We start from the raw sequence: 128,638 nt of genomic DNA on the forward strand, positions 1-128,638 counted from the left end.
CCTTAATTCATTCATTCTAGAAGGCTACAGAATATAATTTTGGGAGCACACAGTATTGTGGTATTTTTAAAACAATTTGTTTCGACAGGGATTGCTGGATTTTTTTTTATCAATTTTTTTATCAGTACTGTAATTAATGGAACACAGCACTGAAAAGCCCATCAAAATGGAATTTAAAAAAGAGAGCGACAAGCTAAAATAGTTGTCCAACTGAATTGGTGATTGACTCCTCACCATCTGAAATGATCATATTTGATCAACCTGTCATAAAACCCTTACATCTTGTATCTTGCAAATACCAGCCTATAATTATCCAATGAGTAGGCTAGCCTACATCTGCGTGAGGAACCCCCCCCCCCCCCCACACACACACAGTGATGTGAAGTACTTAAGTAAAAATACTTTAAAGTACGTAAGTTATTTTGGGGTATCTGTGCTTTACTTTAATACATTCCTAAAGAAAATAGCTTAAAATACGGAATTTGAAATGATTTATACTTCTACATTTACTTTTGATACTCAAGTACATTTTAGCAATTACATTTACTTTTGATACTTAAGTATATTTAGAACCAAATACTTTAGTAGTATTTTACTGGGTTACTTTTACTTGAGTAACTTTCGATTAAGGTATTTATACTTTTACTCAAGTATGACAATTGGGTACTTTTTCCACCACTGCATGCACGCACGCACGCACGCACACACACACACACACACACACACACACGTAGAGAGAGAGAAAGAGAGCGCGAGATACTTTTTTTATGGCGCACTCTCATACACTATATCCTCATAACCCTTGCAAATAAGAATAGCGCCCCAGTCAACCAGTCAACTGTCAGTGATGAGCGTATCACATGCCGCTAGTGGAGGTGTTCGATGTTCGTGTTCAGGTGACGATGTTCGTGTTCAGGTGAGCGCGTACAGTTAGTTATACAGTCCTTATGCCGCTACTTTCATGAGCCACGGAGAGGAGGACCTGGGACACAGCTGGCCCGTCGTTTCCCGCACTCCAGGGAAGAGCACGGACAGGGCAGAGGCGGGACAGTGAGAGGACGAGGCATCAGAGGACAACAACACGGAGAGCGGACACAGCCGAACCAAACGCGACATGGAGATGACAACCTGCAATGACAATTTGCACCTCGACCCCAAAGTTGACAATTGCGATGGAGTGATCAACATAAACCGCGGGGACATGACGGAGATATCTGTGCCGCTGTCCCACTCTGGGAAGCGTATGCCTCAAATCGAGGGGGGCAATCTTTATAGATTGCGAGATAGAAAAGTTTTATTGGAGGACAAAAAACGGCTGTGCGCTTGGGCTCTAGGCACCGCGCTGCTTGGGACACTGCTCATGATACTGCACGCGGAGCTGTGTCCGTTTATTTACCAACCGGTAAGTAATTTTGGTCACGTCACATTCCGTAAAATTCACTTTCAACTACCAACAAGACTGTTAAAATATAATCATGCTAACGAATTTATCAAGGAAAGCAGAACAAATCCCTGGCTATTAAAGTTGTTTGCAGTTGGTTTTCAGTTTCTATGAAATAAAGTGGACCTACATTATAGTCTTACAACTCTCAAGTTGAAAGAGAAGAACTGAAAGAGCTGTTTCTATTTAAAAATGATAAGATCAAGACAGTGAACTTAAAGTACAAGGCTTCCCTCAGAAAGCTAACATTCAAAGTGGGTCAAAGACAGGTGTCAAACATATGCCACTATTGCCACTTTGTACAGGCCATTATGGATATATAGAAGATTCATAATTTCCCAGCTCACATATTTTGATTAATCAAGAGACAAGTTATCATGTGCCATAAAAGTGATTTAGTCTAAGACACCTGTTGACCTGTCATATCCACATGCCAGAGAGAGAGAGAGACAGTAAAGTCAGTGGTACATTGTATTTGGAAAGCTCACAATATATGATTCCCCTTAGAACAGCAAATACCATCATGATTATCAAGTTACTGTTGAATAGGCTAGTGGTGAGAACACCAATGTTGTCCTTGTAATAAGTAAAATAAATTAGATTGATTCTCTACCTAATCGTTAACTACACCTGTTTGACACCACAAGGATGGCTTGTTGGTTTGCTGCGCTAGAGACCTCTTTAGGGTTCAATACCTTGTCCCCACCTGACCAATGATAAAATGACCAGCAACGCAGGCCTCAACAGCAACATGTAATACAACTGAAACCTGCAGGAATCAACTGACCTACTGCTGGCCAGGCCACCACAGAAATTCATTGAATAGTAGCAACTATCTCAGGGAACCAGATATCCTGTGTATACCCCTAGTACTCTGACTAGGCTGCTCAAGAAAGAGAGTCTATCTGAGAATAGGTCACAGACCTACTGAACACTCTTTGTGATTTTTTTATGAGTGAATGTCACCCCCCTTGTGTGGACAATGAGTTTCAACCTCTGCATGGATAATTAAAATGTTAAAGGGATACTTTGGGATTTTGGCAATGAGGCCCGTTATCTACTTCCCCAGAGTCAGATGAACTTGTGGATGCCATTTTTATGTCTCTGTGTCTAGTATGAAGGAAGTTGGATGTAGTTTCACGAGCAATGCTAACTAGCATTAGCGCAATGACTGGAAGGCTATGGGTAACTGCTAGCATGCTCTGGGGAAGTATAAAGGGTCTCATTGCCAAAATCTTTAAGTGATTTGACATGAAGTGGTCAGTCAGACGGACAGAAAACAGGTGTTGTTGATACAACATAAAGATCATGAATGCTATTATCAACCTACATGTGCCCTGTAGCTCTACCACAAAGTCCTTGGATTAATCTACGTACAGAAATACTATATCCAGTCCATTCATAGGAAGAGAACGGAACGGCATGTCTAGTTGTTGTCGTAACCATTTCCTTGATTAACAGACCCGTTAAACAAGCATGACTTGCGTCGCAGCATAATAGCATAACCCACACCTGGGATTTGAACCCGGTGACCTGATTATGAGCCCATTTCCAGAACCACTGCTTGGTACTGCCGTCTCTTCACATTAACATACAGATTAGGGTGGATAACAACACCAGTCCACACAATCAAGCAGTTTTTAACTCCGTCCCACTGAAGTTCTAGAATATACGTGCCAGTTCCATAAGTAGAAAAGAGGCTCTCAGCAACTCACCCATGATGCAACCAAATGTCAGACCACCTTAACACTATAAGGTAGGTGATTCCTACCCTGGTGTAACCAGTCTGACCACTGCACTCAAAAAAAAATTCTATTCACTTTCACTTATCAAGTGAAGTGAAAACAATGGAGTGAAACAATCGGTCAGCCTGGTTATACCTGCCTGGCCGTCCAGTGAAAGGAGATCCAATCTGAGGTCCCTATACTTAGAGGTAATTACAGCTAGATGAGCAAGCTATAGCCCATGTCCAGCTGACCTAAATCCTCCATGTAATGATCCCAAGGCAGGTGAAGTGAAAACTGCTAAGTGCAGCAGGCAGGCTGTTTAAATCAGGCTGATTTCAGGGAAAGGAGATCCAATCTGTTTTGTTTGATTAATATGATTGTCATGATTGATCAAATATTGATTTGCAACTAGGCTGACATGCAGTGTAAGCCTGGGCCTGGAGGAAGTTGATTTTGGAAGTTCATGTTGCAAACAGCTCCATATGCTGATGAATCTGGCAATTACCCAGGCAGGCATTTCCATGCATTTTCCCCTATACATTATCTTGATTTTGAAAACCAATTGAGTTTGCCAAACTATTATTTTTGGAAATGCATAAGTTGTATCAAAACTCAAAAATAACATAGGCTATATGATGAGTGAGATAACTGGATGCTCAGAAATAGCTAGATGCCTGGTATACCCTCTCTGCATGACAGTGTATTTAAGGATACTTTTCCTTGGAAACCAGGTTATGCAGGATGAGGAAAATGTGCTATTTGTGGTACTTTTTCCACATTGTATTTGTTTCCCTTCACAGCTAGTGTTTCTCAGGTTGCCCACGGTCATTTTGGATCTTTCCACATCATTTGTGTTTCATTAGAGACTGTTTGAATAATGCAAGAGTTTCACCTCTCCTGGAGATGGGGGGCTGGGCTGAGGCTGGGCTGATTGTCAAGGTCTTTGGGCCAGCATGCCAGACTGATATGACTGAGTGTGACCATCTAGTTAGTTACATCAGCTAATCTGCACTGTGTTTTCCAGAGTTAAATGGCGTCAGGTTTGACTGTGTGCCAAGAGGATGCGTTTCTAGTAAAACAAACAGCAATGATTATTGATGTTATTAGCGACGGCCTAGCAACTGTTTGGGTGTGCCATTGTCACAGAACACAGCACACCGAGGACATTGTTGCAAATTAACTAGACCTTATCAAAAGTGATCAACAGAAGGGGTTTTCCTTTCTTTTAATAATTAATTCAGAATTATGATGAATGTTTCAGGCTCTACTCACATCATCTACTCACAGCGTCTGTCTGAAGGCTGATGGGATGGATTCTGGCCTGCATTGGTCTTGGGTGGCCTTCCTGTCTGTCCAAGGCCTGGATAAACAACCCGTGTTAGAGTTACTATAAATTAGGTCGTTTCAAAAAGGCTTGAAATTACTCTGTTTCCAAAGGGAAAATATTACAAAACAAATTTAGACATTCAGAGCTGTGGTCTCCATGTGATAGGTCTAATAATGTAGTCAAATTAACGTTACGCTGATGTGGAGTCCAATTAGGCGTGGGATAAAATTAGACATGATGCAGATGCTACAAGTGAAATTGTGGAAAACAATCAAAGTTGCCAACGCACGTCACACCATACCACCTCTCTGCGTTGAAGTTTACCTAACGTTGTCTGAAAATTTGCAATTATATATTTTAGACTGTAAACTCCAACCACCCATCATTAAATGAACTCCCCGTTAAAACTTTCATCGAGGTTACATCAGTTGCCTGCGTGGACGTCATGGCAATAAACAGCACAACTTTTATCATAGCCTACTGTCGAGACGATCGTTTCAAGTACAGTGAAGTCAAGTGATATTTACTCACAGGGTTAATTATTAAGACACTCATAGCCTACTTACCAGATGTGTTAACATATCATTGCATAATTCGCGGGAAGTAGTATGGCCGCGCTGAAAGTCTACTAATACAGAACTAGTAAAGGCCCAGTGCACTACTTTTGTGAAAATATTTAAACAAATCTATTTGTATTTGAGTGTTTACCAGCATTTGTAACTTGAGTCTGATAATTATCTGTACAAAACAGTTAATCTGATAATACTGTACTTCTGGAATATAAAAATACTTGTTTGATATATGTTTTCCATTTTCTTGAAATACTCTGCAAATGCAACTTATTTCTATGTGTAAATTGAAACGGTCTATTCATTCCTTTTACCTTTCAGTAGATCTTAACCAGAGCAATTTACAGTAGTGAATGCATACAGGTGCAGCAGTAGGCTAGTGGTTAGAGCATTGGTCCAGTAACCGAAAGGTTGCTAGATCAAATCACAGAGCTGACAAGGTAAAAATCTGTCGCTCTGCCCCTGAACGAGGCAGTTAACCCACTGTTCCTAGGCCGTCATTGTAAATAAGAATTTGTTCTTAACTGACTTGCCTAGTTTAAAAAAATATATAATTTCATACAGGTCCGCTGTGGGAATTGAAATTCACAACTGTAGTGTTGTGAGTTCAACAACACATCATCATAAACCACTTGATGTCTCAATGTACTGTATTGCACTTTGTTTTTCTTTATGGTGATAGAAATATTTGAAGACAGACTTTCTGGATTCTATTAGAATGTCAATCGCTGAGAAAAAGACAGGGCAACAACTCATACAATTACAACCATTGAATCCTGCAAGATACTGTTCTTACAGTTTTCCCCAATTGTTTACACACTAAAATTGGAACTTGAAACGCAATCACCAAAACCTGAAACTCGTGTACTAAATCCCGAAACCAAGTCTGCAAAATTGCAAGCACAATTTCTGCTTTACACTCAGTTTTCAATTCTATATCACACTTTTTGCAAAACACTACACACAGATCTCTACATTAGGCACAACATTCAAAATTAAAATCTCTTTAGTCCCTTTGGAAAGCAACGCCAATCAAAATGCCAAGCTCTATAAACCAATTGGTAACTGTATTGCATTTGTGTGTGTTTATTTATGTATATTTGAGTAGGTATACATTACTGTAACAATCTTTTACAACCGGCTACAGTGTAACACTGAAAATGCAAAGGGCATAAACCTGCTGATGGGATATTCATAGTAGTGTTTTGTGTTGAGCACATCAGTCCGTTGTTGGTTGGTAGACAGATCTATTCATATGATGCGTGTGTTTGTCATTTTGATGCAAAAAAAAACTTTGGAAAGAGATAAAACAGTTTTGATTGCAGTGTTTGCTTTTGCTAGATATTTGTAGAGATTTGCATTTTGTGTTCGTGGTTTTGTGTTTTGTGTTTAGAGTTTTGGGGAAATGGCCCAAAGATTCAGCAAACGTGTGTAAACAACTGTGGAAAACCATAATTATACAACTACCTTTTTTGACAAAGTGGAGATACTAAAAAAAATGTATGCCCATGCTACAGATGTCTATATCGGCCCAGTGCACTACTTTTGTGATAATATATATTTTGGGGTTTTGAAATTGTACTTTTTATTTTGTATTAATATATGTTTTTTTATTCAGATTTTTCAGGGGCTGCTGCCTCAGCACCCCCACCCTCAGCACCCCCACTTCCAGCGGCATTGTTCATTGCTACAGAAGCCAAATCCTATTCCCTTTTCTTTCATCTAACTAAATGTACCATGATCTTTAGGTTTTGCTGCAGTCCAGGGTAAAGTTGATAAACTGATTTAGGAATCTTGGATAGCATGTCACCTCTCACCTGGTTAGTGACATACAGTTTTAAAGTTCACTTGCTGCAATTTTACACATTTCGCCAGAGGGCAGAGAGACTATTTACCAATTTCATAACTGATTTCATAGAATTCTACTCATTTTGCTATAGGGAGGAGAGAAATGTTCGTAGTTTTTTGCACTGACTTATGCCATGTTAATATGATATATCTGAGTGAGAGCGAATAACAAAATTAATGGGAGCCACCTGGAGATCAGGGCCCCTGGGTAATTGAACCACTTTTACACGATTACTAGTTTATATAGCTGTTTAGACCAATATAGAAAAAGTTAGCTGATGTGCTAATTGAGTGAGTCTCAGTGACTGACATAACAATAGAAAAACTGCTTATACACAACCAAATTTTGATTGCACCTTGTGTATTGTGTACCTTGTGTACCTTGCACCAAATTGCACCTTGTGCATTCTACTATTCTAGCTCTCAACAGTAAGTTGAGACCCTGACTAAGTTCCTAAAAGAACCAATAAACAAAAATATATACTTATTTTGGTTCGGGGGCACCCTAGCAGGCGCGGGGCCCTAAGCGTTTGCTTATGTCGCTTAGTGGCTAGGGCCGGCTCTGCTAGTTTATAAAGATCGTTTTAATGCATCAGCTAAGAGCTTTGTAGGCCTATACTCATTTTATTTGGTTGCGCGACCTGGTGGTCCACTTGAAGTCAATACTTCATATCATGCCAGGTCAATATGCCTACTTGATCTAATGCCACCCAAGTGTGTGCGTGCGTTCATGAGTGTGCATGTGCATCACACACATTATAAAGTTGTCACCAAATCAGTGTGCGTGGCCAGCGGAGACTGAAGGTCAGAGCATTCCACTAACACTAACACACTGCTACTGGAAAACGCCAAACGGAAAAGAATCGAAAACAGAAGCACTGTTTGAATAACTTTAAACCTTCCTTTAATGTCTTTATCTTGTCTGTCCTCCTCTTCCTCCCCAGGGCTCCCGCTACGCCTTTATCATCAACTGCTCCATCAGCATGTCCACTGGGTGTCTTCTGATTCTCATCGTAGCCTTCCATTATAAGGACATTAGGGTGAGTGTGTGTTTTCTCTGACCTCTGACCCCATTACTGACTGTGCAGCCCAGCTCTCTATCACTGGAAAGAACTGTGTTAGTTACTCTTTGAACATAGGAGTTGAAGGCAGGGGTTACATTAAATCACTTATTGTTAAAGGTAAGCAGGATTAGGCGGCCACCTGTTGCCTACAGGCTAGAGATAACAAGTATGATAATGTAATCAGACAGACACTATTTACATCATGCAGGTTTTTCCGATCAAATAGCCTAACCTAAATGGCGCTCAATCAAATTAACAAGCAACATATCCTAAAAACAGGAGAGGTCAAAGTAAAATGGACAATATGGAATGTACAATCACAACTGTTGTCCAGGAGTTTCACCCCATTGTCATGATCAGTGGTTTCAAGTTTGTATCGGTCCATTTTTGACAAGCTGATCATAGCGAAAAAATAAAATACTTTTCCTGCTGTGTAAACACATTGCAAATAGGCTTGAGATAACTCCTGACAAAGTTGGGTATCTGATATTCAGAGCTTACAGTTTTTTACATCGCTTACACACTAAAAGTGGTACTTGAGGCGCACTCAGTGAAACTATTAACTCATGTACTACCTAATCTTCAGACCAAGTGTAACGCTCGTCTTCCTCCTCTTCTGAGGAGGAGTAGTAGGAAGGATCATAGGACCAATGCGCAGCGTGGTAAGTTTCCATACTTTAATAAAGCAAATAGAAACACTGAACAAAAACAACAAAGTGAACGAACGAAAACGAAACAGCCCCCCCCAAGGTGCGGACGCCGGCCGCAAAACCTAAACCTATAGGCGAGGGTCTGGGTGGGCATCTGTCCGTGATGGCGGCCCTGGCGCGGGACGTGGACCCCACTCCACCATAGTCATTGCCCGCTTCAGTGGCCTCTTTAGAGCGGCAACCCTCGCCGCCAACCTTGGACTGGGAACCCTAATAAAGGACCCCACTGGACTGAGGGGCGCCTCTGGACTGAGGGGCGCCTCTGGACTGAGGGGCGCCTCCGGACTGAGGGGCAGCTCCGGACTGAGGGGCGGCTCAGGACAGACGGGCGGCTCAGGCGGCTCAGGACAGACGGGCGGCTCAGGCGGGTCAGGACAGACGGGCGGCTCAGGCGGCTCAGGACAGACGGGCGGCTCAGGCGGCTCAGGACAGACGGATGGCTCAGGACAGACGGGCGGCTCAGGCGGCTCAGGACAGACGGGCGGCTCAGGACAGACAGGCGGCTCAGGCGGCTCAGGACAGACGGGCGGCTCAGGACAGACGGGCGGCTCAGGCGGCTCAGGACAGACGGGCGGCTCAGGCGGCGCTAGACAGGAGGGCGGCTCAGGCCTGCCGAGGCGCACTGTAGGCCTGGTGCGTGGTGCCGGAATTGGTGGTACCGGGCTGGGGACACGCACCTCAGGGCGAGAGCGGGGAGGAGGAACAGGGCATACTGGACCCTGGAAGCGCACCGTAGGCCTGGTGCGTGGTGCCGGAACTGGTGGTACCGGGCTGGGAACGCGCACCTCAGGGCGAGTGCGGGGAGGAGGAACAGGGCATACTGGACCCTGGAGGCGCACTGTAGGCCTGGTGCGTGGTGCCAGAACTGGTGGTGCCGGGCCGAGAACACGCACCTCAGGGCGAGTGCGGGGAGGAGGAACAGGGCATACTGGACCCTGGAGGCGCATTGTAGGCCTGGTGCGTGGTGCTGAAACTGGAGGCCTGGCACGTGGAGGAGGCACCGGATAGACCGGACCGTGGAGGCGCACTGCAGGTCTCGAGCACCGAGCCTGCCCAACCCTACCTGGCTGAATGCTCCCCATAGCCATGCCAGTGCGGCGAGGTGGAATAGGCCGCACTGGGTTGTGCTGGCGAACCGGGGACACCATGCGTAGGGCTGGTGCCATGTACCCCGGCCCGAGGAGACGCACTGGAGACCAGATGCGTAGAACCGGCTTCATGGCACCTGGCTCGATGCCCACTCTAGCCCGGCCGATACGAGGCGCTGCTATGTACCGCACCGGGCTATGCACACGTACTGGAGACACCATGCGCATCTCCGCATAACACGGTGCCTGCCCGGACCCTCTCTCTCCACGGTAAGCACGGGAAGTTGGCTCAGGTCTCCTACCTGACTTGTGCCCCCCCCCAATACATTTTTGGGGCTGCCTCTCTGGCTTCCAGCCACGCTTTCGTGCTGCTTCCTCATACCACCGCCTCTCGGCTTTAGCTGCCTCCAGCTCTTCACGAGGGCGGCGATATTCTCCAGCCTGTGCACAGGGTCCCTTGCCGTCCAGAATCTCCTCCCAGGTCCAGGAGTCCTGCGATTTCGGCCGCTGCTGCTGCTGCTGCTGCTGCTACCCGTTACCACGCTGCTTGGTCCTTTGGTGGTGGGTGATTCTGTAACGCTCGTCTTCCTCCTCTTCTGAGGAGGAGTAGTAGGAAGGATCGGAGGACCAATGCGCAGCGTGGTAAGTTTCCATACTTTAATAAAGCAAATAGAAACACTGAACAAAAACAACAAAGTGAACGAACGAAAACGAAACAGTCCCGTATGGTAACAATACAGACACAGGACAATCACCCACAACCCACAATGACAAACAGGCTACCTAAATATGGCTCACAATCAGAGACAACGACTGACACCTGCCTCTGATTGAGAACCATATCAGGCCAAACACATAGAAACAGACAAACTAGACATACAACATAGAATGCCCACTCAGATCACACCCTGACCAAACAAAACATAGAAACATACAACGCAAACTATGGTCAGGGCGTGACACCAAGTCTGCAAAACTGCAAGCACATTATCTGCTTTAAAATCAGTTTGTAATTGTAAAACACACTTTTGCAAAACACTAAACACAGTTCTCTACATTAGACACATCATTCAAAACTAACAGGTCTTGTGTTTCGTTTGGAAAACATTGCCATTCCAAATGCCACACTCATTTACCGATTACCTACACCCAGTGCTCCTGTTTGAAAACACTTATAGCTAATTTCTTCACTTATAAATCAGAGCTTGAGCACTATAAACAATGGAGGCCAATTTTGGAGAGAGAGTATTTGTTTTGTCTGTTACTGTTCATCCTGAAATCTGGATGAAAATACAATGTTTTGAGAAAGAAATAGATTTTATTCCCCCCCTTGCATTTCTGTTTATAGTGCAAATATATACTGACTATGCATACATACTGTATATATGTAACGGGTGCTCTCCTCCTCTTCGTCTGAAGAGGAGAAGCGAGAAGGGTTGGACCAATACGCAGCGTTGTAATCCATAATGATTTATTTAAATGATAGAACGAAACACGAAAACACTTTAACAAACTACAAAACAACAAACGACGCAGACCGACCTGAACATAAGCACTTACATATACACGAAGAACGCACAAACAGGTACAGACTACAAACAAACCGAAACAGTCCCGTGTGGCGCTACAAACACAGACACAGGAGACAACCACCCACAACAAACAATGTGAAACAACCTACCTTAATATGGTTCTCAATCAGAGGAAACGTAAAACACCTGCCTCTAATTGAGAACCATATCAGGCAACCCATTAACCAACATAGAAACACATAACATAGAATGCCCACCCCAACTCACGCCCTGACCAACTAAACACATACAAAAACAACAGAAAACAGGTCAGGAACGTGACATAACCCCCCACTCAAGGTGCGCACTCCGGACGCACCACCAAAAGTCTAGGGGAGGGTCTGGGTGGGCATCTGACCACGGTGGTGGCTCAGGCTCTGGGCGTGGTCCCCACCCCACCATAGTCAATCCCCGCTTCCGTATCCCCCTCCCAATGACCACCCTCCAAATAAACCCACCTAATTTAAGGGGCAACACCGGGATAAGGGGCAACACCGGGATAAGGGGCAGCACCGGGATAAGGGGCAGCTCCGGACTGAGGGACGGCAGCTCCGGACTGAAGGACGGCAGCTCCGGACTGAAGGACGGCAACTCCGGACTGAAGGACGGCAGCTCCGGACTGAAGGACGGCAGCTCCGGACTGAAGGACGGCAGCTCCGGACTGAAGGACGGCAGCTCCGAACTGAAAGACGGCAGCTCCGGACTGAGGGGCAGCTCCGGACTGGCTGACGGCTCTGGCTGCTCATGGCTCGCTGACGGCTCTGGCTGCTCATGGCTCGCTGACGGCTCTGGCTGCTCATGGCTCGCTGACGGCTCTGGCTGCTCATGGCTCGCTGACGGCTCTGGCTGCTCATGGCTCGCTGACGGCTCTGGCTGCTCATGGCTCGCTGACGGCTCTGGCTGCTCATGGCTCGCTGACGGCTCTGGCTGCTCATGGCTCGCTGACGGCTCTGGCAGATCCTGGCTGGCGGACGGCTCTGGCTGATCCTGTCTGGCGGAAGGCTCTAGCGGCTCCTGTCTGGCGGAAGGCTCTAGCGGCTCCTGTCTGGCGGAAGGCTCTAGCGGCTCCTGTCTGGCGGACGGCTCTAGCGGCTCCTGTCTGGCGGATGGCTCTAGCGGCTCCTGTCTGGCAGACGGCTCTGAAGGCTCAGTACAGACGGGCGGCTTTGCAGGCTCAGTACAGACGGGCGGCTTTGACGGCTCGGGACAGACGGGCAGCTCTGACGGCTCGGGACAGACGGGCAGCTCTGACGGCTCGGGACAGACGGGCAGCTCTGACGGCTCGGGACAGACGGGCAGCTCTGACGGCTCGGGACAGACGGGCAGCTCTGACGGCTCGGGACAGACGGGCAGCTCTGACGGCTCGGGACAGACGGGCAGCTCTGACGGCTCGGGACAGACGGGCAGCTCTGACGGCTCGGGACAGACAGACAGCTCTGGTCGGCTGAGGCGCACATTATGCCTGGTGCGTGGTGCCGGAACTGGAGGTACCGGGCTGAGGACACGCACCTCAGGGCGAGTGCAGGGAGAAGGAACAGTGCGTACAGGGCTCTGGAGACGCACAGGAGGCCTGGTGCGTGGTACCGGAACTGGAGGTACCGGGCTGAGGACACGCACCACAGGGCTAGTGCGTGGAGGAGGAACAGGGCTCTGGAGACGCACTGGAAGCCTGGTGCGTGGTGTAGGCACTGGTGGTACTGGACTGGGGTGGGAAGGTGGCGCCGGATATACCGGACCGTGCAGGCGTACTGGCTCCCTTGAGCATTGAGCCTGCCCAACCTTACCTGGTTGTATGCTCCCCGTCGCCCGACCAGTGCGGGGAGGTGGAATAACCCACACCGGGCTATGTAGGCGAACCGGGGACACCATGTGTAAGGCTGGTGCCATGTAAGCCGGCCCGAGGAGACGCACTGGTGGCCAGATGCGTTGGGCCGGCTTCATGACATCCGGCTCAATCCTCAATCTAGCCCGGCCGATACGAGGAGCTGGTATGTACCGCACCGGGCTATGCACACGTACAGGAGACACCGTGCGCTCTACTGCGTAACACGGTGTCTGCCCGTACTCCCGCTCTCCACGGTAAGCATGGGAAGTGGGCGCAGGTCTCCTACCTGCCCTCGCCACACTACCCTTTAGCCTCCCCCCAATACATTTTTGGGGTTTCTTCATGGGCTTCCAGCCACGCCTCCGTGCTGCCTCCTCATACCACCGATCTTGGGCTTTCGCTGCCTCCATCTCCTCACGAGCGCGGCGATATTCCCCAATGTGAGCCCAGTGTCCTTTTCCCTCCAGTATTTCCTCCCATGTCCAGGATTCCTGTGTAGTGGGCCACTGCTCGTACTCACGCTGCTTGGTCCGGGTTTGGTGGGTGGTTCTGTAACGGGTGCTCTCCTCCTCTTCGTCTGAAGAGGAGAAGCGAGAAGGGTCGGACCAATACGCAGCGTTGTAATCCATAATGATTTATTTAAATGATAGAACGAAACACGAAAACACTTTAACAAACTACAAAACAACAAACGACGCAGACCGACCTGAACATAAGCACTTACATATACACGAAGAACGCACGAACAGGTACAGACTACAAACAAACCGAAACAGTCCCGTGTGGCGCTACAAACACAGACACAGGAGACAACCACCCACAACAAACAATGTGAAACAACCTACCTTAATATGGTTCTCAATCAGAGGAAACGTAAAACACCTGCCTCTAATTGAGAACCATATCAGGCAACCCATTAACCAACATAGAAACACATAACATAGAATGCCCACCCCAACTCACGCCCTGACCAACTAAACACATACAAAAACAACAGAAAACAGGTCAGGAACATGACAATATATTTGTGCACATACATGTACGCGTGAGTGCTATGACAAACTGCCGTGGATTCCACCGCACACTGAACATGCAAAAGACACAAGATTGTAGTGTTTTACATTTTTCACATCCATGTGTAGTTGGCATGTATAAGAGCTAATCATTTGATGCTTTGTGTGTAGAGTTTTGATGCAAAAACACTATTTTGAGAAAAGTTAAAATAGTTTTGAATGAAGTGTTTAGTTTTGCAAGAGATGTGTGACGTTTTGCATGTTGTGTGTGTGTTTTGGGGTTTTGTGGGTAGAGTCTAGAGAAAGGAGCCATATCAAGGGAAGGTGTGGCAAAATCAAGGGAAGGTTGTGGCAATAACTAGGGACGGGTGTGGCAATATCAAGGGAAGGTGTGGCAATAACTAGGGACGGGTGTGTCAATATCAAGGGAAGGTGTGGCAATATCAAGGGAAGGTGTGGCAATAACTAGGGACGGGTGTGTCAATATCAAGGGAAGGTGTGGCAATATCAAGGGAAGGTGTGGCAATAACTAGGGACGGGTGTGTCAATATCAAGGGAAGGTGTGGCAAAATCAAGGGAAGGTTGTGGCAATATCAAGGGAAGGGTGTGGCAATATCAAGGGAAGGTGTGGCAATAACTAGGGACGGGTGTGTCAATATCAAGGGAAGGTGTGGCAAAATCAAGGGAAGGTTGTGGCAATATCAAGGGAAGGTGTGGCAATATCAAGGGAAGAGTGTGGCAATAACTAGGGACGGGTGTGTCAATATCAAGGGAAGACTGTGGCAATATCAAGGGAAGAGTGTGGCAATATCAAGGGAAGGTTGTGGCAATATCAAGGGAAGGTGTGGCAATAACTAGGGACGGGTGTGTCAATATCAAGGGAAGACTGTGGCAATATCAAGGGAAGAGTGTGGCAATATCAAGGGAAGGGTGTGGCAATATCAAGGGAAGGGTGTGGCAATATCAAGGGAACGGTGTGGCAATGTCAAGGGAACGGTGTGGCAATATCAAGGGAACAGTGTGGCAATATCAAGGGAAGGGTGTGGCTGAAGTTACCCCTCTGCTGCAGGAACTGGGTGGCGATTGGGTAATGGGAAAGTCAGTCAAGGGCAGCAAGACTATGAACTGAGTGTTCTAATATGCTACGGCAGTTTCAAATATCAAGAGTTACAAAGAAACCTCAAAGCAACAGGAATTGGATGTTTTGGCAAGCGCGGGATTTGGTTTTCATTGTCTTTAGTGATATAAAAAAGTGATATCTTGGACTTGTGTCATGTCAGACTAGGATCAGACAGGATTATATTCATCATCTAAGAGACTTGTGAGTCAGAGGGCTTGTGTCGCTTACAACCCCCACAATCTTGACTTTCACTGGCTCCGTATCTGCATGGGTGGGTCTTTGTTTGCCTTGGCATCATGTTTCTGTCGTTGCTGTTCTTCCAATTCCCACCTTTAGTTAATCATAATTTCCTTAATGCTTCAAATCAAATGAACAATTCTCCGTTGACATCCTTCTTTTCCTACCTCTCTCTCTCTCTCTCCCACTCAATCCCTTTCCCTCTTGCAATCTCTCTCTCTCTCTTTCTCTTTTTATTTATCTTTCACTCTCTTTCCCCCTCTCTCTCCCTCTAACTTTCCTCCTCCCTCTGGCTCTTTCGTTCGCCCTCATCCCTTTCTCTCTCCGCTGTCGACCCTGTCCCGACCCCTCTCTTTTTCTCCAGCTCTTCATCATTGACCACAACCAGGTGGACTGGCGCATCGCCGTGACAAGCCGCAGGGTGCTGGGCATCTCCCTCGAGCTGCTGGTCTGTGCCATTCATCCCGTGGGCACCTACTGGGAGGTGGGCATCCCTGCGCCCATCGCCAGGGAGGGGGTAGAGGTCAACTCCTCCAACTCGGCGCCGCTGTGTGTGTCCTCCCGCCACGGGGAGGTGCTGTTGGACACAGAGCTGCTACTGTCGGCGCTGATGTTCCTCAGGCTGTACCTGGTCCACAGGACGATCCTACTGCACAGCAAGGTGCTGCTCAGTGCCTCCTATAGGAGTATCGGCTCGCTCAACAACATCAACTTCACGTTCCGCTTCGTGCTCAAGGTGCTGATGAACAAGTACCCGGCGCGCACGCTGATGGTGTTCATCTTCTTGTTCTGGCTCATCGCCTCCTGGATGCTCACGCTGTGTGAGAGGTAGGGTGGAGGGGCGCACACGCCGGCACACACTCATGCTCACACACACACACACACACACACACACACACACACACACACACACACACACACACACACACACACACACACACACACACACACACACACACACACACACACACACACACACACATGCATAACTCACACACATCTCATGCATGACTCACACACACTCTCCTGTTTGAGAAACACAGGCACAACCAGACGTCTGTGTGATAGATAAAACAGAAAAAGAGGACACACAGTAAGAGATAAAAACAGTTTGCCTAAATATAAATACAGTAATCCCTCGTTTATCGCGGGGGTTACGTTCCGAAAATGACCCGCGATAAGTGAAATCCGCGAAATAGAAAACTTTTTTTTTTTTTTACAATTAGCAACTATTACATGTATACAAATACAGTGACTCACGTGTAGGCCGTTTCGTCGACATTATGGGTTTAGGAGATGTTCGAAATTACAAGATAATTTGGCCAACTTAATGTAAATTTGCCAAGCTGTTTTATGTACGTACACATAACTGCACGAGACGACAAAATGATAGCACAATTCGTAGCATGTTTTGATACAAGAAGCGGGAGTGAGTTTTTAGCGAATCAGAATGCAGAGCACAATGCACCAAAAAAAAAAAAAATGCATTATGAAAATCCGCGAAATAGCGAATCCGCGATAAGTGAACCGCGAAGTGGCGAGGGATCACTGTATAACACATTACTACTGCCAGCACAGAAACACGCACACATACACATACACCCCTACACAGTTTATTACAAACAGACTGAGGCAATCAATTGCTCACTCTACTTCAAATATTGATGGTCAATTTGAGTTCCCCATTCAGAAAGGATGTCTAATAACAAATTCAATGTTGATTGTTTTCTGTTGAGTTACTCCGACAAATTACTCTTCATTGCGAGCCAACACATACCATCCTAGGCCTCTGAAGTCGGCTTGTGGCCAACGTGAGGTCATTTGTTTAGGCTGAACCTACAATGGGATGAGATTCTTAGATCTCAGTTACATAGAGAAATCAAACGTGTTAATTAATCAAGCTGCATGTTAAACAAACTGACGTTTTGGTTATACGATCTGATGATTGACAGATTGTAAGACTTCTGAGTAACACCCGACAGGTATAATGCATTATAACTTCCCTGTAGGCAATAGAAGACTTAAGACGAACACTGAATTGGAATGGTCTTGAAATAGATTCTGAGAAAACAACAACTTACAAAAGTCAGCCCATTTTTGAGTCAATTTCACCATCTGTCCAGACAATTCAACTTCCATTTTCTCTTTCCTGGAATTGAAACAGGACCTTCCCTGACCCCACAGCCACTGACAGATAAACAGATAATCACAGTCTAACTGTAACTACAACGCTTGGATCTTTGGTTGCCCATAAAGATTCTAAATCTCAAAACAAAACGAATCAAATTTTATTTGTCACAAGCGTCGAATACAACAGGTGTAGACCTTACCGTGAAATCCTTCCTTACAAGCCCTTAACCAAAAATGCAGTTTTAAGAAAATAGAGTTAAGAAAAGATCTACTAAATAAACTAAAGTAAAAAAATCTAAAATAACAATAATGAGGCTGTATACAGGGGGTACTGGTACCGAGTCAATATGCGGGGGTACAGGTTAGACAAAGTAATTTGTACATGTAGGTAGGGTTAAAGTGACTATGCATAGATAATAAACAGCGAGAAGCAGCAGTGTACAATCAATGATTAATTGTAAAACAGTCTTATGGCTTGGGGGTAGAAGCTGTTAAGGAGGCTTTTGGACCTAGACTTGGTGCTCTGGTACCGCTTACGGTGCGATGGCAGAGAGAACAGTCTATGACTTGGGTGACTGGAGTTCTTGACAATCAGATTTGCCAACTTAATATATCTCTGTTTTTGTCTTACCCATTGGTCTGATCTTGTTAGTAATGTAATGTCTATATAATATCGATAAAATCTATGAATATCTTCATGTAAGACATATGTATCTGTGTATGTAGTGAGTGACCCCAGGGTGTGTGGCCCTCTACAGGCAGACACAGGAGGAGACTGGTCGTATGGACACGGCTCTCTGGCTCATTGCCATCACCTTCCTCACAGTGGGATACGGGGACGTGTCCCCCAAAACCAGCTGTGGCAAAGTGGTGTGCCTCTTCACCGGAGTCATGGTAACTATATGGAGTCATGGTAACTATATGGGGAGGGGAATATGGAGAGATAGCCTGAGTGTCAAAGCATGATTAAGCCTGTATCTTAAAGGTTACAATGGCTTTTTAAAGCAGAACATTACTGTAAAGTAGACAGGCTAAATAACATACAGAGGCTTGCGAAAGTATTCACCCCCCTTGGCATTTTTCCTATTTTGTTGCCTTACAACCTGGAATTAAAATATATTTTTGGGGGGTTTGTATAATTTGATTTACACAACATGTCTACCACTTTGAAGATCCAAAATATTTTTAATTGTGAAAATAACAAGAAATAAGAATTGTGATACAGTGAATTATAAGTGAAATAATCTGTCTGTAAACAATTGTTGGAAAAATTACTTGTGTCATGCACAAAGTAGATGTCCTATCCGACTTGCCAAAACTATAATTCGTTAACAAGAACTTCGTGGAGTGGTTGAAAAACCGGTTTTAATGACTCCAACCGAAGTGTATGTAAACTTCCGACTTCAACTGTATATACTGAGATCATGTGACACTTAGATTGTTCACAGGTGGACTTTATTTAACTAATTATATGACTTCTGAAGGTAATTGGTTGCACCAGATCTTATTTAGGGGCTTCATAGCAAAGGGGGTGAATATATGTGCACGCACCACTTTTCAGTTTTTTATTTTTAGAATTTTTTTGAAACAATATATTTTTTTATTTCACTTCACCAATTTGCAATATTTTGTGTATGTCCATTACAGGAAATCCAAATAAAAATTAATTTAAATTTGAGGTTGTAATGCAACAAAATAGGAAAAACAACAAGGGTGATGAATAATTCTGCAAGGAACTGTACATGTACTGTACATGGCTCCATGTCTCTGCAGGTGTACAGAAGTATGATCAAAAATTTTGCCCGTTTTCTACAGCAGGAAAATAATCCTGCAGCAACAGGAAATGTGAATTACTATGTGGATTATAATTAATGGACATTTTTCGTAAGGGTTGATACATTTTTCGTAAGGGAAAATCATGTCTGAAATTTCAAGGTGGAAATTACAAACTTCAGAAGCCTTTTAAAACCTCAAATACACTGAATTGCAGGAAGGTTATTCTGCAACAGGGTGATCAAATGAAGAAGAATAGAGGGAAACTGAAACACTAGACAGTGCTTTCTAGTTGGTTGTTTTGTAAGTACCTATTACGTTGAAGTGGCCTCAGAAAGTTATTTACTTACAGTAGAAATACAGTGGTGCTTGGTGCCACCCAGTCCCAATAATGACTTTGATGCTGGCGGCTAGTTGCTGGGTACATGCAGAGAGCATGCCATGTACAGTACTGTTGCTACTGACTCATTGTTTGCCTGTCGCTACTCCCATCGATCTCTCTTGTTTTGGCTTCTTTCTCTATTATTTTCCATGATGCCATTCTTACAATGTCCTACACTACAGCATGTGCCCCTGGTGTGTTGCCCGTGCATGCTATGATGTCTTAAAGTACAGTAGCTGTAGTTTTCATATTGAAGCTTTTCTATTCTATTCTGAAAATGTAACACTACTGTACCAGTGTAATATTATTTTATTATTGTTTTCCCCACGGTCAGCCTGTATATGACATGTTCAGGGGAGAATGCCTGATGATGTCTTGGTTGTTTATGGGTCAGAGAAGTGATTCTCTGGTACCAGGCACTCTCTCATCACACACACGCGAACGCACGCACGCACGCACGCACGCACGCACGCACGCACGCACGCACACACACACACACACACACACACACACACACACACACATTGGAGTAGTTGTTATGTAGATGTCTTGGCACTGAGCAGAGGTGGGAGATGTGAAAGGTTACAGTGAGTTTAATGGTTTTATGGGTGAACTCAGAGAATACAGGCACTGATAATATTGAACTTTATTTTTATAGCACGTTTCTTACAGAATGCAGCCCCAATGTGCTCTATATGATAACATATGACCTTTCTCTTGTCGAACAACGAAAGCGGTGTGGTTATTGACGCATGTATTGTTACGTCTGTGACTCAAACACTTTGGTTACACCCACTGGTAAGAAAGGTACACGCAGTAGAAAAAAAGCTAATTTGAAGCACTGTAAGCATATTTGAAATTTGTGAAAGAGCTGTGACTCTTATGTTCAAGCAGTCTGGGTGCCATGGAAATGACATTAAATAATACACTTCAGGTGTTGTTCTGTCATAGAAAAGAACAAAGGAGTTTCACTATGATATATTGTCATATTCAACTGCCATTGTTTACTAAACAATGGACCCTCACCAGTAAGAATATAGGCCAATATCTCAGTTAAGTAGGTTGATGCTGAGTACAAAGAGTTGATAGGTTTTTACAATGGAAGAATATTTGAGAAGGAGATGGAGAGAGATGGAGAGTAAAGGGAGAGTGAGAGGTGGGAGGTTGGAGGGGGTGGAAGATGGTAAGAGGGAGTGAAAAGGAGAGTGAGGGAGAGTGGAATGCAGAGGGAGATGCAGAGGTAGAGGGAGAGTGAGACGTAGAGGGAAAGGGCAAGGGAGACAGAGAGGGAGAGAGATGCAGAGTGAGAAGTAGAGGGAGAGGTAGAGGGAGATTTAATTTTTACTCATATCCACATGGCAGTCAATCAAATCAAAGTTTATTGGATATTACAATACATACACAACAAAACGTTCAAGTTGAAATCACAAGAGAAATTCAAGACAATATGTACATTCAGGAGACTCAAAGTTTTGTTTTGTTAATATACAGTACCAGTCAAACGTTTGGACACACCTACTCATTCAAGGGATTTTCTTTATTTTTAATATTTTCGACAGTACCAGTCAAAAGTATGGACACACCTACTCATTCAAGGGATAGTCTTTATTTTTTACTATTTTCTACATTGTAGAATAATAGGGAAGACATCAAAACTATAAAATAACACAAATGGAAGCATGTAGTAACCAAAAAAGTGTTTAACAAATCTGAATATATTTTATATTTGAGATTCTTCAAAGTAGCCACCCTTTGCTGTGATGACAGCTTTGCACACTCTTGGCATTCTCTCAACCAGCTTCACCTGGAATGCTTTTCTAACAGTCTTGAAGGAGTTCCCACATATGCTGAGCACTTGTTGGCTGCTTTTTCTTCACTCTGCAGTCCAACTCATCCCAAACCATCTCAATTAGGTTGAGGTTGGGTGATTGTGGAGGCCAGGTCATCTGATGCAGCACTCCATCACTCTCCTTCTTGGTCAAATAGCCCTTACACAGCCTGGAGGTGTGTTGGGTCATTGTCCTGTTGAAAAACAAATTATAGTCCCATTAAGTGGAAACCAGATGGGATGGCATATCGATGCAGAATGCTGTGGTAGCCATGCTGGTTAGGTGTGCCTTGAATTCTAAATAAATCACAGACAGTGTCACCAGCAAAGCACCCCCACACCATCCCACCTCCTCCTCCATGCGTCACGGTGGGAACCACACATGCAGAGATCATACGTTCACCTACTCTGCGTCTCACAAAGAAACGTCAGTTGGAACCCAAAATCGCAAATTTGGACTCATCCGACCAAAGGACAGATTTCCACCGGTCTAATGACCATTGCTCGTGTTTCTTTGCCCAAGCAAGTCTCTTCTTATTATTGGTGTCCTTTAGTAGTGGTTTCTGGCAGCAATTCAACTATGAATTTGCCTGATTCACGCAGTCTCCTCTGAACAGTTGATGTTGAGATGTGTCTGTTACTTGAACTCTGTGAAGGATTTATCTGGGCAGCAATTTCTGAGGCTGGTAACTCTAATGAACTTATCGTCTGCAGCAGAGGTAACTCTGGGTCTTCCTTTCCTGTGGCGGTCCTCATGAGAGCCAGTTTCGTCAAAGCACTTGATGGTTTTTGCGACTGCACTTGCAGAAACTTATTGAAATGTTCCGCATTGACTGATCTTCATGTCTTAAAGTAATGATGGACTGTCGTTTCTCTTTGCTTATTTGAGCTGTTCTGGCCATAATAATTTATTTTTTTACCAAATAGGGCGATCTTCCTAAAACCACCCATACCACCCAATAATACACCTGATTGGCTCAAACAAATAAAGAAGGAAAGAAATTCCACAAATACATTTTTAACAAGGCACACCTGTTAAGTGAAATGTATTTCAGGTGACTACCTCATGAAGCTGGTTGAGAGAATGCCAAGTGTGTGCAAAGCTGTCATCGATGCCAAGGGTGGCTACTTTGTAGAATTTCAAATATAAAATATATTTTGATTTGTTTAACACTTTTTTGGTTACTACATGATTTCATGTGTTATTTCAAATTTTGGATTTCTTCACTATTATTCTACAATGTAGAAAATAGTAAAAATAAAGAAAAACCCTGGAATGAGAAGGTGTGTCCAAACTTTTGACTGGTACTGTACATTGGTATGGAATGGGCAACTTTTTATATTTCTCAGTCCTGGCATGTGGAATAGAGAGCAGGTGAATCTGTCTGACACTTGTCCTTGGCAGACGGGTAACTGTTCTCTGAAGGGGGTCTTGAACAGGGAAAAAGGAAAGTCAAGGTACAGTTTCTCTCTTCTCTCATGAAGTGAGGGCAGTGATAGTGACATCAGAGCATTGTTGTTTCCAGGATATGCCGTGCCAGGGATGGTTCTGCAAACACGCTTCTGTATGGGTATGAGTTGTTCAGAGAGGGCTTGAGTCAAGGAGCTGTGCCAAGCTGTTGCAATATACTCTAGGCAGGGTTGAACATAGCCCATGTAGATGGCTACCAGGTCCATTTGTGGCATGTTAAATATTTTAAGTCGACGTAGGAAGACTTTTTGCTTCCCTTGCGAATCATTGAATCGATTTGTTCGTCCCACTGCAGAATGTTTTGCACAATGACTCCAAGGACTTTCACACTTCCACAAACTTGCAGGTTTTCCCCATATATCATAAGGGGACATGCAGGGGACAGGTTTCTCATACATGCTACCAACAGGATCTTGCACTTTGAAGGGTTTTGGGCCATGTGACTAGTACAGGGAGAGGGAGGGAGGTATCTGGGTGTTTTCTGCTTGTTGGGCTGTAAGGACTTGGCTCTCTGCCTCACCTTAGCTCTGTCCGTTTCCGATCCGAGTAGATAAGCGGCGGAGAGTCACAAGACCGGCAGAGGGGCGGGAGCCAGGCCGAGACACCTCCCTGACACAGTGGAAAATTACCCTTCACTCCTCTTTCTCTCCCTCTCCCCTTGTTTTTATAAGCTTTCCCCTTTTTAAGGGGAAACTTTCCACCATTTCCATTTTTAGGTAGTTTATAGCCTTTGGCACCACTGGAACAGGAGGGCGTGCCAACCTGTGCCAATGACTTGAAGAAAAAAAAGAGTTTCCTACTCCCAACAGGGCAGCTCTCGAGGACAATGAGTGAAGCAGTACTCACACCTGTAGTGCTCGGCTGTCAATGACCCCTAGGCTCAACACCTCTATCCTGGGCTGGCCTGCCTCTCTGGTAGTGTCCCAGCTGTGTTGGGGAGGTGAGCAGAGCAGCGTGCTCGCCACACATCCTATCAGTGGGGTGTGGATGGATCCCTGGGAAGGATGTTGTGCCTCTTAGAATTCCCAGATTACACTGGTGCAGATTCACATGGAATCTTTGGTTCCAGTCATGCCCATATCAGTACCAGTGAGTGGGTTGGTTGATGTTAGGAAGCCAGCAGAGTATTTTGGGAGCTCTTAGGAGGGGACAGGGGACTAGTGCAGGATTTGTGATTTATCCATCCGAATGGCTCTTAGCATTATCTCTGTGACCAGACTGTAACCCGTGTTTCATTGTGAGCCTTGGCGTGCATGCTAATATGATTGTTCTTTTTTTATCAGACTTTGATCTCTCTCTCTCTCTTTTACTAATGCAAACAAGGGAAGGGAAACAGGTAAAAATTGGTCTTCATTTTCAAACAAGTCTAATCTTTAAATGATATGATTACACTGTGTCTCTAAAACCATGTACTGTATTTCCACAGTAATTACACTGGCAGGTACAATGCAATTACGTTGTAGGTAGATACACATTGGTACAACTGTGAGCTTTGTGCAATTACAGTACATATTGATATAAAATTGCACTCAATGGTAAATTAACTATGTTAAATCTCCCCCATAGGTTAGAATTGTAGTCTAAGATTACACAGTCAGAATTAGTGTGTTGAGACTATTGTACCACACTGAAATATAGTCACTTTTAGTGCCAAGTCACTCTGATTCACTCTGTGGGGTTCCTGAGCATTCGTCAGCATTTAGTTGTTCTCTATACTACTATATCAGTGGCACAGTGGCATATGATTAACCATTTCACGCTCACATAAGCATAAGGTCAATTCCGTGTAACTAGTATTATTAGGCGAAATAGGCAAAATAGGCCCACCCTATTTGTCCAAGTTATAGCAAGTCACAACTATGTCATAACTTCTTGAAAAGGAATTACGATGTCTATCTTGATGTTGGCCAAACAGACCTGAAGCTATAGGGCTGATTTTGAATGTTGACATGATCATTTTGTGAATTCCGACTGACTCCCGCTCTTACGGGTCACAAGAGGACACGAGGAGGATGACAAACGGCGATGGTGGTAACCATAGTGACGGTGGTTTGGCTGTCTGTGTGTTTGTCCATAGGGTGTGGCCTGTACCGCCATGCTGGTGGCCGTCATGACCAAGAAGCTGGCGCTGAACAAAGGAGAGAAACACGTGCACTTCTTCATGATGGACATCCAGATCTCCAAGCGGGTGAGACGAGGAGAATGACTGCACCATAGTTTTTCGATATACCATGTGTCCACCTAGTCAGGAAAACTCTGGGCCCTAGTTCTAACCTTTACAAGGGCTGGGAGTTTTTCCTGGTCAGGTGGTCACATGGTCAGTAAAAATACCTGGCTCTATAATGACAGTAATGAATGAACATGTTGTGGGTGTCTCTCAGTTCAAGGAGTCATTTATCCCCATATTTCCAATAACTGAATGATAAGATAAACATACTGTGAAGATCCAAACCACTGTCCTGCATTGATAACTGGTAGCAGCCAGCTCCCTTCAAAGGTTCCCTCGGTCTCACAAGAAAAACAAAACCCTTGACACAACAGATGAGGCCTTCTGGGTGGATGCAGCGATATTTTCCACGTTGCACGCGTGTTATGATTTTGGAGTCTTTTTATAATATTATTTTTTCCTTAAATAGGCCATTCCAGAGGACAGGATAGTGTGGGAAAAGGACTGGGGGGGTGGAGGGCTTGGGAGGTGGGGTCCGCCAATCTCTTAATAGCCTCCAAAAGGCGTCAAAAGGAGGAAATAATCGTGTCCCTGTCAGGAAAGTAACTTGTGTCAGTCCAGGATGGGGAGCTCGGACCGACAGGAAACTGGATAAGATGATGTGTGTGTCGTGTGTGTGTACTCACTGCCGTAACTGAGGACACAGTGAGCAAGCGTTTGTTGGTGAGGGGTTACTTCATGTTGAAGCCTCGGACAGGATCCATCTGTTTGCTTATCGCCGGGAAGGAGAATCAACAACCTGAAAATAAACGAGCACAACGGAAGATGCTAGCATGATTTCCATATCCATTCCCCAATATCCATCATTCTCTAATATGTAAGTAGTGAATGGCAGGATTCTTTGAAATCCACTGACCTGATTGAGCATTAGCTGAGCGCTAGGTTGGCAGTGTAGGGTGTAGGCTATACCTGGCTGCAGGCTGCAGTGTGTTGTCAGTGTGAGGATGTGAGGTTGTAGGTCGGCTGAGGATATAACCACTTCCTCCCTGGCACTGAACACATCCTCTCACTGGGTGCATCCTTATGTCTGTTTGTAGTTGTTTGGTGTGTGTGTGTGCGTCCCTGCGGAGTTGTCCGTCATTGCCCTGATTTACGTTGACAGGAAGAATAAGGAAAGACATCTGGGCACGGCCCCTGACGGCCCCTAATAATAACCCCACACAGAGGACAACACAAGACAAGGCCCGGCTGTAGTGACATCACCAAGCTCAGATAGCAGGGCAGTTACGGTGTCCTCGTCAGGAAGGATAGCAGACATGAATAGAATCAAAGAGAAACAAGAGGAATATGTTTCCGTAACCAACATATGGCCCACTGATGCCTATTCACATCCTCAAATATTTTTCCCTGTATGACGGGTACGTGTACATCCGTTTGTGTTTTTAGCAAACACCGCCTTGTAGCAAACATTAGTGTACAGCCCATCCCGCCTGACCCAGTTCTGCACTAGGCAACATTGTTTTCATCAACGTTAACCATGGACTACCTCTCACTTCATAACAGCAGTTTAATCAGCAAATAAACATGCTCCCATGATGGCACCATGACATAAACATTCTCCCATGATGGCACCATGATATAAACATACTCCCATGATGGCACCATGATATAAACATGCTCCCATGATGGCACCATGATATAAACATTCTCCCATGATGGCACCATGATATAAACATGCTCCCATGATGGCACCATGATATAAACATTCTCCCATGATGGCACCATGATATAAACATTCTCCCATGATGGCACCATGATATAAACATGCTCCCATGATGGCACCATGACATAAACATGCCCCCAAGATGGCACCATGATATAAACATATTCCCATGATGGCATCATGATATAAACATGCTCCCATGATGGCACCATGATATAAACATTCTCCCATGATGGCTAACCTTCCGGTTAGTGCTGTAATTCTTTATAACTTAATCCTGCCATAAGCATGAGTGTTAGCTTAATGCATCACCGTTCCATATACTCTTATCTCCAGCTGTGACAGTCATTCTGTACAAAGGAGTGTGTGTTACACACGTACACGTTAGGGCTGCAGGTTTGATTGACTGGGTCTTGATGTTGGCACTCTGTCTGTCCCAGATCCGCCATGCTGCTGCCAATGTGCTGAGGGAGTGTTGGCTGCTGCACCGCACCAACCTGACCAGGGGAAACAGTGGAGAGCACCGCAGACACCAGAGGTGCCTACTGGAGGCCATCAGAGTGTAAGTCCTCATCACAGTTTAACCTTTGTATTTCAGATGGGAGTAGGCCATCAGTTTGTCCTCTACTATATGCATCTTCAGGTTTCTTGACACATCTCATCTCTACTAGATTTGTTCTGCAGAAACACTGGAGAACAGAAGAATAGCAATACTTTTAGAGACCGTTCAGAACACTAAGCCGTCTAAAGTGTGTGTGTGTGTGTGTGTGTGTGTGTGTGTGTGTGTGTGTGTGTGTGTGTGTGTGTGTGTGTGTGTGTGTGTGTGTGTGTGTGTGTGTGTTGTGATGGTTTTATGGGTCATTAACTCTTTGTCAACACTGAACTGAGTCTATTTTGTTTGGATGCTACGGTCCAGCAAAACAAGTTTGGTACTCCACCCCTTCGGTAAAAGATTAGGCCACTATCTAAAATTGACTTTAGACATCAATCAAATTGATACATTCACTGACAATACTACAGTTTGAATTTAGAATAGAGTAAAGCATACAACATAGTCTCACTCTTACAAAAGCTCTCATGACTAAAATAACTGGACAGTGGTCATCTGACAAACAGTGAAACATTTATTTGACACGGAATTCAGAAGAAGGAACTTCCATCATGTGAAGTCAAATCACAACTAAGAAACACCGGAAAAGTTACAAAAAACTGCTTGTGTTTGACAAAAAAAACATCCTGAATGACAGCTCCTTCTCCATAATAGCACTTGGGAACTTTGACGTCCTCTGCCTGCTTCCCCATGTCTACTTTCATTGTTGTTCATCCATGATGTTTGACAATATGTATCCTAGCCTTCCTGCTAATAACAAGTGGAGTGAGGTGTGGGGTTGCCTGACTTCTTTCACTGGAGATCAAGGAAGCTTAGACGTGTGAATGTGTGAGTCATTATCAGGTAGCAGGACTTCATAATACTGTGTGTGTGTGCATGTGTGTATGTGTATGTGTGTGGGAGAGAGAGAGTATGCCTGTTAGGGTGGAGGGGTTACATTTCCTGTTGTACAGTTAGCAGACCCACTTTAAATACATGGTGGAAGAAAGCATGAGGAGGCACCTTGGAATGGAGACAGAGCCAAACAGTTATTAAGTTACTATTTAGAAACTCATTTTGCTTTTACTTTTTCAGGTTTTTATGCATCGGTTCTTTGGCTCTGGCATCCCCACTAGGACATTTTAGTGCACATGAGTGCTTGATGGAAGTTCCCTGCAATACTGGTTTCTGTTTTTCTTATTCTGGGGCAGTTCTGGTTTCATCCAGCTTAGAATCTAAATGTAGTTTTTTTCCCCAACCCTAAACGTCGAAAACATTGGAGCAACAGATATTTCTCCAATCTACCCATTCTGAACACAAAGCAGGGCTCCTGGATGTTGAGTTATTGACAGTATCTAAGAGCCAAACACGATAAACTTAAAGGGTCAACCTGCAGATGCTACATCCAGTCTCCCCAGGGGACTGGGGTTGGTTGTCTCACAATTTGGTTGTCACAGTGCTAATTACTCCCAATGTCAATGGCACTGTGTAATACACTATATTTAAGGTTAACATGTGTGAATTCTTTGAAAGAACTCATCCACCTGGTCAATTCATGTCAGCATGACAAAACATTGAGGTGAGGGGAATGTATGTCTATTTCATAGGTGAAAGTAAAAAAAAAAAATAGATTGGTGCTTTCTTTGTAAATGTTTGAATTTTGGGAGTATCTATGAACAATTATGTTTGTTGAAAATAGGAAAGGGAGGGCTATATTTCAAACATATTTCTGAGTTCCTAGGTCAAATAATGTGATAACTGTTGGGGATGGTTGTCACATGGAATGTGAAGTAGGTTGTCGCTATCAGCTCCATTACATCCCAAGCTCTTTAGTTATTGTGCTATAAAGAGCTCCCTTCTCACACACATATTTTTTCTAACACACACCCACATAAAAATGATTTGTTACGTTAAATTATATTCTGGGCAGAACAAAATAATAATTTGAGGTTGATGCGTCATTTCTAACAAAACCTTTTGATATAGCCAATCGTTTCAGTGACTATTTCACTGGTAAAGTAGACAAACTGAGAAGTGAAATTACAACATTGAACAGTGAACCATCATATTATTGTATTGAAGATCTAATAATGAAAGAGAATGATTGCTGTTTTGAATTTGGTCAAGTTTGTGCGTGTAACAGTATAACTTTAGTACGTCCCCTCGCCCCGACACGGGCGCGAACCAGGGATCCTCTGCACACATCAACAACGGTCGACCACGAAGCATCGTTACCCATCGCTCCACAAAGGCCGCGGCCCTTGCAGAGCAAGGTGCAACACTACTTCTAGGTTTCAGAGCAAGTGACGTAACTGATTGAAACGCTAGTAGCGCGTACCCGCTAACTAGCTAGCCATTTCACATCCGTTACATGCGGAAGAGGTGGAAAAACTATTGGTATCCATCAAAAAGGATACGTCACCAGGTATAGACAACCAATATGGGAAGCAATTGAGAATAGTAGCAGACTGTATTGCCACCCCTATTTGCCATGTCTTTAACCAAAGGCTAAAGGAGTGTGTGTCCACAGGCGTGGAAGGAAGATAAAGTAATTCCAGTACCTAATAATAGTAAAGCAACCTTTACTGGCTGTAACAGATGCCCAATCAGTTTGCAGCCTGTTCTTTGTAAACAGATGGATAAAATTGTGTTTGAACAAATGCTATGCGATTTTTCAAAGAACAAGTTAACTACTGACTTTCAGTGTGCATATAGGGAAGGGCACTCAACTTGTACTGCACTGACTAAGATGGCTGATGATTGGCTAAAATAAATGGATAGTAAGATGATAGTTGGAGCTCTATTATTAGATTTCAGTGCAGCCTTTGATGTTATTGATCATCATTTGTATTGAAAAAAGGTGTTGTGGATTTACATCACCTGCCATTATACGGTTTGAGAGTTACTAATCAAATAGAACTCAGAGAGTATTCTTCAATGGAAGCTTCTCCAACATCAGATACAGTTGAAGTCGGAAGTTTACATACACTTAGGTTGGAGTCATTAAAACTAGTTTTTCAACCACTCCACACATTTCTTGTTAACAAACTATAGTTTTGGCAAGTCGGTTAGGACATCTACTTTGTGCATGACACAAGTAATTTTTCCAACAATTGTTTACAGACAGATTATTTCACTTATAATTGTATCACAATTCCACTGTATCACAATTCCAGTGGGTCAGAAGTTTACATACACTAAGTTGACTGTGCCTTTAAACAGCTTGGAAAATTCCAGAAAATTATGTCATGACTTTAGAAGCTTCTGATAATTGACATAATTTGAGTCAATTGGAGGTGTACCTGTGGATGTATTTCAAGGCCTGCCTTCAAACTCAGTGCCTCTTTGCTTGACATCATGGGAAAATCTAAAGAAATCAGCCAAGACCCCAGAAAAAAAGTTATAGTCCTCCACAAGTGTGGTTCATCCTTGGGAGCAATTTCCAAACGTCTGAAGGTACCACGTTCATCTGTACAAACAATAGTACGCAAGTATAAACACCATGGGACCACGCAACCGTCATAGCGCTCAGGAAGGAGACATGTTCTGTCTCCTAGAGATTAATGTACTTTGGTGCGAGAAGCGCAAATCAATCCCAGAACAACAGCATAGGACCTTGTGAAGATGCTGGAGGAAAAAGGTACAAAGTATCTATATCCACAGTAAAACAAGTCCTATATCGACATAACCTGAAAGGCCGCTCAGCAAAGAAGTAGCCACTGCTCCAAAACCGCCATAAAAAAGCCAGACTACAGTTTGCAACTGCACATGGGGACAAAGATCAGACTTTTTTGAGAAATGTCCTCTGGTCTGATGAAACAGAAATAGAACTGATTGGCCATAATGACCATCGTTATGTTTGGTGGAAAAAGGGGGAGGCTTGCAAGCCGAAGAATACCATCCTAACCGTGAAGCACAGCATCTCGTGATGCCATCTATTTTGTGAAGTGCACCAGTACCTCCTGCAGCATCATGTTGTGGGGTTGCTTTGCTGCAGGAGGTACTGGTGCACTTCACAAAATAGATGGCATCACGAGGAAGGAAAATTATGTGGATATATTGAAGCAACATCTCAAGACATCAGTCAGAAAGTTAAAGCTTGGTCGCAAATGGGTCTTCCAAATGGACAATGACCCCAAGCATACTTCCAAAGTTGTGTCAAAATGGATTAAGGACAACAAAGTCAAGGTATTGGAGTGGCCATCACAAAGCCCTGACCTCAATCCTATAGAACATTTGTGGGCAGAACTGAAAAAGTGTGTGCGAGCACAGAGGCCTACAAACCTGACTCAGTTACACCAGGTCTGTCAGGAGGAATGGGCCAAAATTCACCCAACTTATTGTGGAAGCTTGTGGAAGGCTACCCGAAATATTTGACCCAAGTTAAACAATTTAAAGGCAATGCTACCAAATACTAATTGAGTGTATGTAAACTTCTGACCCACTGGGAATGTGATGAAAGAAATAAAAGCTGAAATAAATCATTCTCTCTAGTATTATTCTGACATTTCACATTCTTAAAATAAAGTGGTGATCCTAACTGACCTAAAACACAGAATTTTTACTAGGATTAAATGTCAGGAATTGTGAAAAACTGAGTTTAAATGTATTTGGCTAAGGTGTACAGTCATGGCCTAAAGTTTTGAGAATGACACAAATATTAATTTTCACAAAGTCTGCTGCCTCAGTTTGTATGATGGCAATTTGCATATACTCCAGAATGTTATGAAGAGTGATCAGATGAATTGCAATTAATTTCAAAGTCCCTCTTTGCCATGCAACTGAACTGAATCCCAAAAACCATTTCCACTGCATTTCAGCCCTGCCAGAAAAGGACCAGCTGACATCATGCCAGTGATTCTCTCGTTAACACAGGTGTGAGTGTTGACGAGGACAAGGCTGGAGATCACTCTGTCATGCTGATTGAGTTCGAATAACAGACTGGAAGCTTCAAAAGGAGGGTGGTGCTTGGAATCATTGTTCTTCCTCTGTCAATCATGGTTACCTGCAATGAAACACATGCTGTCATCATTGCTTTGCACAAAAGGGCTTCACAGGCAAGGATATTGCTGCCAGTAAGATTCCACCTAAATCAACCATTTATCGGATCATCAAGAACTTCAAGGAGAGCGGTTCAATTGTTGTGAAGATGGCTTCAAGGTGCCCAAGAAAGCCCAGCAAGCGCCAGGACCATCTCCTAAAGTTGATTCAGCTGTGAGATCAGGGCACCACCAGTACAGAGCTTGCTCAGGAATGGCAGCATGCAGGTGTGAGTGCATCTGCACGCAGAGTGAGGCAAAGACTTTTGGAGGATGGCCTGGTGTCAAGAAAGGCAGCAAAGAAGCCACTTCTCTCCAGGAAAAACATCAGGAACAGACTGATATTCTGCAAAAGGTACAGGGATTGGACTGCTGAGTACTGAGGCAAAGTCATTTTCTCTAATGAATCCCCTTTCCGATTGTTTGGGGCACCCGGAAAAAAGCTTGTCCGGAGAAGTCAAGGTGAGCGCTACCATCAGTCCTGTGTCATGCCAACAGTAAAGCATCCTGAGACCATTCACGTGTGGGGTTAGTTCTCAGCCAAGGGAGTGGGCTCACTCACAATTTTGCCTAAGAACACAGCCATGAATAAAGAATGGTACCAACACAACCTCCGAGAGCAACTTCTCCCAACCATCCAGGAACAGTTTGGTGACGAACAATGCCTTTTCCAGCATGATGGAGCACCTTGCCAAAAGGCAAAAGTGATAACTAAGTGGCTCGGGGAACAAAACATCGATATTTTGGGTCCATGGCCAGGAAACTCCCCAGATCTTAATCACATGGAGAACTTGTGGTCAATCCTCAAGAGGCGGGTGGACAAACAACAACCCACAAATTCTGACAAACTCCAAGCATTGATTATGCAAGAATGGGCTGTCATCAGTCAGGATGTGGCCCAGAATTTCATTGACAGCATGCCAGGGCGGATTGCAGAGGTCTTGAAAAAGAAGGGTCAACACTGCAAATATTGACTCTTTGCATCATCTTCATGTAATTGTCAATAAAAGCCTTTGACACTTATGAAATGCTTGTAATTATACTTCAGTATTCCATAGTAACATCTCACAAAAATATCTAAAGACACTGAAGCAGCAAACTTTGTGAAAATTAATATTTGGGTCATTCTCAAAACTTTTGGCCACGACTGTATGTAAACGTCCGACTTCAACTGTATGTACAGTGCGGTATCCATCATGGCAGTTGCCTTGGGCTGTTACTATTCTCTATTGTTTACAATAATGCACACTCTACACATAAGCACCTACAGCCAGTGAGCTCACTGAGGCTCTTAGTAAAGAGTTACAGTCAGAATGGGTAATTAACAATAAACTGGCCTTAAATACATCTAAAACCAAAAGCATTGCATTTGGTTAAAAGCATTCTCTTAGACCTAAACCTCAACTGGAGATGTGCAGGATGTGACCAGGATGTGACCAGGATGTGACCATTGAACAAGTTGAAGAAGCTGAACTCCAGGGAGTAACATTGGATGGTATGTTATCAAAGTCAAGTTATATTGACAAAGTTGTTATAAAAACATGTTTTCTGCTTTTGTGACACAAAGATCAACTGTACTAGTTGTTCAGGCTCTGATCTTGTCCAGTCATAATTACTGTGTCTGGTGTTATGGTCAGGTTCAGCAAAGAAAGACTTAGCAAAGCTGCAGCTGGCTCAAAACAAAGCAGTGTGCCTTGCACTTAACAGCACAAACAGAACTAACATCAACAACATGCATGATGGTCTCACGGTTGAGGGTTGAGGAGAAATTGACTACTTATCTTCTAGTCTTTTGAAGAAACATTTGTGTGTTGCAATATGACTAACCACTTGTATAATCTATGTGCATACACTTGAAAAAGACACATTCCCCACCAGACATGCCACTATGGGTTTTCTTCACGGTACCCAAACCAAAAACAGATTTTATGCGTTGCTTAGTTATGTATAACGCCATGTCATCGTGGAATGCTCTGCCACCAGAGGTTACTCAGGCAAAAAGCAAGTTTAGCTTTAAAAAACTGATAATAAACATACAGTATTGTATCACAGTATCACAGCGCCTCTCCTCTTTCTAAAGATCTGATTTAACTGTACTGTATATAAGAATATGAATATACACTGAGTATACAAACATTAAGAACACCCGCTCTTTCCATGGCATAGACTAACCAGGTGAATCCAGGTGAAAGCTATCATCCCTTATTGATGTCAATTGTTAAATTCACTTCAATCAGTAGTGTGAAGGGGAGGAGACTTGACACAATTGAGACATGGATTGTGTATGTGTGCCATTCAGAGGGTGAATGGGCAAGATAAACTATTTAAGTGCCTTTGAACGGGGTATGTTAGTAGGTGCCAGGCACATCAGTTTGTGTCAAGAACTGCAGCGCTGCTGGGGTTTTAACGCTCAACAGTTTCCCTTGTGTATCAAGAATGGTCCACCACACAAAGGACATCCAGCCAACTTGACACAAGTGTGGGAAGTATTGGAGTCAACATTGGCCAGAATCCCTAGGGAATTATTTCGATACCTAGTAGAGTCCATGCCTTGATGAATTGAGGCTGTCCTGAGGGCAACTGTTCTGTACTTTGTCATGTATTTGTATGTTTTATGTGGACCTCAGGAAGAGTAGCTGCTGCATGTGCAGTAGCTAATGGGGATCTTAATGAACTTAACTAAACACACGTACATACACATTTACTCAGAATGTCATATGATATTCTCACGACATAAAATGCTGAATTTGGTCAGGAATATTGTTCAATCAAAGAAAGGCTATTTGTAAGATGTTATATTGCTTCCTTTCCGGTTACAAAATGAATAAACTACTAGCAAACATTGTTAAAATCAACAACATACTGTGTGACATCCAACCCCACGATGTGGCTGGTTGTCACAAGTGGACAGAGTGTGTTTGATGGCTTAGAACTCCATATTAGAATAAGATATGAGGTTAAAAAGGGTCCCCATTTCAACCGAAGACCTTGGTCTTTCTCCTAATATTAAAAAATAATCTTGTTAGATATACTAGTGCTGAGAAATACACACAAGAGTACAATGTGTGACAACCAACCCTGGTCTCCCCTAACCATTGATCCTTGAAGAGTATGACTTATAAATGCCTCATCAGTTAAGTTCAACTGTTGTGCCTCTTCAGAACCCAAAATATAAGCTAGTTATGCTCCAATGTTTTGAAACAAAGTAAATGTAAACAAACACTATATAGCCTCAAACATAGTTAAAACTATTTTGATAGCATGGATGGTCAGTTCTTGCATCCATAGCCCTGTCTATGAATGTGAGTGGTTTCATTTCTACAGCTCCATCCCTCAACTTTTTACCGAAACAGGGGCATGGAGAACGCTATGTTCTTGTTTCTATTGCTGATTGGCGGTTTAAGTCTGAAGCAACTGTTTATTATGTACCTCAGCTTTTCTCAAAGCCAAAGGATTGTGTAATTGTTAGTATAAGGGGTGTTGTGATTGTTCAGTGAAGGGGACCCTCTATAGTGCACACACTACCCAATCAGATCTATACTGTAATGGGTAGAAGTGGCAGTAATGACAGTTTCTCACTTCAGGCCCAGGCATTTATTTAAGGTCACTATCACACCGTTATCATACTAAGATGTTGCTATGTCCTTTGTCTGTTTTGGACAGATTCCGGCACCTGCGCCTCAAACAAAGGAAGCTGAGAGATTACGCCAGTGAGATGGTCGACCTGCCCAAGGTAAACCAACCACACCATACAGTAGGCTAGAACAACTCACGGCAGAGCTGTGAAATGCACCCTACTATGTTGTGTGCATTTGCATGAATGAAAGCTGAAGTGTAGGCCTGTGTATGTCTCTGCTGGTATGTGATGTTTTTTTGTCTTGTGTGTGCGTGTATGTGTGTATCTAGTGCGTGCGTGCATGCATGCATGCATGCGCGTGCTTTTGTGTGGGTATAAGTGTCTCCGTTTGTGTGTGCATGTGTGCATGTCCGTTTGTGTGTGTTTGTATATGTGTGTGTGTGTGTTTGTGTGAGTTCATGTGTTTTTCTGCTGCATTGCGTGGCTGTGCCGGTCATTGTGTGCCAGTGTTCAGGTTGTACATGACCCCTACTCATCTGGGAGGTCCCTCTTTCATGTCCCCTGCTCTGCTCTCTACTGAAACTGGGTCAAAGGATAAAATATCAACAAGCACACACACACTGATGAACGCACAGACACCTACATTTGCAAGCACGCACGCACGCACGCACGCACGCACGCACGCACGCACACACACACACACACACACACACACACACACACACACACACACACACACACGTGTGCAGGATAACCCAGATCCAGGTAATAACCACACTTTTACACAGACCATTATCCAGTATATTACATTTGCTGTGTAATTTATTACTAGGTGTTGAGACACATAAAATGTCTGTAAAAGACGCATAAAACTCTATAAAACAGCCACGAGTTCTAGCAGAAGGTTCAAGTCACTCTGTGATGTAATCCTAGACTCAGAGCTTTTTACCTAATGGGCAGTATACCTGGCAAAGAATGCACAACTAAAGAAAATGGCTATAGTTAATGGGTGGTGAGCACTTTTATTAATTAAATTGATCAATATATTTGTGCAAGTCCAGCTCATGTGTATATGGAACACAGGAACCAGTTTATGAGGAAGAAACGGTCACAGGAGACATGGGAGATGGGAGATATGTACATGTGATGTATGTGGTTCCCCTCAATGTTTTAACTACCCTAGGGAGTTGATTCCCCCAAGAGAGTTGCCACTGTCACCTTCAGCTCATCTGGGGTTAAGTCTGGGTTTATCTGAATTCCATGTCTGGATTTTGTTTGGCATGCTTGTGTTGTTACGACATTAACTATAAAAAACACAACACAACTAGCATTGGGTGAATGGATTAATTGTCTGTTTAATCGTTTGTTTGGTTGATTGACGGTGAACAGATGCAGATGATAATGTTTGGTTGATTGATGGTTGATCGATGGTGAACAGATGCAGATGATCATGTTTGGTTGATTGATGGTTGATTGATGGTGAACAGATGCAGATGATCATGTTTGGTTGATTGATGGTTGATTGATGGTGAACAGATGCAAATGATCATGTTTGGTTGGTTGATTGATGGTGAACAGATGCAGATGATCATATTTGGTTGGTTGGTTGATTGATGGTGAACAGATGCAGATGATCATGTTTGGTTGTTTGTTTGGTTGGTTGGTTGATTGATGGTGAACAGATGCAGATGATCATGTTTGGTTGTTTGTTTGGTTGGTTGGTTGATTGATGGTGAACAGGGGCCTGTTGCACAAAACTAGGATAAGGGATTAAGCCAGGATATCTTGGTGATCCTGGCTCAATTGATCCGTAATCCGGTTGCACTAAAGATGGATAGGGGGCAGGAGGATATGTTATGGTATAAATTACCATGGAGATTTATTCTGTGGAGCTAGCCTGCTCCAGACCAGGCTAAATTCCAGGATCTATTTAATCTCATCCCTAATGTCAGTCAGCAGTCACCACAAATGGAAACCAATAGTTATTTCACTGCTCACTATACATTGTTATCACATATAACTAGACCCACTGTTATTATTTAAATGTTTGTGATCATTAATTTCAATGATTTTGGATAAAAAATGATTTTTAGATGATGTTGCTATCATTAGATAATTTACAGTTTCCCATAGACTATAAGGCTATATATAAAATGATAGAATATTAGGGCCACAGAGGGGAAAAAAACACAAGTCATAATATTGTAACCAGTTGTTTTAAAGGAGGACAGTTGTTAAAATGACAGATGTGGGGCATTTCGTGAAATTGTACTTCAGTATGGTTTCATAAACAAAGACATGCTGATGTGCCAGAATATTAAGTATCACATTGTCATAAGTATCAAAACTGTAAAAACAATATGTAGCTTTTCTGCAGAAAGAACCAGCCTCATAAATTTATGACTTTATCCTTTTTCTTCAGTGTGGCCCTAGTACTCTGTCATATAAACAAATACACATTCCATATGAATATAAAAACACAATGTGTAACATTATGTTCCTTTATTGAATAAGGACAAAACAAAGCAGGTAAACCATCAGCTCCTTTCGAAACTGAAGTCACAGTGACTCTACAAGATGGAAAGCACAGAATCCAAGCATATTATACAAAATGATACATACACATTCAAAGGTCTGTATATAACACACCCTGCATGTCTGCACACTAAAATAAATGCAGGACAAATCCATACACATCAACTGAACAGACAAATGAATGGATGCAGTAGCCTCCCTGCAGCCTTGTATTACACACAGTATACCGCACAAACATCATAAGAGGCCAAATTCGTCAAAAAACGAACCCAAAAAAACCCAAATTCCTCTGCCACCGCAGGACATATTTAACCAAAATTGAAAGCACACATACTAACTAAAATAATTCAACACATATTGGTCCCTCAGCAGCCGACCACTGTCGTCATCAGGGAAGATTGCCGGATTGTCCCAGTCCATGGCTGGTGGCACTCTGGGGGCCCTCTCCTTCCTCAGGCAGGCCACATTGTGGAGGACAGCACAAGCCACAGTAATATCACATGCCCTAACAGGGCTGACCCTTAATTTGTGAAGGCAGTGAAAGCGTGCCTTCAGGAGGCCAAAGGTCATTTCAACTCTGGCCCTGGTCCTGGCATGGGCATGGTTGTAGGCCTGCTGTGCTTCCTGGGGGTCTGTGAAAGGTGTCAGGAGAAAAGGCTGGCAGCCATACCCCCTGTCTCCCAGCAACACACCAGAGAATTCACCTGTCAACACAAAATCTCATCATTACTACCTCATAAACACAGTGATATTCTTGACACAGCCATGATGGTTATAAATAGGGGTTGTGTGGCTTACCTTGTGATAGGCACTGATAGATTTCAGAGGCCCGAAAGATTCTGGAGTCATGGACTGAGCCAGGCCATTTTGCCACAACATTGCTGATCACACAGTCAGCATTGCAGACCATCTGAAATCATAAGATGAGGAATATTACACCAATCAATGCACATCACTGGCAATGCAGAGTGTTCGTCAATGGACAATATCAAAAAGTTATGTTCACCTGAACATTAATGCTGTGAAAGGATTTCCTATTCACAAAATCGGCCTCATGGGCACCTGAGGGGGCTTTTATCCTTATGTGTGTGCAGTCCACTGCACCAATGACATTGGGGAAACCTGTCACACAAAGTAATGAGTATCCTACTATGTGTTAACAGTTGTCCTGTAATTTGTAGATCCTCTTACCTGCAATCCTATAGAACTCCTCTTTGATGTCACAGAGTCTTCTGTGGCCAGGGAAGGAGATGAAGACATCTGCTAATGCTTTGATAGCCAGACACACACTCCTTATTGTGCGGCAAATTGTGGCCTTGTTCAGCTGTTCTGCATCCCCCACTGAGTACAGGAAGGCTCCACTAGCAAAAAAGCGCAAGGCCACACAAACCATTTGCTCCACACTCAGTGCATGGCTCCGTGCAGTGCGGTGCTTAATCCTGGGACCCAGTAGTCTGCATAGATACCTGATGCCATCTGCAGAAAACCTGTATCTTTCATATAGATGGTCATCAGGGAAGGCCAGTGGGTCCAACCGGTCCCTGAAGACCCTTTCTCGCCTGAAGGCTCTCCTCAGCACAAGTGCTTCTTCATCCACCACATCTCGCACGAATGGGCATGCCATTGTCAGAGCAGAAAGGAACACACAATTTTGGGCCTTCATATAGGCTAGTGGCCACACCTGGTGCTGGGGGGGTGGGCAAAAGAGGGCGATGCCTTATAACGATGACTTGGTTGTACTGATTGCTGGGAAAATAAAAAAAAACTTAGAAAGATGCCACCGTCCTGTGTGCTCACAATAAGAGCTCATATGTCATGGCTCACTTGACTTTACGAGAATATACCTAATTTTTATTTTGAGCTGTGTCATCTTCTTGGAGCTGGGGGAGGAAAGAAAAATAATGATTAATACATTTGTGTTACAGTTAGCATACAGTGTACATTGAAGGCATATCTCACCTCCCTCTCAAGTTTTTTTATTTCAAGGTCCAGTTTCCTAATTGTCCTCTTTTTTATTTCGGACTCCAGTGCAAGATTTTCCATCTTTTTCTTCTTGTACTGAATGTCTATGTCTGCCAGTTCTATTTGGCGCCGGAGGTGGTTGCCATACAACTTTCTGATAGCTTGTGAGCTCTGTGAACACAATACAATTAGCGCAGCTGGAATTTGGCAGGATGTGGTGTCCTTTTATTAATACGCACTATGTTGCCAGGCTGGTTTTCCCACTGTATAGCATCTGGGTCCTGTAAAAGAAATTAGATTTTTTGATTTTGATGAGGACTCCTCACCATTGTAGAGTAAATAGTACTTTCACAGTCTTAACATGATACCTCATGCCTTCTGGAATCCAGAGAGATGGTCTCCTCCTCATCATCGTCTCCATCATGTGCTGTTGCTGCTGCACTGGGGCCTTCACCCTATCACATTTAATCGGATTCATATTGAAGCTAGTAGACAAGACATGCCAGGCCTACAGTATGCCTTTGATGGAGTACTCACTGGATCAGCATCGTCTGGTGCTTGTGCTGGTGGCTCTAACAGGAACACAGTGCTGCCAGACACTGCAAGGCAATAGGTAAACCAAAGTCAGACAGTCCAAATTGATTCAATATGAATGTGGTTGTATCCCATGTAGAGATGGAAGGACATACCTTGAATGAAGCGGGTGGCATCTTGGGAGGAACCTATGCTCGTCTCTTTCCCCCCAGGGATCCCCTCTAAGACGGGCCTGCCTTTATTTAGCTCCAAGGCCATGTCCTCTGCTGGGGTAAGGTCAGCCTTTGGTGACCCACCACCCGTGCCTTGTCTGTGGGTATTCTTTTTCACTGCTAAAACAGTACAGACAATGTGTGAGCAGGCACCTTCTGGGTACAATATATGCTTGTGCTTTGTTAAATATTAGTCAGGGACCATACCATTCTGCAGAATGTTCTTGTATTTGATTTTGACCTGCTGCCATGTCCGTTTTGGCCCGTTCATGTTTAATCTACACACACACACACACACACACACACACACACATTTAATGGAGTCACACTGCAAAAAATTACTTGGTATTTTTGTCTTGTTTTCAGTAAAAATATCAAAAAATGTATCATAGCTTTATACAGTGTGATGGAGTTACTTTACACAATTTCACTCATATCTGCAGTGCATTTCAATTAAAAATTTAACCGTTTCATAATTACAGTACAACTGCATTTTTGGAGATGTGAATTAAATATTTGAATTGTAATTGTGATGTTTCAGCGGAGCGGTGAGTGTGTAATTGTGCACTACTTACGCATTCAGGCGGTCTGCAATACTTAGCCACGCTTTTTCTCTTTGCTTTATCACTGTGGCGGTGTTGCCTTTCTTCTTAATTATATCTTTTACCTCCTCGTATGCCTCCATGAGGATTTGTGCTTCCGACGGGGAAAAGTACGCGGCTCTAGTTGCCATGGTAAATCAGTTAATCTGTGATCTGTGGCGGGGTCTATTTGAGTGAGCCGTGAGCGCGCACCTATCCAGGATTGGTTTCACCTGGCTTAATGAATCCGTGTCTGCTCATCCTGGCTTGGTCTTTGTGCAACCAATTAAGCCTGGACGCACATGTTTTGGCTTCATTGAGCTCAGCTGAGTCATTTATCCCGGATGTCTTAATTCTACTTTTGTGCAACAGGCCCCAGATGCAGATGATCATGTTTGGTTGTTTGTTTGGTTGGTTGGTTGATTGATGGTGAACAGATGCAGATGATCATGTTTGGTTGTTTGTTTGGTTGGTTGGTTGATTGATGGTGAACAGATGCAGATGATCATGTTTGGTTGTTTGTTTGGTTGGTTGGTTGACTGATGGTGAACAGATGCAGATGATCATGTTTGGTTGTTTGTTTGGTTGGTTGGTTGATTGATGGTGAACAGATGCAGATGATCATGTTTGGTTGTTTGTTTGGTTGGTTGGTTGATTGATGGTGAACAGATGCAGATGATCATGTTTGGTTGTTTGTTTGGTTGGTTGGTTGATTGATGGTGAACAGATGCAGATGATCATGTGCGACTTGAGTGCCAACTGGAACAACTCGTACCGGGAGCTGGAGCAGCGCATCATCTCCATGGAGCAGAAGTTAGACGAGCTGAGCCACTGCTTCCAACAGACCTCTGAGCTGCTGGCACAGGCCCTGCGCTACCGCAACCCTGAAATCAGGTACAGCTAACACAACCCCAACCCTGAAATCACGTATAGCTAACACAACCCCAACCCTGAGATCAGGTATAGCTAACACAACCCCGACCCTGAGATCAGGTAGAGCTAACACAACCCCAACCCTGAGATCAGGTAGAGCTAACACAACCCCAACCCTGAGATCAGGTAGAGCTAACACAACCCCAACCCTGAGATCAGGTATAGCTAACACAACCCCAAACCTGAAATCACGTATAGCTAACACAACCCCAACCCTGAGATCACGTATAGCTAACACAACCCCAATCCTGAGATCAGGTATAGCTAACACAACCCCAATCCTGAGATCAGGTATAGCTAACACAACCCCGACCCTGAGATCACGTATAGCTAACACAACCCCGACCCTGAGATCAGGTATAGCTAACACAACCCCAAACCTGAGATCAGGTATAGCTAACACAACCCCGACCCTGAAATCAGGTATAGCTAACACAACCCCGACCCTGAGATCAGGTAGAGCTAACACAACCCCGACCCTGAGATCAGGTAGAGCTAACACAACCCCGACCCTGAGATCAGGTATAGCTAACACAACCCCGACCCTGAGATCAGGTAGAGCTAACACAACCGCGACCCTGAGATCAGGTATAGCTAACACAACCCCGACCGTGAGATCAGGTATAGCTAACACAACCCCAACCCTGAGATCACGTATAGCTAACACAACCCCAACCCTGAGATCAGGTAGAGCTAACACAACCCCAACCCTGAGATCAGGTAGAGCTAACACAACCCCAACCCTGAGATCAGGTAGAGCTAACACAACCCCAACCCTGAGATCAGGTAGAGCTAACACAACCCCAACCCTGAGATCAGGTAGAGCTAACACAACCCCGACCCTGAGATCAGGTAGAGCTAACACAACCCCGACCCTGAGATCAGGTATAGCTAACACAACCCCGACCCTGAGATCAGGTATAGCTAACACAACCCCGACCCTGAGATCAGGTAGAGCTAACACAACCTCGACCCTGAAATCAGGTAGAGCTAACACAACCCCGACCCTGAGATCAGGTATAGCTAACACAACCCCGACCGTGAGATCAGGTACAGCTAACACAACCCCAACCCTGAAATCAGGTAGAGCTAACACAACCCCAACCCTGAGATCAGGTAGAGCTAACACAACCCCAACCCTGAGATCAGGTAGAGCTAACACAACCCCAACCCTGAGATCAGGTAGAGCTAACACAACCCCGACCCTGAAATCAGGTACAGATAACACAACCCCGACCCTGAAATCAGGTACAGATAACACAACCCCGACCCTGAAATCAGGTACAGATAACACAACCCCGACCCTGAGATCAGGTAGAGCTAACACAACCCCGACCCTGAGATCAGGTAGAGCTAACACAACCCCGACCCTGAGATCAGGTACAGCTAACACAACCCCGACCCTGAGATCAGGTATAGCTAACACAACCCCGACCCTGAGATCAGGTAGAGCTAACACAACCGCAACCCTGAAATCAGGTATAGCTAACACAACCCCAACCCTGAGATCAGGTATAGCTAACACAACCCCGACCCTGAGATCAGGTATAGCTAACACAACCCCGACCCTGAGATCAGGTAGAGCTAACACAACCCCGACCCTGAGATCAGGTAGAGCTAACACAACCGCAACCCTGAGATCAGGTATAGCTAACACAACCCAAAACCTGAAATCACGTATAGCTAACACAACCCCAACCCTGAGATCACGTATAGCTAACACAACCCCAACCCTGAAATCAGGTAGAGCTAACACAACCCCGACCCTGAGATCACGTATAGCTAACACAACCCCAACCCTGAGATCACGTATAGCTAACACAACCCCAACCCTGAGATCAGGTATAGCTAACACAACCCCAACCCTGAGATCACGTATAGCTAACACAACCCCGACCCTGAAATCAGGTAGAGCTAACACAACCCCGACCCTGAGATCACGTATAGCTAACACAACCCCGATCCTGAGATCAGGTATAGCTAACACAACCCCGACCCTGAGATCACGTATAGCTAACACAACCCCGACCCTGAGATCAGGTATAGCTAACACAACCCCGAACCTGAGATCAGGTATAGCTAACACAACCCCAACCCTGAAATCAGGTATAGCTAACACAACCCCGACCCTGAGATCAGGTAGAGATAACTCAACCCCGACCCTGAGATCAGGTAGAGCTAACACAACCCCGACCCTGAGATCAGGTAGAGCTAACACAACCCCGACCCTGAGATCAGGTAGAGCTAACACAACCGCAACCCTGAGATCAGGTAGAGCTAACACAACCCCCACTCTGATATCAGGTATAGCTAACACAACCCCGACCCTGAGATCAGGTATAGCTAACACAACCCCGACCCTGAGATCAGGTATAGCTAACACAACCCCGACCCTGAGATCAGGTAGAGCTAACACAACCGCGACCCTGAAATCAGGTAGAGCTAACACAACCCCGACCCTGAGATCAGGTATAGCTAACACAACCCCGACCGTGAGATCAGGTACAGCTAACACAACCCCAACCCTGAAATCAGGTAGAGCTAACACAACCCCAACCCTGAGATCAGGTAGAGATAACACAACCCCGACCCTGAGATCAGGTAGAGCTAACACAACCCCGACCCTGAGATCAGGTATAGCTAACACAACCCCGACCCTGAGATCAGGTAGAGCTAACACAACCGCGACCCTGAGATCAGGTATAGCTAACACAACCCCGACCCTGAGATCAGGTAGAGCTAACACAACCGCGACCCTGAGATCAGGTATAGCTAACACAACCCCGACCGTGAGATCAGGTATAGCTAACACAACCGCAACCCTGAGATCACGTATAGCTAACACAACCCCAACCCTGAGATCAGGTAGAGCTAACACAACCCCAACCCTGAGATCAGGTAGAGCTAACACAACCCCAACCCTGAGATCAGGTAGAGCTAACACAACCCCAACCCTGAGATCAGGTAGAGCTAACACAACCCCAACCCTGAGATCAGGTAGAGCTAACACAACCCCGACCCTGAGATCAGGTAGAGCTAACACAACCCCGACCCTGAGATCAGGTATAGCTAACACAACTCCGACCCTGAGATCAGGTATAGCTAACACAACCCCGACCCTGAGATCAGGTAGAGCTAACACAACCGCGACCCTGAAATCAGGTAGAGCTAACACAACCCCGACCCTGAGATCAGGTATAGCTAACACAACCCCGACCGTGAGATCAGGTACAGCTAACACAACCCCAACCCTGAAATCAGGTAGAGCTAACACAACCCCAACCCTGAGATCAGGTAGAGCTAACACAACCCCAACCCTGAGATCAGGTAGAGCTAACACAACCCCAACCCTGAGATCAGGTAGAGCTAACACAACCCCGACCCTGAAATCAGGTACAGATAACACAACCCCGACCCTGAAATCAGGTACAGATAACACAACCCCGACCCTGAAATCAGGTACAGATAACACAACCCCGACCCTGAGATCAGGTAGAGCTAACACAACCCCAACCCTGAGATCAGGTAGAGCTAACACAACCCCAACCCTGAGATCAGGTACAGCTAACACAACCCCGACCCTGAGATCAGGTATAGCTAACACAACCCCGACCCTGAGATCAGGTAGAGCTAACACAACCGCAACCCTGAAATCAGGTATAGCTAACACAACCCCGACCCTGAGATCAGGTATAGCTAACACAACCCCGACCCTGAGATCAGGTATAGCTAACACAACCCCGACCCTGAGATCAGGTAGAGCTAACACAACCCCGACCCTGAGATCAGGTAGAGCTAACACAACCCCAACCCTGAGATCAGGTATAGCTAACACAACCCAAAACCTGAAATCACGTATAGCTAACACAACCCCAACCCTGAGATCACGTATAGCTAACACAACCCCAACCCTGAAATCAGGTAGAGCTAACACAACCCCGACCCTGAGATCACGTATAGCTAACACAACCCCAACCCTGAGATCACGTATAGCTAACACAACCCCAACCCTGAGATCAGGTATAGCTAACACAACCCCAACCCTGAGATCACGTATAGCTAACACAACCCCGACCCTGAAATCAGGTAGAGCTAACACAACCCCGACCCTGAGATCACGTATAGCTAACACAACCCCGATCCTGAGATCAGGTATAGCTAACACAACCCCGACCCTGAGATCACGTATAGCTAACACAACCCCGACCCTGAGATCAGGTATAGCTAACACAACCCCGAACCTGAGATCAGGTATAGCTAACACAACCCCAACCCTGAAATCAGGTATAGCTAACACAACCCCGACCCTGAGATCAGGTAGAGATAACTCAACCCCGACCCTGAGATCAGGTAGAGCTAACACAACCCCGACCCTGAGATCAGGTAGAGCTAACACAACCCCGACCCTGAGATCAGGTAGAGCTAACACAACCGCAACCCTGAGATCAGGTAGAGCTAACACAACCCCCACTCTGATATCAGGTATAGCTAACACAACCCCGACCCTGAGATCAGGTATAGCTAACACAACCCCGACCCTGAGATCAGGTATAGCTAACACAACCCCGACCCTGAGATCAGGTAGAGCTAACACAACCGCGACCCTGAAATCAGGTAGAGCTAACACAACCCCGACCCTGAGATCAGGTATAGCTAACACAACCCCGACCGTGAGATCAGGTACAGCTAACACAACCCCAACCCTGAAATCAGGTAGAGCTAACACAACCCCAACCCTGAGATCAGGTAGAGCTAACACAACCCCAACCCTGAGATCAGGTAGAGCTAACACAACCCCAACCCTGAGATCAGGTAGAGCTAACACAACCCCCACCCTGAGATCAGGTAGAGCTAACACAACCCCGACCCTGAAATCAGGTACAGATAACACAACCCCGACCCTGAAATCAGGTACAGATAACACAACCCCGACCCTGAGATCAGGTACAGATAACACAACCCCGACCCTGAGATCAGGTAGAGCTAACACAACCCCGACCCTGAGATCAGGTAGAGCTAACACAACCCCGACCCTGAGATCAGGTACAGGTAACACAACCCCGACCCTGAGATCAGGTATAGCTAACACAACCCCGACCCTGAGATCAGGTAGAGCTAACACAACCGCAACCCTGAAATCAGGTATAGCTAACACAACCCCGACCCTGAGATCAGGTATAGCTAACACAACCCCGACCCTGAGATCAGGTATAGCTAACACAACCCCGACCCTGAGATCAGGTATAGCTAACACAACCCCGACCCTGAGATCAGGTACAGATAACACAACGCCGACCCTGAGATCAGGTACAGATAACACAACGCCGACCCTGAGATCAGGTACAGATAACACAACCCCGACCCTGAGATCAGGTACAGCTAACACAACCCCGACCCTGAGATCAGGTAGAGCTAACACAACCGCGACCCTGAGATCAGGTATAGCTAACACAACCCCGACCGTGAGATCAGGTACAGCTAACACAACCCCAACCCTGAAATCAGGTAGAGCTAACACAACCCCAACCCTGAGATCAGGTAGAGCTAACACAACCCCAACCCTGAGATCAGGTAGAGCTAACACAACCCCAACCCTGAGATCAGGTAGAGCTAACACAACCCCAACCCTGAGATCAGGTAGAGCTAACACAACCCCGACCCTGAGATCAGGTAGAGCTAACACAACCCCGACCCTGAGATCAGGTAGAGCTAACACAACCCCGACCCTGAGATCAGGTAGAGCTAACACAACCCCGACCCTGAGATCAGGTAGAGCTAACACAACCCCGACCCTGAGATCAGGTATAGCTAACACAACCCCGACCCTGAGATCAGGTAGAGCTAACACAACCGCGACCCTGAAATCAGGTAGAGCTAACACAACCCCGACCCTGAGATCAGGTAGAGCTAACACAACCCCGACCGTGAGATCAGGTACAGCTAACACAACCCGACCCTGAAATCAGGTAGAGCTAACACAACCCCAACCCTGAGATCAGGTAGAGCTAACACAACCCCAACCCTGAGATCAGGTAGAGCTAACACAACCCCAACCCTGAGATCAGGTAGAGCTAACACAACCCCAACCCTGAGATCAGGTAGAGCTAACACAACCCCGACCCTGAAATCAGGTACAGATAACACAACCGCAACCCTGAGATCAGGTAGAGCTAACACAACCCCAACCCTGAGATCAGGTAGAGCTAACACAACCCCGACCCTGAAATCAGGTATAGCTAACACAACCCCGACCCTGAGATCAGGTAGCGCTAACACAACCCCGACCCTGAGATCAGGTAGCGCTAACACAACCCCAACCCTGAAATCAGGTACAGCTAACACAACCCCAAACCTGAGATCAGGTATAGCTAACACAACTCCGACCCTGAGATCAGGTAGAGCTAACACAACCGCGACCCTGAAATCAGGTAGAGCTAACACAACCCCGACCCTGAGATCAGGTAGAGCTAACACAACCCCGACCCTGAGATCAGGTAGAGCTAACACAACCCCGACCGTGAGATCAGGTACAGCTAACACAACCCCGACCCTGAAATCAGGTAGAGCTAACACAACCCCGACCCTGAGATCAGGTAGAGCTAACACAACCCCAACCCTGAGATCAGGTAGAGCTAACACAACCCCGACCCTGAGATCAGGTAGAGCTAACACAACCCCGACCCTGAGATCAGGTAGAGCTAACACAACCCCGACCCTGAGATCAGGTAGAGCTAACACAACCCCGACCCTGAGATCAGGTAGAGCTAACACAACCCCGACCCTGAGATCAGGTATAGCTAACACAACCCCGACCCTGAGATCAGGTATAGCTAACACAACCCCGACCCTGAGATCAGGTAGAGCTAACACAACCGCGACCCTGAAATCAGGTAGAGCTAACACAACCCCGACCCTGAGATCAGGTATAGCTAACACAACCCCGACCGTGAGATCAGGTACAGCTAACACAACCCCGACCCTGAAATCAGGTAGAGCTAACACAACCCCAACCCTGAGATCAGGTAGAGCTAACACAACCCCAACCCTGAGATCAGGTAGAGCTAACACAACCCCAACCCTGAGATCAGGTAGAGCTAACACAACCCCAACCCTGAGATCAGGTAGAGCTAACACAACCCCGACCCTGAAATCAGGTACAGATAACACAACCGCAACCCTGAGATCAGGTAGAGCTAACACAACCCCAACCCTGAGATCAGGTAGAGCTAACACAACCCCGACCCTGAAATCAGGTATAGCTAACACAACCCCGACCCTGAGATCAGGTAGCGCTAACACAACCCCGACCCTGAGATCAGGTAGCGCTAACACAACCCCGACCCTGAAATCAGGTACAGCTAACACAACCCCAAACCTGAGATCAGGTATAGCTAACACAACTCCGACCCTGAGATCAGGTATAGCTAACACAACCCCGACCCTGAGATCAGGTATAGCTAACACAACCCTGACCCTGAGATCAGGTATAGCTAACACAACCCCGACCCTGAGATCAGGTATAGCTAACACAACCCGCGCCCTGAGATCAGGTAGAGCTAACACAACCGCGACCCTGAAATCAGGTAGAGCTAACACAACCCCGACCCTGAGATCAGGTAGAGCTAACACAACCCCGACCCTGAGATCAGGTAGAGCTAACACAACCCCCGACCCTGAGATCAGGTAGAGCTAACACAACCGCAACCCTGAAATCAGGTATAGCTAACACAACCCCGACCCTGAGATCAGGTATAGCTAACACAACCCCGACCCTGTGATGAGGTATAGCTAACACAACCCCGACCCTGAGATCAGGTAGAGCTAACACAACCCCGACCCTGAGATCAGGTACAGATAACACAACCCCGACCCTGAGATCAGGTATAGCTAACACAACCCCGACCCTGAGATCAGGTATAGCTAACACAACCCCAACCCTGAGATCAGGTAGAGCTAACACAACCCCAACCCTGAAATCAGGTACAGCTAACACAACCCCAAACCTGAGATCAGGTATAGCTAACACAACTCCAACCCTGAGATCAGGTATAGCTAACACAACCCCGACCCCGAGATCAGGTATAGCTAACACGACCCCGACCCCGAGATCAGGTATAGCTAACACGACCCCGACCCCGAGATCAGGTATAGCTAACACGACCCCGACCCCGAGATCAGGTATAGCTAACACGACCTCGACCCCGAAATCAGGTATAGCTAACACAACCCCGACCCTGAGATCAGGTAGAGCTAACACAACCCCGACCCTGAGATCAGGTATAGCTAACACAACCCCAAACCTGAAATCAGGTATAGCTAACACAACCCCAAACCTGAAATCAGGTATAGCTAACACAACCCCGAACCTGAAATCAGGTATAGCTAACACAACCCCGACCCTGAGATCACGTATAGCTAACACAACCCCGACCCTGAGATCAGGTACAGATAACACAACCCCGACCCTGAGATCAGGTACAGCTAACACAACCCCGACCCTGAGATCAGGTATAGCTAACACAACCCCGACCCTGAGATCAGGTATAGCTAACACAACCCCGACCCTGAGATCAGGTACAGATAACACAACCCCAACCCTGAGATCAGGTAGCGCTAACACAACCCCAACCCTGAAATCAGGTACAGCTAACACAACCCCAACCCTGAGATCAGGTATAGCTAACACAACTCCAACCCTGAGATCAGGTATAGCTAACACAACCCCAACCCTGAGATCAGGTATAGCTAACACAACCCCGACCCTGAGATCAGGTACAGATAACACAACCCCGACCCTGAGATCAGGTAGAGCTAACACAACCCCGACCCTGAGATCAGGTAGAGCTAACACAACCCCGACCCTGAGATCAGGTAGAGCTAACACAACCGCAACCCTGAGATCAGGTAGAGCTAACACAACCCCCACTCTGATATCAGGTATAGCTAACACAACCCCGACCCTGAGATCAGGTATAGCTAACACAACCCCGACCCTGAGATCAGGTATAGCTAACACAACCCCGACCCTGAGATCAGGTAGAGCTAACACAACCGCGACCCTGAAATCAGGTAGAGCTAACACAACCCCGACCCTGAGATCAGGTATAGCTAACACAACCCCGACCGTGAGATCAGGTACAGCTAACACAACCCCAACCCTGAAATCAGGTAGAGCTAACACAACCCCAACCCTGAGATCAGGTAGAGCTAACACAACCCCAACCCTGAGATCAGGTAGAGCTAACACAACCCCAACCCTGAGATCAGGTAGAGCTAACACAACCCCCACCCTGAGATCAGGTAGAGCTAACACAACCCCGACCCTGAAATCAGGTACAGATAACACAACCCCGACCCTGAAATCAGGTACAGATAACACAACCCCGACCCTGAGATCAGGTAGAGCTAACACAACCCCGACCCTGAGATCAGGTAGAGCTAACACAACCCCGACCCTGAGATCAGGTAGAGCTAACACAACCCCGACCCTGAGATCAGGTACAGCTAACACAACCCCGACCCTGAGATCAGGTATAGCTAACACAACCCCGACCCTGAGATCAGGTAGAGCTAACACAACCGCAACCCTGAAATCAGGTATAGCTAACACAACCCCGACCCTGAGTTCAGGTATAGCTAACACAACCCCGACCCTGAGATCAGGTATAGCTAACACAACCCCGACCCTGAGATCAGGTATAGCTAACACAACCCCGACCCTGAGATCAGGTAGAGCTAACACAACCCCGACCCTGAGATCAGGTACAGATAACACAACGCCGACCCTGAGATCAGGTACAGATAACACAACCCCGACCCTGAGATCAGGTACAGCTAACACAACCCCGACCCTGAGATCAGGTAGAGCTAACACAACCGCGACCCTGAGATCAGGTATAGCTAACACAACCCCGACCGTGAGATCAGGTACAGCTAACACAACCCCAACCCTGAAATCAGGTAGAGCTAACACAACCCCAACCCTGAGATCAGGTAGAGCTAACACAACCCCAACCCTGAGATCAGGTAGAGCTAACACAACCCCAACCCTGAGATCAGGTAGAGCTAACACAACCCCGACCCTGAGATCAGGTATAGCTAACACAACCCCGACCCTGAGATCAGGTAGAGCTAACACAACCGCGACCCTGAAATCAGGTAGAGCTAACACAACCCCGACCCTGAGATCAGGTATAGCTAACACAACCCCGACCGTGAGATCAGGTACAGCTAACACAACCCCGACCCTGAAATCAGGTAGAGCTAACACAACCCCAACCCTGAGATCAGGTAGAGCTAACACAACCCCAACCCTGAGATCAGGTAGAGCTAACACAACCCCAACCCTGAGATCAGGTAGAGCTAACACAACCCCAACCCTGAGATCAGGTAGAGCTAACACAACCCCGACCCTGAAATCAGGTACAGATAACACAACCGCAACCCTGAGATCAGGTAGAGCTAACACAACCCCAACCCTGAGATCAGGTAGAGCTAACACAACCCCGACCCTGAAATCAGGTATAGCTAACACAACCCCGACCCTGAGATCAGGTAGCGCTAACACAACCCCGACCCTGAGATCAGGTAGCGCTAACACAACCCCAACCCTGAAATCAGGTACAGCTAACACAACCCCAAACCTGAGATCAGGTATAGCTAACACAACTCCGACCCTGAGATCAGGTATAGCTAACACAACCCCGACCCTGAGATCAGGTATAGCTAACACAACCCTGACCCTGAGATCAGGTATAGCTAACACAACCCCGACCCTGAGATCAGGTATAGCTAACACAACCCGCGCCCTGAGATCAGGTATAGCTAACACAACCCGCGCCCTGAGATCAGGTAGAGCTAACACAACCGCGACCCTGAGATCAGGTAGAGCTAACACAACCCCGACCGTGAGATCAGGTACAGCTAACACAACCCCGACCCTGAAATCAGGTAGAGCTAACACAACCCCAACCCTGAGATCAGGTAGAGCTAACACAACCCCAACCCTGAGATCAGGTAGAGCTAACACAACCCCAACCCTGAGATCAGGTAGAGCTAACACAACCCCGACCCTGAGATCAGGTAGAGCTAACACAACCCCGACCCTGAGATCAGGTAGAGCTAACACAACCCCGACCCTGAGATCAGGTAGAGCTAACACAACCCCGACCCTGAGATCAGGTAGAGCTAACACAACCCCGACCCTGAGATCAGGTATAGCTAACACAACCCCGACCCTGAGATCAGGTATAGCTAACACAACCCCGACCCTGAGATCAGGTAGAGCTAACACAACCGCGACCCTGAAATCAGGTAGAGCTAACACAACCCCGACCCTGAGATCAGGTATAGCTAACACAACCCCGACCCTGAGATCAGGTATAGCTAACACAACCCTGACCCTGAGATCAGGTAGAGCTAACACAACCCCGACCCTGAGATCAGGTAGAGCTAACACAACCCCGACCCTGAGATCAGGTAGAGCTAACACAACCGCGACCCTGAGATCAGGTAGAGCTAACACAACCCCGACCCTGAGATCAGGTATAGCTAACACAACCCCGACCCTGAGATCAGGTATAGCTAACACAACCCCGACCCTGAGATCAGGTAGAGCTAACACAACCGCGACCCTGAAATCAGGTAGAGCTAACACAACCCCGACCCTGAGATCAGGTATAGCTAACACAACCCCGACCCTGAGATCAGGTATAGCTAACACAACCCTGACCCTGAGATCAGGTATAGCTAACACAACCCCGACCCTGAGATCAGGTATAGCTAACACAACCCGCGCCCTGAGATCAGGTAGAGCTAACACAACCGCGACCCTGAAATCAGGTAGAGCTAACACAACCCCGACCCTGAGATCAGGTAGAGCTAACACAACCCCGACCCTGAGATCAGGTAGAGCTAACACAACCCCCGACCCTGAGATCAGGTAGAGCTAACACAACCGCAACCCTGAAATCAGGTATAGCTAACACAACCCCGAGCCTGAGATCAGGTATAGCTAACACAACCCCGACCCTGAGATGAGGTATAGCTAACACAACCCCGACCCTGAGATCAGGTAGAGCTAACACAACCCCGACCCTGAGATCAGGTACAGATAACACAACCCCGACCCTGAGATCAGGTACAGATAACACAACCCCGACCCTGAGATCAGGTACAGATAACACAACCCCGACCCTGAGATCAGGTACAGCTAACACAACCCCGACCCTGAGATCAGGTATAGCTAACACAACCCCGACCCTGAGATCAGGTACAGATAACACAACCCCGACCCTGAGATCAGGTATAGCTAACACAACCCCGACCCTGAGATCAGGTATAGCTAACACAACCCCGACCCTGAGATCAGGTAGAGCTAACACAACCCCAACCCTGAGATCAGGTAGAGCTAACACAACCCCAACCCTGAAATCAGGTACAGCTAACACAACCCCAAACCTGAGATCAGGTATAGCTAACACAACCCCGACCCTGAGATCAGGTATAGCTAACACGACCCCGACCCTGAGATCAGGTATAGCTAACACGACCCCGACCCCGAGATCAGGTATAGCTAACACGACCCCGACCCCGAGATCAGGTATAGCTAACACGACCTCGACCCCGAAATCAGGTATAGCTAACACAACCCCGACCCTGAGATCAGGTAGAGCTAACACAACCCCGACCCTGAGATGAGGTATAGCTAACACAACCCCGACCCTGAGATCAGGTAGAGCTAACACAACCCCGACCCTGAGATCAGGTAGAGCTAACACAACCCCGACCCTGAGATCAGGTACAGATAACACAACCCCGACCCTGAGATCAGGTACAGATAACACAACCCCGACCCTGAGATCAGGTACAGCTAACACAACCCCGACCCTGAGATCAGGTATAGCTAACACAACCCCGACCCTGAGATCAGGTACAGATAACACAACCCCGACCCTGAGATCAGGTATAGCTAACACAACCCCGACCCTGAGATCAGGTATAGCTAACACAACCCCGACCCTGAGATCAGGTAGAGCTAACACAACCCCAACCCTGAGATCAGGTAGAGCTAACACAACCCCAACCCTGAAATCAGGTACAGCTAACACAACCCCAAACCTGAGATCAGGTATAGCTAACACAACCCCGACCCTGAGATCAGGTATAGCTAACACGACCCCGACCCTGAGATCAGGTATAGCTAACACGACCCCGACCCCGAGATCAGGTATAGCTAACACGACCCCGACCCCGAGATCAGGTATAGCTAACACGACCTCGACCCCGAAATCAGGTATAGCTAACACAACCCCGACCCCGAGATCAGGTAGAGCTAACACAACCCCGACCCTGAGATCAGGTATAGCTAACACAACCCCAAACCTGAAATCAGGTATAGCTAACACAACCCCAAACCTGAAATCAGGTATAGCTAACACAACCCCAAACCTGAAATCAGGTATAGCTAACACAACCCCAAACCTGAAATCAGGTATAGCTAACACAACCCCAAACCTGAAATCAGGTATAGCTAACACAACCCCAAACCTGAAATCAGGTATAGCTAACACAACCCCGACCCTGAGATCACGTATAGCTAACACAACCCCGACCCTGAGATCACGTATAGCTAACACAACCCCGACCCTGAGATCAGGTACAGATAACACAACCCCGACCCTGAGATCAGGTACAGCTAACACAACCCCGACCCTGAGATCAGGTATAGCTAACACAACCCCGACCCTGAGATCAGGTATAGCTAACACAACCCCGACCCTGAGATCAGGTACAGATAACACAACCCCAACCCTGAGATCAGGTACAGATAACACAACCCCAACCCTGAGATCAGGTACAGCTAACACAACCCCGACCCTGAGATCAGGTATAGCTAACACAACCCCAACCCTGAGATCAGGTATAGCTAACACAACCCCGACCCTGAGATCAGGTACAGATAACACAACCCCGACCCTGAGATCAGGTAGCGCTAACACAACCCCAACCCTGAAATCAGGTACAGCTAACACAACCCCAACCCTGAGATCAGGTATAGCTAACACAACTCCAACCCTGAGATCAGGTATAGCTAACACAACCCCAACCCTGAGATCAGGTATAGCTAACACAACCACATCACATACTGTATATCAGGTACAGTTAACCCAACCACAATCCAACCAAGTGCTAACAGTCACTATCTGAACAATATGTGTGAAATGCTTGATAATGTATGTGATATCAACAGAGAGGTATATTTTCTGGGTAACCTAAACATTTACGGGCATTCATCAAGCTGTCCACTCAAGACAAAGCCTCAAACTATAACAAGTGCCTGCAACCTGGTTCAGGTTATCAATCAACCTACCACTGTATTTACAAACAGCACAGGAATGAAATCATCCAAATGTATTGATCACATCTTTACTAATGCTGCATAAATCTACACATCCATCAGATATAGTGATCAAAATATAGAAGTTATATCTAGGAAAACCAAAGGCTGGGCCTAATATAGTGTATAAGAGATCCTACCGAGGTTTTGTAATGATTCCTATGTTGAAGATGTAAATAATATTTGCTGGTCTGTGGTTTGTAATGAGGAGCAACCGGACGTTGCACTTGATGAAATTGCTTATTCCAGTTACTAATAGGCATGCACCCATTAGGAAAATGAATGTAAAAACTGTTAAATCCCTGGTTGAGGGATGAGGCAAAAGGAATGGCAAATAAGTCTAGCTGCACAGCCGATTGGCAAACTTACTGTAAATTGAGTGTTGTTGCTACCATGCTGTGTTGTCATGTCATGTGCTATCATGCTGTGTTGTCTTCGGTCTCTCTTTATGTTGTGTCTCTCTTGTCGTGATGTGTGTTTTGTCCTATATTTTTAATCCCAGCCTCCGTCCCCACATGAGGCCTTTTGACTTTTGGTAGGCCGACATTGTAAATAAGATTCTGTTCTTAACTGACTTGCATAATTAAATAAAGGTTAAATAAAATAAAACATTTTACTTAACTAAACAAAAAATATGATTTTTTTTTACTATGAAACAAAGATAAAGGATGACAGTAAAAAGCTTTGGAGCACCTTAATGAAATTTTGGGCAAAAAGCCAAACTCAGCTCCATCCTTCATTGAATCAGATGGCTCATTCATCACAAAACCCACTGATATTGCCAACTATTTAAATTATTTTTTCATTGGCAAGATTAGAAAATGTAGGCATGTAGCCAACAACAAACTCTGCCCCTACACATCCATGAATAACTGACTAAATTATGAAGGACAAACATTGTAATTTTGAATTCTGTAAAGTGAGTGTGGAAGAGGTGAAAAAATGATTGTTGTCTATCAACAATGACAAACCACCTGGGTCTTACAACTTGGATGGAAAATTACTAAGGATGATGGTGGACTATATTGCCACTCTTATTTAATCTCTTCAATCAAAGCCTACAGGAAAGTGTGTGCCCTCAGGCCTGGAGAGAAGCAAAAGTGATTCCGCTACCCAAGAATAGTGATTCCGCTACCCAAGAATAGTAAAGCCCCTTTTACTGGTTCAAACAGGCAACCAATCAACCTGCTACCAACCCTTAGTAAACTTTTGGAAAAAATGGTGGCAGCTGACTAGGCCCCTTACTTTTTTAAATCTTTACTAATGACATGCCACTGGCACTGAGCAAAGCCTGTGTGTCTATTTATGCTGATGACTCAACATCATACACGTCAGCTACCACAGGAAGTGAAATCACTGCAACACAACAAAGACCTGCTGTCAGTTTTAGAATGGATGACAAGTAATTAGCTAGTCCTAAATATTTCTAAAACTTCGACTAACCATTCACTAAACCCTAAACCTCAACTTAATATTGTAATGAATAATGTGTAATCCTGGATTAGAAACTGTCAGTCAAAACATATTGATGCAACGGTAGCAAAAATGTGGAGAGGTCTGTGCGTAATAAAGTGCTGCTCTGCTTTCTTGACATCGCTATCAACAAAACAAGTCCTACAGGCCCTAGTTTTGTTGCAGCTGGACTACTGCCCAGTCATATGGTAAAGTGCCACAAAGAGGGACATCGGCAAATTACAGTTGCCCCAGAACAGAGCAGCACGGCTGGTCCTTAAATGTACACAGAGAGCTGACATCAATAACATGCATGTCGATCTCTCATGGCTCAAAGTAGAGGAGACATTGACTGCATCACTAGTACTACTTGTCTTTGTGAGAGGTATGATGCTGAAATTATGAAAGCACCAAGCTGTCTGTTCAAATGACTAGCACACAGCTCAGACACCCATGCAGGGGCCAGGGGACCAGGGGTCTCTTCAGTCTCCAAGTCCAGAACAGACACCGATAAACACACAGTACTACACAGAGCCATGACTACATGGAACTCTATTGCACATCAATTAACTCATGCAAGCAGTAAAAATCTGATTTGAAAAACAGATAAAACTACACCTTATGCAACAACGTGGACTGTAAAGAGACGCACACACATTGTAATGTTGTTGTATTGTGGTATTATCCATTTTGTATTGTAGATACTGAATGTAGTGGTAGAGTAGTGGTGTAATAATGTGTTGTATGATGTACTGTTTTATTTTGTTTGGACCCCAAGAAGTGTAGCTACTGCCTTGGCAGCAGCTAATGGGGATCCTTAATAAATACAAATACAAAACTCATATCAGGTACAGCTAACACAACCACAACCGTTACTGTATATCAGGTATAGGTAAGACAACCACAACCCAAACACAACCCTGAGATTAGACCATTTCACAACCACAACCTAAGCAGTTTTTACAGTAGACCTTAAAGGTGTTACAAATAGGGATTTTTTATGTAATTTCAGAAAATGTCCATAATATACAGTATCTGGCGCTAATTGGGGAATGATAGAGTTTCACAGTATTATTTATCCGCCAGTGTTGTGATATTCACCTATTGATTTTTCCAGCCAGAGCGGCATCTGTTGTCAAAGCTGTTCTGACTTTGTGGCTGTGTTAGTGGGAATTGCTCTGTCATTTCCTGGTTGCATTTTCCGTTTATGTGAGAAAACAAGCACTTAATAGTGTAAGGAATCATGGCACTAAATCACTGTGAAATATATTTTCAATAACAAAAATATTGTTACTGTTACTTCCGGTTTTGGTCCACCAGCTTTAAACAGCTGTAAAAATTATATTTTTGTATTATTGAAAATATATTTCACAACATTTAGATGGTACAATGACTCCCTACACTATTCAGTGCTTGTTTTGTCAACTAGATAACACAGCCAAAGTCCGAACAGCTTTCACAGTTTGACAACAGATGCCGCTCCGGCAGTAGAAAACAATAGGCGAATATCACTGCCAATCACAACACTGGCGGGTAAGTAATTGTGTGAAACACTATAATTTCACTATTAGTGCCAGATATATTATGGACATTTTCTGAAATTACAATGCAAAAATAAAAGAAAAAATGTCTAGCATCTTTAACTATCACAACCAAACTTGATATGAACATGCTTGAGAATAACCTGCACTGTAGATTCTAACTATTCTCTCTCTCTCTCTACAGGTGACTCGTGGCTGTGTGGTGGTGGTGGTTGGGTGAACCACACTCGCTGCAGGCCTTTCCCAAAGACTAAATATGGATGCTACCAGCCTTCTGTAATTTCCATCAGACCGGGATGGGAATCCTCTTCCCCCCAAAGCTGCATTTAACATTTGGCCTGCTGCACCACTTGGACTACTGCCAGGACCAAGGCTGGTCATCATGTTCTGACCCAGCGGCTGAATGGACCCTACGCACAACGACTCGTACTTGTAAAGACAAAAAAGAAAAAGGACTTCATTTTATTACATGGGGGTCTGAAATAGATGACTGGTGTATTTTTATCAGATGTGTTTAATGTAGAAGGTTTTGCGTTAACAATCTCAATTAAGAACTCCAGTAACATGGCCTCTGGTTCTGTAGCTTGTGTCATCTCAGAGGGAGGGGCTCTATGGGTTCACCCTCTGATGGCTCTGTAAAGTATGTCCCCTAACTCCTGCTATTAGTGTTACAAGTTACATTGGAGGCTCCTAAACATAATGCCTGGTTCCTATGGAATGAGAGGTTTAAACAGCGTTTTTAAATGTGAGGGGAACTTTGAATGCCACTCAGTATTGACAGCCTCCCTCAAAGCATCTTTCAATCATACCTTTTTCCACAAGTAAAACACAACGGTAATTCCACACGGTTTTCCTAACAGGAAGTATAAAGAGGTGACATTCTCAGAGGCACCAGTGTATGGGACAACTGCCTTATTACTAGAGAGAGCTGCTGGTCACTTTTAAAATACACATCTCTGTTCTCTTACTGTTCTAATCCTCTCCATTTTGTTAGATTAGGAAATAAAACAATTTCTCTTCACACGGCCTCAGTCAGAGGGATAAACTGCTAGTCAGTTGCCATGTCTCAAGGGCTGCCCGCTCGCCCACTCAAACACTCCCTACGGTACTGTGGAGTTACCAAAGTAGACTCTGAATTTAACAGACTCTTTCGCATAAAGAACTAATCTAGACTGTTAAGGCCCGACATATATTGTTGTTTTAAGGATGATTGTATGGGGAAGCAGTCAGTTTACATAGTTAAGCTGTTCTCATAACGATCAAGAGACAAGTAGCATAGCCTAATAAAGTATGCAGGCTGATATTTATTGGGATGACTCATGTACTGGAGGCAGCTCTGTAGAGTGGTCACTATCTGGCACAGCCACAGTCATAAAATCTGATTTGAAACCTAACCACACTGCTAAACATAATGCCAAACCAAATTTGTGTTTTCATTAATTTTGACAATATAGCCAATTTTGACTTTGTAAGTGGCCCATCTAGTGGAAACCGCTCAGTTCTGCTTCCAGGGCAAGACTCACGACAATAAACGTCAACCTGCATAAAGTACATGGAGACATTTCTCACTGTTATTCTAATTCTGATGTGACAGCTCCCCCCAGAGGATATGTACACGCATGACAATCACACACCAGTCATAGACATGAATGAATGTCAAACGATGTCATATTCTTGGGTCTCTGTGGCAGCCTATGGGTAATACATCATCAGTCTAAAAACTTTTGAAATCTTTTACCAAACAATACTTGTGTGACATGGATTGTTTTTGGACTAGTAACGGCCAAATTATACTTAGTACACAGGTAGGATTAAAAGTTGCCAGTCTTTAAATGAGTGTGCATGTTTAGAACACAGCTCTCAATACCTGTTGCACTCAAGTGTGAATGGGGAAATATGGGTCAGGGGCACTGCATTGTCTTATAAGCATAATTTATGTCATTCACTTTGTGAATCCACAAATTGTACCTGTTCTCCAGCCCCAATGGTAAGGCTGGTAATCTGGGGCATTACTAAATCAAGCACCTTGTGAGGACAACTATTCCCATGGTTGTATTTAAACTGGACTTCTGTATTTTCATTAACTGGAGTTAAGATATTTAATTTAAAAATATATATATTTTGTTTTTTTAACATGAGGATCACATGTACAGGTAATATTGTGAAATCGGCTTACAAAAGGATAAATTCTGCAAAAACGATAACTGAAAGCGTTTACAGCTTTCTTTTGCACATGATAAAACCATGCATTGTAAATACATTTTCTGGTCTTCCTGACAATTTAAAGCCATTGGTGAGTGGAAGTATTTGAATGAGTATTGTTCTACCAGCTAAATCATAACCTACTTATTAACAATAATATAGCCATCTCATGGAACTGAATTAATGATAATGCTTTAGTCTTCCTAATGTACCCTATGACCTCTTACAAAGACAACTCAAGTAAAATATATAATTTTAATATGATTGTATTTTTGCTCTTTTGGTGAAATCAGAATGTTTTAGTGGAAGTGAAAACACATTTTAAACAAATACATACATACATAGATTATTTCTTAAGGAATCATCTTTCATTCACAGTGAAAAAAGTCAAACAAGTCCACAAACTGCATTGTCCTCCTCTACCCCTAAGCATAGTAAATGATAGGCTTGCCTGCCTGTGTGAGCCATGGAAAAACCACTGCTTTGAATAGGGCCTAGACAGGGCCCTGCTGTGGGCCCATTTCAGTGTTAAGTTCTTTGGGTGTTTTTCAGTTTGTGCCAGAGAAAAGCAGCAGGCCTACAAAACATCTGCCCACAGTGACAGGAGAAGGGCATCCGGCACTCTTTCCTCAGCTTCAAAGTTATGCTGTCACCTGGACATCTAGTCGTGTTGGAAGCTCCAACCATGTGCTGTGCGAGGCACTTTGCTCCGTCGAAGGTCTCCCCGCAGGCAGTGCATATGTAGCGGGTGGCCTGGGCGTGCTGGAGGTAGTGGCGCAGGAGGTGCAGCCGCCGCAGGAACGACCTACCACAGTGGCAGCGGTACCGCCGGGAGCCCCGGTGGAGGTAGCGGTGCTTCACACTGAGCGAGGGCTGCTGCGAGACGGCGCCGCACTGGCGGCAGGTGTAGGTGCCCTTGGAGCGCCAGCTCATCTTCATGCGTTTCTCCAGGGCCAGCTCCTTACTTCTATTCACAAACATACACATGATGCTAAGAGGGGCTGGGGCAAAGGCAAGGGTAAGGGGGGAAGACTGAGCTAGGGCGGGGGTAGGGACAGGTGAGAGGTGGATCATGGTGATTTTCCCCGGGGCCGAGGCTGAGACAGGTCTAGGGGATGGGGTGGTGGGGGATCTGATAGGCTCCATGGCTAGGGCAGTGGGCCTGGGTGTCTGCTGTTGGACAGATTTTGCCTGATGGACAGTCTGTTGCAGAAGGTTAGAGAACTGCCCAAGGGTCTTTGCTGTGTTAGTCTGCGTGGGTGCCGTGACCTGCGGCTTGGGAGGGTTGGTCTGTGAGGCCACTGGGACCAGCCTGGCCATTTTCCCTGGACCACCACCAGTGTTGTCAAAGAGCAAGGTGGCCACCACAGGAACAGCTGGCTGGGAAGAGGTGGTAGTAGACAGCATTACTCTAGGCAGAGACACAGTAGACTGTCCAGCAGGTGTTAGCTGGCCAACTGCACTGGGGCCCTGATCAGCCACGGGGACTGGGGCCAGTCGTTTCAGCTCCTTGATGCCACTACTGTAACACATCAGGGTGGAGCTACTGGGGCTCTGCTGGCCTGAGGTGGTAGAGATAGCCATGGGTACGAAGGAGAAAGTCGTAGCGGAGGACCCACCAGCTTGGGTGGCCAGCTTGTCAGCGTGAGCCAAAACAATATGGTCCACCAGACTGCCCTCAGTAAGAAAGTAAGCTTTACACATAACGCATTGGATGCCCTTCTGTTTATTGCAGTACTTCATGTGATGTTCCAGACTAGTGAAGGGCCCTCTTCCGCAACGGACACAGGCACCTTTGTCAGGCGTCTCTGTGACTGGGCTCTGAACACGGGATTTGGTACTGTGATAGGAAATCATATGGTTGGCCAGGACATCACTAGAAAAGAAAAACTTGCACACAGAACATTGGATGCACTTCCTCTTAGAGCAGGTCTTCATGTGGTTGTCCAGATTAGTGAATGGCCCCTTGCCACAATGGTCACAGGTACCTTTGTCAGGGGTCTCTGATGGGATACTGTGAACGAGAACCTTATGGTCGGCCAGGGCTGTCTCTGTAGGAAAGAAAACGTTGCAAACAAAGCATTTGAAGCCCTTCTTCCCAGAGCAGGTCCTCAAGTGGATATCCAGACTAGTGAATGGACCTCTGCCACAATGGGGACAGGTACCTTCAGGGGTCTCGGAGTCCGTGCTCTGGACTTGGTATGGGATGCTCTGGACTTGGTATGGGGTTCTATGGACATGGTATGGGGTGCTGTGATAGCAAACCATATGATCAGCCAGGACCGATTCAGTAGGGAAAAAAACTTTGCACACAGAGCATTTTAAGCCCTTCTGCTTAGAGCAGGTCCTCATGTGGATGTCCAGACTAGTGAATGGTCCACTGCCGCAATAAACACAGACACCTTGGTCAGAGGTCTTTGATGTGGCGCTGTGATATTTAAGATTATGGTCCACCAGAGATTTCTCAGAAGGAAATTGGACTTTGCACTCAGAGCATTGGAAGGACCAATCCCTAGAGCAGCTCCTCAAATGGAAGTCCATATCAGTGAATGGCCCTCTGCCGCAAACAGCACACATAGTGGAAAGCTGTCCGTGAACTGAAACGTTATGGTTCTGCAGGGCCTTCCTATTATGGAAGAGTACTCTGCACTCAGTGCATGTAAGACCTTTCCAACTGCAGCTTCTCAAATGAACGTCCATATTAATGAATGGCCCTGTTCCACAATGGATACACGTAGTGGGATCAGGGACGTATGGGGGGGATGTGTCTTTTTTGGGACAGTTGTGGTTTTTGTAGATGGCCAGATCGGGGAAGACCTGGCGGCAGAACTCACAGGCGTACATTTGGCCCGATATGGCTTCAGAGTGAGCCCGAACCTGATGGTCCAACATGGCCATCTCAGTAGGGAAGACTGCTTGGCATAAAGAGCATTGAAAGTCCTTCTTCATATTGCAGGTCTTCACATGAAAGTCCATATTATGATACGGTCCTTTGGCACAATAGATGCAATAATAAGGCATGACTTGGGACAACTTGGTCTGGGGCTGCTTAGTCCGGGATGGCCGGGTCTTGGCGTTCCGTGTGCGTACAGGAGTGTAAGAAGACCCACTGGATTCCCCAGTACTGCTGGACCCCGAGTCAGAATCTGATAACTCTTCTGGGTCAAATTCTGACTCCTGCTCAGACGAGGAGGGCTCACCATCTTCCTCAATAAGCATCTCAGCATCCTCGTCCTCTTTTTCGCTGTGGATGTCATTCTTCCTATCCTCCCCCTGTTTGCTTTTAATTTCCTCCTCTTCTTCACTCAGCCTGATGTCCTCCTCATCGATATCCGTTTCCCCGCTGCTCTCTGTTAACCTTTCGTTGTCTGTTCCTCCAGCGCTCTCAGTGTCTTCGCTATATTCACCCCCCTCTCCATCACTGATACCCTCATCCCACTGGAGGGGGGCGCCATCAACCTCAACCCCTCTCTCCAGTTTGACACGGATCCTCAGTGTGGGAGTCAGAGTGGAGGGGTCTGGTTTGACATCTTCCTCCTCCTCCTCTGATTCCTCCAGCCTATGTCTTGTCTTTGTCACTCTCCCATTGCTTTCCATGCTGTATGTATGGTCTAGGGTCACCGCTGAAGGTGGAGTACACTGTGCATTTAAAGTCTCCTCACTTCCATTCAAGCCATCATTTAAGGTGTCCTCATGGTCAAGAGCCACCACCGAAGGAACAGTATGCTGTCCCTTTAAAGTCTCTTCACTTCCATTCAAGCAATCATTTGAGTTGTCCTCATGTTTGAGGGCCAAGGCTGAAGGTAGAGTATACTGTCCCTTTAAAGTCTCTTCACTGCTATTCAAGACATTATTTGAGATGTCCCCAAGGGGTGTATTTAACAACTCGGTGAACAAGTGTATTCCTATGTGCTTGTTGAGATCCCACAAGTTGCTAAAATGCAGCTGGCAGTTGCTGCAATGGAGGACTGAGTTTGGGTGTGCGTTGACTAGGTGCATGGCCAGTGATATTGTGCGACTGAAAGTCACCCGACAGATGTTGCAGGACGTTGAGACCTTGGACCTATGGCTCTCAAAGTGTTCAATCAACTCCTGGCCAGACTTGAATTGCATGCCACATTCCCAGCACTTTCCCCCCAGCTCCATGGAATGCATGCCGTAAGCAGAGATGCTGTCCCCTGACAGGTCACAGTCATCGTCACTCGAGTCCTCTGGCATGGAGAACGGGCGTGGCACAGAAACCCTGGGGATCTCCTGCAATTCACAGCAAAATTACTTATTAGAGACAAAGTGAGTAAATGAATCAATCAATAGTTTACAAAGTGATGACTATTGACTGACCACAAATATATTATTGTTTGCCAATTGTTGCATATAAGGCAGACACTGGTGAACGTCAATAAATAGAGCCTTGGAAACAGTCTACAGAAAGATACAGCACACTCAAAGCCTAACAGCCAGAGTAGTTTTTCTTAATCAGTTCATTAAAGGATAAGTTCTGTATTTTGTATGTAAATGGCATTTTATAGACGTATGCAGACACTTTGTGATTTCACTTGTTTTTGAGAAACTTACCCCACCAGCAATACATGACATTCTGTCATTCCTAACTTGAATCACACCTTTATACTCCATTTTGTGCGACTCGAGCAGTTTCCCCTATCCATCTGTGCCACTTCTCCGTGTAGCCTGTGCATACGCACACGGAAAAGTATCATGGGTTACACGGAGAAGTATCGCTCGAGTCACACAAAATGGAATATAACATTGCGGATAAAGTTCGGAATCACACAATTTCATGTGTACAACATCTAAAGACCTGCATCACTATACTGAGAGAGTTGCTGTTTTAAAAAAAGATACGTACTTAGGTGTTTTTGGAGCCTTTGTTCATGTTTTATAATGCCCCTGCAACTGCTGAACAAGCATGAGGAAGTATATCGCTTGTGGGGTACGCTTCTCAAAAACAAATGAAGTCGCAAAAAAAGTGTCTGGGTACTTCTATAACATGCCAGATACAGATTTGGTTCAAAAGAGTGAACTTCTCCTTTAATAGCCTACATAAGGAAAACATATAAAAAGTACCAAGTGTACAGGTGTAGAAATAAAGCTGAGGTTTTCAGAGGGTTCCCTGTCCTGCAGATGAGAAAAGAGAGAAAATAACAAGGCAGCCAATGGAGAGGGCATTGAGAGAGGAAAGAGAGAAGTATAGATAGAGATACATTCAAAAGGGATACAGAGACAATACCATTTCCATGCCAGACTGAATCGATTGAAAGGGAATTTGGGTTAAAAATGTAAACAATGAAAAATTCCTCAAACAAATTATCAAAATTGACAGCCATCAAAATTATATGCACTCTCCCACTGTACATAATTTGGGATGGATGACATACCACTGTGAACACTGATATGATATCATTGATAACTAATGTCTCTGGCCTGTATCAACAACTCACCGGTGGACTCTGCATGTGGCCTTTGTTCACATCCTCCAGTAGCTCCACCTCTGCCCCCACGGTCTCCTGAATCACTATGTCTTCCGGAGCCATCTCCATAGCAACCGTATACTGGCTCCCTACATTTTGAGGGACACAAAGTAAGCAAAAAGAAATCCACACAGACACAGACAGTGACTGACAGACACACACGATAAAGTGACATGGAGAAAGTCAGAATAACTTGCTACAGTATTACCACAGATAAAAGAAGCGTTAGTTGCCAGTTTCTTTGGCATTACTGTGTAGACTGATAGTTAAAACTCCCAAAGGCAAAATATTAGTTCTAATGTCACTTTCTGCAAAATGTTGCTAATATTGGCCAAGAGGGTTGCTAACTTCCATGATATTGTCCAGCTAAGCGCCCGAGTGACGCAATGGTCTAAGGCACTGCATCTCAATGCAAGAGGCGTCACTACAGTCCCTGGTTCGAATCCAGGCTGTATCACATCTGGCCGTGATTGGGAGTCCCATAGAGCGGCGCATAATTGGCCCAGCAGCGTCCGGGTTTGGCCGGGGTAGGCCATCATTGTAAATAAGAATTTGTTCTTAACTGACTTGCCTAGTTAAATAAAGGTTAGATCCCCTCTCTGCTGGTACTAGCGTTAGCTAGGCTACACAGATAGCCACTTAAAAAGTTATCAAAAATATGTTTTTACTCAGACAATCTAGGGTGTAATCATTAGTCCAAACAGTTGCAAATTGGACAAATTCTGGTAGGTCCCGCCCCGTTTTGTTTGCTTCCGTTTCCGAAACGATTTGTAACCGAATAGCGTCATGAATACACCCCTAACTAGATATGAGACAAGTTATTCCAATTATGTACTTCAGACTACACAGGTGTGTAGCTAGATCGCTCACTAACGTACAAGTTAACTCTCAAATGTGAGGATCACGTAACAATTTCTCTCCAATGTAATGACGCGCTCAATGCTGTTGTTATCGATCGAGAGAGAGAGCGCGTTCCCCCATTCGATAATGCCGTTGGTTTGGTGCACGTGCGAAATTGCCATTGATTCGTTTATTTTTGGACTTAAATTCCCTAGCTAACACCTACTACGAATTGTACATAACTATAGCAACATTTGTAAAAACATTACCTTTTATGTCCCTTTTAAACGTTAAAAATCCCTGCTTTGGCTTCCATCATTTATTTCCTGTTTTAACAGGAATGGGTGGAGTCAGTGTGAAGCCTACAGCTCCCAGTATGCACCAGTGGCCATCTTTGTAAACGCTATACTACAACTCCCAGTGTTCATATTATACCTTACGATTTCCACACATTTGCAAAAAAACGAACAAATAAAAATTCACAATTAGGCTACACATACTGCTGTAGAAATGACACACTGTACCTTTGTTTACCATAATGTAACCTCTGTCCATAAGGGCCTAATTTAATTTATGATTTAAATGTGATGCCAAGTTGATGCCATTTCTATTATGTAATTAATTATTAGGCCTATTTTATTAGCTAAGTAGGGAATTTAAATGAGTAAAAATAGGACTATATTGTTGTTAAGTAGCTAAATTACTATTTTTAGGGTATATGTAGGACACTTTTATCTTCTCCACAGCTTAATGGCACAATCTAACGGCAATAATAAAGTATTGAAACCTTTCCGCATTAGTATATGGTATCATACCATATAGGCCTACAAAAAAAACACGTGGTTCTATTTGATTATTATTTATTCCGTTTTGCATCACTAGCTTCCATCCAATTGGTGACAGATTTTCATGCGAATATTCCAATATCGGCATAAAAACAATATGCGCATTTTCCCACCAGAGATGTTTCAAACAAATTGATTTGTTGCAGATAAAATACTGTGCGTGATGACGCAGTGCACATAAAAATTATATTTATTGTTAAATCCCATGTACCGAATAAAAATACAAGTTAAATGGGTTTCCATCTAATTACCATCTACAAGAAAATAAAATGTTTTCAGGGCACTGGCTCATCACACATACATGTATTGCTTTGAAGTCTGTGCACTGTGCATTGAAGCCTAATCACATGATTTATTCTAGGTTCACTTAGAGGACATTTCAAAATCCATCTGAAATTATTGTCATCAACATGTGACACTCTGTTATATATATATATATATAAATAAAAGAGTATGATTAGCTAAAAGTATGCCTGAACTACAGGAACGGTGCTACAATTTACTAACCACATTTTACACTGCATTTTCAAACGTTGGAACTCCAATCAGTTTACAAAACATGGAATTATGGGTTGTATTCATTACGTCTTGCAACGGAAACAGTTTAACGTTTAAGAACCAAACGGAAGAAAACAGCAAACGGAACGAAACGGGGAGGAACCTAGCACATACCTACTTGAATTTGTCCAATAGAAACTCTCGTAATCGGCATAATGAATACACCCCTGTCGTGCAGAAAAAAACACATTGAACTGCCCGGAACTAATGTAGCCTAGTCAGCTGGCTTCGTTTCCCAACGAAAGATTTGAGAGATGTACTTCAGCGTTACCGTCTTTTGTTTCCGTTTTGTGAATTCTATCTGGAAAGCAAGTAGCTAATCCTTCATGATAACCTAATTAATCGCATAACGTAAGTGTTAACGAAATAACTATGTCTATTGTAAAATGAAAGACGAGTGAAAGTGTTTTAAATATGCGTCGTTGGCCTGGAAAGACTAGCGTTCATTCAATCATTGTAATTTTCCCGGCTACAACTATGGCAATTTCCATGGTTTATTCATGGCTGTTCGTGTAGTAGGTATATCATCTATTTAGAATGTTCCTGTCCACTTTACCTGGACAGCGAGTTGATCTAGGTAATAATAATAATAATAGACATTCACCACTTACCAAGAGGAAGTTTCGCATAGTCGTGGTCACAGTTAAGTGTCCGGCTCCTGGTTCTCGGTTTCTCGAACATCAACTCCAAGACGAGCCGTTGCACTTTCCAGATTCCCGCGTTGTTGCGGGATGATAGTCGTCTTATTGGAAACGTCTAGGAACAGCCCCCGGCTTCAGACCCTTGCGGTCTGAGGAAGGAAGATAGTCGCCAGGGTTGAAGTGTAAGTTGCAAATATACAGAATGTGCTTCCTCGACGTATCTTAAAGTCTTTTCTAATTGCATGCCCCCACTTCTTCTTCAATTCATCAATGCTCGGGGGATATATGACTGTTTTTGTTTGGAATTTGAGCACTGCGGGACACTACAAACACGTATGTTTTTCGAGTCCGCCATTGGCATTTCTGTTGCAGGAAATGCGTCTACCCACCTGCAGCTACTTCCGCTTTTAAGAGCCAGGAATTGTGAATAGAGCCACCCTTCAGATCCATTCCACCCAAATATATTGATGTTACTGTAGCTATCAGTAGAGCAGTATCCATTACATTTGAACTGATGTTGTAGCTATCTGTTCCCTTTTTTATTTTGACAGTTGACCACAGTGTGCAACATGTCAGAATCTGGCCACAGTCAACCCGGGATGTATGGACAGGGAAGAAGGAGAAGGCGACGCCGAGACAGGGATGTGGGTCCCCCGGGGCAAAACCTCTCTGGTCCCAGTCGAAATTGAGAATATGTCCCCAGAGAACGCAGGGTAAGAACAAGAGTGCAGGAAAATTATCTCTATGGGCTTCTTTAGTTTATTGTAATTATTATCTGGTCTTTGAAGGATGCCAGTGAGGAGCTTCCAGGACCACTCCTTCAAAAGACCCCCATCATACTGGCCAAACCCCCCGGAGAACGGGTAAGGAGAGATGCTCTTGCTTAAGGTTGTTGTCTGTAAGCTGACTGAAGGTTTTTACTGAATTCAGATGCATGGGTCTTGACAGTAAATACAACAACAAGTATAATGCATTGGCTCTTGTTTTAGTCCAAGCCTTCCCAGAGTGTACCCATCAGTGGAGGCCAGGCTCTGGAGAAGCCCATCATTCTCATCAAGACCAGGGAGGATGGGGGGGAAACCAGGGACCCCTCCTGACGTGGCTTCTCCAGCCTCTGGCTCTGGGGCCTCAAAGCTAGAGAGGGAGGGCCAGCGCCCTACCCAACCTGTCTGCCAGATCCAAAACAGAGGCATGGGAGCGGCTGCTTCCAGTCAATACTGGTCAAAGACCACTGCTTTCTTTACTAGTGTCATCAGAGACATAATACAGACAATGAAAGAAAGGCCTCAGACCACCATGGATGCAGGACATGTCTACTGATCACAAGCATTACCCTAGCCATTATAAGCGTTTATTTACTGTAGCAGTGAATACAATCTCTAACACACTTACAGCTGTGATTGGCCAGACCAAGCTCGTCCCCCCTGAGAAGATGAAGCACAGCATCAAGCTGGTGGACGATCAGATGAACTGGTGTGACAGCGCCATGGGGGTAAAGCTCTTCTGATTATCGTTGTCATGCTATACATATGTGCAACATATGCAACTTTATTTATATTTATTTATTTATCAACTCCTAAATATGTGTGAACTGCACCATTTTAAACCCAGAGTTTTTAGGAGCTCAATGGTTAAGCACCTTACTGCTCAACACTTTTTTGTGAGTGCGTAGGGAAAAGGGGGCCTGAATATAACATGGGTCAATTTTAGGGTAGTTTGAGGTATAATGCCACCCTACCTCAAAAATATTCATCATCAATATGATGCTAACTAGTTAAAATATCCCATTTGGGATCTAGCTAATGATTAGATCAATAGGGAAAATGCAGATAGCAACACCATGTTTCAGCCAATTTATTTCTAGCCACTATGCCTTTTATTGGTTGGGCTACAGGTGATAATGTTTATTGCTAATAGCTTACCTGATAATATGGACTATGCATGGTCCAATATCTAAAACATTATAAAATTTAATAATTCAGATGGTGTCAGCATAATTTTATTTTCATTCATTTTGGAGAAGAATGACCTTTTTAAAAAATCGCAAGAACTGTGCTTCTCAGTCCTTATACATAAAAATTATCCGGGGAGACCCGGACCCCCCTCTTAACCCCCTCCACTGCGACCTTTTTCCCCACTGGTACACATTTTTCCAGAGGAAACACTGAGCCAGAAAGACATGTTGTGTAACAGTTGTGTTGTCCTGTGTTACAGTACCTAAGGGACCAGACAGACATGTTGGTAGTGGGAGTCATTGGCCTGCAGGGAACAGGGAAATCCACCATCATGTCTCTCCTGTCTGCCAACGCACCTGAAGAAGACCAAAGGTATTGTCCTATTGGCAATTCCTTACATGGAGCTCTTTCCATCTATAAAGACAGGGAATATTGTGTTGTATATTGTTATAGTCTAAATGAATGTAATTAAATTTGAAAGTAAACGGTAACAAATGGTTGTATTGTATCCCTGTGTCTGACACGCCTGTGTGTGTTTGTGTAGGGGCTATGTGTTCAGGGCCCAGACTCAGGAGATCAAAGAGAGAGGAGGGAACCAGAGCACGGGTATTGACTTCTACATTACCCAGGAAAGAGTCATCTTCTTGGACACACAGGTCAGATTAAAGCATCCGCGGTTAAGGCGAATCGCTGTATCTCTAATTTTGTATTTATCCATATACCATTCCTCTTGCTCCAATGTTATTTTCTATGCCAATATGTTCCTCCAGCCCATTCTTGGCCCCTCCATTTTGGATCACCTCATCAACCTCCCTCACACCTACAGTGGGCTCCAAAATTACTGGCATCCCTGACTGGCAATGCACAAACAATACTTAAAAAAATATAAACTATGTATTTATAGAGATAAACTCAAAATACCAACATGTGAAAAAATACTGTACTTTATTAATGTTTCAATGGAACCAACCAAAATCATTCAATTATTTAATACAATATAAATTTAACCAAAATCAAGGTTTCATAATTATTGGCACTCCTCATTTAGTACTTAGTGCAACCACCTCTGGCAAGGATAACAGTATGTAGTCTTTTCCTGTAATGTTTGACAAGGTTAAGGAACACATTTGGAGAGATTTTGTTGTCACAGAACCATTTCTGTGTGGATCTTGAGGTATGTTTCGGGTCATTGTCTTGTTGGAAAGTCCACCTACGGCCAAGTCCCAGCCTTCTGGCAGAGGCAACCAGATTGTCAGCCAAAATTGCCTGATACTTGGTAGAATTCATTATGCCATCAATCTTAACCAGTGCCCCTGGACCTCTGGAATTAACACAGCCCCAAAACATCACTGACCCCCCTCCATATTTCACTGTGGGTATGAGGTGCCTCTCCTTGTATGCATCTCTGTTTCGACGCCAAACATGCCGATGCTGTATCTGACCAAAACGTTCAATTTTGGTCTCATCTGACCAGAGCACCTTTTTCCAATCATAATTTAAATGACGTTTGGCAAACTCTAAGCGCTTGCGTCTGTGTCTTGTGGTCAGAAAGGGCTTTCTTCTGGAACCCTTCCAAAGAGCCTGTGGTTGTGGAGGTGGCGTCTGATGGTGCTTTTTTAAACCTGGTGACCCCAAGACGCCACCAAGGCCTGCAATTCTTTCACAGTGATTCTTGGGGATTTTGTTGCTTCTCTCACGATCCTCCTCCCTATCCTGGGGGGTAAAATACATTTGCGTCCTCTACCCGTGAGGTTTTCAACTGTTCCATATCTTTTACATTTTCTAATAGTTGCCCTGACAGTGCTCAGTGGTATATTCAATCGTTTGTGGATCTTCTTGTAGCCAGTACCAGATTTATGAAGGTCTATGACCATCTGTCTCTTTAGAACTGTTAGTTCTTTTGCTTTCTTCATGGTGTTGGATGACAGTGGGATATTGCATGTGTGTTACCTCATTTTTATACCCTAGTGAAACAGGAAGTGATGTAATGGCTCAATATAGTTCTATAAGACTTAGATAAACTTAAATAAGTGGAATTTAATTTGTGGTTTAATTTTGGTAGATGTTATTTACAATAATCTTTAAGGGTGCCATTAATTGTGAAACCTTGATTTGGAGGACATTGATTTTTAATTAAATCAATAAAAAATGTTGGTTGGTTCCATTGAAACATTAATAAAGTACAGTATTTCTCACATGTTGGTATTTTGAGTTTATCTCTATAATTATATTGTTTATATTTGTTTAAGCATTGTTTGTGCATTGCCAGTTAGGGGTGCCAGTAATTTTGGAGCCCACTGTATGTGGAGACGCAGGTCAGTGAGGGGCCAGCAGGGGGCACTGGGCAACAGAGGCTCTAAAGGAAGGCTACTTTCTGTCTAATCTGATCCAGTCTTATGATTCAGTCTTGAAACATCTGTCTGTTTGCATAACGTGTTCCCATACTGTATGTTGAAGTCGGTTTGTAAGTTGTACTGTTCTCTCAAGGTTTTATAACTCACTCTTTCACCTCTGCTCTTTTTGAATCAGTCTCTTCAGATCACTGCCTTCCTGTTCACAGTGTGCCACGTGGTCATTGTGATTCAAGACTGGTTCACTGACATCAACCTCTACAGGTAACCACCCCACCCGCCTGGGAAACGAGTCCATTAGCACTGATTTACTAATGCTTATCATGGGGTTTTCAAATCAGGGCAGATAGGATCATTATTGGAGGGTGGGGTTCTGTGTCTGAGTGTATTTTGGCTATGGCATTACCTTTTCCATTCATCCCCATGGAAATATTTTTGGGGAAATGATTTACACCCTCACATCCATTCCACTGTCACACCATTGGGAATGTAAGGGTGAGAAGTGCAAAGCAGAGACAAATGTCATTAAAAAGCCCCATAAAGTGTGCAGACATGGGTTTAGTTAGCATGTATTGACTGATCATGTTTTGGTTTCTATATGCAGGCACGTTGTCCATGCTGGACTGTAATATTTTCCCTGGACTGGACCGCGACTCCCTGGAAACAGCTCAACATGTTCCTGCTGCCCCTCATGGAGAATGAGGGTGAGGACACGCTAACCAAAGCAGGTCAGAGCAAATACCATGTCTTAGTTTTCACACACGTCTGTCTATCTTTGTGGATATTCTCCTCTCTCATTCCTTTGTTATATTGATTACCCATGTCTGTGTCTTGGTGTTTTGTTCTAGGGTCCGGGGCCGCCCCTCTCTTCTCTCTCCTCCCGGGCTACAGAGGACACCCCACCTTCTCCTCTCAGGTCTCCAAGCTCCGCAGCCAAATCCTGGCCATGTCCCGCTGTCAGCTGTCACACACCATCCTCACAGAGAAGAACTGGTAAGGGAAGCACAGAGGGACACACGTGTTGTCGTGTCTGTCACTCACTGTATACATTTTGTGATTAGCTGGAAATGAGGCAAAACTGTACTCGAAAATATGTTTGACTGTTATGTTGTGACAGGTTTCACTATGCAGCTCGCATCTGGGACGGGGTGAAGAAGTCCTCAGCCCTGTCTGAATACAGCCGTCTACCGGCCTAGCAGCACTGTCAACCTGTTGTTATGAATATACTGGAGGAAATGGATGTCCCTGTCCTACATCAGGACCAGAAGAGACAGAGGGAGGTGGGTCTGGAGATGGACAGTGCCAGTACTATTGGGCTCACAGGTTCAGTCAGTGGTGATATGAGGTGCTTGATGTTGAGGAGAGGTCCATCTCATTGGGAACATATGGAACTACAGATAGTTCAACAGTTCAACTTCGGTGCCTCTGGCTTTGTAACAGAGGGAGAAAAAGGGACAGCTGATCAGATTCAGGTGTCAATGTGACCGTAAATAACCTTGCTAAGTGTCAGAGGATTCAGATGGTACAGAGAATGACTGACTTTGACTAACATGATACAAATGGTGAAAGTAATATTTAGTTGAAGCATACAGTGGTGCTTCATTTTTATTTCATAATATGTGATTGTCTAAATTATTTGTTACCCGGTTCACCTGAAATGTTCTGATTGTTTATTATGTAAAGATTGAGCTGAGATTAAGGGCGAGACACTTCTGCAATTTGACAAGAATTTATAAAAATATGATGTAAACATTAAACAGATATACTCTGTTATATCTCCCTTCTGATGTAGTAAGATAAGAACACCCAGCCAGATACATGTGCTGATCTCCATATGTTGGCTTGGAGAGCCTCATTCTTCCTCTGGTTGATTTTCAGGTTCATGTTGGGAATGGCTAACAGCAGGACATGCCTCCTTGAGAACAGGAATTTCCTTCTCCATTTTCTCCACCAGTTTGGGGAAGTCATAGAGATGTACTGTAACTGGAGATGAGGAAGACCTGAGGAGACTCCACACCATGAAACTAGAAGTCCTAAGTTGAGCAAAGCATATAACATGAAGACGAATACAACCACAACAGTAACTGTGTTTCCACTAACTTGTACAGTGATTTAATTTTTTTTTTTAGAATTTTTAAAGTTCGCATAGAAAATAGATGCGACAATTGTCTGCTAGGGTGAGTTTCCATTTAACTATTTTTTGATGAAGAAAGCTGGACGTAATGACATCAAGCCCTAAAAATATTTATTTATTTGGCTTTAAAGGGCCACTTTTTAACATTAGGCTTTATTCTACACCAGCACCATACCAGTGTGTACATACACTGAGTGTACGGAACATCTGCTCTTTCCCTGACGTGGACTGACCAGGTGAAAGCTATGATCCCTTATTGATGTTACCTATTAAATACACTTCAATCAGTGTAGATGAAGGGGATGAGACTGGTAAAATAAGGACTTTCAAGCCTTGAGACAATTGAGACATGGATTGTGTACGTGTGCCATTCAAAGGATGAATGGGCAAGACAAAAGATTTAACTGCCTTTGAACTGGGTATAGTAGTAAGTGCCAGGTGCAGGTGCACCAGTTTGAATGTGTCAAGAACTGCAACGCTGTTGGGTTTTTCATGCTCAACAGTTTCCCGTGTGTATCAAGAATGGTCCACCACCCAAAGGGCATCCAGCCAACTTGACACAACAGTGGGAAGCATTGGAGTCAATATGGGCCAGCATCCCTGTGGAACGCTTTTGACATATTTTAGATTCCATGGCCGAAGTGCAACTCAGTATTAGGAAGGTTTTCTTAATGTTTTGTACACTCAGTGTACATACAACATAATGTCATATTGCAATGAGAACATAGCATTTTACAAACAACATCATGTGACTCTATAAGGGAATACCCCAATAAAGTGCAATAAGGGATGGATGCAGATTAACACAAATATTCTTTACTTAGTTTATAACCAATGATGTTACACTAGCCGAATAAGCAGCGCATGAGTGAAGTCTTTTTATGAAAAAAAATCATGATTTAAGTACCATTGCGCTCAAACTCAAAATGTTGGTGTGTTAAACCAATATACAACGAATGAAGGGTGGTTTGCACACAAAATATACAAAACTTCCGAACCTCTTTATTTTTTTTGTTTTTCAGCAGGTCAGGGAATAAACTAACACAAACGTTTCGTTGTCCACCTTCTTCGGTGTATGTCTGGTTTCAGACAGCAGTTATCTAGAGTGAGACACAGCCGTGAATTATAGTAATCAACAGGACCAAGTTTTACAAAACTTTTCTAATCAGATTTTGGCAATCTGATTGGATTAAATGTTAGAATTGGGTATTTCAAAACTGAAAATGAGATTCTAATCCTTGACACAAGTATGAATGATTGTTAACAACAGTTGATTAACAGTTGGTTGGCATTCTCACATGTTCGTGGAGTGGATCATGTACTCACCTACAGTGGGGCAAAAAAGTATTTAGTCAGCCACCAATTGTGCAAGTTCTCCCACTTAAAAAGATGAGAGAGGCCTGTAATTTTCATCATAGGTACACTTCAACGATGACAGACAAAATGAGGGGAGAAAATCACATTGTAGGATTTTTAATGAATTTATTTGCAAATTATGGTGGAAAATAAGTATTTGGTCACCTACAAACAAGCAAGATTTCTGGCTCTCACAGACCTGTAACTTCTTCTTTAAGAGGCTCCTCTGTCCTCCACTCGTTACCTGTATTAATGACACCTGTTTGAACTGGTTATCAGTATAAAAGACACCTGTCCACAACCTCAAACAGTCACACTCCAAACTCCACTATGGCCAAGACCAAAAAGCTGTCAAAGGACACCAGAAACAAAATTGTAGACCTGCACCAGGCTGGGAAGACTGAATCTGCAATAGGTAAGCAGCTTGGTTTGAAGAAATCAACTGTGGGAGCAATTATTAGGAAATGGAAGACATACAAGACCACTGACAATCTCCCTCGATCTGGGGCTCCACGCAAGATCTCACCCCGTGGGGTCAAAATGATCACAAGAACGGTGAGCAAAAATCCCAGAACCACACGGGGGGACCTAGTGAATGACCTGCAGAGAGCTGGGACCAAAGTAACAAAGCCTACCATTAGTAACACACTACGCCATTCACATTTACCATTTAATTGATCAATTAGATCAGCCTTCCTTAAAGTATGGGTCGCGACCCAAAGTGGGTCGTGGACCTGTTAATGGTGGGTCGCGACGTGTCAGAGTAAATGTATAATTATTTAATGCATTGATTTGGCCAAGTGCAACTGCAGTCTCTGTTCAGTGCGCTCTCTGCTCAGTTTGGCAGCTGCGCGAGTGGGAGAGGGAGATGCCCGTGTGCTTCGCGGTTTACCAGATATTTTTTCTGGAGTTTTCTTGAAGATCACTCCGCGACACACCCTGCAGCTCTGTCGTTAAACAGCTGTGAACCACTGACTTGTCATTCCCACTCGCCAAATGGACTCATGCTCGCTACAAGTTCTGACTGAGCTCAATCAAGCCAATACACCGATGAGATTCTCTCTTTCATACAAACTTTGAGAATTAATGAGGAGCTCCCTCAATGTGTTTTGTGCGGGGAAGTGCTTAGTAATGAGTCAATCAAAACGAACAAATTCATATAACGACACTTCCTAACCAAACATCCACAGCATGACGGTATACCCAGGGAATTATTTCAGAACAGGGTAGAAGGCTTCAGGAAACAGTGCTTCGACAGTGGAAAAGTAAGCCGGCTAGCAAGGTATTGTTGTCATTTTATAAAAGGTGATGATACGCAGGAATAAGGGAGTACTATCTCATAGTAGTATATGTGAGTTTCTCTTTTAAACAATCCCCTGGCATTGTACACAGCTAATAGCTAACGTCAGCCAAAGCAAGTTAGCTAGCTACTGATAGTGCAACCCTAAGTAACAGTACAGATGAAGATGAAAAATGATCAGGCCGACTGTACAAGTTCTTGTATCATGTCAAGTCAGGTGGTAAGCTTGCCCAGGCTATGTCTCTTATCACCCCCATACACTGGGGTTAGAAGTGATCGGACCTTGCATCCACGAACGTGCGTGTGCTTGGCCAGTGAGCGCATTCCTATGACATTGAGTTGCAAGCTAGCGCGATGACACGTTCTACGAAAGGAGGGAGCTGTGTAAAGACCTTGGGTTTATTAGAGCAGATATCGACTCCGCCCCTTGAGCATGCTTTTGGGGCACAGTTGATAGCCCACAAAAAGCATGCTCAAGTGGCACAGTCGATATCTGCGCTTATAAACCCAGGGTTGTTACAATATAGTACATCATTAATGAGAGACTGGGTTGCAAAAGGAGACTTTTTCCTCTGACTGGGATCCAGATCGTTTCCCGGATTCAAACAATAACAAATAGGAGCAACACAGACAAAGCCCGCTATTTTTTGCAGGAAGTTGTGAATCTTAAAAACACGTGGGTTATAGACCACACAATGGAAGAAATGAAAGTGGGTCAGGGTTTATCACATGAGGTTTGAGGTTCTGTCTGAAAATGTAACTAAAGGAATAGAAACTTAAGGGCTCATTTGCAGAGGAAATGAAAGTAAAAACAGGAGTGTGACAAACTAATATCACCAACCAAATCAATTGTAAATCTTTTACATATTACCTTCAGTTCAGGGGCAAAGTGTTGTTTGTGTTACTTCGCTACCTGTCCCATTTTTATTTGTCCCCTCATTATGATGCAATACTGTGCATATTCTGTGTATGCTTTGCACATGTTCAATTTTGTTCTATTGGACAAATACATTTACATTTAAGTCATTTAGCTGACATTCTTATCCAGAGTGACTTACAGGAACAACTAGGGTGAAGTGTTTAAATTCACTTTTGTCCAGAAATATACAATTATTGTTATTTGATTACATGGGTGATCAGATTTCTTGAGTGCTCATACCATCTCTGGGAGAAATATGATATTATTCTAAACCTCAATGATCCTTGTTGGATCGAGAACAGAAGGGGAAACTCCATTTATTGTGAAACTGCAGAAAACTTCACCCATTAAAGAAGACAGGTTTGTGTCAGAACAGATATATTTGAGACAAGTTCAAGACTTTTAGCTATAAGTCTTGGAAACATGGAGACCACACCTTTAGTGTAATGTATTGAAGGGTATACAAACACTTACAAGACCAATACACGTTAGTCAGCAGGGATCATGAATCATGCGTCATATACCAATACAAGAAGTCTATGTGAGTGATAGTCACATCCTGCTGTGATCAATAGAAAGAGAAAGAAAGTAGTTAACGTTCGGGATGAACGCGTTGAACCAGGTGCAGGTCAAATTGAAGCACTTGGGAGCAGAATATGCCATGAGCAGGGGGTGGAGCTCATCACAAATCAGCTACTACAGTGGAGAGATTTAACAAACCTGAGTCAGATACATACTGTATGTTAAAGGCCCAGTGCAGTCAAAAACTAATTTTTTTTGGTCACTGGCCTACACACAATACCCCATAATGTCAAAGTGGAATAATGTTTTTTTAAACTTTTTTTAATGTATGTACATTTAAAGATGTCTTTAGTCAATAAGTATCCAACCCCTTTGTTATGGTAAGCCTAAATAAGACCAGGTGTAAACATTTGCTTTTGCCAATGGCTGCCCATTGGCCGGGCAGCCATTTCTATCAAGAGTTTTGGTGGTTCCAAACTTCTTCCATTGAAGGATGATGGAGTCCACTGTGTTCTTGGGGACCTTCAATGCTGCAGAAATGTTTTGGTACCCTTCCCCAGATCTGTGCCTCAACACAATCCTGAGCTCTACGCACAATTCCTTCGACCTCATGGCTTGGTTTTTGCTCTGACATGCACTGTCAACTGTGGGACCTTATATAGACAGGTGTGTGCCTTTCCAAATCATGTCCAACCAATAGAATTTACCACAGGTGTACTCCAGTCAAGTTGTAGAAACATCTCAAGAATGATCAATCGAAACAGGATGCACCTGAGCTAAATTTTGAGTATCATAGCAAAGGGTCTGAATATTTATGTTAATAAGGTATTTATTATATTTTTATAAAGTTGCAACATTTAAAAAAATAACTGTTTTTGCTTTGTCATTATGGGTTATTGTCTGTAGATAAATGAGGAATAACATTAATTTTAGGCTTTAAGGTAACAACATGTGGAAAAGGGAAGAGGTCTGAATACTTTCTGAATGAACTAAATAACATTGTGCTAGTTTGTTGTGTGTAATGAGGAGCAACCGGGTGGCTGCATTCATGAAATTGCTTATTCCAGTTACTAATAAGCATGCACCCGTTAAGAAAATGACTGTAAAAACAGTTAAATCCCTGTGGATTGATGAGGAATTGAAAATGTGTATTGCTGAGATAAATGGTAAGTAAGTCTGGATGCACGGCAGATTGGCAAACTTTACTGTAAATTGAGAAATCATGTCACCAAACTAAACAAAAAGAAGAAACTGTAGCATGAAACAAAATAAATATATAAAGAATGATAGTAAAAAGCTTTTGAGGACATTGAATGAAATTTTGGGCTAAAGGGCGACATCAGCTCCATCCTTCACTGAATCCGATGGCTCATTCATCACAAAACCCACTGATATTGCCAACTACTTTAAGGATTGTTTCATTGGCAAGATTAGCAACAACAAATTCTGAACCTACTCTTCCATTCATAACTGACCAAATTATGAAAGACAAGCATTGTCATTTTGAATTCCGTAAAGTGAGTGTGGAACGAGTGAAATTATCGTTGTCTATTAACAATGACAAGCCACCTGGGTCTGACAACTTGGATGGAAAATTACTGAGGATGGTAGCGGACTATATTGCCACTCCTATTTGCCATCTCTTCAATCTAAGCCTACAAGAAAGCATGTGCCCTCAGGCCTAGAGAGAAGCAAAAGTCATTCCGCTACCCAAGAATAGCAAAGTACCCTTTTCTGACTCAAACAGCCGACCAATTAGTCTGCTACCAACCCTTAGTAAACTTTTGGAGAAAAAAAATGTGTTTGACCAGATACAATGCTATTTCACAGTAAACAAATTAACAACTGACATTCATGACGCTTATAGGGAAGGGCATTTAACATGTACAGCATTTACACAAATGATTGATGATTGGCTGAAATAAATTAATAATTAGAAACTTGTGGGAGCTGTTTTATTAGACTTAATCATAATCTGCTACTGGAAAAACCTATGTGTTATTGCTTTACATCCCCTGCTATATCGTGGATTGAGAATAACCTGTCTAACAGAACCCAGAGGGTGTTCTTTAATTGAAAACTCTAGCATAATCCAGGTAGACTAGGGCATTCCATAGAGCAGTGTTCTAGGTCCCTTACTTTTTTCAATCTTTACTAATGACCTGCAACTGGCACTGAATAAAGCCGGTGTGTCTATGTATGCTGATGACTCAACATTAAACACATCAGCTACTACAGCAAGTGAATTCACTGCAACACTTAACAAAGAGCTGCATTCAGTTTTAGAATGGGTGGCAAGTAATAAACTAGTCCTAAATATTTCAAAAAATGAAAAGCATTGTATTTGGGACAAACCATTCACTAAACCTCAACTAAATCTTGAAGTGAATATTGTGGATATTTTTTATTTTGTATTCTTTGCCTCATTGAACAAGGAAGCAGGAGGTTGTGAGAATAAAGAGTCAGCTCATCTATTCATATACTTTTCATATTTTTTAATTTACAGAATTAATCTTGTTCATCAAGCAAACACATAATGTGACGCCCCAAGGAAGCGTCCAGTGAAAGGGGCTATTCAATAACATCCATTATTAATACACACAACAGGTAGATAGTGGAGACTGGGGCTGGGGCGTGGGGAGATGGGGGGGGGTGGACAATGACAGGGAGGCTCCTGTTACGATGGAACTAGTAAACAGAACGAGGCAATGCCTAGGAGAGGAGGAGAGGTAAGGAGGTGAAGGCACAGTGTCTCTCAGTAGAACAGGGTGACAGAGACCATGGATGTCACCAGGAGCAGGAGACTCAGTCCGATGCTCTGGGCATTGTTACACAGGTTGCCCTCGCAGCACTTCATGTCCATGCCCATGGCGGACCCCAGTGCTTGTGACACGTCTCCCACACAGATGCTCTTGGAGACACATCCCTTCATTGTTATCTTCTCGCCACCCGTGTTCACTAGCAGCACACACAAGAAAATGTTACTGATATTCACAAGACTCAATGCTTCCCATGTCCAGTCAACTCCTGATAAGTGCACATTGGATAAAGCTTTCAGCCTATGGCTTTTAAGTTTTATGTGTGCTTGTTTTTTTTAAATGGTCGAATTAATAAACTAAACTAAACCCATCCACTCCAACCAACCACCCTCCTTACATTTTTACCTTACGTAACCTTCTATCTGATGTAACTATACCAAACATAACATGTCATACTAATTTGAGTGTCCCGGATTTACGTTTACTATGAGACCAGTCTGAGAAACTAAATGAAGAGGCTTTAGGAATGTAAAGAATGTACAGATACTGTTAATCTGACACACTACCTGTTGTTGAGATGCAGCGGTCCTCCTCTCCCAAGCAGCTCAGAGTTCTCGTGCAGTCCGTTCCGGTACAGGTGAAGCATGTCTTGCCATTAGGAGGGGCTTTAGTGGACTCTAAAGGATAGGTGATTGCACTTTTCACTCCCAGCTCACCACAAACCAAAATCAAAATAGATTCATTCTATTCCTTATAATAGCCTATTCAGTGGCGACCCGTTATTCAGAGCATTTTTTTGAGCCCCACATTTTTTGCAAAAATGTAAAGCAGGAAATAAAATTGTATTTTTGTTTTGCATGTTATTTTGGCATTAATACGAGTAACATATCAGTTTGCAAACAATGTAAAAAAATATATATAATTGAGTTAATAAAGCCGCCTACAAACATGATCTCTTTTTTGTTTTCTTTAGTAAATCAGCTCCAAAATGCAGGTGTTTCAGCCTAGATCAGTGCTTTCTATGGTGGTGGGGCAAGCCAGCAATGATTGGCTCAGTGTTCTATCACTCATGGGGACACTACGTCACGGCCAAGTAGTAAGGGTAGACATAGAACATTTTAGCGCTTTGGTTCCTGCCATAGTGCCCTTCCAATAAGGCTCAAGGTCATTGGCCACAGATAAAATGATGTCAAATCACGTTATATGTACAGTACCTTTGATTGGACTGATCATGTCAACATCTTACTTTCAAAATCCTTGCCATATGTCATATGAAGAGAAATTGTGTCTGCTTACATGCCCCCTTTATTTATCATATGGTTCTGACTTGGTGTACAGGGAAAAGACTGTAAGAATGGCCCATGTTCTGAATTCTGTCCCTGTACATTTCAAAAGTGCTGAACAATTAGTTATATTGACTATGTCAGTCCTGGCTCGCTCATTAATGTCTTAATCAAAATTATCCGCTTGTCGTCCCCTAATGCCACAGTTTGTACATCTCAATTGTCAGTAGGAACCACAATTGTTTAAGCAAGTCAGCTATATTAGCTATGTTTTTTTAAAGGGCATTAACCTTTTATGGCTGCAGGCCGGTGTCGGGCTCAATATGACAACAGCCCGTCCAAAATAAATACTAAATACAGCCCGTCCAATACCTAAATACTCATCATAAAACATTTATGAAAAATACATGGTGTACAGCAAATTAAAGACAAAGATCTTGTGAATCCAGCCAATATTTCCGATTCTTTAAGTGTTTTACAGCGAAAACACAATATAGCATTATATTAGCTTACTACAATAGCCAACCACACAACAGCATTGATTCGTTAGGCACGTTAGCGATAGCGAATAAACCAGCAAAAGATATTCATTTTTTCACTAACCTTCTCAAACCTCATCAGATGACAGTCCTATAACATCATATTACACAATACATATATGGTTTGTTCGAAAATGTGCATATTTAGCGGCACAAATCGTGATTATACAATGTGAATACTAGGCAAAATGCAATAAAAATGTCCGGAGAAATCTTGGAGAGAAACCTAATCTAATCAAATAACTATTCATAGACTTTACTAAAAAATACATGTTGGACAGCAAATTAAAGATAGCTTAGTTCTTAATGCAATCGCCGTGTTAGAATTCTAAAAATAACTTCAGTACGACATCCAGCTTACGTTATAGCGAGAGAGCGCCCAAAATCTGGGCGCAAACTAATAGTAAACATGTTCGACAGATATATGAAATAACATCATAAATGGGTCCTACTTTTGATGATCTTCCATCAGAATGTTGTACAAGTGGTCCTTTGTCCAGAACAATCGTTGTTTGGTTTTAGAATGGCCTTTTTCCCTCGCGAATTAGCAAGCAAAACTAGCCAAGTGGCGCTAAGCTCTCCTTCGTGAACAAATGCAGAGAACGGAACACGCCAAAACCCCGAAAAAAATTCAATAATCTGATTAAACTATATTGAAAAAACATACTTTACGATGATATTGTCACATTTATCAAATAAAATCAAAGCCGGAGATATTAGACATTAGTCTATAGGGAAACCTTTTCAGAAGCCAAAGCTGATGTCCATCCCGCGTCTTCCTGAACAGAGGAAAATGGGGTCCTGTCATTCCAAGAGGCCTCTTTTGACCATAGAAATACCTATACACTCCATTTCACCTCTCACAGCCTATTGACATCTAGTGGAAGGCGTATGAAGTGCATGTATAGTCATAAATCTCAAGCAAAATGATAGGGAGGCCCTGGAACAGAGCCTCGATTTCAGATTTTTCACTTTCTGACAGGAAGTTTGCTGCTGTTTTACTCACAGATATAATTCAAACGGTTTTAGAAACTTGAGAGTGTTTTCTATCCAATAGTAATAATAATATGCATATCGTACGAGCAAGAATTGAGTACGAGGCCGTTTGAAATGGGCACCTTTTATCCATGCTACTCAATACTGCCCCTGCAGCCCAAAGAAGTTAAATGAGGCTGACGGACTGTTTCGCTGCCAGACAAGGCTCAGCTGATAGCGCGTGTTGGGACTGCTGTTGGGACTCTGCTGTTAGGACAGCTTTATGTAGACCTAACAGTTTGTGGGCACCGTTTGTCACCGTTATAGTGCAATTAATGGATTGTTTAGAGTTGTTGTGTAGTGACTGCTTGCCCCACCAAGATTTACATGCTAAAATCGCCACTGAGCCTATTTAAATTATTCATCTTCCTCTATGTTGAAAACACCTGGCAGCCGTTAAATAATTACGCTAAATACATCGGTTGGTTGTATTTCATTTTAGGTAGACATACCAATTTAAGAATTGACTTATTCTAATTGATCAACTCAAACTTTCCTCATAGAACTATCAATTAAAATGATTCATTTCATTTCAGCCTTTCAACATGCTATCAAATGGAATGTTTTAATAGTAGCATTTATTATAAACTAACATAGCCTATACATTCTCATTGAGATAGTTACCAGGGACGCTTTGGGAGTTGCAGAGGTCCGTATTGCAGCATTTGCTGGCGATCGTTGTGCGCGTGATTCCGAAGTTCACTGCTGCACTGAGACACTCAGCAGGCACCGCGCAAGACTTCGGGTTGATATCCAATAATTTTTTATCACCTGGAAATGGAAAGAAGAGGTCGAGGCAAGCAAAAAAACATACAGGTTAAAAAACGTAAAAGATTTAACCGAAATATCTATTTTTTCGTTAAGCTAAAATGTATGTTAACCCGCCATTAATTTACCCATGTAGGTTATGATCCGCGAGCTTCCACATTGGGCTGGATTAAGACAGTCAGTCTGCTTGTCGGTGCATTCTCCTGATACTCCTGGTGTGCACTCAAAGCACTTGAGTGAATATGCTGGGAAGGTGAAAAGTTACAGCATCCCATTATTTGAAAATAGTTTCATAAATGATCAAAGAGATAATAGACTAAAACGTGGACAATGTTTTCTTTGGCTGAAGAGCATTTGTCATTCAAAAGGTAAATTGATAAATGCTGTTGAAGTTATATTTATTGCTTCATTTTAGTTATAAACTGTGGGCTATAGGCTACACTGAAATTGCAAAAAAAGTTTAATAATTGCTGAACTTGATCTTCAAAGCAGAATTAATACAAATGCAGCCAAAGGTAGCCTAAGTCATTTAAAAAATAGATGGGTTCTAGCCACATTTAAAAAAAAATCGGAACTATTTTGACATTTAAAATCAATTCTATTTGAAATGCATGTTAACCGTAGGCTATAGCCTAAATAGTCCTCTTACCTTTGGGAAGAAGCACGCTCACGAGGATGGGTACAATAAGGTGCATTTTGACTTGGAGCTGAAGGAGGTGAAATGATAAAGGGTGTGTCGAGTTACAGCATTTATCTGTTATCATTTAGAGGTGTGGTATGTTTGTCAAGAAATACCCACACTCACAGAGCTATTGAAATCCAATGAGTTCAATAACTGAGTTCTGAATACAGTGTTCGGTTGCAAATCATTGCAGTCAAAAATGTGACAGCCCCATTGTGAATATGATTTTTATATATTTTTATTTCTGCTGTTTTATTTAATGTTATTAAATCTGTCTTTTCTCATTGTCGAAGAGAAAACACTGATTTAATAACAGCAAATAAAATAATTAAAAATAGTTCAACCTAGTCACAACGGCACTATATGTGACTCAGGAGTTTCCACTATATTGTCTTGGTAAGAAACAGTTTTCTTTCAATAAGAAAGTGTGAATTTTGACTTGTGTTTTGTGTTATTGTTCTGCTAAAATGATAATTTCTCTCCCAGTGTCAGGTCTCAAGCAGACAGAAGCAGGCCTAAAGGCGTCAGCATACTTCAGATCGTATGGCGGCTAGCTAAAATCGGCTAGGTGAACCGAATGAGTGTGCTTGCATACTCCAAGACCTAAGCTTGAAAAACAAGAAAATAGCATCAATGGTACTGTCTGTTTATTTTGAGACATAACTCAAGAAATCGTTCATTAATGTGACATTTTTCAGAAAACTAGGCGTATGTCGCGCATCACTACTTCACAGGAGAGGCATTTGAAAGTAATGTTAATTTTTTTACCAAAATGCGTTTTTTGGCAGAAATGCCTTCTGGAACATGTGAACTTTCATGTTGAGTCAGTTGAGTTTATTTAATTTTTACAGGGACAGTGCACATTAATCAACGTTTCAGTAAAAGTGCCGGTTTTAGCCAGCCGGCTAATTTTCAACCGCAGTCTCTGGGCAGGTTATTAAAAACAATTACAATATAGACAATCATTGAGCAGTGAGCACACGCAGAGCAACATAGGACATGCAAGACATAGCATACAGACAGAGCAACATAGAACAAAAAGCAGCAAGACAAAATTCATAAAAGCAACAAAGTGTTTCCACACCTCACAAGCTACAGACAACAGACAACATGGAAAGCGACAATACACAGCTAGGGATTATGTTCACAAATCTGATTGACCTTTAGCCATGTCTTCATGCATTTTTGTGTGGCTTAAAAACAAACTTGTATGCCATCTGTAAATACAAATAAAATTGTTCAATTACGAGTACAGGAACCTTCCCGCAAGCCATGATTGGCTGAGATAATGGATGGGCTGGACATCCCGAGAGATGAGTTCGAATTTGGTCTGTCAACATGAGCTGCTTAGTAGGTGTAGGTATTCCTTTCTAAAGTGTAAAAAAAAAATATCATGAAGAACTGCACAAGTGTTGCTAAGGCTCTCCACTTTCTGGTGGACCGAGCTTTGAAATCAGTGGAATTCCCAGTGGAAGCAGAGTATGATAGCTAAGGAGATGAAGAAAATTCAGGCATTTGATTGCAAATGCGGAAGGAGTCGAAAAGAGAACACAGAAGGTTGTTATAAAAGACCTGTCTGGATTACATCTTCAAACTAAGGGCAACCATGTCATCCGTGACAGAGAGGGAGAAGCGTTCATCTTTCATGTATACGGTAAGAGAGTCTAGCTAGACACATTTTCAGATATTATACATTTCTAATTTTGTCAAAGTCGTTTTCATTGCAAGTTAAACCGTACTGTTAGCTAGTTAGCTAATGTTAGCTGTTTGAGAATCAGATGACAGCATCATTATATGCCATTTAGCAGACGCTTTTATCCATGACTGGTTGTGTGCTTATATACGAACATAGACAGGGCTCTAACTCCCCTAGCTCCACAATGAGATACGGTGCAGGCCAGGCAGCAGGCTGTTAGCCAGCCTGCCAGCTTAGTGGAGTCTGGCACTAGCACAGTCCGGGTAGTCAGCTCAGCTATCCCCATTGAGACCGTGTCTGTGCCTCGATCTAGGTTGGGCAAAACTAAACATGGCGGTGTTCGCCTTAGCAATCTCACTGGAATAAAGACCTCCCCTATTCCTGTCATTTTTGAAAGAGATTGTGATATCTCACATCTCAGAATAGGGCTACTTAATGTTAGATCCCTCACATCCAAGGCAGTTATAGTCAATTAACTAATCACTGATCATAATCTTGATGTGATTGGCCTGACTGAAACATGGCTTAAACCTGATGAATTTACTGTGTTAAATGAGGCCTCTCCTCCTGTTTACACTAGTGACCATATCCCCTGTGCAACCCGCATAGGCGGAGGTGTTACTAACATTTACGATAGAAAATTTCAACTTACAAAAAAAACCTGCGTTTTTGTCTTGAGCTTCTAGTCATGAAATCTATGCAGCCTACTCAATCACTTTTTATAGCTACTGTTTACAGGCCTCCTGGGCCGTATACAGCATTCCTCACTGAGTTCCCTGAATCCCTATCGGATCTTGTAGTCATGGCAGATAATATTCACATTTTTGGTGACTTTAATATTCACATGGAAAAGTCCACAGACCCACTCCAAAATAGGCTTTCGGTGCCATCATCGACTCAGTGGGTTTGTCCAACATGTCTCCGGACCTACTCACTGCCACAGTCATACTCTGGACCTAGTTTTGTCCCGTGGAATAAATGTTGTGGATCTTAATGTTTTTCCTCATAATCCTGGATTATCGGACCATTTTATTACGTTTGCAATCGCAACAAATAATCTGCCCAGACCCCAACCAAGGATCATCAAAAGCTGTGCTATAAATTATCGGACAACCCAAAGATTCCTAGATGCCCTTCCAGACTCCCTCCACCTACCCAAGGACATCAGAGTACAAAAATCAGTTAACCACCTAACTGAGGAACTCAATTTAACCTTGCGTAATACTCTAGGTGCAGTCGCACCCCTAAAAACAAAAAACATGTGTCATAAGAGACTAGCTCCCTGGTATACAGAAAATACCCAAGCCCTGAAGCAAGCTTCCAGAAAATTGGAACGGAAATGGCGCTACACCAAACTGGAAGTCTTCCGACTAGCTTGGAAAGACAGTACCGTGCATGATCGAAGAGCCCTCACTGCTGCTCGATCATCCTATTTAACTTAATTGAGGAAAATAAGAACAATCCAACATTTATTTTTGATATTGTCGCAAAGCTAACTAAAAAGTTGCATTCCCCAAGAGAGGATGGCTTTCACTTCAGCAGTGATAAATTCATGAACTTCTTTGACGAAAAGATCATGACCATTAGAAAGCAAATTATGGACTCCTCTTTAAATCAGCGTATTTCTCCAAAGCTCTGTTGTCCTGAGTCTGCACAACACTGCCAGGATCAAGGGAGACACTCAAGTTTTTTAATACTACATTTCTTGACACATTGATGAAAATAGTCATGGCATCTAAACCTTCAAGCTGCACACTGAACCATATTCCAACTAAACTACTGAAAGAACTGCTTCCTGTGCTCTGTCCTCCTATGTTGAACATAATAAACGTCTCCCTACACACCGGATGTGTACCAAACTCACTAAAAGTGGCAGTAATAAAGCCTCTCTTGAAAAAGCCAAACCTCGACCCAGAAAATATAAAAAACTATCGGCCTATATCGAATCTCTCATTCCTCTAAACAAATGTAAAAAGCTGTTGCGCATCAACTCACTGCCTTCCTGAAGACAAACAATGTATATGAAACGCTTCAGTCTGGTTTTAGACCCAATCATAGCACTGAGACTGCACTTGTGAAGGTGGTAAATGACCTTTTTAATGGCGTCAGTCCGAGGCGCTGCATCTGTCCTCGTGCTCCTAGACCTTAGTGCTGCTTTCGATACCATCGATCACCACATTGTTTTGGAGAGATTGGAAACCCAAATTGGTCTACACAGACAAGTTCTGGCCTGGTTTACATCTGTCAGAAAGATATCAGTTTGTCTCTGTAGATGGTTTGTTCTCTAACAAATCAACTGTAAATTTCGGTGTTCCTCAAGGCTCCGTTTTAGGACCACTATTGTTTTCACCATATATTTTACCTCTTGGTGATGTCATTCGGAAACATAATGTTAACTTTCACTGCTATGCAGACGATACACAGCTGTACATTTTGATGAAACATGGTGAAGCCCCAAAATTGCCCTCCCTGGAAGCCTGTGTTTCAGACATAAGGAAGTGGATGGCGGCAAATGTTTTACTTTTTAAACTCGGACAAAACAGAGATGCTAGTTCTAGGTCCCAAGAAACAATGAGATCTTCTGTTGAATCTGACAATTAATCTTGATGGTTGTACAGTCGTCTCAAATAAAACTGTGAATGACCTCGGCGTTACTCTGGACCCTGATCTCTCTTTTGACGAGCATATCAAGACTGTTTCAAGGAAAGTTTTTTTTCCATCTATGTATCATTCCAAAAATCTAAAACTTTCGGTCCAAAAATGATGCAGAAAAATGTATCCATGCTTTTGTCACTTATAGATTAGACTACTGCAATGCTCTACTTTCCGGCTACCCGGATAAAGCACTAAATAAACTTCAGTTAGTGCTAAACACGGCTGCTAGAATCTTGACTAGAACCAAAAAATTGGATCATATCACTCCAGTGCAGGCCTCTCTACACTGACTTCCTGTTAAGGCAAGGGCTGATTTCATGGTTTTACTGCTAATCTACAAAGCATTATATTGGCTTGCTCCTACCTATCTTTCTGATTTGGTCCTGCCTACCGTACGCCACGGTCACAAGATGCAGGCCTCCTTACTGTCCCTAGAATTTCTAAGCAGCTGGAGGCAGGGCTTTCTCCTATAGAGCTCAATTTTTATGGAATGGTCTACCTATCCATGTGAGAGACGCAGACTCGGTCTCAACCTTTAAGTCTTTATCGTGGACTCATCTCTTCAGTAGGTCCTATGATTGAGTGTAGTCTGGCCCAGGAGTGTGAAGGTGAACGGAAAGGCACTGGAGCAACGAACCGCCCTTGCTGTCTCTGCCTGGCCGGTTCCCGTCTCTCCACTGGGATTCTCTGCCTCAAACTCTGAGTCACTGGCTTACTGGTGCTCTTCCATGGAGTCCCTAGGAGGGGTGCATCACTTGAGTGGGTTGAGTCACTAACGTGATCTTTCTGTCCGGGTTGGCGCGCCCCCCCCCCCCCCCCCCCCCCCCGTGTGCTTTGGCAAAGTGGGTGGGGTTATATCCTGCCTGTTTGGCGATGTCCGGGAGTATCGTCGGACGGTGTCTCCCGACTCCAGTATTTATGCTGAAATAACTTGTGTCGGGGGCTAGGGTCAGTCTGTTATATGTGGAGTATCTCTCCTGCCTTATCTGGTGTCCTGTGTGAATTTAAGTATGTATGTATGTATTCTCTCTCTCTCTCTCTGAGCCCTAGGACCATGCCTCAGGACTACCTGGCCTGATGACTCCTTGTTGTCCCCAGTCCACCTGGTCGTGCTGCTGCTCCAGTTTCAACTGTTCTGCCTGCGGCTATGCAACCCTGAACCTGTTCACCGGACATGCTACCTTGTCCCAGACCTGCTGTTTTCAACTCTCTAGAGACAGCAGGTCCGGTAGAGGTACTCTGAATGATCGGCTATGAAAAGCCAACTGACATTTACTCCTGAGGTGCTGACCTGTTGCACCCTCTACAACCACTGTGATTATTATTATCTGACCCTGCTGGCCATGTTCTGTTATAATCTCCACCCGGTACAGCCAGAAGAGGACTGACCACCCCTCATAGCCTGGTTCCTCTCTAGGTTTCTTCCTAGGTTCTGGCCTTCCTAGGGATTTTTCCTAGCCACCGTGCTTCTACACCTGCCTTGCTTGCTGTTTGGGGTTTTAGACTGGGTTTCTGTACAGCACTTTGTGACATCAGCTGATGTAAGCTGTATTTATATAAATACATTTGATTGATTGTTTCATGCCACATTAGAAGGCAGCGCACAATTGGCCCAGTGTTGTCAGGGTAAGGGGAGAGTTTGGCCGGGGGGGCTTTACTTGGCTCTAGCGACTCCTTGTGGCGGTGCAGTTGCCGTACCAGGCGGTGATACAGGATGCTCTCAATTGTGCATCTGTAACATTTTGTGAGGGTTTTAGGTGACAAGCCACATTTCTTCAGCCTCCTGCCTCCTTCTTCACCACACTGTCTGTGTGGGTGAACCATTTCAGTTTGTCTGTGATGTGTACGCAAAGGAACTTAAAACTTTCCACCTTCTCCACTACTGTCCCGTCAATGTGGATAAGGGGGTGCTCCCTCTGCTGTTTCCTGAAGTCCACGATCATCTCCTTTGTTTGGTTGACGTTGAGTGAGAGGTTATTTTCCTTGCACCACACTCACAGAGCCCTCACCTCCTCCCTGTAGGCTGTCTCGTCGTTGTTGGTAATCAAGCCTACTACTGTTGTGTCGTCTGCGAACTTGATGATTGAGTTGGAGGCGTGCTTGGCCACGCAGTCGTTGGTGAACAGGGAGTACAGAAGGGGGCTGAGCACGTACCTCAGTGTTGAGGATCAGCGAAGTGGAGGTGTTGTTTCCTACCTTCACCACCTGGGGGTGGCCCATCAAAGTCCAGGACCCAATTGCACAGGGCGGGATTCAAACCCAGGGCCTTGAGCATAATGATGAGATTGGAGGGTACTGTGGTGTTGAGTGCTGAGCTATAGTCAATGAACAGCATTCTTACATAGGTATTTCTCTTGTCCAGATGGGATAGGGCAGTGTGCAGTGTGTTGGCGATTGCATCGTCTGTGGACCTATTGGGGTGATAAGCAAATTGAAGTGGGTCTCGGGTGACAGGTAAGGTGGAGGTAGTCTCTCAAAGCACTTTGTGATGACCGAAGTGAGTGCTACGGGGAAATAGTCATTTAGTTCAGTTTCCTTTGCATTCTTGGGTACAGGAACAATGGTGGCCATCTTGAAGCATGTGGAGACAGCAGACTGTGATAGGGAGAGATTGAATATGTCCGTAAACACACCAGCCAGCTGGTCTGCGCATGCTCTGAGGACGCGGCTAGAGATGCCTTCTGGGCCGGTAGCCTTGCGAGGGTTAACACGTTTAAATGTCTTATTCACGTCGGCCACAGAGAAGGAGAGCCCACAGTCCTTGGTAGCGGGCCACGTCGGTGGCACTGTGTTATCCTCAAAGCATGCAAATAACGTGTTTAGCTTGTCCGGAAGCAAGACATCTGTGGCTGGTTTTTCTCGAGTGGCGCAGCGGTCTAAGAAACTGCATCTCAGTGCAAGAGGTGTCACTGCAGTCCCTGGTTCGAATACGGCCTGCATCACATCCGGCCGTGATTGGGAGTCCCATAGGGCGGCGCACAATTGGCTCAGCGTCGTCCGGTTTGGCCGGGGTAGGCCATCATTGTAAATAAGAATTATGACTTGCTTAAATAAATGAACGTTCCAAACATATTTTCCCAGTTCCCAGTTGTCTTGAACTCACTGAAGTCAGATTTCCCAGTTATGAGTTTCCAGTTGTTTTGAGCGCGGAAAAAGTCATGCTGGATTGACACCATGGCCAATGTTGAATGTTTATCCTTTTAAGCTTGGAGAAGAGACCCTTAAACCCAGACTTGGAACCACGCACCCACTCCACTGAATAGCAGGCTACTGATGGCTTTACAATGCTTGCAGTTAGCCACAAATTCCTTCCAAAACACTCATTGTTGAATTTGCAATTTCCAACTTGTTGTGTAATGTTTATGTTCAATGAGCACCGATACGTTTTATCTATAATTTCTCTTCATATGACAAGGATTAAAAAGCGTTTGCCAGTAGATTGTCGACTTAAATTCATGATGATGACTGCTAGCTTGCTAGCTAAGATTTTGAAAGTATGATGTTGACATGATCAAAGTATGATGTTGACATGATCAGTCCAATCAAAGCTACTTTAGATATAATGTGATTTGACGTCATTTTATTTGTGACCAATAACCTTCAGCCTTCTTGGATGGGCGCTTAGAATGTAACTCTATGGCAGCACCCAAGGGGCTTGAATTTTCCCGCTCTACCCTTAGATTTGGTGGTGACGTAGTGTCCCCATGAGTGTCAGAACATTACCCAATCACGGCGCAACTACAGAACATTACCAACCCCTACGATCCATATTTTCCACTGGCTGCCCCACCTCCACAGAAAGCACTGAGCTAGGCTGAAACACCTGCATTTTGGAGCTGCCTTACTCATGTAAATAAATAAGAGACCAAGTTTGTATAGGGCTTTATTAACTCAATGATTAGTCTTGTATTTTTTACATTGTTTGCAAACTGACTGTGGCACGTATTAATGTCAAAATAACATGCAAAACGGGCAACCCCCCCCCAAAAAAGGTGCGGCTCAAAACAGGTCAGGCTCTGCCCCACCTGCCCTGAATGAGGGGTCTCCACTGGTTCTGACCCAAACCAGTCTTCTCTAATGGGGGAAGATGCCTGCAGTTTCACAACAATAAGAGTTTTACCTTCTGTTCTCGATTTAATGAGGATCATTGAGGTTTAGAATATTCTAATAATATTTCTTCCAGAGATGGTATGAGCACTCGGGAAATCTGATCACCCATGTAATCAAATAACATTAATGTTATTTTTCTGGAATTTCTGGAATTTAAACACTTAAATCTAGTTGTTCCTGTAAGTCACTCTGGATAATAATGTCAGCTAAATGACTGAAATGTAAATGTAATTTGTCCAATAGAACAGAATTGAACAGACTCTTGTGATACAATGTTTTTCATGTGATGGCAACGATGTCATTGGAGTGTCTGTGCAGAGCATACACCGAATATGCACAGCATTGCATCCTAATGTGTGATGAAGGGACAAAGAAATGGGACGGGAATCCAAATAAAACAAACGCATACAACACTTTGCCCTTGAACTGAAGGTAATATGTAAAAGATTTACAAATGATTTACAATTGATTTGGTTGGTGGTGATAATTTGTCACACTCCTGTTTTTTCTTTCATTTCCTCTGCAAATGAGTCCTTAAGTTTCTATTTGTTTAATTACATGTTCAGTCAAAACCTCACACCTCATGTGACAGGCCCTACTTTTGAATTGATAAACCCTGACCCACTTTCATTTCTTCCATTGTGTGGTCTATAACCGACATGTTTTTAAGATTCTGTTTCCTTGAGTTATGTTTTGTGTCATGAGTCTGCTTTACATCTACTCGCAAAAAAATAGCAGGCTTTGTCTGTGTTGCTGCTATTTGTTATTGTTTGAATCCGGGAAAACAATCTGAATCCCAGTCAGAGGAACACACCTCCTAAAGCCCTGGGAAGAATTTCCCACATGTCAGAACAAGTCACTAGGTGTGTTATTCTAACAAAACACTCTGGCAGTGCTAACCTCACCTTTCAACCATTCATAATCATTCCAAGTTAATTAACCTACATTTTATACTACCCTATCATTATTACGGAGTATGTAAATTTACCTAAAATGCAGATAGACTAGGGATCTTGTTCTTGAATAGAAATGAATGATGAAAGTAAAAAAATACTGACTGAACAATACTGTTATGAAGAAGGTTAAAACTAACCACTGAAATGATTTGGGTCTTATGTCCATAGCAGCAGGAAGTAGGATTGCTGCAGCCCCCCTTGAAAATGTTTAACTAAATTTCAAAAATCTTTCATAGACCTGTATGGACCTGTATGGACCTGTAAGGACCTTTTCATAGTCCTGTATTAGCTATGATGCAAAAGATAAGCTACAAATCAAAGAAAACTAACTAAAGTGACAGTTCTAAATAGATGTGGGTATTACTGATGTTGGCACCCAATAATGGCTCATATTTAACATGATACAAATTTTCTAATAAAATAAGAGAAAAGCCCGGGCATATACATGTATCTGTAGAAACACCTCAGCCACACCCTTCATTTACTAGATCTCCAACCCAAAATAATAACGTGTGAATAGCTTGCTATTCTCATGCTTAAGTTCAAGGTCAGAATATGCATAGAGAGAAAAGTGCATAAAAAGGGAATTAAATTCCATTTACGTGTGCTTAACTCGGATCGGAATAGGCACCTAAGATTGTGTTTGGTTTGGATATAAGGTACGGATACTTAGAGAGCTATGGTGTGGTTCTGGCTCTTTGTCCCTACTCAAATAAACCATATTTTATAACAATATATATATAAATATATATAGGTCTTATATGTATGTATGTATGTATATATATATATATATTCATATTCTGACCTTGAACTTAAGCATGAGAATAGCAAGCTATTCACGCGTTATTATTTTGGGTTGGAGATCTAGTAAATATATATATATACATTACCAGTAAAAGTTTGGACACATCTTCTCATTCTAGGGTTATTCTTTATTCTTACTATTTTCTACATTGTAGAATAATAGTGAAGACATCAAAACTATGAAATAACATATATGGAATCATTTAGTAACCAAAAAAGTTGACTGACCTTCATGTCAATCTTGTCAATAGTGGGGCGCTGTTTTCACTTTGGAAAAAATCGTGCCCAAATTAAACGGCCTCGTACTCTATTCTAGATCATACAGTATGCATATTATTAGTACTATTGGATAGAAAACACTCAGAAGTTTCTAAAACTGTTTGAATTATATCTGTGAGTAAAACAGAACTAATTTGGCAGCAAACTTCCATACAGGAAGTGAAAAATCTGAAAACGAGGCTCTGTTTCAGGGCCTGCCTATTCAACTGGCTTTTATTTATCGATATGTATGCACTTCATACGCCTTCCACTAGATGTCGACAGGCAGTGGAAGGTGGAATGGGGTGTCTAGCTTGATCTGAGACCGAATAAGAGCTTTTGGAGTGACAGGTCCGGTATTTTCTTTGTCTTCGACGGTGTTAGGGTTGCGTCAATTCAATCTGGTATAAGGACAAGTATGACAATGAGTCACTAATTGTATGCTATGTACTTTTTATTAACTAAGTAATAAATGGCAAATGCAATTTCCGTATATACGGGTTCACTGTAACATCACGCAGGATGAAAACAGAGAAGACACTTGTTACTGACAAAGACATTATAATAAATACTCATGACAGAGATAGTTCCCACTTCCGAGCCGGCCTGTCAGAGTAGAGACTGGGCGTGGTTTAGACTTACCCAGCCTATCGTTGGTGTTGGCGCCTTAAGCCAGTCCTGGCCCCTTAGCGCATGTGATGTCCCGACGCTGTTGCTGTGTAGATTACGCTCCTTCACCCCAAAGACTGAGGTCAGACAGCTCTGTAATATTGTCTGAGCTATTCGCACCTGTATACAATGGCCACTGTTCTCGCTCAAGGCTAACCACAGCTTCCCAGCACTCTTATCTGGCTAACTGTTACTTCCAGCACACACACACAGACACCCAGGCTCCCAGGCCAACAGTTTGTCAATATCCAATCACATTTAATACAGTTGCTAATCACGTTTGTTATAGTATTGGGTTATAGTGCATAACTCAGAACCTCACAGATGTTCTTCGTGTGTATATTTTATCTGTTATTGTCTATTGTACACCACAGTCAGCAGTCCCCTGATTCACCCCCCTCCTGTGTCTCTCTAAGATTAGCACAGTCTCGGTCACACAGTACAGCGCCCACAGCGCCCTTTTTAACACACACACACATTTCAGACTGCTGTTCATATCTTATGCTCAGATACATTTGTTGCAATTTCAGGCTGTGGCCTCATGATTAGACAGAGCACTGGTAAGAGTAGAGACTAATGGAAAATGCAGGTTCACATGAGTCAGTAATTCAAACTTTAATGCATAAGAAGCCCTACTAGCTTATAGTTAGTTAAGCATGTCAAAAAACCTTATAAAAACCCCACAATCCCTCGTTTGACACCTAAAAGGTGTCAACATAGACATTTTTGATTCCCCCGTTTGACACCTGAAAGGTGTCACATACAATAAACATTTCATCCCTTTTTCCATATACTAGGTGGGCTCGTTACCACCCAGGAACTTAAAACCTTCTTAGGGAGAACAGTTTTATTCATAGATCTCTTTACATAGAAATTTTGATTCCCCCTTTTGACACCCACAAGGGTGTCACTCATTATAGTAATATGTTAATAGCATTTCATGAAAATAATAAAAAGTTTATTATTAATTAATTAATTAATTTTATTTTTTAATCAACAAAGAAAAAATCAACAAATGATATAGGCCAAGTTGCATTTCGACTCCTCCTTTTGACACCCCCAATGGTGTCAAACTCAAGAATACACAGATTAAAAGAAACACACCCTCTAGTCTACCCTACTACACCTAACAGGTACTAGGTTGGCCACCTCCCACCCAGGAAATTTAAACCTTGACATAAGGTAGGACAACATACAGGGTAAAAGATTACAAGGATATATTGTGAAACAAAAAGCAATGAATTAAACTAAAAATAAGCAATTCTAATTTTTATTCTTTTATAGCAAACCATGGATCATCCTTTGTCAAGGCAGTCTCAGCATCCCCCCCGTGAGCAAGCAGTGGCATCATAACTGCAGCGTGCGCAACATCTGTAAAAGATTTCCTCAAACAGGGGATAATACATGCAGCACAGCATCCAGTAACCATCAATGCAGTGTACTCACCAAACCAACCACCCAGCCAGGAGAACAGTCCACTCTCCTCCACACCTGCAAGACCCCTCATCTCCACAGATAACCCCTCCAACCCGCTCAGAGCTTTTGAAATGCTCCCATCCGGACTGGTATTGTTAGGGATAAACGTGTAACATTGTTCTCCAAACATTTTACATACACCTCCCTGGTTGGCCAGAATCATGTCTAGTGCTAGCCTATTCTGTCTAGCAGTTCGAGAGGTGGCATCCAATTGTTCAGCCATCCCCTTAAGTGCTGTGTGGGTGTAGTTAACAAATCGTTGTTGATTATAGTAGCTATAATTGATCCAGGCATTCTGCTTAGCATCAACAATAGCTGGGCCAATAATGGGCAATAAATGCCACAGGCCATCATTCCTGTTTAATGTCTGTAATTCGTGGGGGACCCCTATTGGGACCCCAACAGGTTGGTGTGGATGTTATCTGTACCCTCGGGCCAAGGAGCGTCACGTTTCTGCCGTCTCCTGGGTTGGTCCCGAGCCTCTGTGTCATGTGCAGATCCCAGGAGTTGGTTAGCTGTAACTTTAATAATAGTCAATGGTGTTATCAGACTGGCCAAAGCACATGTGCCCTGCCAGTCTCCTTTCAAAATGGGGGTCAACCGCCTGGCAGGTCCACACATCCACCATACATCAGCAACACCTCTAGTTCATAGTGACATTAGTGATGCAGGCAGTAGTAGGGAGCCTCCCATAGTCTATACCCCTACCTGTACCAGTGTTACAGCTGTAATTTTCCCCATATGCCTCAACTCCCCACGGTGCCTTCTGGGGAGGGACTTCTGGGAACACAAGACTCAGAGCTTTACACAGGGTTGAATTTGGCTTATTATGATAGAAACTTTCCAATATGCACATCCAACCTTCCCCATTGCTTAGGGCAAATAAGTGTGTAGCCAGAATAAGTCTAGCATGTCCACATACGACACAGTCCTTTCTGTTAAGTGTTTTGGCAGTGTATCTCATATAGGCCAACCACATATTCTCCCTTCCCTCATAACCAGTTTCAGTCCCCAATTGGTCACTATCTGAGATGTCATTCACATTTATTACCTGTACCGGATTGGAGAGCTTAGGTGATGGCGTGGGACTTGGTCTTGAAGTGGTGGAGGAGGCCGGCTGAACCTGGCCCGTTGGAACTGGTGGTGGCCCTGGCAGCACTGTGATGGCAACCATCCCCATCGTATCCCAATTAGATAGCTCAGTACGACCAACAGTCCTGTAAAGCCCCACCCTCTCCCAGAGAACACATCATCAGCCAGAGATCAAGCAACACTTTCACTTCTATGAATGTACACAGTGATGAGAGGGCGGGGTCAGGGATTTTTCATTAAGGAGTTGACCCCCGAACTCTATTAGCAACGGTTCTTCTCCTTAACTCTGTGATCATTCGGCAGTGTCAGTGTGTCTTACCCTCCAAGTGCGATATGCCCCCAGGTCGAGTGAATCCTACCCTCCTTTAATTCACCTGTAATGCATAAAATCTTGGACATACAGGTTTGGTTAACAAACAGTTTCTCATTTGTTCTATCTGATTATATATTTAACTTCTATGCCTATTTGTTAGCTATAATTATTATTATTATTATTTATTTTTTAATTCGTTTATATTATCCAATAGGCCCCATCCTATCCTAGACCACAATGTACCCATCCCCCTTTTGATACCTGGCTCTGGCCAGGTAACAACCTTACCTATTCTAAATAATGACTTAGGTAAGATTAGTAAAATATTCGTATGTTCTGACATTATCATGTAGGAGCGCCCCTTCCAAAACTCCCCTCTCTGCTCTCAAATCTTCAAGGTCTCAGCAGTGCAGGGAGGGCTCCTCTGTCTGCCCTTTCCCTTATCTGTCTGTAACAACCGTGTTGTTTCCAAATTTTAACTAAATGTCTCACTGTTTGGCTTCATCTAAACTCATGGATTTTTAGAAAAACATGTCTATGGTGGCAATTTACCCCTGTCAATTTTAATACTATATAAATAGGCCAAAACAAATGCTAACCATATCAAATCCTTTCTTTACTAATAAGCTCTCTCCCCCAAGAGTCCACTATATATATATATTTTTTTTTTAACAATAACATTGGTTATCCTTAAACTCAGTCTCATAAATAAGTAATATATGTTTTACAGTGTGGATACCTTATCCACAGTAAATTACCACTCCTAAGAACTGAAACGTATTTATTTTCATTAATGATTTTAATGTTTATGTATTTTCCTGCCCTATTGGCTTAAAATAACTCCTGTTCAAACCTCAATGTATCATATTTTCCCCCATTTATTAACGATAACAAATGGGATTTTTTCTGTTGTAATACCAAATCAATAATAGCCAATTCAAAACTATCCTGAACCACTTCCTCTTTCTCCCTAGAGGTTATTCCCCTGCTCCCCATAATTTGTCCTACCTTAATTCCATTTTTTCCTCTGTGGTTCAAGCTACAATTATGTTCAAGAGCTATAAACTCCATTATAATTAATTTACCTCAAAAACTAGTATCCCAGATGACCACAAATGTATTATCTTCATGCCCCCCCCCTGTGGGTGATCAGACCACCTGGGAATGCAATGAAAACAGGTCAAAGGTTACACCACCCCCTTACATTCGTGTTCCATACCATGTCTAGACCTATTAAAGAACCCCTTATCTTTAAAAATAAATGTTTTAAAAATTCCCTTGTCTAATTAAAACTCAGAAAATAAAACTCCTAATATTCCATATATGCGAGTGTGTCCCTTTAAGATATCTTGTCTCTGGGAACATGGAAATCCCCTTAACCCAAACGTTTACTACAAACAAAACCTCCCGTAATTATGATAATAACCTCAAATCATTCGTTTTAAATTTCCTCTATGTTTCATGTAACTGTCTGCCTTTTCCCAATAACATGAACCTCCATAAGTTGACCAATGGCGCCCTCTAGTGACTTTTCATGTAACTCATTCAGCCATTACACTCACACAACTGTGATAAACGTGTACTGTCCCTTTAAAAATAAAACACTCCCGGCCAGCCATACCAGTTTGCGGGCCGGTCATTGTTCCCCATAATGAAAACAGATAATGTTTAGAATACGTTTACTTCTTGTTCAAATTCCCTGGTGTTACCTAACCACAAACCTTTAGACACTTTTGAAAGTGACTCAAAACTATAATGCACGCCTTTTCCCTCTAAATAACACAACCAATTTTCCCTGTCATAATTTGATACGGCCACACCCGGTGGGGAAAGAACAAATTGTATCCCGTTCCACCTATAATACCCAACGCTAAATTCAACGTTGTGGTTAAATATACGGATTTGCCAATCATTATCAAATGTTGAAAATACAGGTTCAGTAATGTTATCAAATAGATTAGTATAGTTCAAATCAGGATATGCGTTTACATATAAAAACATCCACTTCTCAACTTTCTCTACTCAAAAATGTAAACGTACCATATACTTCGCTAAATTTATATCGCATGTCAGCCAATCCATAACAATAATAACATTAGTCTTTAAATTTAACCTAAACAAGTTATTAAAACGTTCAGGTCATATCTTGAACAAACACTAACAACCGTATCTTTCCGGGCAAAACCTATAAGTATTTTAATTACCATCAGAATTAATTTTAGTCTATCGATGTCAGGGCTGAGATACGAACCTCAGTCTCCCGCGTTGAAGGCAAAAACTCTACCGCCGAACCACCAACGCCACTGAAATAATTGAGTTTCCCCGCTAACAAGCATATTATTATAATTGTCTGTATTCGCAAACTCCAGCACCGAAACAATTCCCAGAAAATATTACAATTCAAAGGTCCAAGCTTTCCCCCAGCGAGGATTATCTGTATTCTCTCTACTCCGAATTGGTTTTAAATTTTTCGTTATGTCACCAACATTCAACCAGGCTCTCCGTCGTCTGGGAGCCCGTTGAGCGTGGCAATACTGCCCTCTACTGTCCATTTCTCTGTATAATTTTTCTCCATTTATTTCTAGAGTAGATTTCAGTGTTATCATCACTTTTTCAATGTGGGCCATTATAGTTAACTATTTATCCCAAATGGTTATATTTGTGTATTATCTCTTAATGTGACTATGAATAAATAGTGGGTAAGTGTGTTACTGTCTATGGTATTGTTAGAGTATACCTAACTACGTTATATCCTTACTTCCTCTTACATATAAGCCTGACTTACTTTGTACACACAATCATATAGCAACAGACATACAGTGTGACTTATCTTATATCCAACACGTCTTATTCAATCAGTAAACTTATATCCAACTTAGAATATTTTGCCGTTTACTTGTTACAGGGAACTTGTCTTACTCAGTGTATTGCCGTCGAGGGTCCACTACACCTAGACTTGTCTTATTTCCAATACTTCTGCCTTTCCCTGGACTATGTTGCCGTCCACTTTTAGTCGAGGGTCCACTACACCTAGACTTGTTAATCGACAATTTATCTTATATCCAACATACCATGTTAATACATAAAAATCTGTGTGACCGGTATATTGCCGTTCAATATTAGAACTTGTCTTATGTCCAATATCCCGCCCTTCACGGTGGTTATGTTGCCATTGTCCTCACTCACTTCCCTAAATTCTTTCAGAATTTTTAAATGTCCCTAGCGTACATTCATACACACACACAATCAGGCTTTTAATTTCACGTCATACACATACATTATCATTTATTTACACACCGGTATTTTTAAATTACGTTGATCAACTTGAAATTGCATTTCCCATCAACTATATTCACAATAATCTTTCTTTTAATAATTGTACTCTATTCTATTAAAATTTGGTAACCTACATCAGACAGGTGATCTCACAAAATGAATTTGGATAACGCCAATGTGCAGAATTTTAGTTATAACAATAGGTATTCTGCTTACCTTTTTAATAGACCGGTCTTTTTGTGAGAAAACACCATCCGATGACAGCAATGGCCAATTGGCTGGCGCGTCAATGTCCAGCGAAGTCCTGCCAGATCACGTCGGAGTCACCAATTGTTAGGGTTGCGTCAATTCAATCTGGTATAAGGACAAGTATGACAATGAGTCACTAATTGTATGCTATGTACTTTTTATTAACTAAGTAATAAATGGCAAATGCAATTTCCGTATATACGGGTTCACTGTAACATCACGCAGGATGAAAACAGAGAAGACACTTGTTACTGACAAAGACATTATAATAAATACTCATGACAGAGATAGTTCCCACTTCCGAGCCGGCCTGTCAGAGTAGAGACTGGGCGTGGTTTAGACTTACCCAGCCTATCGTTGGTGTTGGCGCCTTAAGCCAGTCCTGGCCCCTTAGCGCATGTGATGTCCCGACGCTGTTGCTGTGTAGATTACGCTCCTTCACCCCAAAGACTGAGGTCAGACAGCTCTGTAATATTGTCTGAGCTATTCGCACCTGTATACAATGGCCACTGTTCTCGCTCAAGGCTAACCACAGCTTCCCAGCACTCTTATCTGGCTAACTGTTACTTCCAGCACACACACACAGACACCCAGGCTCCCAGGCCAACAGTTTGTCAATATCCAATCACATTTAATACAGTTGCTAATCACGTTTGTTATAGTATTGGGTTATAGTGCATAACTCAGAACCTCACAGATGTTCTTCGTGTGTATATTTTATCTGTTATTGTCTATTGTACACCACAGTCAGCAGTCCCCTGATTCACCCCCCTCCTGTGTCTCTCTAAGATTAGCACAGTCTCGGTCACACAGTACAGCGCCCACAGCGCCCTTTTTAACACACACACATTTCAGACTGCTGTTCATATCTTATGCTCAGATACATTTGTTGCAATTTCAGGCTGTGGCCTCATGGTTAGACAGAGCACTGGTAAGAGTAGAGACTAATGGAAAATGCAGGTTCACATGAGTCAGTAATTCAAACTTTAATGCATAAGAAGCCCTACTAGCTTATAGTTAGTTAAGCATGTCAAAAAACCTTATAAAAACCCCACAACCGCGCGCGGGGGACCTCGACATTGTCTTCTGAAAAGCGTTTGGTATACACGGCGAATATCTCCGGCTCTGATTTTATTTGATACATATGATAAAAACATCATAAAGTAGGTTTTTTCAACCGAGATTGATCAGTTTATTCAACGTTTATTGGGACTTTTGGAATTTTCCGTTCTTTGCGCCAAGAGATGATGGGAATGTTCGCGCCACAATGCTAGCCAAGGTTGCTAATTCGACAGAAGAAATGGACATTCTAAAACCAAACAACGATTTATTCTGGAAATAGGACTCCTTGTACAACATTCTGATGGAAGCTCAGCAAAAGTAAGACAACATTTATGATGTTATTTCGTATTTCTGTGTAAAATGTTGATGCCTATTCTCCGCCGTGTTGGTGAGCGCTGTCTCACAATAACCCAAGCTGTATGTTGTGGTAAAGTTATTTTAAAAAATCTAACACAGCGGTTGCATTAAGAACCAGTGTATCTTTCATTTGCCATACAACAAGTATTTTTATGTAAAGTTTATGATGAGTTCTTTGGTCAGATAAGGTGAGTGTCCAAAATATCTCCGGACATTCTGGGGAATTGTTGCTACGTATTCACAATGTATAACCACGATTTGCAGCTCTAAATATGCACATTTACGAACAAAACATAAATGTTTTGTATAACATGATGTTATAAGACTGTCATCTGATGAAGTTGTCCAAAGGTTAGTGATTAATTGTATATCTATTGCTGGTTTTTGCGAAAGCTACCTTTGCGGTGAATAAATGCCTTTGTGTGTTTGGCTATTGTGGTAAGCTAATATAATTCTATATTGTGTTTTCGCTGTAAAACACTTAAAAAATCGGAAATATTGGCTGGATTCACAAGATGTTTATCTTTCATTTGCTGTACACCATGTATTTTTCATAAATGTTTTATGATGAGTATTTATGTATTTCACGTTGCTCTCTGTAATTATTCTGGCTGCTTTGGTGCTATTTTTGATGGTGGCTGCAATGTAAAACTATGATTTATACCTCAAATATGCAAATTTTCGAACAAAACATAAATGTATTGTATAACATGTTATAAGACTGTCATCTGATGAAGTTGTTCAAGGTTAGTGATTAATTTTATCTCTATTTTGTCGGTTTTGTGAAAGCTACCTATGCGGTGGAAACATGGTGAAAATATGCGGTTGTGTGTTTGGCTATTGTGGTTAGCTAATAGAAATACATATTGTGTTTTCGCTGTAAAACATTTTAAAAATCGGAAATGATGGCTGGATTCACAAGATGTTTAACTTTCATTTGCTGTATTGGACTTGTGATTTCATGAAAATTATATTATATGATATCCCTGTCCCGTTAGGCTAGGCTAGGCTATGCTAGTCAGCTTTTTTGATGAGGAGGATCCCGGATCCGGGAGGGTGATGAAGTAGAGGTTACAGCCTTATTCTAAAATGTATTAAATAAAATGTTTTCCTTATCAATATACACAATACCCCATAATGACAAAGTGAAAACAGGTTTATAGTATTTTTGGGAAATGTATGAAAAATTCTAAATAGGAATAACTTATTTACATAAGAATTCAGACCCTTTGCGATGAGACTCAAAATTGAGCTCAGGTGCATCCTGTTTCTTCATCTTGATTGGAGTCCACCTGTGGTAAATTCAATTGATTGGACATGATGTGGAAAGACACACACCTATCTATATAAGGTCCCATAGTTGACAATGCATGTCAGAGCAAAAACCAATCCATGAGGTCGAAAGAATTGTCTATAGAGCTCCGAGACAGGATTGTGTCGAGGCACAGATCTGGGGAAGGGTACCAAAAAATGTCTGCAGCTTTGAAGTTCCCCAAGAACACAGTGGCCTCCATCATTCTTAAATGGAAGATGTTTGGAACCACCAAGGCTCTTCCTGGAGCTGGCCGCCCTGCCAAACTGAACATTTGGGGGAAAAGGGCCTTGGTCAGGGAGGTGACCAAGAACCTGATGGTCACTCTGACAGAGCTCCAGAGTTCCTCTGTGGAGACGGGAGAACTTTCCAGAAGTACAACCATCTCTACAGCACTCCATCAATTAGGCATTTATAGTAGAGTGGCCAGACTGAAGCCACTCCTCAGTAAAAGGCACTGAAAAGACTCTCAGACCATGGGAGAAACTCCCCAAAAACAGGTGTGCCAAGCTACACAAGAAGACTCGAGGCTGTAATCACTGTCAAAGGTGCTTCAAGAAAGTACTGAGTAAAGGGTCTGAATACTTATGTAAATATGATATTTAATTAAAAAAAATATATATACAGTGGGGAGAACAAGTATTTGATACACTGCCGATTTTACAGGTTTTCCTACTTACAAAGCATGTAGAGGTCTGTAATTTTTTATCATAGGTACACTTCAACTGTGAGAGAAAATCAAAGAAAATCACATTGTATGATTTGTAAGTAATTAATTAGCATTTTATTGCATGACATAAGTATTTGATACATCAGAAAAGCAGAACTTAATATTTGGTACTAAAACCTTTGTTTTCAATTACAGAGATCATACGTTTCCTGTAGTTCTTGACCAAGTTTGCACACACTGCAGCAGGGATTTTGGCCCACTCCTCCATACAGACCTTCTCCAGATCCCTCAGGTTTCGGGGCTGTCACTGGGCAATACGGACTTTCAGCTCCCTCCAAAGATTTTCTATTGGGTCCAGGTCTGGAGACTGGCTAGGCCACTCCAGGACCTTGAGATGCTTCTTACGGAGCCACTCCTTAGTTGCCCTGGCTGTGTGTTTCGGGTCGTTGTCATGCTGGAAGACCCAGCCACGACCCATCTTCAATGCTCTTACTGAGGGAAGGAGGTTGTTGGCCAAGATCTCGCGATACATGGCCCCATCCATCCTCCCCTCAATACGGTGCAGTTGTCCTGTCCCCTTTGCAGAAAAGCATCCCCAAAGAATGATGTTTCCACCTCCATGCTTCACGGTTGGGATGGTGTTCTTGGGGTTGTACTCATCCTTCTTCTTCGTCCAAACACGGCGAGTGGAGTTAAGACCAAAAATCTCTATTTTTGTCTCATCAGACCACATGACCTTATCCCATTCCTCCTCTGGATCATCCAGATGGTCATTGGCAAACTTCCGACGGGGCTGGACATGCGCTAGCTTGAGCAGCGGGACCTTGCGTGTGCTGCAGGATTTTAATCCATGACGACGTAGTGTGTTACTAATGGTTTTCTTTGAGACTGTGGTCCCAGCTCTCTTCAGGTCATTGACCAGGTCCTGCCGTGTAGTTCTGGGCTGATCCCTCACCTTCCTCATGATCATTGATCATTTGACCCAAGTTAAACAATTTAAAGTCAATGCTACCAAGTACTAATTGAGTGTATGTAAACTTCTGACCCACTGGGAATGTTATGAAAGAAATAAAAGTTGAAATAAATAATTTTCTCTAATATTATTTTGACATTTCACATTTTTAAAATAAAGTGGTGATCCTAACTGACCTAAAACAGGATATTTTTACTAGGATTAAATGTCAGGAATTGTGAAAAACTGAGTTTAAATGTATTTGGCTAAGGTGTATGTAAACTTCTGACTTCAACTGTACATACTATATACATTTTATGGACACAGTCTATTTTACAATAGTTATCTTGTTTGTTTTTACTCTTGTCATTCCTCTACCCTCAACCTCTCCCATATAACTATGTCATTCCTATACCCGCAACCTCTCCCATATATCTATGATGTTCATGCGGTTTGATTTCTAATTGCCATATCTTCAAACTGTGCTCTTTCAAAAAAGATCTTAACCTATGTACGTTTAGATTAGACCATTTAAACAGAACTGGTGGTACACTGGGTTTGTTCAAATTTTAGTCCTCTACTCCTCTTGCTCATCATTCCTATTTCACATAAACATATGATGTAATACATTTACATTTACATTACATTTAAGTCATTTAGCAGACGCTCTTATCCAGAGCGACTTACAAATTGGTGCATTCACCTTATGATATCCAGTGGAACAACCACTTTACAATAGTGCATCTAACTCTTTTAAGGGGGGGGGGGGGGGTTAGAAGGATTAATACCTTCTACAAACCAACAGGAGGAGACGTGGTGATTTACAGAGGCCACCACGACCTGAGAAGAGGTAGACAAGTGGAGACAGCATTTCATTGGTGACTAATATTTACTTCTGCTTCACATTTACTTTCTTTGTGTACTTGAAATTGATTTATGACAATAGATGTTTGTTTTTTCCCACACAGCAGATCAATATGAAGCAGAGTTTCCCAGTAAGAACATCTGCATTGTGTCCCGCCACCCACCACCCCCTCTTTTACGCTACTGCTACTCTCTGTTCATCATATATGCATAGAAACTTTAACCATATCTACATGTACATACAATCTCAATCAGCCTGACTAACCGGTGTCTGTATGTAGCCTCGCTACTTTTATAGCCTCGCTACTGTACATAGCCTGTCTTTTTACTGTTTTATTTCTTTACTTACCTATTGTTCACCTAACACTTTTTTTGCACTATTGGTTAGAGCCTGTAAGTAAGCATTTCACTGTAATTGAATACCTGTTGTATTCAGCGCACGTGACAAATACATTTTGATTTGATTTGAAACTGTGGTAGAAAAAGATAAAAAAATAACTCAGGAGCAGATTGGGAGATTCAGGAACAAACATTACAAGCATTTTAAACATTATATTTAAAATGCAATGAGAAACATATATTTTTATTTGATCACTGTTGTTGTTGAAAGTTTACACATGTTCATATTCAATCTGATCTGGAGACGATTTTCAAGGTACTTTACTTTACAATCGTTGTATTCTCCATCTCAAGTATATACAGTATATCTCAATATGGCCTGTTTTGACAAATGACACTTTACTGTATCCGTCTGTACATTCAAAGGGACAACAGAAGCACTGTGCTGACCTGAGTGTCAGTTACACATAAGTGGATTACAGTTGAAAGGTGCAACAAAAAAACTATAATATACTGCATATACACTTCTCAACTATTATAACTGTATAGCCATTCATATCAGGTTTATTCTAAATCACCCAAGCCATAGATAAAAACAAACACCTCCTAAAAGCCATACAACTAAAGGCAGAACCCAAATAAGACTGCACCATTTTCTTTCGCCATTAGAACCATAAAGCTACTTAAAGCTAACAAATGTAAGCAGTCACCATCTCTGCTACATTGGGTTAAAATTATAATATTTTACTGGAACCTTTGACAGACTGAGTACCATGGCCTCTGGGCCAGCTGACTTCCACATGCTTCCTGTTGTGTTCACATGTTACCATAGACTGCTTCGTCTCCACCATCACACTCGTATGGGTCACCATCCTTTTCAGTCTACAGGAAACCAGATCAGAGGTATCATCAACACCTCTATTGTTTTTTATATCCTTTGATATTTACAGCTCTACAGCAGCTGTAAATGTATGCAGTAGAACCACAGTACATACCTCCATGTTGCCATATAGGTGATTGTTGGTGTAGTAGTTTGTGTGGATTTCACTGCTGGCGTCTTTCTGCTCTTTCCTGTGGATAGAGTTAGGGCCACTCTCAGATGCATTCCCGTTATCCCGACACAACAAGAGTAAATGTAGGCTAATGGGCTTTAACAACTCAGAAGGATGTATACATTATAATCACAGACAGAACAGCCTGTAGAAAAATACCTTGATGTTGAGGGATCTGAGGAAGCACACTTGGCTGTATCCACTTCCTGCTTGCAGGTTACTGGCGGGTCCCTATGACTCCTCCCACTTATGAGAAAACTTATGCCAATTTATACAAACAGAACAAAACAGCTAAAAACAAACACAAATCTGTGCAGCTCCTTCCAAAAAGAAATAAAATAGTAACTTACCCCTTCTTGTTCAATAGGCAAGCTGACATGGGAATTAGTATTACTACCACCACTAATGCAGCAATACCAATTGAAACGTACAGCATCAACTTCTTATCTGTCCAAAAACAAATACATTTGTTTCATTAATGTACCAATAATATCCTTTATTATGTTAATGCTGTATGTAATAGTTCATTTATGATACACTTGCCCCACTGTTTCCTTTACCATTTGTGGACACAGTGAAGGACAAGGTGGCATTGCCCTGTGTGTTGCTGGCATGGCAGTGGACGGTCTCGGAGAAGCCTAGTGCCCTCTGTAGGGTCACCATGGTAACTGACCCATGCCTCTCCACTCTGGTACTGGGCCGGTTGGGCAGGGGTCCATCTGGAAGAGACCACTCCACGGAGCCGGGGGGCTCCGAATCCACAATGCACAGACAGGTTACCATGGAGATGTCTGAATTGCAGGCGGAGCCCACTTTGATCTCAGGGGGGTCTGGGATGAGAATGATAAACAGTTTGGTTTTAACTGAACATGTAGTGCTACATCCTGAAGAGAATTGTCTCAATATTATATACACAGAAAGGACATGCTCCTTATTGACAGAATTGTGGCATCTACTTACACTCTACATTGAGCTTCAGTGAGCTGGAGTGGCCTTGTCCCTCTGAGTTGATGGCAGTGCAGTAGAGGGCTTCAGTGAGTCTGGTCACATTCTCCAGTGTGATGGTAGGTCCTGTGGTGGGCAGAGGTCCTCTGCTGTTGTGCCATCTGTAGCTGTGTGCAGCAGGGTTACTGTCACTGGAGCATCTCAGCTCTACAGAGTCTCCTTCCTTCACACTGGACACTTCCTCAACCTTCACATCCACTGGGGCATCTATGATTAACATCATTAGTAAGAATGCTATTACTATGTAATAAACATCTTAAGACTAATTCAGTGGATCAACCACATGCTTTCAATCTATTTAGATTTCAAGAGGGAAGTTTGCCAAATCCAGGCTGTGGGAAAAGTTAATGTTTCCTTTTCAAATAAGTTTATTTCTAGTAGAAAAACAAGTAGGAATGGAAGCGCTGCTAAAGGTACACATTGGTAGATTTTGCTATATATCTCTGTTCAAATACTCATACTAACCACACTAACCATACTATTTGTGATGTAAATTGAGTATGTAGTATGCTTATTGGTCATAGTTTCGATTTAGTTAGTATTCCAAAAGTTCCCGGATGTCATAATACATTCGCCAAAATATTAAGTACACCCAGTGGACACTATTTTCATGCTTTTAGGGCCCATAATGCAATTCTTCAGAAAATGGGCGTGGCTTCACAACGTTTTCCGATTTTTAGAAAATGGCAGAAAATATGCAGCCAAAGTCCAACGAGAACGGATACAAATTCATTGCTTTAACTAATTATGACAAATCTTAAGAAAATGTTGAGCAATGTAATAAAGTAATGACTTTTCAAATAAGTTACCCTACACGTTATGTTGGCTGACAATGTGTGGGCTACGCTATTCTTACGAACCACATGGCATATCATTACAGCAGTAAGTACTACCGGTATGTTAGCTAGCTAACGTAAACTCACCCCATTCCATACAAATGTGCGTAACCGCGACATTCAAACGAGGCTACAAAGAAAACTAATGGGACTGCAGCGACTGTGTTGACTTCAAAATCGGGGGTGTGGACTAGGTTTCTATTCAAGCGTTGATCAACATGGTAATGGCTCTATAGTATTGGAGAAAAGTTGAAAAAAACTGACCCTCCGTTACATCTTGACGTGTCATGACGTAACATACAGCACGCATAAAGCAACTATTTCTGCCTTACAATCTCTCTCCACCAAGTGTAGCACTTCTCTCATTGTTTAAAAACAAGAAATGGACAGTGACGGGGGTAAGGGAGGATACCTAATCATTTTTTTCGTCATCATTGCATGAGATCATCATTCTCAAAGCCGCGGTTTACGTCTAAGATCACTTTAGCACCGCCCTAAAAACCCGATTAAAATTCGACACAAACCTTCAAATAGGTATGTAATGACACATTATATAATGTAAAGGATGGTTTTGTTCTCTTTTAACATAAATATATGCCTTATAGAAGTAGGACATGTTAATCACAAAACATAGTGTGACTGCAGAAAAGCTGTTGTTAATCTAGGGTGTCGACTGTGCAAACCACAAGGTTGAGACAAGATGGAAAAATGCTGAATAACAAGAAAACAGGAACTGAGGAATGTGTAGGGAAAATGCTGAATAACAAGAAAACAGGAACGGAGGAATGAGTAGAAACCAACAAACCAGCTCAATCTTCACAAGCACCATTCCGGACATTTCAATCCTGAGTGCTGTGACTGGACACCACCGATAGGCTAGCAAGTTTAAAACCACGCTAAGCCTCTACTGTGACAGGCCAACTCTAAAGTTGGAACTAACTCTGGAACAGTATAAAAGAAGATGTCTGTACTATTTCAGTCAGTTCTCTGCTTTACCCTGCGTGGTGATACAGTGAACCCGTATATACGAAAATTGCATTTACCATTTATCACTTGTGTTAAATAAAGATAATTATAGTATACAGTGATCCCTCGCCACTTCGCGGTTCACTTATCGCGGATTCGCTATTTCGCGGATTTTCATAATGCATTTTTTATTTTTTTTTGGTGCATTGTGCTCTGCATTCTGATTCGCTAAAAACTCACTCCCGCTTCTTGTATCAAAACATGCTACGAATTGTGCTATCATTTTGTCGTCTCGTGCAGTTATGTGTACGTACATAAAACAGCTTGGCAAATTTACATTAAGTTGGCCAGGAAGGAAGGAAGGACTAACGCTTGGTCGCTTAGCAACCATGGTGCGAATGGCCACTGAACTTAAGCGAGTAGCTGAGGAATGGGACCCTTTGATGAGCCGTTCATTACAGTTCTCCAACGTAATCGATGGTGGCATGTCGGTGTACAAGGATCTTTTTGCAAAGAAGAAAAAAGAGCGACAACAGCTGCCTATCACTATGCTCTTCTCCCGAACAAACACACCTGCACCGCGGGCTTCAGAAGAAGAGAACACTGCAGAGCGCAGTCAGGATGCAGCGGCCCAGTCTGAAGAGCAGTGAAACGGCCTACACGTGAGTCACTGTATTTGTATACATGTAATAGTTGCTAATTGTAAAAAAAAAAGAAGTTTTCTATTTCGCGGATTTCACTTATCGCGGGTCATTTTCGGAACGTAACCCCCGCGATAAACGAGGGATTACTGTAATCAGTGACTCTGAATCACATTTTATCCTGATACCAGATTTGATTGACGCAACCTTTCACGATAACTCTAGTGTTTTATTTACATTTTAGATGCGATAAGGTGATAAGTTGGACAGATCGAGTGAAAAAAGCTATTTTCCCACACGACATCTGTCCTTCTCACTATCACGCATTAGTTTCGCTTCCCCACCAGCCATTTTTAAAAAGACCCGACGGGGCTCATTGCCTGCTTGAATTATGCAGAAACGGGCAGTGTTTAGGTCATGTAATCGATTTTGTTGGAAAGGGGAGAAATTGTGCTTTACAATGGCATTGACATTACAGTTGATCTGGAAGTATTACGTTTTTGGGGCGCTAAAATAAGGGCAATTGTACGGACCAAGGCGATGTACGAGTTTACGTGAGTTTACGTTACCTCGTGAGTTTGCTACTAATACATGGAACTTGCCAGTATATTAACTACATTCTATCTAACTAACTATCCAATGTTTATAGACTTGATTATTTGCGTCATTCTTAGCTAAGTGATATAGTTGTTGTGCGTTCTCAACAGACAGAAATTCACTCTGGCTATCTTCTCCGATTTCAGAGCACTCTTGTCTGAGTATGCCAGAGTGCAGAATAACTGATGAATTTACGAACGCTTAACACCTGTTTAATATGGCCGGTGTCAGTAAATGTCGGCAAAAAAGCATAATTACATTTTAGCCAGCAACAGTTACAGTCAACAACGCTCTGGATAACATGAAAACAGCCTAACCAGCTCTGCTATGGCGACTAAAATGGTCATAGTGAGATGTTCTCTCATTTGTGTCTGGAAGTAGCTAGCCAGTTAGCTTGTATGCTTGACTGCCATTGTTATGGTCAGAACGCTCGGCTCAACCCTACTCCTGGGCCAACGTGCGCTCTGTACACACCGAGATGGAAAACGCTCAGAATTTACGAATGGACAATCTGACAACGCTCTGAATTTAACAACGTCCAGAGCGCACTCTGGCACTCCAGATTGAATTTACGAACACAAAATGTCTAGCTAGTGATTTGTTATGCTAACAAGCTAGCAAGAGGTGTTAACTCAAAATGACACAACGACAAGTTTCCAGTTTAACAAAGTTTACTATACTGTATGAACACACTACAAGGTAGCCATTCCACTCAAGGCTAGGTTCATCAACAACTAAACTTCCCAAGCAGGCGCACTCTTGACAGGGTGATAGCCCGTAATATCAGAAACATAGGGATACTTAAAACATGAACTTAACAATCTCCCTCTTTTCTTTAAAGACAAATAAAACATCAACAACATAATTAAATGTCCAAGTATTATTCAAGTTCCCCATTACAAATGGGGTGTGTGACAGTTTTTATTTGTATTACTCAAGCTGCCACTTTCCATTACTGAGAGCCTGTAGGAGCACAAGACTGGATGCTCCTTTTTAGTCAAGACAGTCAGCAAGCTGTTCCTTTGTGGTCGTCCGCTGGATTCTCTGTGCTTGAATAAGTTCCCTGATGCTGCTAATTTCAAGATGAAGTCTTTTCTCTGTGACAGACTTGGTTGACTTCACAGCATCAACTAATGAGTAGCTGTCAGTGACACAAACTACAGGTAAAATGTGCCGTTTTGTCTCACCAGTGGTAAGCTCTGAGAACAGAGTTGCAAGAAAGATAGCATTGTCAACTCCATCCGCAAGAGCAAGTGTTTCTCCAACAAGTGTGCTTCGGACGACCCTTCTGATCCTTTTTGACTGCCAACAGATAGGTGAGAATCTTCCTCCTTCACCCATTAACACGATTAGATGTCCACCTTGTGTGCCTCCATCTGTAAGGTTCCCTAGCGAAGCATCACTGAAGACAACTCGTTTCAAAAAGTCATCTTTTCCAACATGCTGAAACTTTAGTCACTTGTTGTGATTTCAGTTTACGAACAACTTTGTTTGCCTCATGAATGGTTTGTACAGTGGCGTGTTTTGTGTTAGATGCCAAGTTGCAACCATCAAACATTACACCAGGTCTACTCTGTCTCGCAACCCATAGAATTTGACCTATCTTTGACCTCAATTGATCAGCTTCAATTCCACAGAGAGGGGAATTCCTTTGTACGGCTCTTGAAGAATCCATGTGGATGGGTTGAAGATTCTTGATATAGCTCTCCTGTTCCATCAGTATTGTTCCATCAACTGTAATAAACTCTATGCCAACATAACAAAAATGATCATGCTCCTCACGGCCGACCTGGAAAACAGCTTTGAGGTGTGGAATCACAGTTGTAGCAAAGGTCTGTGAGCCACCCCAGATAGAGTCATCAACATGACAGGCAAGTACTCCAGTCACATTGCAGTCTTGATCAAGTCAATAGAAGACTGCAGGATCCACTTGTGACATTTTTCCACCTGTACTCAGCATTGTTGCCTTGACTTTGTTGTACGAGTAGAGTGATGCATCTGCCAGTCCATACAGACACTTTTTTAGTTTCCACAGTGTTCCTTCGCTCTTAGTTTCAGGCGGAGGTCGGATCTGAATGTCCCTTGACAGCTCTGTTCCCTGCAAAAACGCAGATTTGATGTCTATGGAATTAAGTTTCCATTTTTTCTGGCAGATCACAGTCATCAGCAATCTGATTGACTGTGAGGCGCATGTCGGTGAGTCTTTTGGGAGTTTTTAGCAGCCAGCTCCTCAAAACCTCTAGCCACTAGACATGCTTTAGGCACTATTCCAGTTAAGGATCCTTTAAGGGTACACACCCACCTTGTTGAGACACATTTTTGGCCAATGTCTTTGACTTCCTCAAACACTCAATTTTTCCTCCAATTACTGAGCTCATCTCGCTTAGCTGAGTCAAATGACACGTCCTTTGTTTCAAGTACATCATCATTTTGAATGTCATTCTGTTTTTCTCGATTTTCCATTGGTTAAATTCTGAGATTATCTACAAGTGACAGGTCAACTGACCCTGTTGTACCATGTTGTACCAAGTGTAGCTGGTTCAGAGTACTGCAAGTTGTACCAGTTCTGGTGTTTTCCTTTTGCTTTACCTGCTCGTCCAATGACGGTTGCTGTATGTGGAATACCACTTTCTCTGTCCACGTATTTAACAGTTTGTCCAGTTTTCAGATTGGAACAACCATGTTGTCTTAACACATGTGGCTGTTGTTGAATGTTTTCCTCATTTGAACGCTCAACAGTATTCAACCTGTGGCATGGTTGAAGGTCTCTGCTCCATTTCCTGTGTCAGTTTCAGTGTCCATATCATGAATGCGACATCTGGTAGGTTTGTGTCTGTTACTGTGTCCTTTTTGTCATTTTCATTAGGAGACTGATTCTCAGCAACTGCCCCTCTATCTTGTTGATCATTTACTTTCCGCAAACTTTAGTGATGCACCCTGACAGTGGTGCCTCCGTGCCTCACAAATATCACCACGCCATCTTGGCCAATGACTACTCCCGGTCCTTTCCACTCTTGACAGTCAACTCGTTTGTAGTACACTTTGTTTCCAGTTTTGTACTTCTCATCGGTGGGTCGTAGCTGTTCACGCAGAGCCCTGCGAATTCTCTCTGAGCACTCTGCTTCAGTGAACGCTTTTATCGCTGCATGTAGTACTGAAAAGTGCTTTGTGTTCTTCAGAATCTAATTTTTACATGGACTCTGTGTGATGTCTTTGTCTAAAATGTTTACACAATAGTGGCCCGAGGTAGTAAGTTCAAGAGTCACTGGTTGTTTAAACATCACTGCCTTGTCATTTTTTATGTCTAGTACAGCCTCTGCCTTCTTGAGGGAAGCTTTGCTTAATAGTAAGGGGATATCTTTAGGGAATGGCGCCCTCTTCTGGTTGTCTTGAGAACGTGACTTGTTGGCGCCTATTCTCTGCTGCTCAGTGTAATATGCTGCTTCACTCACTTGCATTCCATCTGCTATTGGCGTGACAGACGTCTTTTCATCAAAAATAATTTTTTTGTGCCGACTTCATTGATGCAAAAGTCAGCACAGTACAGGCAGTCAAAGCCAACTGTTACTCCCTACCATCTAGACAGGCAGTATCTAGCAACTTGAAAGCTAACACTGCATCCGGGAGAACCATGTCGTACTTGAGCATCCTATTGTACCTCTGTTCGAAATCAATGATGTAGTCCGTCATTGCAACCAAAATATCTCTCGTAACACTGTCAAAGTTTGAATATGCCTCGTAGGCACGGTCTTTCTCTTCTTTAAGAAATACAGAATCCAGTGCTCTGATCGAAGTTCCCATACCGTCATCATCGTTGTTCAAATCCTCAACGGATATTTCCAGTGCTGTATCTCTCGCTCTTCCCTCGAGCGATAATACCACCGCAAGTGCTTGCTTTTTCACGTCCAGATTAGTAACCCGTGTCCAGATTCCAAGTTCATTTTTCCAACTTTCGTACGACCTCTTCTCGTCGAAGCGAGGTGGCACATTGTAGTTATTAACCATCCTTCTCTACCAATGTTAACTCGAAATGACACAACGACAAGGTTCCAGTTTAACAAAGTTTACTATACCGTATGAACACACTACAAGGTAGCCATTCCACTCAAGGCTAGGTCCATCAACAATTGGAACTTCCCGCGCAGGCACACTCCAGAAATAACAGAAATATAGGGATACTTAAAACATGAACTTAACAGAGGTTGGATAGCAACATAATCAAAGTGCTAGTATGCTCAACTGAAAGGATACTGTTCGTTTACATTATACTAAAATTAACTAATAGTTTATAGTATGTAGTATATACTCATTAAGTATGTAGTATACAGTGTGTTAGTATAGGTATTTCAAACACAGCCTCTGTTTTCACAGAAGTGAATGTGTAAATCTTCCAGTATTATTAACACACAGGTGTGGTCCACTTACATTTGACATTGAGAGTTTTGGACCTTTTCACTGTCTTCCCTCCCCTGTGTTCTGCTGTGCAGACCAGAGACTGGTTGTGATCAGTGCTGCTGGGGCTAAAGGTCAGGGATGACGTCACTTGCCACTGGGCATTGGTCAGCTGCTGTGATTGGACACTGTGTGTTCCAGAGTGGCTCCAGGTGAGGAGAGGGGAATCAGATGGGCAGGAGTGAGACACAGAGCAGAAGGCAGAAACCACTTCCCCCACCTTCACCTCCCCCCTCACTGACAGAGAGAGGGGGTCTGGAGAGCCTGACATCAGCAAAGAGAAGAGAACAGTTATTGCAGTTCTTTTGAGGTGTGCCTCCACCAGTTCTTGGGTCTGTCCTTTCAGTAATATAATTTAAATCAACAAGAAGCTATAGCTATCATTAGGGTAAATAATGGGATACTATAATACAACATTTGAATTTCTCCTTGTCAATTCTTCCCCTGGGAACTTACTGCTCACTGCAATGGAGACCGTGTCATCTTTGTATGTATACTTGTTATGGTCTTCCATTTCAATCCTGAAATGAAAGGGTCCTTTGTCACTGTGATGGAGGGGGTCGATTCTGAGAGAGCAGTTCTTCTGCCGGAGATCTCCCACCAGCTCTGTACGACCCCTGTAGTCTTTGATGATGTTGGAGCTGTCTGGGTGGTATATAACCTCATGTGTGTCTTTGAACCAGATGCCAGTTATTTTGGAAGACTTCTTCTCTGGTTCTGGGTAGTTGAATGAGCAGGGAATCACGATGCATGAGCCCTGTAGGCCGGAGACGGACTTGGGCACCTCAGCAGTCCACGACGAGGCATCAACTCCCATCACTCAAATAACAGTAGGAAACAATTTAGTAAGAGCAGTTAGACATTCAACTGACCACACTGGTAAGTTTGAACAAATTCTATCAAATTCAAATGATTTACTACAGACAGTACATATTTGTTTTGACAAGGCAGCAGCTGCTCTTCCAGGGGTCCAGCAAAATAAAGGCAGTTTATACATAATATGTTGTGAAATATATATATATTTTTTTAAGTGGGTGCGCTAAGGCCCCTACTCTACTACCACATATCTACAACACAAAATCCATGTGTATAGTGCGTATGTTATCGTGTGTTTGTGTGCATGCGTCTGTGCCTATGTTTTGTATTGGTTCACAGACCCCGCTGTGTATTTGTAATTTAAAAAATATATAATTCTACTGCTTGCATGAGTTACTTGATGTGGAATAGAGTTCCATATAGTCATAGCTCTAGATAGTACTGTGCGCTTCCCATAGTCTGTTCTGGACTTGGGGACTGTGAAGAGACCTCTGGTGACATGTCTTGTGAGGTATGCATGGGTGTCCAAGCTGTGTGCCAGTAGTTCAAACAGACAGCTCAGTGCATTCAACAACCTCTCAAAAATACAAGTAGTGATGAAGTCAATCTCTCCTCTACTTTGAGCCAGGCGAGATTGACATGCATATTATTAATGTTAGCGCTCTGTGTACATCCAAGGGCCAGCCGTGCTAAACTGTTCTGAGCCAATTGCAATTTTCCTAAGTCCCTCTTTGTGGCACCTGATGACACGATTGAACAGGTGTGACAAAACTATGGACTGTATGACCTGCCCTGTTGATAGTGCTGTTAAGTGACTGTCTTACCTCCAAGCCAAAAGCAGTGAGTAAGAAAATGCCATGGTAATTTTTCAATCCCCATCCCTTCCTCTTAGTGCTGGACCTGCAGGAAAAAGGAAATAATTACTCTCCATTGAATTTCTAACATTACAATCGAGACATTCAATGTCTAAAATTCAATTACTTTCTTGCTTTTATCTTTCTTGCTATAGTCTGATATCCACCCTCCTACAGAGACAAAGTGCATTGACATATAAAGGAAATATTACCATCCTGCTCACACTACCTGTTTCTTCATTTTTCTTTATTTTTGGACTTCCCGTATTTTGTCTCTGACTGACGTTAGCTCTTCCCTTGAGGGTTAACCCCCTAAAGTGTAATGTCTTTGACAAAAAATTTCCACATTGCCAGACTGAAAGGTTTTCAGAAGCTAAAGGTGAAATCTCTTGAAATTAGTATAAAATCTTATAAGATTGTTACTGTACCTTTCCCCATGTTAACTTTAGTCAGGGCTATTACTCACACTCAGTACCACTAAAACCACATGATTAATAAAATCTTGTGTTATACAGTTGAAGTCGGAAGTTTACATAAACCTTTGTTGGAGTCATTAAAAATCGTTTATCAACCACTCCACAAATTTCTTGTTAACAAACTATAGTTTTGGTAAGTCGGTTAGGACATCTACTTTGTGCATGACACAAGTAATTTTTTCAACAATTGTTTACAGACAGATTATTTCACTTATAATTCCCTGTATCACAATTCCAGTGGGTCAGAAGTTTACATACACTAAGTTGACTCTGCCTTTAAACAGCTTGGAAAATTCCAGAAAATTATGTCATGACTTTAGAAGCTTCTGATAGGCTAATTGACATAATTTGAGCAATTGGAGGTGTACCTGTGGATGTATTTCAAGGCCTACCTTCAAACTCAGTGCCTCTTTGCTTGACATCATGGAAAAATCAAAAGAAATCAGCCAAGACTTCAGAGAAGAAATTGTAGACCTCCACAAGTCTGGTTCATCCTTGGGAGGAATTTCCAAACGCCTGAAGGTACCATGTTCATCTGTACAAACAATAGTACGCTAGTATAAACACTATGGGACCACGCAGCTGTCATACCGCTCAGGAAGGAGACACGTTCTGTCTCCTAGAGATTAACTTACTTTGGTGTGAAAAGTGCAAATCAATCCCAGAACAACAGCAAAGGACCTTGTGAAGATGCTGGAGGAAACAGGTACAAAAGTATCTAGATCCACAGTAAAACGAGTCCTATATCGACCTGACCTGAAAGGCCACTCAACAAGGAAGAAGCCACTGCTCCAAAACCACCATAAAAAAGCCAGACTACAGTTTGCAATGGCACATGGGGACAAAGATCGTTCTTTTTGGAGAAATGTCCTTGGTCTGATGAAATAAAAATAGAACTGTTTGGCCGTAATGACCATTGTTATGTTTGGAGGAAAAAGATAAGATAAGGGCAACCTCAGAGGGGACATACAATGGTTCCAAACACGGCCAAACTCCTTCCCCCTATGAGAAAAGTAGGGAGTGACTGGCGTACAGACATTGTATGAGATAACTAATTGGTTCCCCAATTAATAACTCCATCCCTTCACATGGTTTAGGAATAGTTACAAACAACGTTCCCATAAGAAACCAACGTTCCACTCTGTCCTCCTCCCCTTCTAATATTCTACTTAGCACCACATGGTTTAACAGATACATTGACATATGAAGACAAGCCTGACCTCTCCCCTCTCTGGCCCCAAGTCACCAATCCCTAGCTCAGAAGATTCTAATGACAAGTATCTCACAAGCATATGATGAAAATAACATCTTATCTATCTATATTACTTAGCTAAATCTGATTCTGCCACGACACCGGGTACGCAGGTGCCAAATTAACTTGAGTTAATGTGTAGCATCTAATTGTATAACTAATAGGCTATGTGTTTGTAGATCGACTGAGGTGAATGCATTAGAGGGCTTCAGTGAGTCTGGTCACTCTCTCCAGTGTGATGGTAGGTCCCGTGGTGGGCAGAGGCCCTCTCCTGTTGTGCCAGCGGTAGCTGTGGGCAGCAGGGTTACTGTCACTAGAGCATATCAGCTCTACAGAGTCTCCTTCCTGGACACTCCCTCAACCTTCACATCCACTGGGGCATCTATGATTAACATAATTAGTAAGAATGATATTACTATGTAATAAACATCTTAGGACAGATTCAGTGGATCAACCACATGCTTTCAATCTATTTAGGTTTCAAAAGGGAAGTATACCAAATCCAGACTGTGGACAAAGTTCATGTTTCCTTTTCAAAAAGTTTAAATTCTAGTTTCACTTTTGTCATCTGCGCAGAAGCATTCTGTTTTCACAGAAATGAAAGTATAAATCTTCCAAACATTGTTGTTAACTCACAGGATTGTTCCACTTTACATTTGACATTGAGAGTTTTAGACCTGTTCACTGTCTTCCCTCCCCTGAATGCTGCTGTGCAGACCAGAGGCTGGTTGTTATCAGTGATGGTGGGGTTAAAGGTCAGGGATGATGTCACTTCCCACTGGCCGTTGGTCAGCTGCTGTGATTGGGCACTGCATGTTCCGGAGTGGTTCAAGGTGAGGAGAGGGGGATGGGCAGATGGGCAGGAGTGAGACACCGAGCATGAGGCAGAGACCACTTCCCTCAACTTCACCTCTTCACTCACTGCCAGAAAGCTGGGGTCTGAAGAGAGGAGAACAGTTATTGCAGAGACAAAAAAAATGTGGTTCTATTTTTAGCTGATATGAGTACATAAGCAGCCTATACTACCAAGGGGCCAGGGTTCCAGTCAAGAAACATGGTTTCAATGGTTCCTTTAGCTTTTCTTCGGTACTGCAGTTTAACTGATGCACGGCCCAGAAAGACAGTTTCAATATATGGCCTCATAGAGAAGTCAGATTTGAACATTCCTAATAAGACACTAAGTCATCACCTTTGTGCACAAAACATCCATTGAATTATTCAAATAAATGTCGCCGAGGCAGATTTTTTTTATTATTGCTCACAGCCGAAGATATTAAAATGTTATATTGATCCAATGTCTGCTATATTTTTGGATGACGTGATGACGTCATCACTGCTCTCTGTGGGCACCAGAGGAGGCTGGTGAGAGGAGCTATAGGGGGACGGGCTCATTGTAATGACTGGAATGGAATCAATGGTCTGCACTGATTGCTAGTGCGCATGTGATGTTGGTCCGTGTAAACCGGATGCAACCCGGATATAGACGGCTCATGAATCAGCGTATGCGTTCGTGAGTAGATTACCTTGTAAACAACGGTCAGACATCTTGGACGCAGTCTCCAGTTCTTATTATACGTTAATGGCTCTAATATCAAGGGAAGGCGACTCTTCTTTGTTGTTTACAAAAATAAGAACTTTGAATGGGAGTGTGATCGGCGAGGATATCATGTTACCAAAGGGTGTCCGCCAGTGGTGCGCAGGTCAGCTGTTTGTTCACCCATCAGCAACCACCCGACTATATGTGATAAAGTGAAAATCTGAAGCCGACACCCGACCCTAATCCATAAATATAGAACAGAGACGGCGTAACAATTTTTTTTACAGGGGGTGCAGGAATTTTTGGGGCCTGATTTAGATGTTTCTGCTTATAATTTTCAACATTTTTGTAGGCTATTTGTTAGTCAACTTGTCTATAATTAGATTTCAGTTCGGCTTGGATGCATATTTTATGTGGCTGAAATACTATCAGCTTTTATGACTCTGATAAAGATAGCACTTCTACAGTCGGTATCTAACTGCGCATTCGCATTCTCTCAAGATGCTGAAATAAATAATATTTCTCAACTCTTGTTCCAGAGTCAAAATTTTGCTTACATTTGGTGTATAATTTTACTGCAAGAAATGCTTAATTCTGCAGGAGTTAAAATTAAGGCTATGTGAAAGGTTATAGACCAGCAGTCAGTGTCCACATTTCAGTTAAACCCATTTGAACTGTAGGCTACAGTTCCTTTTACTTATCATAGGCCTATTTGGAGTCCCCGTCTTGTGACTGTCGGACTAATATAGCACCTCACAGTCATCACACATAAATCACATAACCGATACTGCTTTCATCCTCTTTTACCACTTCACCAAATCTTTCCCAAACATTACTCCCTTCTCTTTATTTTCAACTCTCCATTACCCAGCTTTTCTCTTATTGAATTAAACTTCGACATTGTAATTTTGCCTCTGTGGATCGACTTTAACTTTTTCTGCCCGATCCCAAAAGCATTTGGTGTGTTGGTTATTTGGCACGCATACAGTTAGGGCCTACATTTTAGGATTAAGAACTAATGCCAGATAGACTAAAATAATGAAAGAAAAACCTCAATATAGCCTATAAACATAAATTGCTAAATAATTATACATTTTTTAAGGTATTGTTTTCTCTTTATTCAATCCGCCCACACAGATATAACAGCGGGGACTGCGGGTTATGAGTCAACCCCTGCCAGTGATGTGTATTCATGGATGCCAAGGGAAGCCAGGCTTCCCCAAAAATGCAAGAACAAAATTGACATAAGTGCACACGCAAACACACAAACAGTACCATGGACAGACACATGATATACACATGATATTTAGCAACATTGGACTAAATCATTTTTGGTATCTTTAAGTTAAACTATAGCCTTGTTGATTTGTTGCAATGGTGCTGGAATAGCGGAGCCAGTGCTCCTTTTCTTTGTGCTCACTTGCAGGAACTCTGTGGTTCTAAGTCAGTAGTTATTGAAAACGTTAACTTCCTTGACCATGCTCTATGGTTTTGTGATGAAACAGACACGTGTAGTTGAATTTATTCTCGCACTGTGTGACTGTTGTCATTTTGTTGTCACGGCGTTATTGTATAGCACGGTGGCGTATGAACGAATGGGTTATAGTGCAAACAACGCAATTATCACAACAGGTTGTAATATGTACTTTTTACTGGCTTGGCTTCCCCACTGATTTTACCCATGCATCGTTACTGACCCGCGCATCACTAGTGTCTGCTAATCCAAAAATCTCCCTCCACCCATGTGCATTCATGCAGGTAGATCAATGAAGTGGAGCCTGTCGTAACATTTAGGGGTTAACAGATTACAAGCAAAGAACATGCTGAACACAAATGCTGTAACAGTTTTATTGTATTCCTGAGTGTAGCCTGCCTCTTAGATGCTATCACTATCAAAACCCCTATGGGTGTCCTATTTCTGTCTTTCAGTGGCTGTGTTGCATGTAGTAGCCTACCCAGGAAGTGTCTTCATTATTCTATGTGTTCTTGGGGAGTGAGAGAGAGAGAACAGTAGAGAATCAGACCAAAGGCCATGTGTAGGCCTACTCTTTTCACACCACCCCTTGCTCCCTTTCATGGTCTGTCTATGTAACATATCTGATATATTCATATTTTGGGTACTGTAGTCATATGGTCAAGAGGAAAGCCTGACTTACATGTGCAAAGTGGGGTGGGAAATTCCATCTCCAACAAATGAGGTGAAAAAATATTCAGTGTCTACATATTAACCTAACTAACTTGAACATAATTAAATAGAGTAAAAACAAGTGTATAGTAAGTCTTGACCTAAAGGCATTGCTGTCTCGACTTTCAATGTCCCAACAGACTTAGAAATGATTTAGTTAAATTTGAAAGTTTGTCCCAATATTCTAACAGAGGTATTCTTCCAGTGTTCACTTCTTTACTGTATATCTGTCCATGGTAAACAGAAGTCAATGGTTCTTTCCTGGGTGACTCTGGTCTTCCACAAAGGCTGGGTTACACATCTCTCGCCTGTTG

At 43.3% G+C, this 128,638-nt stretch overlaps 6 protein-coding genes across 15 annotated transcripts; 2 read left to right on the forward strand and 4 right to left on the reverse strand.

The window, feature by feature from the left end:
• Window positions 1-757: 757 nt before the first annotated feature.
• On the forward strand, window positions 758-62,828 carry kcnn4 (potassium intermediate/small conductance calcium-activated channel, subfamily N, member 4). 2 transcript variants are annotated; one of them, XM_071383045.1, is made up of 9 exons: window positions 758-1,402; window positions 7,857-7,952; window positions 15,905-16,368; window positions 18,429-18,564; window positions 25,202-25,312; window positions 27,455-27,576; window positions 36,306-36,375; window positions 42,771-42,937; window positions 60,552-62,828. In XM_071383045.1, the coding sequence occupies exons 1-9, from the start codon at window positions 1,115-1,117 to the stop codon at window positions 60,553-60,555; spliced, it is 1,458 nt and encodes a 485-aa protein (XP_071239146.1). In that variant the 5' UTR covers window positions 758-1,114; the 3' UTR covers window positions 60,556-62,828. The 2 variants fall into 2 exon arrangements, with proteins under 2 accessions (XP_071239146.1, XP_071239147.1); XM_071383046.1 differs by lacking the exon at window positions 42,771-42,937.
• On the reverse strand, window positions 38,684-42,644 carry LOC139563963 (putative nuclease HARBI1). 4 transcript variants are annotated; one of them, XM_071383064.1, is made up of 10 exons: window positions 41,670-42,638; window positions 41,406-41,582; window positions 41,254-41,315; window positions 41,085-41,171; window positions 40,956-40,997; window positions 40,714-40,887; window positions 40,599-40,634; window positions 39,946-40,500; window positions 39,553-39,664; window positions 38,684-39,458 (listed from the first exon to the last, which is right to left on the reverse strand). In XM_071383064.1, the coding sequence occupies exons 1-7, from the start codon at window positions 41,731-41,733 to the stop codon at window positions 40,599-40,601; spliced, it is 642 nt and encodes a 213-aa protein (XP_071239165.1). In that variant the 5' UTR covers window positions 41,734-42,638; the 3' UTR covers window positions 38,684-39,458; window positions 39,553-39,664; window positions 39,946-40,500. The 4 variants fall into 4 exon arrangements, with proteins under 4 accessions (XP_071239165.1, XP_071239163.1, XP_071239164.1 ...); XM_071383062.1 differs by adding an exon at window positions 39,761-39,876 and having other exon boundaries at window positions 40,714-40,997; window positions 41,670-42,619; XM_071383063.1 differs by having other exon boundaries at window positions 40,599-40,887; window positions 41,670-42,644.
• Window positions 62,811-71,324, reverse strand: LOC139563943 (zinc finger protein 836). 4 transcript variants are annotated; one of them, XM_071382989.1, is made up of 4 exons: window positions 70,913-71,308; window positions 68,029-68,147; window positions 67,655-67,705; window positions 62,811-66,823 (listed from the first exon to the last, which is right to left on the reverse strand). In XM_071382989.1, the coding sequence occupies exons 1-4, from the start codon at window positions 70,980-70,982 to the stop codon at window positions 63,098-63,100; spliced, it is 3,966 nt and encodes a 1,321-aa protein (XP_071239090.1). In that variant the 5' UTR covers window positions 70,983-71,308; the 3' UTR covers window positions 62,811-63,097. The 4 variants fall into 4 exon arrangements, with proteins under 4 accessions (XP_071239090.1, XP_071239092.1, XP_071239091.1 ...); XM_071382991.1 differs by lacking the exon at window positions 70,913-71,308 and adding an exon at window positions 69,168-69,291; XM_071382990.1 differs by lacking the exon at window positions 67,655-67,705 and having other exon boundaries at window positions 70,913-71,324.
• Window positions 71,325-71,511: 187 nt separating this feature from the next.
• smg9 (SMG9 nonsense mediated mRNA decay factor) lies at window positions 71,512-78,435 on the forward strand. Its single transcript, XM_071383286.1, is given in 14 exon segments — window positions 71,512-71,655; window positions 71,731-71,805; window positions 71,932-72,012; window positions 72,014-72,156; window positions 72,329-72,434; window positions 73,157-73,269; window positions 73,442-73,553; window positions 75,427-75,512; window positions 75,743-75,750; window positions 75,853-75,910; window positions 75,912-75,976; window positions 76,097-76,241; window positions 76,366-76,528; window positions 77,127-78,435. Coding segments are annotated over 13 exon segments (1,215 nt in total). The 3' UTR covers window positions 76,445-76,528; window positions 77,127-78,435.
• Window positions 78,436-83,959: 5,524 nt separating this feature from the next.
• On the reverse strand, window positions 83,960-88,663 carry LOC139563974 (urokinase plasminogen activator surface receptor-like). Its single transcript, XM_071383083.1, has 5 exons — window positions 88,513-88,663; window positions 87,992-88,108; window positions 87,720-87,866; window positions 84,805-84,915; window positions 83,960-84,437 (listed from the first exon to the last, which is right to left on the reverse strand). The coding sequence occupies exons 1-5, from the start codon at window positions 88,625-88,627 to the stop codon at window positions 84,235-84,237; spliced, it is 693 nt and encodes a 230-aa protein (XP_071239184.1). The 5' UTR covers window positions 88,628-88,663; the 3' UTR covers window positions 83,960-84,234.
• A 10,797-nt stretch (window positions 88,664-99,460) lies between these two features.
• On the reverse strand, window positions 99,461-124,196 carry LOC139563954 (B-cell receptor CD22-like). 3 transcript variants are annotated; one of them, XM_071383041.1, is made up of 10 exons: window positions 123,743-124,196; window positions 122,845-122,920; window positions 121,661-122,023; window positions 121,178-121,468; window positions 113,668-113,919; window positions 113,268-113,537; window positions 113,058-113,154; window positions 112,867-112,965; window positions 112,651-112,726; window positions 99,461-112,537 (listed from the first exon to the last, which is right to left on the reverse strand). In XM_071383041.1, exons 2-10 carry the CDS (start codon window positions 122,897-122,899, stop codon window positions 112,472-112,474), a joined length of 1,569 nt encoding a protein of 522 aa, XP_071239142.1. In that variant the 5' UTR covers window positions 122,900-122,920; window positions 123,743-124,196; the 3' UTR covers window positions 99,461-112,471. The 3 variants fall into 3 exon arrangements, with proteins under 3 accessions (XP_071239142.1, XP_071239143.1, XP_071239141.1); XM_071383042.1 differs by lacking the exon at window positions 123,743-124,196 and adding an exon at window positions 123,002-123,086 and having other exon boundaries at window positions 112,867-112,953; XM_071383040.1 differs by lacking the exon at window positions 123,743-124,196 and adding an exon at window positions 123,002-123,086.
• Window positions 124,197-128,638: the final 4,442 nt, after the last annotated feature.

The sequence above is a fragment of the Salvelinus alpinus genome, chromosome 35 (assembly GCF_045679555.1).
Source record: "Salvelinus alpinus chromosome 35, SLU_Salpinus.1, whole genome shotgun sequence".
Taxonomy (NCBI): Eukaryota; Metazoa; Chordata; class Actinopteri; order Salmoniformes; family Salmonidae; genus Salvelinus; species Salvelinus alpinus.

Bases quoted from the DNA above. Each gene is read 5' to 3' on its own strand.
- kcnn4 (XM_071383045.1), top strand. From the start codon at position 1,115: ATGGAGATGACAACCTGCAATGACAATTTGCACCTCGACCCCAAAGTT. The intron at 7,953-15,904 runs GTGAGTGTGTGT...CTTTTTCTCCAG, and splicing joins TCCATTATAAGGACATTAGG to CTCTTCATCATTGACCACAA. The intron at 25,313-27,454 runs GTGAGACGAGGA...TGTCTGTCCCAG, and splicing joins ACATCCAGATCTCCAAGCGG to ATCCGCCATGCTGCTGCCAA.
- LOC139563963 (XM_071383062.1), bottom strand. From the start codon at position 40,417: ATGAAGGCCCAAAATTGTGTGTTCCTTTCTGCTCTGACAATGGCATGC. The intron at 39,665-39,760 runs GTGAACATAACT...TTATGATTTCAG, and splicing joins TTCACAGCATTAATGTTCAG to ATGGTCTGCAATGCTGACTG. The intron at 39,459-39,552 runs GTAAGCCACACA...TTGTGTTGACAG, and splicing joins CTATCAGTGCCTATCACAAG to GTGAATTCTCTGGTGTGTTG.
- LOC139563943 (XM_071382989.1), bottom strand. From the start codon at position 70,982: ATGTTCGAGAAACCGAGAACCAGGAGCCGGACACTTAACTGTGACCAC. The intron at 68,148-70,912 runs GTAAGTGGTGAA...CTCAAAATGTAG, and splicing joins CTATGCGAAACTTCCTCTTG to GGAGCCAGTATACGGTTGCT. The intron at 66,824-67,654 runs GTACTTTTTATA...TGTGAATTGCAG, and splicing joins TTTCTACACCTGTACACTTG to GAGATCCCCAGGGTTTCTGT.
- LOC139563974 (XM_071383083.1), bottom strand. From the start codon at position 88,627: ATGATAACAGATAAATGCTGTAACTCGACACACCCTTTATCATTTCAC. The intron at 87,867-87,991 runs GTAAATTAATGG...TTCCATTTCCAG, and splicing joins GCGGATCATAACCTACATGG to GTGATAAAAAATTATTGGAT. The intron at 84,438-84,804 runs GTAGTGTGTCAG...GTGTGCTGCTAG, and splicing joins CCGCTGCATCTCAACAACAG to TGAACACGGGTGGCGAGAAG.
- LOC139563954 (XM_071383041.1), bottom strand. From the start codon at position 122,899: ATGGGGATTGAAAAATTACCATGGCATTTTCTTACTCACTGCTTTTGG. The intron at 113,538-113,667 runs GTAAGTAGATGC...TTCTCATCCCAG, and splicing joins ACTGAAGCTCAATGTAGAGT to ACCCCCCTGAGATCAAAGTG. The intron at 112,538-112,650 runs GTATGTACTGTG...GGTTTCCTGTAG, and splicing joins ACCTATATGGCAACATGGAG to ACTGAAAAGGATGGTGACCC.